This window comes from Danaus plexippus, assembly GCF_018135715.1.
Source record: "Danaus plexippus chromosome 22 unlocalized genomic scaffold, MEX_DaPlex mxdp_27, whole genome shotgun sequence".
NCBI lineage: Eukaryota > Metazoa > Arthropoda > Insecta > Lepidoptera > Nymphalidae > Danaus > Danaus plexippus.
Window position 1 is genome coordinate 2,018,676 of NW_026869855.1, and position 144,179 is coordinate 2,162,854.

The 144,179-nt window shown below is 28.6% G+C and overlaps 1 protein-coding gene, 1 long non-coding RNA gene and 1 pseudogene across 3 annotated transcripts; 1 reads left to right on the forward strand and 2 right to left on the reverse strand.

Moving 5' to 3' along the window:
* Positions 1 to 24,763: 24,763 nt before the first annotated feature.
* On the reverse strand, positions 24,764 to 94,536 carry LOC116773623 (uncharacterized). The gene is made up of 8 exons (XM_032666109.2): positions 94,398 to 94,536; positions 51,920 to 52,009; positions 46,579 to 46,778; positions 42,115 to 42,216; positions 41,811 to 41,919; positions 39,391 to 39,502; positions 37,170 to 37,348; positions 24,764 to 25,002 (listed from the first exon to the last, which is right to left on the reverse strand). The coding sequence occupies exons 2-8, from the start codon at positions 51,987 to 51,989 to the stop codon at positions 24,899 to 24,901; spliced, it is 876 nt and encodes a 291-aa protein (XP_032522000.2). The 5' UTR covers positions 51,990 to 52,009; positions 94,398 to 94,536; the 3' UTR covers positions 24,764 to 24,898.
* Positions 94,537 to 98,236: 3,700 nt separating this feature from the next.
* Positions 98,237 to 99,983, reverse strand: LOC133320406 (uncharacterized). Of its 2 annotated transcripts, none has more exons than XR_009753778.1 (2): positions 99,528 to 99,983; positions 98,237 to 99,031 (listed from the first exon to the last, which is right to left on the reverse strand). It is a non-coding gene; the product is annotated as an uncharacterized LOC133320406 (long non-coding RNA). The 2 variants fall into 2 exon arrangements; XR_009753777.1 differs by having other exon boundaries at positions 98,237 to 99,431.
* Positions 99,984 to 112,329: 12,346 nt separating this feature from the next.
* Positions 112,330 to 115,649, forward strand: LOC133320396 (uncharacterized; annotated as a pseudogene).
* The last annotated feature ends 28,530 nt before the right edge of the window (positions 115,650 to 144,179 follow it).

Genomic DNA, 144,179 nt, shown 5'->3' on the forward strand with positions numbered 1-144,179 from the left:
TATTACTTAATCAAGTGCCTCACAATTGCCAGTATCATCTTTAATTGGCAGTGAATACGTAAAATTTATTTTATAATATAATTAAAAAACAGATTCAGTTATATCGACGTGATTTAGAAGTCGTGATAGGTCTGTAATAGCACTTGTCTAATACCTTCATAATGGGGCGCATGTTTATAACTATTTTTGTTTAAATAACTTAAGCTAACACTAAATACCTTTGTTAGAGGATTGCATTTGAAAAGGTATTTATAAATCTTTTCATTAAAATTTATATCGCTATTCAAAATTTACGCAGGAATTAATGATTTTGTATCTATAAATATTTTTATTATCTAATATATACATAAGTATATATCTTAATTTAAAATTTGCTTTCTTAAAACTATACTAAAATCTCAATTAAATACTATTATATTACATCTTGTTATCTAAAATCTGTACTAATATTATAAATACGAAAGTTATGTCTGTCAGTTGGCTACCTTTTTCACACTTAACCCACTGAACCGATTTCGATGAAATTGGTTATAGATATAGATGCACCCCTGGAGAAAGACATAGGCTGCCTTTTATCCCGACCCCGAATCCTAATCCCGATCCCAAAACTACACGAGTGAAACCATGAAGTGCAGTTCGGGTTCAGTGGCTGTAATGGCAGAGAAAAATGATGTCCACGCGGACGAAAAACTAGTAGAAAAATATACGTAAAGACGAATAATTCAAAAGTCTTTAGGTCCATAGTCAAGTCTTTGTCTACAGACCTACAAAATTATTCCTCTTACAATAGGAATAAGCCTACAGCATTTAAATGCATAAAATAGTTACACTTACTGTACTTGTAACAATACCTTAATAAAAAAAAATTAAATTATAATATTCAGTAACAGTTGTATTAGTACACAAATGACACTGTTTCGTCTTAAATTATTGCTTGTTTTAAAAAAATGGTTAAACTTTAAATTTAGATTTTATAGATATTTTTACCAACCAGTTTCATCCGATACCTAGATTGTAAAAGTACATTAAATATAACTAGTTGCATGTCGGATCACTGCCAGATTGGATGAAGAACGACATCACAAGTTTAACCTTAATTGTTATCAAACTGATGAAGATATTTGCTTCTAAATGGAGTTGTATGATTTCATCAAACATATAATATAAATTGATCAAAGGTAATTTTATTTTTCTACTAGTTATAAGAAATATAAAAACAATGAAACGAAGTTTTTGTCAACCTTATGATTAAAAGAAACGAAATAATAATATGACGAGAACTAAGAGCTTTGAAAGTTTTATTGCGAATTGTATAACCATTAACAACGAAGACAATATAGAATTCAGATTTCATTGATCTTTCACTAGAATGCTACTAAGTCGTGCCAGACTTTTCACTTGCAAAATTCCTGAAAATTATTAAAAACACTCTGATTTTGTTATAATTACCAATTTATAAGTTGTATAACATTTCAAATGTAATAAAAAAACTGTCTTGAATTATTGACATATCTGAAACTGAATATTTTAGTCAACGTAATGTAAGAAGAAAAAGTGACTTTGTTTAATATATATTCAAGTCGTAACTACTCTGATCATTGTAGAATTTTTAACATTGTCATTTCATGTCATTTCGTTTTGAATATAATGTATCTGATCTATTTGTAAAGATAAAGTATTAACTATCTTTTGCCTGATAATTTAAACCCATGGTTATGTTTAATTTTTTTTTAAAATTTATAACAAAAAGTCGGCGTCAAAAAAATTAAAACATTAAGAGTTAATTTTATTGATACTTAATAGAAATAAACGTAAAATATTTTTTAGTAAGACAAAAATTATTATTTTTAAAATTATATTGACTCATAGTAGGTATATATATAACGTTATTTTATTTCAAGAACAATAAACGTTCTTTTTGTTTTTTTTTTTTCGATTGTATGATTTGAATACAGAAGTGGATTTAAGTACCATTTTGTTGTTGCGAAACAGGGGACGAACGATAACAACGAGTCTTTAAGTTGGCTTTTTGAAGTTCAATCAAATTGCAAATAAAATATTTGTTTACTAAAATTTTGCGAGAATAAAATCGCAACCTTTTTTCCTTCAAATCATTTCTCGGATCTTTATAGTTTTTTAATTAATATATAAAATTATTAATTATTAAAAACTGTTATGTGTGTAGTTAAAACTATATAAATACGATGGATGTTTAGTTCTGCTTTTTTAAATAAAGTTTCAAACAGAATTGAATATAATATTATCAAAGCTAAAGAGAGTTTAATACAATCAGCTTTTGGTTGACGTCAGAATTTTATTGAAATACTTTATTTTTATGAGCTTTTCATAATAGTTAGTCATGTCATAATTCCAATTATAATAGTTTCATTAAAAAGCTATTTACCTGTGAAATAAACTTACCTTGTTTGTTATTTATTTGTATTTTCGACGTTAAATTGTTAATTAATATTGGTTTGTCATTCAAACTGACTTGACAGATTTTATGCAATTGAAAAAGTTAAATATATGGGATGTATTTTCGTGGGTAAATTAATTCAATAAACGAGGTTGATAAAAATACACGTGATGTAAACAGCTTCTATGAATTTGTATTTTGATAAATAAAAGAACGAGAGGCAAGAGCTATTATATTCAAAAGTAGGGGTCAATGTCATATCAAGCAGTTATTATTATTCAGTATATAAGTTCTTAAAATCATATCACGCTAATAGTGGTAAATTCCTGAGACACTTGAGGTAAATACACGTCAATGTAGCTAATGCTTCCATCTTTTAATTTTGTATACCAGTTTGTTCCTATTACACACAATAAAATGTCCTGTGAAAGGTCTGCTAATACCACGAGAATTAATGCGAAGTGTTATTTATAATGTTCATAGATTTATACAAATGAAAATGTTACAAGAACAGTATGGAACACATACATGATAGTTATATCAGTAAAATTAAAGTCGAAAGTAGATAAAACTCAGCTTGCACTGTAATATGAATTGTTATTGAAAGAAATTCTTGTACGCAAAAATATATTTTTCCAAAATTTCCGTCTCAATGGATATGATCTACAAAAATGAAAGACTTCATATTGGTAATATTGATATCCCATGCCCTATGCAAGAGTGAGAAATGTTGGTCAGTTTTATACTGTGTAATAAATCCCAACTAAGCTGCTTGTAGTTTAAAGAGAAAATGGGATGGTACTGTATAAACTGAGAACGTACGCTTCAAGGCAACTTCTACACAAGATGGAATATTTCATAAAAAATGTAAATGAAACAAGCACCGATATTGTTCATAATACTTTAAAATTTGCAATTATTTTTGTGTAGTAGGAGAGATTTTTAATTATTATATAACAATTTAACCAATAGTTTAATCAAAACAAATTCTATTATGGCTAAACGGAGACTTTTCCTCAAATATATAGTGTGCGTTAAAATATATAGAGTTGACGTACATACTCGGGGACCTTCCCAAGTCTCACTACTCACATATCACAGAAGGTGACTTGCATTAAAATAGTCTAGTATTTAAACAATAGAAAGTTATTTGATCAGAATATTTTGTTTTACCATTACAGACCTTTAATCCTGATCTATACTCAGGCTTAGTGTTTTCAATTATATTGTATATGGGGTTGGTTGACGGTAGGTCAAATAATTGAGAAAAATTATAATCTCTCAGCTAGAAAAATCTAGACACAATCCTCTTAAAATATTATTCCAGTATCAGCGAAACATTCTAGCCGTTTTATGTATCCACATAATTTTAAAGTACACATTCTTTTAAAGTAGTCATAATAACTCTTTAAACTTATAATTAAACTCTGGAATGGCACTTTTATTATGACTGAGGGTAGATATAAAATAGGCCACTCCACTCATAATGATTTGAATTGTGTCGCACAAATAACTCCGACGGAATTACAGGACTGGCCATACAAAGATAGCGTAGATGTAATTCTGTATACGGGTAGACTAAATTAAAAACAGATAGCTTGTTTCTTTTTTGGTTTCGTATTCCTTAATATTTTTTAATTGTTCGAGAGAAAAGTCGCAAAATATAAAACTTACCGTTTGATGGTAGCGCCAACGTAATAATTTAACAAATTTTAACTTTATATATCATTTAACACATTTGGATTAATAGTAAAAGTTTTTTGCAGTGAGCTGACCAATTTTTTTACACTAAAATGCAAATTACTAAATTAATATACATTTAATTCTTAACATATAATTAAATATCAACCAAACAGTGATTCAGTGGCAGAAACAAAAAAAAATTAAACCAGAGAATGTACGGATTGTGTGAGACGTAAGTTATTTTTAAATTAAATTTCTCTAAGAACGTATCCACATACATTACGTTTGCGATCTGCCAGATGTACATATCTTTAAGTAGGTTACTAGCGCTTTTAAAATCTCAATAAAGAAAAATTTACTTCTTCTTAAATTACTATTGTTGAATTTGGATTTCATTTAAGTTAATATTTTTAGGGAACGACATACTTCTACTAGACAGTAAAATACAGTTATTTAGTTTCATTGAATTCATACGTTTTGAGTTTTTTTTTTTCGTTTTTGTTGTTCATTTTTGTAGTTTTAAGCATGAGGTTTTTATAACTATTTATTAACTTCAAAGTGAAATAGATTTGTTTAATTTTATGGTAAAGAAATTCAATTCAATGAGTTTCCTTTCCATATAAAATTAAAAATTAAACGTAAAAAAAGGATTGTTTTAGTTACTTAAGATAGATATACTATGATCACTCAACTGTTATTTTTTTGATTTATGAATGGCTTTCTTTATTGTGAGAGATCTGTAATACGTTATTGTCAAGAGAAGTCCAGTAACGTATAAAATAAAATGTAATAGATACCACTTCCATAATTAGTCATATTTCTATTGAAATTGAAATATGATTTAAAAGTAATGACATTATATTTTATTATAATAGACATATTTATACCACATTATTGTAAATATTGTATAAAATTTAAATATTCATAAAAAAAAATGTGGTGATAATGATATTGAATATTCTACATAAAAATATAATTTTTATATTTTTATTCCTTCAAAGCAAGGTTGTTAAAGGACGGTCACCAAAAAATTTTGATAATTTTATATAATTATTTGAATTTTAAAAATTTAATATTATTTAAAAGCCAAAATGCATGCAGACTTATAGGGAGCTTTTACATTATATATTACATTTAACGTCTTCTACCCAGATGCTTAAATTCAAATTCGCGCTAACATCGCAGTTTTATTTGGTTTCTGTGTGTATTTAGTAATAGCAAAATGACTTTATACTTAAACAATACATAGATATATTAAGAAATACATTATACACAACGAGACCTTGTATAATATTTCTCTCTCAATTTATTATTATGTGAGCTATTTTTAAATTATCACGTCGACGTTAAAAATAAACACAACCCTTGTAAAATAATAATAGTCACATTTTACAAACTCTAAAATAAAAACTCACTTAAAAATTTGAACCATGATATTAACCATGAAATCAAAAATGCATCGAATTAATTGAGAATAAAAAACCCATCTATTAATGTTTATAAAAACATTTCTTAAAATATACAAATTAATTTAAAATATACATCAAGTTCTTTTTAATACTGTTATCAGGCCACTAACTAAGTAAGTCGGTATTGACATATCATGCACATGATTACGTGTTTCTCGGTGAACAGAGAATGTGGCAATACAAGTCATCCAATTTCGATGGGATGTGCGGAAGCTATAATTGATGGTTGGTGACAAAGCTTGCCTATGATTCATAATCGAATCTGATCCGGTTAAAAATCACAAGCAAATGTATCTTTCACAGTTAAATGTTTGGAGTAATAAAGCTCAGGATGTTAGTTACAAAAAGAGATCGTTCAATAAGCCAACAAATCTCGCAAAAGGACATTGAAGATGACTTATCAATTAGACTTATCAATTAGTCATTAAGCGAAACTTTCTGCTAAACCTTCCAACATTAGAGGCAAAGTATTAAAGACAATCTTCTGTAAGTCCTCACTACCTTTTTTGACTTGAAAAAGAAAAAAAATTCTCGCTTATCTTTCTGGCAAAATCCTCGTGTTGACTCTATCAATCACATACAATCTCGCTTATCTGATTATAGTTTATGACAAAAGTCTGAGTACTTACATATAAAAGTTATGAGTACTCTGCGTATTCTTGGCGTTAACATAGGTAGTCGCACGGAAGATAATCCAGTCATAGTGCTAAAAAGAGTGCAACCTGGTTGTCACCTGCTTTCACAAGACTTTACCCCCACTTTTTGTGACTGATGTAGTGCCTAAAACTAGGAAGATTGCCAACATGTAATTATTTTGTTCCCCAAGAAAAGTAGCAGTGCAAATCCAGTTCACTGTCGTCTAATCACACATACCTCCATAAAATGTAAGATTATGATAGCTCGGGTGCTCTTATAAGATAATGATCTCTCCAGGGACTAAAACTACGGTTTTTGCTGAAATTGATCGATTTAGAAACTTCTGCTGCACCCCACATCTTTATGGAAACTAGCCCTAGAGAATGCCGTTTCACTTCGGCTGAGTTTTTTCACGATAGTCTTCTTGGTAACTTTCTGACTTTCTGACGAATCTTGCTCTACGAGTGTTTTTCAAAAGCTGTTCGTCAGAGGCAATGGCAGTTCCTTGGGATACCAACATTCTCAGAGACCATGTCATCAAGGTCAACAAGAATTACAAGCTCGATAACGAACTCACTACGAATAGGTTCGTTGTAAATCTGTACGCGGTAGAAGTAGGAGCGAGACGTATAACAGTAAAATCTTTCTGCAACCTATCGTCCAACAAAGGCAGCCCTAGTAGGTTCGTTTCAAATTTGGTTAGGTAGAGAGAGTAATTTGGACGGTGGAGGTCAGCGTTTAATAAAGCGCGTTAGATAGGGGCCCTTTAAATCTACACCTGGGTCGCAAGTCCCAGGCACTGTTGAAGCTCCTCTCCCTGCAACGCGATGGACTCAGTTCCCGCACGGATTGGATTCAGTGGAGTTAAAATTCTTATCGATAACCACAACATCATTAGATTAGGTTAACTTTGGATATTGTGCGTAAGGATTTCACTTTTATTCAATATCCAGGCTCACGGCTTATATTCACCCTTTCATTGAAGATTTTCTTCGCATCCGGAATAATCGTTACGCTTTTTTCTGCCGAATTGGCACAAAGAAGAATTTTAATAACCTGTCTGGGTCAAGTAAATACTGAGATAGTGCATTCACCATCTACAGCTTCAATTTTTGTCTACAAACAGATAAAATGACAGTCAAGTACTAAGTACAATAGGCACTTATTACAAACCCTTTGTTTTTTTAATAAAAATTAAGTCCTAAAATAATAATAAAACTTCTATCTATTCTGCATTATTAAGTAAGACTACTAAATAACTAAAAATAAATTTAGTAGCCTAAAGTTCAAATTCATTTTGATAAAATTTTATTCTAAAAAAAATCAATAAATTTAAAATAGATGAGAAATTCAGTTGTTTATTCAAATGACTTGACTTCTTCAGTACATTAATGTTTATAAGAATAAAAGACATTTTACTTTTAACCTTTTCTACCTCAATAAATCTTAACAATAAATCCATCACAGTAACAAACGCCTCGCTGTTACTAAACCTTTTATGTCGAGACGAAAATGAATGGGTTTGTAAAATTTATAATATCAAAAACCTATAACATACATATGACTCCGTGAAATTGCAATAAGAAAACTTTATTCAAACTCCCTGCAGATCTCCGAAGTTACTTTGCAGTTATATTAACTGCAAAGTTTTTCTTAATGATAAAAAAATACTAGGAAATTTTTATTTGAAACCAAAATAGATATTAAGTTAGCATATTACTCTCATGAGAAATAAGAGCTGATTAAATTTTTTTTATATAAAGGGTTATATATATGAGTTAGCCAATAAAGTAAATAATTTAATTATAAATAGTTTTGAAAATATTTTGCAATTATAAAAACTTCGTTTTACATATTGCCTTATTATTCATAGGGTTCGTGGAATTAAGAAAATATTATACGAATTACATATTTAGGCAAAATTCATTCCAAGAAAAATCTGTATCCTGAATAATATGCTACAAAATAATATTAATAGAATTCATATATTTATGGTTGTATTTTATTATATTTGTAACTTACTTCGAAACATCATTAAAAAATTTAATTATTATTTACAGTTATCACCCTAAAAAACATTTACAAAATTATTTCGTTTGAAATACAAAAAGATTTTTTAATATAAATGCGTTTGTAATATTTTAAAAGCGGCAACTTTGAATGATTTGATAACGTTTTTAATGTACAATCCTGTTTTGTTTTGAGTTGAAACTTTACAGAAAGCCATTATAATAATTTATAAAGTTATTATTTCCTATTATTCTTTATTTTTTTAGTTTGTTTTAAACAAAAAGTTACCAAAGATCACAAGGATCGTTTTAAGAATTTTAATGTTTCTTAAGCCTATTATAATTATTAAGTTAATCACTTAAGCGAGTTTGTTTGGTGCTGGATAGTATTAAAAAAATACATCTTCAACTCGAGACCTCAGACACATTTAGTTTGCTATTATTACTATTATTATATGAATTAGTGTTGTATTCGTATAGCCGTGTAATAATGATCAGAACTTGTACATGCGTTGAAGAATTTAGAGATTCATCCAAGATAATTTTTCGAGTGTAAAATTTGTGGAATGTTTGCTATGTTCCAAAAAACATCATAGTTAAATTTTATTCAAGTAAAGTAAAATTTTTTTGGGAATATTTTTTTTTAAATTCATGGATCTTTTGATATCACTATCCGATATATTTAATGTCACGGACATTTGTTTGGTAACTATTTATGACATGAGAGTTATGAATATGTAGTAAAATATACCTCACGTTTTTGCCTCTGGTTTGAATTATTCAGTTAACAGCTTAAATTTTTATTATAATTTTATTTTAATTTTCCACTACTGTAACATAATCTCATTGTAACCTAAAATTATTTTCTACTTTTTAGTTCTGTTAGCTACACAAAAGTATTTTAATTTCTTGCAACAAAAAAAAAAAATACGTAAAATCAATTGTCACTTCAATTGTAAACCTGCTGTTGATAATTTTATGTGTTCAACTTTTTAACTTTTCACCCTCTCAAAGTCTTTTCTCCCACTGGAGAACTTTATTATAGTTTCTTTTAAAAAATTACTTAACCTAAAAAAAATAATTAACATACATTAACAAAAATCTATAAAAATATAATCATACGTCGAAAGTGCCATGATGTACTGATATACCCTACGGGTACCGTTTTACGACCTTTACTAGCAGGGCTGCCGTCTAAATGAATTACCCAACCGTCTCCCAGCGGGATCCCAAGTAAAGACACGGACGCGCCAAACAAAACTTCAAAGAGTAAAATATTACAGCCATTTTTTAATGTTTTACCAGTACTTTTTCAAAATCATCATCACAGTATACTTAAAATTCTAAACTTTATACATTATCCTGTAATTCTCAGCATTGCTGCACTGGTTGGACACCAATGAGAGCATCTTATATTGTCTAGAAAGTAAGGGAACAAGGTTCTTAGGAGACACGGTGATAGTGCCAAGGAGTCAGCAACAAAGCATTAACCATTTCATACATACAACGGTGTTCTTTGAAGATTGTCAATTTTGAAATAAGTTTCTCGCATTTTGTTTTTATTATTTTTTTGTACACAGCGCTCAATCGCTTTTTACAGCTGTATTTTATACGACAGGTTGTTTGGTCTATAAAAAATATAAAAAGAAACACATGAAAATGAAATAAATTAAACACAAAACATGTCAAAGTTAATCAAAACAACAATAATATATCGACTATTTAGTTATTTTTTTTCTTGAATTTATTGAAGTAATAATTTGTCTTTCATGATCTCCACAAATCCATAGCGATGTAATTAAATATTTTCAAAGATTTAAATTTGTTTAAAAATCATTGAAAATGTCTTGTCCTCATTTCAAGGTTCAAATTAAGTTATAACAATGTCTGATCCTCAAACCGTTGAACTTTAAAATATTTCTGTACTGAATTATTTTCACAATAGATCAAATTCTATTGTGGGTTCATTATATAAAATTGTCAAACGAATTAATTAATTGAAAAAATATTGTCAAGCAATTTAAAATTTATTATATTTTCGTAACGTTTCATGATGGCATATGTTTACCATATACATACAATTTGCTTTTAAATAATATTTTAGAGTAAATAACGGGGACTTGGAAATTCTCAAACATATTTTCCCAAAATTAACTGGGTAAGAATGTGATTTTTATTATGTTATATTAAATTACTTCATTAATTAAAATTTAAGAGCAAACAAATTCTTAAAACTATGTATATTTTTATTAAAACCATAGGTTTGAGAACCAATTCTCTGACATAGGTGAACAAGATAACTAGTCTGAGATTGGATTATAATCATTGATTCATTCGTAGTAAAATAAGTATAGACTGCTATACTTATTTTACTGCGAATTAATCCAAAAGCAATCCATTCGTAATTATTTCTAATAAAATATGAATACGAGAGCTGTAAAGATAACATAAGCATTTCTGAATAAAGATAAATGAGAAGTTTTAATATAGCATAATATAATGGTGCTGTTTTCTTATGGCGTCCGGCGGGGTATTTTTAATAATATTTTTTATTGCCAACTATGCAGCGAAAGTCGTGAATTTATTCACTAAATCACTATCGCTTACTGCCATATTGTAAAGTTACATAAATGAGATTTTTTTAAATCTGAGCTTAATTTTATGAATTACGTAGATCTGATCTGTATGACAACAAATGGGGGAAGTGCTGCTACGAATATACTGAGAAAATCTGGTTAGGAATCGTATTTTATGTTGTATTATTTTCATGGCGCAAATTAGTAGTTATTAAAGGTATTAGGTGGAGGTGGATTTGCTATGTTTGCAAATTTATTTAATTTTTATTTTATTTCTTTTTTAAGGTACATAAAAAAGAAATCAGTTTGAATACTTATTTATTCTCATTGTTTCTTATATTACATAGTAAAGTTGGACGTTGTTAAAAAATTTATATACCATTGGACATTATAATTTCATTGTTTTTTTGAGCCTATTTTTACTCCGCTGAATAATTTAAGTTGTATATATTTCTTAATCCGTAGTTAGATATATTATAAAAGTTGGAAGTAAGAGTATAAAGTAAAAGTAATACTAAGTAGTAATAGTGTTGAAAAATAATCATGAAAAGATATGTTATATATATATATATATATATATATTTATTTGTAAACAATTGGAAAAAGATCCGCACAAACATACATAAATAGAAAAGTTATATGTATAAAAAAATTTAATTATATATATTTCAAGACAATATACATTGAAATTCGAATTAACTATTACATTCGTAACAATAAAAATACCTTTATAAGATTTTTCCTCGTTATATAAAAAAATAAAAGACTTTTCTTACAGAAACAAACTAGCACAAAAATATTAAAACCCTGACTACAAACTTGATAATTGCTTTGGCGAAACGTACTTTTAACTTTTTTAGTATTGTTGTTTCATTAAATGAATTTTGTAAGGTAAAGTAATATGAACCAAATTTTTCGAACGCATATTAAATAGAATTATTATTATATTCAATATTTTTTTACTATAAGAAATTAAATAAAAACTTACAGGTTTTATTTTTATTTAGAGCAATGCAACATCTTTACATAAAAATAAAATTTGATTCTCTGTTTGTTAAATTAAAATTATCGTTTTTTACTACTTGCTTATTAATATATATGCATACACCAAAATAACATTTTTTTAAATTATTGTCTACCTGTCCTACTCTGTTGGTTTCGGCTAATCTCCGAAATTCCTGGGCCGATTTTGACAAAATTTATATTGGGTCGTAGCTGATGTAATAAGGAGTAACTTGAAACTACTTTTATTATAGAAAATTCTTTTATTTTAGAAAAATAAAATAATGTTGCAATGTGCAAGTACTGTCTAGTACGCGCGCAGGTTGCCCCATCGGGCGCCTCCCACCAATTCTGGTTTAGGACATAGTGGCCTATGTACTGATCCTAAATTGCTCCTCGAAATTAAGTGATATCTCATTCGACTGGAAGTATAGTATAGAATACTTCACTAGTATCGCGCTGTTGCGGGCAGTAGGAAATGAGAGACACTAACTGCACTAACCTAAACGGGCAAATAACGTTTTCGGAAATATTTTATTCCAACGAATTTGCTTTGTTTTTTGATTACTTTAACATAAGAATATTTTTTTGCTAGAATTGAGTGTCCGTGTATTATTAGATTTACTTATTGTTTTGTTTAACTTAAGAATAGAAACAAATCTGTAGGTAAATTGTATTAGTTGTAACGTTTAGCCACCACAACCACATTATAGTTATATAAGAAGGTAATCACGTAGTAGGTAAGTCAAATTATTTTCATTAGTTAAGAATTTCGAGAAATTGGACGGAGTCACTAGTAACAGCTGTTATTTAATATTGATATCAGAATAATCAACACAATCACTTTAACCAACCCGTCCTAAAATTTTGACCATAGTTTAGGTAAATTACACTTCAGCGAAGTCTTAACTAAAGCAAAAATAATATAATAATAAAATAAACTTTTTAGCTTATTAGTATTTTTACTATTATCGTTCCAAAAAATATTTATTCAGGGTTCACATTGTAGGCTCATAGCAAATATCAAGAATTCAAGTACAAGTTCCATGATACAGATTAGTAAAACTTACACATTCAATTCAATAGATTTTATTCCAATAATTAATTTAACATTAAAAACGTTATTTCTTCTTCTGTTCGTCTTTTAGACTGAGACGGTATCCTCTAAAAGTAATTATTCTCCATCTCTCCATCGTGCCTGGTTCTACACTATTACTCTTACTGATATTAACTTTTTGTTTACGCTTTGCTAATAGAAATTGGTTCATTTTTGGTTCTATTTTAGCCAAGCAAGTAGACTTCTTGATATAATAAAATATGTACAATAAAATATAAAACACAAATACCGCCAATAGTTGAGAATATATCAAGTATTAGAGAGTATTAACTAAATTTAACAAACAGTGTAGTCGTACTTTTAACGGAGTTACATTCAGAACAGGTTATCGTATTATTCAATAAAGCTATCAAATTTATTTTAATCATAGTTGAAACGAATACTAACTGATACAGGAAAAACAATATGGCCGATACTTGGTATGGTTAAGGTCACTTTGTTTTTCTAGTATTAAAATTAAACTACTTTTCAAGATATGGTTGTAGTCTAAGACACCGATTAGATAATTTCTGTTAGGATTTAAATAGACAAATAAATATTATACATATAAGTTTATATAACATAAAAAAATTTCGTGATTACTTTTTTAATTACACTTTCATTAACATATGCAAACCAATTCCACATGATTTCATGTTATTGCATGTTGTTTCCGTTTGACTTCCTAAATCCATTACCGATCGCACAAGTTACAATCAATTGAAAATCATTACTAGATGGAGTTGCATTGAGATACATACATTAATCTTAGATTACATGACGGATATTAGTAACTATGAAACAACACATCCGATTTGGACTGAAGGACAATAGATCTTGATTTTGCCAATATTTCTGTTATTCATACCCTTTATTTGAAATCATAGTTTCGAAGGTTAAGTTAATAAAGATAAAAATCAAACAAAACGAATATTTTTCGGATTTACTACTCGTATTTTATTATTTAAAAAAACTAGGTACATACTCCCGACGGTTCGGTTACTTTTCAATAACAATGATCAACCGTGAGCAAAGATATAGTCATTCTTCTTGTAAGGAAATGTCATGTAGCGTTTACGATATTTATATTCATGTGAGTACAGGAAGTTAAAAATCCATTTAAAGTGATATCGTACATTATCATCATCGGTATCTATTCCTGGGTATTCAGTTTAAACTTGACAGAATAAAAAAACCTGTTTTATTTGCTATAAGTAATTCAAAGTATATGGTTTAACGAGATTTTTAATAGCGTAACAAAACGGTAATTAACGTATAAATATTTCGGTTGTTGTTAATCGTATAACTCTTATACTCGAATTCATTTTTAGTTCCTATACAAATTAATGCCAAGATCCGTTTAAAGTATTATAAAGCTAATGATTTATCAGTTGGTAATTTTATCCATGAACGTAATGTTATAGGTAAATACGAAGCACTTTATAATTGAATGGTTAGCGAAGAGCACTTACTTTTCTATATATAATACTGATATTTTTCTGCCTGTTCGTAAATATTTATTAAAAAAACTCTTAAGGTTCTTCATATTATGCGTGGATTAAATGGCGTAGTAATGGTGAAGATAATTTTTTAATCTATTAAAGTTAAATTCAAAATGAAAATATAGAAGAGTATTGCTGGATTTGATCCCGTAACCTCCGGAATGGCACGCTCCAGTTGTTTTGCCAATTAAACTATCATGCTCTGACTCAAGTATTGACTATCTTAATTTACAGAAATTAATCCTTCAATATATATTAAGTTTTCTTATGGAAATCTTAATCAATAATCTGTATAGATGATGTATTGTTAAGTTTCCACGTTATTAAATTTGCATGATTATGTTTTTAATATTTAAGAAAACTTGAACTAATACTGGAATTAAAATATAAAAATATCCATCGTTACGAGTAGGAATTATCTGAGTCATAACACGTTCATGCGATTTTAGTCTCTCTCACGAACACAGTTTATAAAAAAAATATATAATTTGCGAGCTATTAATAAAAATAGTAATCATTAATGTTAACATTTGCAATCTTTTTATACAAAAATGAAAAAGTAGTTAAAGCTTAACCGGAGCTTACAGTGAATACGATAAAGTGGAGGTTTTAATAAAAAATTTCAGTCGGAAAAAAGAAATTTCAAAATTAAAAGTCCGTGTAGCATGTTAAAAGTGGAAATAATAATTGTTTGCATTTTTTTATAACTTCAAATGGTTTTAGTAACATAGAAAGTTAAATATGAATTATATTTTATTTAAAATGGCATTTTTTTTTTATATTATTTATGCCTCAATTTTCTTCTGCACACACTCACCCGCTTTTCTCAAGAATTCAGAAAGAGGTCAACATATGAGTATATCATTTGTTTTAAATTTACTTTTGCTTTCGTCGGAAAATAGGCGGTAACTTTTTTACATATGATATAGGTAAGCTTTAAATAGAAATATTCTATAAATAGAATAAAATTTTCATTATTTAAATGTTTTGCAGTATTTTTCAAGCAAGAGTCAAAAGGAGTATTTTGAGTAACTTGGACTTATGACCATATGCTTCTATTAATTCCTTTGATCGATAAAGTTATACATTTACTATTATTAATTCAGAAACTTTTAAAGAAAAGCATTATTAATATGTTTCAACTTTTATTTTAAATTCACTTTTTTTCAAAATAACAAAACTTTTGTTATAAGACTACATTAAAGGCATATTGTTTAAAAAGGAACCGGGAACAATAACGAAACTTAGCTCTTCTTATAAAGTTCCTGTTTGCTTTATTCCTTTCTCATAAAACTATGAAGTTACCTTTCACATAATGTAGAATGTTGTTTAGCTTAATTGAAAAATAATTTATCTTAAGTCCTATAACAATTGTTTAAAGTTACACAGAAGCAAACATCTAAAAGAAAAAGACGACAGTGTATGATTTTAACTCGACTTTGTGACAAAAACCCTCCGGGGGTAAAATATAATGGCACTCCACGAAAAAACTTCCCTTACTGTCAATAGTTCGCCAACTATATCTGAGTATGTCATTAAAAGTTCACAAGTCGTTTCATTTTATAAATATCTGCGTTTTATTTTTTCTAACCTTATGCAGGGTAATATTTTAGTATACTTTTTTTGTGTACACTGTAAACGTCAATCGACCTGATAGTTGACCTGATGGTAGGTGATCACCGTTATGCTGGACATTTGCTCATAAGAAATGCAAATACATTGCTGGCCTCAAAGGTGAAGAAGGCATCTGTGAACATAACTATTAAAAATTCTAAATTCTAGCTCTACGGGAAGGAAGTCGTTTCATATCCTGTACTTGCGTAAAAAAATAATCGCGAGGCGAGTGAACGTGTACATTTGGTAAAATATCATCCTAGCCTCTGGCGGTGGTTGTGATAGAGAACTGCAATCCGGGCACTATATGAAAGAATTTATTTAAATATTTCCCAGACAAAATTTTTATTCTACACTTTTACACTTTTATCGAGATTTATGTTCCCCTCCGTTATATAAAACACCACCCTCTCTGTCATCCGCATGTGTTGTTGGTTTGCAATATATCGTTGATATGCACGATAATCGGCGTAAGTGATACCATCTAATCTGAGTCATCCAAGTGTTATGAAATAATTTTTGCTCAAAGTGATAATACAATAAAACAGTGAACACACTGACAGCGTGTAATTGAAAAAATTAACACAAAGTAGTTAGCAGGAATAAAATGATATGTCTTTTTATACTGATATATATTTTTTATCTACCACCTTACACATATTACACTATAGTTAGGGTGAGCTTATTTACCATGAAATTATCACGTAAAAGCAACGGGTATTTAAACATGACCCTTTACAAACAAAACTTTGACATAATGTTAAGAGCTCTTTCAGATAATAAACACAAGCGAGTTGAAACCTCAACTTGTGTTTGGTTTTTAATTAATTGAAACTGTGATTATAACATTAAATCTAGAAATACAGTGATCTAGTTAAATTTTATTTCATCAAATCATTAGTGTGCCGAAAGTACTTATAAGTATTATGTTTGGTAACTTTTAGAACTTCAAAGAATTACAAAAACAACCACCTCAATAAATGCTTGTAGAGTCACTATAAAATTAAAAAAAAAATACTTATATAATTATAAAATACATCCACTGGACGTACATATTTTTTAATATCTTTAATTAATCAATAATATTAACAATTTTTTTTATTGCAGGCTAAAATAATAATCAATGAAAGTTAATTCAATTGAAATGCTCGTAAGTCGTTATTTTTTAGAATATTACGGCTAAGCTACGCTATCTCAATGAATCTTAACAATAAATCCATCACAGGTAACAATCAGCTCGATAGCACTTAACCTTTTATATCGACGACTGAGGATGTGGATAATGCCTTTATAAAAGGTCTAAGGAAAACATTAAATAAAATTACAGAAATTAATAGATCTATTCAACGTTGTTTAATTTGATGTTTTGATTTATTTTACATATGAGGAACCTTTAAAACTTTCGACAAAAGCCAACTCATAGAAAGTGGCTATGCTAAAATCATTAACCGCTCAATATTTTTTTTTTATTTAAAAATTTCGATTTTTTTGTAAATCCTCAGCATTATGTATGAATTATAAAACTCAAAATCCTTTAGTGGATCAAAATATCCGGCCTTCATAAAGTCATTATAATATAAATTGATAAAAACTGTAACAAACCCTACAGAGGTTATCAAATTATTCTAGACTGCTATGTAACTTGTGAGCTGCCAACTCAATTACCATGCATTAACTAACCAAAAATGATTTTTTACAATCACACATAACAAATCTGCTTTCTTTCGTAACTAAATTACGTTATTTTTTATTGTTTCTGTGGATTTTGGATCTTGTATTATATAATTCTGAGATTTTCGATCAATGCATATTTTAATTTGTATTTACAGTATTTTATTTGACTTCAGTGAGAAGATATTTTCTGTTGCATTTTATTTTCTAGAAATTTACAAAATACAGCACCGATTAAGATGTACGAGGTGATTTACATTTTACAACTAAAAAATAATAATTTCTCGGTTTCCTAAGAAACAAAAATAATTTACAATACTTCGAATAAAACGTTGCACGTACAAAATACAAAGCTATCTTTCGAAATAATATGACAAAGGATCAGAATACAGTCTTTAATCCGTATCAGGAGAGACACTAAAAGCTTTTCATCGAGAATTCAGATAAAGAAGCAGTCGTATTCCTTTAAACGACTATGCATTTAACCTGAAATTTTAAATATGTAATCAAACAAAGGTTCTCTTGCATCTGTTATATGTTTTGTTTTGTTATTTTATTTCTCGATTCTACTTAAAATTGAATATAAATTTCACCGTTTACTTATGTAAGAATTTGTAATCAACAACCTTTGTAATACAGCGTCAAAGAGAGTGAGATCAATATTAGAAGTAGATAGCAGAACATTATTTATTTAAATTAAAGTAATTTTTGAATAAAATTTACTTAGCATTTCATGAAAAACCCATTTGGAATTTGAATTATAACTTGTAATTAAGTGAGTAATTTGAACTAATAACTAAATTATTAATTAAAACTTCAGTCCTCGATGTTTCTAACAATTTGAAACGGTTTTATTAAGCTCTCGACTCTTAAGATAAAAAAAATAATTGTAAAAATATCAATCGTATACTTGAATAAGAGAATAAGAAAAAAATATACACTGATATCCATCAACTGCGACATGTGACTCCTGGATTGCTTCCACGATGTGTTTTATTATCATATCATATCATCCTATCTATATACCATTTCCAAGTTTTATTAAGAATTTTCTTTCAGTTCATTTCCATGTTATTGTTACCATCTGTCATTTAATGGATATTTTTTCTATTTCTTAATAATATTTTTCTGTTAATTATAAGCATTATGAGATCTAAGATTTTCGCGAGTTTTATTCATTTAAATGAAACTAGTATTATTCGGATAAACTACGCGTGATTTATTTTTGTAAAAAACTACATACTCCCGACGTTTCGGTTACAAAAGTAAGTAGTTTTTTACAAAAATAAATCACTCGTAGTTTATCCGAATAATACTAGTTTCATTTAAATTATGAGCATTGACTTCGATCTGGTTATCTATATCCAAATTATATTACATAAGCACTTGTTCTCAATTTAGCAAATGATTGGTGAAAAGCTTGGAACCGCAGACTTGTCGGATGTTGTTATCATTTGATGGTGCAATAATATTAACATTAAAGGAATTTTGTATTTTAACAAATGCAAATTTTGCTTGCAATTACTAATCAAGCAAAAACTTAAACTGCTTACAACTTGATAAGCTCGGAAGGGTGTATTTGTATAAATTTTTATAAAATTCAAGTCTCAGATATTTTTTCAATACATATTTTTACAACATGACATTTATTTTTATTGCTGAAGTTGAATATTTTTTAATACCAGCCTCATTTAAATGTTATTTTCACCAATCCAACGAGAAATAAGATTTCAATCGATTTCTCTCTGTAAACAACAAACAATTGTGTCTATTTTTTTAACCATAAGTTAAAAGTTACTTATAACATTTTCACTGAGATGAGACGGTAATCTCTCTATTTTGATGTGTTTTATTATTATAGTAATTTAAGAAAACAAAATTTTGTACCATTTATTTTAAATGACTGTTTTAATTTTAGCTTATTATATTGTTATTTTTGTCAGTTGTAGTTCGCTTTAATTATACTTTGGCTAAATAAAATAGGCTTGACTTTTTTGTGATCATTATGTTTATATTATTTTTATTATTACAATAAAACAGATGTAATTTTGGTAATTGTATGTATATAAAATAATATGTACAACGTACAATCTTGACCCAAGGAGAGTTAAAAAGATTCTATTATATAAAGTAAAGAAAAGTAACCGCAAAAAATTGCTCTTAGCCTTTTTTCCACTGATATTATTTAGCAGAGAAGGGATTGTAATTTCTAAGACACTTTCAATTTGAAATTAATTTGTATATAAATATACACCTCTTCTAAGTCTTTTTGTAATTTATAAAGTAATTTTTTTTTTCTTAGAAAAAATAAACAGAATTTCAAATGATTAAAAACTCAATTTATTTAAATATAATACGTATTTACTTTTCTTAATTAAAAATATATTTTCTATGAACCTTAAGAGAAGCAATCAAAATTAATTGGAAAACTTAATAATGTTCATTTGAGATATAATTATTCTTTATCCTAATGTAACCGTCCTATGTAGACCTTGAACACTATAATTTTAAGCAAAAAAATGAAATTAGACCTACGCCGAAGGCTTCAAAATTGTGGAACTGAAATATTTTCCATTTCTATACATTAATGAATTTAATAATAATATTTTAGCCACCTGAGAAATGAGAGACATCACTAAGATCATCACAGTAGTTGTTTTTAAATAAAGTATATAATTTTTCCTAAGTTCATAGTAATGTTATCCATTACTAATACGTATCTTAGATAAATTTCAAAAATATCTGAATAAAGTCTTATAAAATAAATACAGGATATTATATAAAAGAAAAATAAATCTATTGACCTAAAAATAAATGATCTCTTCTTTATTGATATAAATAAGACTCCTTCTATCGGTTTCTGGGCTCAATGATAGTTTTAAACATGGTTTAAGTAAAGACTATAGGTATAACCTTATTATCTTATTTCAGAATGTTTACATTATTCAGAACGAAATTTGAAAATAGAAATGATTGAAATTGTTGATCAAAACACTAATTCTAATTTCGAAAGCTAATTACACTAAAAAGAGATTAATAAACAAATAGATGTATTTGCTGTAATTTGTTAGTGACTAAACTTCCACAGACACTCAATTTATGTTATTGCATAAACCCAATTTTGTCATTTGGAACCATGCGATGACGCGTACTAAATACACGCAAATATTCAATTAGTTCTCATTAAATATTTATATATGTGCTAAGTACTTGTTACATAAAGAGTGATTCACGATTCCAATAGTACCTTATATGTATCTATTAACTAAGTATACAAAAACCTTAATGAAAACTTCAAACTCGTAAGTAACACATGAGTGAGCAACAAACTAAACAAAATTCTGCAATGTAAAATTCTTTCTCCTCCCACCACAGTCTAATGAGTTTTGTTCAAATCAAATCTTTAAACTTAGTTTATTATTTTTTCCTAACATTTTATTTATGACTTGTGTTCAATATGTCATTTTTAAGTAAAGATAATATATAACTGAAAATATAAAAGACAATATTATTAGAAGACTCATTATTTTTCATTATTTTATCCAATTTGATCAATATCAGAATTTCTAATTTTTGTATATACTAAAATATATAAAAATATACAAATGAAACGAATATTTTCGGATTTACTACGAGTTTTTTATTACTTTAAGTACATTTTTTTCATAATACCGACGTTTCGATTATTTCGCAGTTACAATGAGAACGTGTTGTAAATACGAAAATATTAGTTTTATTTAAATGAACCCTCGGAAGTGTTAGTTCTCATTGTGTAAACACATACAGCTTAAAACTCTTAGTATAAGCTGCACTTCCCACAAGTTCAGGATGAAATTTCGAAATTTATTTATAGATTTTTTTTATGATGGCCTTAAAAATAAAGTTTTTTAGTCATAATGATGACCTAAAATGTCTGTCTTTATTCAATTTAACTTCAGTAATATTAAAAACTAGCCATTGCCGCTAAAGCTGGATATAAACAAGATTCAAAATATATTGTCAGATTTGAGCTGCGTATATACCATATACATATATATATATATATATACATTTATATAACTGCGTATATACATACATTTAGGAAGCAACGCATCTACAATTCTCTTCTATTCTATTGCAAATGCCCATGGGCTACAGTAACCATTTACGACAAGATGGGCTGTTTGCTCGTTTTCCAATGTATTGGCATACATAAATATTTTCTCCCATAACTTCGATTACTTTTGAACAAAAGGGATCACTTGAAAACTTTTGTATAATCAAATTGATTATTTTTTATTATTTATAAAGATATTATACTAAAAGTACAATGTTTCATTTATACGTTTTATTTTATAAATTTTTGTTTTATAGCTGCCAAAAAAACAAAATATATTATGAAAGATTTTCTTAATTTATTATAATAATAAATAATTAGTTTTAGAAGAACAAAATAACTGCAATACATTTATACCCATTAATTATTTTTTATTGATTATATAAAATATAACAAACAACTAACAATAATTGCAACGTCAGTTTTAAAAAAGCATCTTTATTTATGATAGTTTAGCAGAAGGTAAGGTATGAATAGTATATTTTCCGATTGTAATAAAAAAAAAATTTCCAAGTTATGCGACGACCGAGTTTCCCGACTAGCAAATAGTGATAAAAGGTCCTGCCAATGAACATTTCTGTAGAAAAGTGTTTCAATATTAATAAATTTTAATAAAAACATTTTATTCCTCATATTTTACACTCAGCAAAAAAATCATATTTTTCATATACCTTTAATTTATTTTATTTTCTGCCTTTATTTTCTGTCCACGGCGTTACAAGTGAAAATAATGTTTAAACTGTTACTTTACATGGTTATACATGATATGATAGGGGTAGGTACAAAACCAGAGTGGACTAAATATTTTGCACCTGACAATCAATACTATTATAATATATTTCTGTGAGTCTACGTTCTCTAATATAGAGTTTTTAATTTATTTCCGTCCTCTTGCTGTACAAACCTATATTTAAAACGTAATTAAAATGTGGTGAATTTAGTTTTTGGATTGCGATATATCAAAAGTAATTTCAAATTTGTTTTTTAAATAATTCTAAATTGGTACTCATATAAAACCGGAATAAAAAAAAATATAAAATTTAAAATAATGATCCGAATATTAATAAAAAGAGAAATCTTTATTTATACGATTCTCTGAAATAATAATAATTACTATTTTTACTTTTTCTTAAAAATATATGCCCGAGGAACCGTGATCACGGGCAGACGGTTGCTGAAAAGTAACCGAAACGTCGGGATTATGTAGTTTTTTAAATGATAAAAATCCGCGTAGTGTATCCGAATAATATTAGTTTCATTTAAATTAATAAAACTCGCGAAAATCTTAGATCTCATTATGAAAATACAGTACTGTTGAAACATGAAAAAGTAAGAGGTGAAGGTGTTTTCTTAACATTTTACTTTCCAGTTCATTAGATAAAATGACATTTAATACATTACATATTATGAACGTGATTAGGAATTAAAGCCGAAAGTATTAATACTTACTGTATGTAAGAAATAGAAAATTAATGTAATTTACATTTTTAAACAATCGAATAAAATACAAGCAATGTGCGTTTGGTGTTGAACTGATCAGTGTCTTAGTCTCAGATGGAAATCTATTGAATTTAACGGTTTCGGTTCACGCTCTCACGTACAGAAGACAATGCTGGGTCTAAGCAATAGGAAGAGGAATAGTGAAATAGATATATCTTGTCTACGAGGCTTAAGGGCTTAATATTTGTTTACCAAAGGTAAGATGTTTTTAAAATGTAACATATCTGAGTAAGAGATTGTAGAAGAGATTTTTCAAAGATATAGAATATTTTTTAAAATTAATTTTCACGAAATTTTTCATTGCATTCGAATGTATAAAATTATAAAGTGTGGGTTCATACATACATAACATAATAACTATTGTATTTTTCTCCTTAGGTTTGATAAAGTCATTTTGGTTTTATTATTAAATTTATATTTTTTTCTGACAGTGAATTATATATATATTTATTTCGTTTTCGTTAGAATCGATTAAAAATCGTTTATAAAATAATGTATCAGTATCTACAGTAAGTTTTCAAATTGCACAGGCTTAGAAAATGCAACTATGAGTTTGATTAAAATATAACATAACAGTCATGTTTGCAGTGTGAAATAAATAGCCGTATGAAAATGAACAGTTTTTTATTTATCTTTATTTACAAAAAAATTAATATCTGTGAGTTTATATGTATCACAATAACGTGTATGAATATATACAATGTTTTTATAGTGAAAATAATTAAAGTGTGATTATACTCTTAAGTTTTACAACAAAACAATTTTCAACGTTTATTTTATATGTCTGTAAATAATGTACTACTCTGACATACAATGAAACTAAATGAAAATATATTAAAGATACATCTTATTTAATATAAAATTGTAATTTGATTAATAATGATGTTCTAGATTATATTATACATTATTGTACTTAATTAATAACAATTTGAAAACCATACTTTTCTGGTGCTTTTATATCTAAATCTATGATAATATTCACATTGATTGCTTATATATATTTTACAGTTAACAATACAGATAAAGATTACATAATAATATTAAATAAAAAAACATGTTTAATCTAGCGTTTATATTAAATGGGTTACACGAAATAAAAATTTCCTCCACTGTGTTTTCATGTCGTATTTATAACTTCATAATTTCATTAAAGAATTTATATCAGATTGGTTAAATATAACACTAAAAAAACTTGATTTCTCACTAAACTAAAATAAATGCTAAAAAAATAAGTCAAAGATTCATTAGTGTAGAGTTTACTTTGAAATTGTTTTCGGACAATTTCATTACTAACAAGCTGTAGCTGTTATTGTATGAAAAACTGTATTCTTTTAACTAAGCAAATTAAAAGTTTTAATTAATGATATAAGAATATTTATACTTAATATAAGTTAATGAATCCCAAATATTTATCTATTTTTCAATTAGTATATTCCAAAAAGTGAAACTTAAAATAGCTAACAATAATTTTAAGTAACATAAATATTATCAAGTTGATTAAATTGATGTTTAAAACTATATCAATTATAAGGTAAATAACTGGGTATAAAAAATTTATTTCGTGCTGTATTTGCTAAATTTTATGAACATCTCAAAGGACATATTTCAGGTGACGTTTATTGTAATTGTCACCTTATAATAAAGTTAAGAGTAATGAGTATGTTTAAGAAGCTCTGGCAGTTGAGATGAAAGTAGCTAGGAGAGGACGATTGCATTGCGGCTGGGTTCTCACCTGAGGACAATTTATTTTATGATTAAACAAAAAGGACATTTTATTGTAGTAGTTAAATGCTAGAACTAAGGAACAATACGCCTACCCTAACTTGCATCACAATACATCTAAACATTAAAAGTTTTCCATTCTTTAATCTCTTCCAGTAAGTGAACACGTAGGTTTCTGAATGCGAAACGGGAAATGATTCGTATATTTTGTGACGATGAAAATTGTGCTAAGCGTCCTGAACCCAAATTTATAATATACAAAAAGAGAAAAAGAATTGAAAAGGGAAAATAACACTAAGCAATTTTTTCTCCAAAAGTAATAAAAGCTACCTACAAATTATGAAAATCTGGATCAAAAGGTGAGTCAAAAGCCTATCGCTATATTTGAAACTAATATAAATAGATAAATTTGCGTAGTCGTAACTAAATATTGTAGTCAACAAATAAAACGTAAAATATATAATTATAAGTTCGTAACAGCAAACAAGGAATGATTATTCGTTAGATAATTTATTTTTTCCCTAATATTCATTGACTTTTTTTATTAAATGTTGGTGTTTTGTACTAAACTTATTTTAGGATTTGTAAAGAGAAACCAAAAGTTTAAATTAGGTAATACCACCATGTGTTACTACAAAGTGAGGGATAAATTGTATAACATTATTTTAAACAGGTACTAAATGATTCAAATATCATGAAGACAGGCATTATTATAGCTGCATTAGTGGATAGCCAATTTTAAATAAAGTTTATTTATTTGTTTTTGATTTTTACCTTATGATTATTTAAGAAAACCTTCTGAAACTATAAAAATATAACTTGATTTTTACGTCTGCTTCCTACCGTATTACTTTTATTACCAAAAAATATTAAATAACGAGTAAGTCTCATAGAAAAGCTGGGCTGGGCTGAAGTACTACCCTCGAAAATAAAAATATTTATGATGCTCAAATAATCCTCATTGTTAGGTCCCCAGCAATTATTCGAAAAAAGTTGCAGTTCACAATGTCGTTCGAATTAAAATTACATTGAATTGGTACCAAATTGGTCTCTTCACTACTAACAGCACTATTACTATTTGTCAAGTACCAACCCAACAATAATAAGGTCGATTGGTACAAACGATCAAGTACATCAGACATCTGGTATGAACTTACCCACTTTAAGTTATCATAGATTTTACAGTAAATTCATTCATTTTATAAAGCTATTTTTTTTATATAATAATTGAAAATGAAACAATCTAAATGTTACAGTTTCGACTTTTTATGTTAAAAGACTTTTCTGTGTTGCTAAAGCATTCTCTTGGGAAATTCTACGAAGTAATCTTTTGAACATTACCATGTTCAAGTGTTTTCTGTAATATCATTTTGAAGTTCTATAATCAACACATGAATATATATAAACAAAACCGATTTCAATTTCTAGATGTTGCCTGCGATGTTGTCTGAGTTGATTACACATAATTTAACTTACCAATTAAAATAGATAATTTTAATAGTAATCTTTAGTTCGCAAACTTGTTTTTTTGTTTTTAACATTCCTTTCTAGTTCTAAAATACTATCCCTCCTAAAGCATTTCACATTCTGAACAAATATAACATCTGTATAAAAATATTATATCGTTTACTAGCAGCTTCCACTGTAGACTTCTTTTACACAAAACTCTGTGAGGTGTTAGATTGTGTATAAAAAAGGATAAGTGGATGATAATGGTTCAGTATAAGGTTTTTAGGTGGAAATTGAGATATTGTTCACTATAATAAAAAATTAAAAATATTTTTTATATACCCACCTAAACTGAACTAGTGAGAATACATGGCAGGTGGGACAAAATTTTATAGATGGCACTTTGTTTTTACAGAGGGTTGCCTCCGGTAAACTTGGAGCATTCGGCTTCATTCCTTTGAAGGCCATGAGGTATTCAAAAGCTGTGAACTGGCCTTATTAGCAAAACGAGATAACATATTTGAACGGACAAACAGAAGTGATGTCGTATTGCAAATTTGTGCATGGTATATCGCTCAATACCGTTGTCCAAGTAGCAAAAAAATGAATTCATTCAAAAAATTCCATTTCAATTTTATTTGGTAATTAAATAAATTAATATACCCAGTATTAATCTAATGTATTTCGTGAAAGCTTTTGCAGATTTGAAAAAAACTTAAATGAAAACAAGCCTCTTCAAATTTGATACTTTGTAAATAAAATCTGTCCATGAATGTATAAAAGCATACTTGAACTGAAATCGAAAACTTTCCACATAATACCGTGTTTGATAATTAGACTGATTCTTTGTCTAAATGTATGTTTAGTTACACAAGCACCGTATATTGTATAAGTCTAATTTTGTTGTTTTTTTTTTTGCAAAATGCTGAACCTAACAGATTATTTTAAAATTTTCCTACACGTGTCTTTCAGTTTCATCTCTATAATGTATCTATTGGTTCATTTTGGATTAAAGACACTGTCATTATGGTACCTTCCAATAGTGCTTCTCATAATTCTTTTTATATATATTTTCTATGTACAGCAGGGTAAATCCATGTAACCTATTAATATATACATATATTTATGACTGACAAGACTTGTTGAACTAAGTTCAAAACAAATTAGCACACACATACAATATGCGAATATTTGAAAGTTATAAGGCAGCCGCGTTACGCTGGGCTTGTTTTATACTATTATTATAATCTTGAAATTTCCAGCCTAAGATGAGCCCTACTTCGTGTATATATCTATGTTGTTATATATCTCAGATCAATCTACATTGGTTATAAAAAAATTTAGAAAATCATTGTTAAACTGTGTTTTTCATAATAACTTACATTAATCGTGATTTATTTTTGTAAAAAACTACATACTTGTTCACATCTCCTCTGCTCGTGATCACGGTTGCTGAAAAGTAACCGAAAGGTCGGGAGTATGTAGTTTTTTACAAAAATAAATTACACGTAGTTTATCCGAAAAATATTAGTTTCATTTAAACTTACATTAATAATTTTATATGGACTAAAATTTCAGTCAAAATAATCAATTCATTGTTTTATGTGATACTTTAAATTTACATAAATTTATTACTTATAAGCCGGCTGAAACCTTACCAAAATATAATAATTGTCTATAAGTAAACAAATTTTAATCGAAAAACTGTTTCTGAGGATAGGATAAAGAAACGTACAGACACACAAATAAAAACTCTAATAATAATTGTTTTGTTCTAGCCTATTATATTTTTCTTAAACAGCGATCTATTACTTTTTTGTTATATGTATAGATTAAATTATTTATTTACGTACTTTTTTTGTATACTGATTCAAAAACATAAAAAAGATATATCAAGGAATTATATCATTTAGAAATAAAATTCGTTGTGGCTTACAACGTCTCAGGGGTATTTATACGTAAACTATACCGACAATAAATCAAAGGAGTTGAAAGAGCTTCCATACAATTCCCTCTTAAAACTGTATACATACACATGTATATGGTATGATTATAATTATAACTATTTGTTTAATTATTTGTGCACTAGTTATTTGCTGAAACACATTTTTCTTGTTGCTATAAAACGTTTCTAACATTATATTTAAAAAAAAAATATTAATGTCGTTAACTATGTATATTTCTTTGTGTGTATAAAAACATATTATAATATGAATTTTAATTTTCGATATACTAAAAATTATACAATTTTTTTTTGATATGATCTTGATAGTCTTTCTAGTTGTTTTATTAACAATTCTTGATGAGCAAGACAAAATTAATGAAAGTTTTAAGTTTAAAGTAAACATCTTTTTTCATTCCAATACGATGACCAATAGTTTTTTTTTTAAGATTATTGAAGTTTTTAATTTATTTAATTAGCATCAATATATAGGTACTCTGCATGATAAAATAGTGTTATATAATGCAAGCTTTTGTGAGGACAAATCATTTTACAAATACGTTAGTGCACAGACTCTGTTCCCATGTTGATTGAAACTTCGGAAGAAAAACCTATTTCAATATTAATTGCTTTAAATTCCTTTGGAGCTACAATGTTTTTTTACAATTTATTTCTTTTCTAACTTCTATATACATTTGTCAGATTAAATAAAATCCTCTAGTTATCCACTCTCGACAACATGCACTATATACCTGTTTAATAATAACAAAAAAAGGGAAAACTAAGTCTAACATTAAGATTAAATCACACGCAAATATTTCAGGCACTTTGGCTATTTGATGTGAAGACAATTTGATCAAACGGAGTGCTTTGTATCATTAGGGGTGAGGACTACTAGGCTTTTGTGCCAAATATATGCTCACACCCTACTCTTCCCTTATTAATAAAGAACAATTTGTACAGAAATTATTCGAGGAAAAATAACATTTTCGATAAACATTTTTCTTAGCACGTATTAATTATATGAACATTCGTATTTCTAATAAAATTTAAATAAAATTAATTGTAAAACAAAAATTAAGGCTTGTTTAACTTTGTATTAAGTCCACATTACTCAAATACTATCATTGATCTAACATATTTGTATTATTATTGTGTATATATATATATATATATATATATATTTGTTTTTATTATATATATATATATATATAATAAAAACAAAATAATTTTATTTCTAGTATCTGTTCTATTATAATGTAAACCAGGATATTTTATCTTACAGTGTTATCTTCAACAGACGTTTGATGTTAATACATACCACTCACGGTTGTTAAATTGATTACCAAAGATGCAGCTACTCGAAAACAAAGTATTTTTTTTTAAAATCAAATATAGAAATAAAATTAAAATCTTCGAGGGAAGGAAAATAATATCGAATGAAACTAAACTTACATCTCATTACAATAATATCAGTCAGTGGTTTCGCTAACAGTTATTAATATATACATATATAATTATAGCAAACTTTATTCAAGTTTACTATAGCCTTACATTTTTTACATTCTGGCCAGTGAAAGACTTAGGTTCCTGCCTCAAAATACTGGAAGGACAGAAAAAAATTAAAGTATTTTTAAAAATATTCGACATGCGTTTCCTATTTCAAATTCAAATTAATATTAATTCTTGTTTTTCAAGTAATATTGGTAAGTTTTTATTACTTTTACTTTTAATCTTTTCATGAAATCAGCATTTATGATAAGTTGTCTATATTAACTTACAAGTTTGATCAGAAAAATACAAAATTTGAAGAATCATTTTGACAGAAACACTATAAATCTTAATGAAAATTTTCTTGTTTGACGATTACTATAAAAAGTTATAATTAACTATTAAATCTTTATTCCATAATCTTTAAATATACTAGAGCTAGAAGATCATTAGGCAAGATACCCGCTTCAACATTTTTTCCTAATCCTTCTGTCAGAGAGTATTAATTTTTAAATTAGAATCTTTTTTTTTTATAATACAATTAAAAAGTTTTAGAGATAAAATTTCGCTAAGTAAATCATGTCTGGCGTCTGTCTTGGTATACCAAATCTTTATTATTCTGTTCAGACAAAGACAGAACCAATCGATTTTGAGGTCTGGTTATGGATATTGGAATGTCAGCCACAATTGTGCAAGGACACTTGAAGACAGAAGTTTTATTAATTTGAAGTGATTTTCTTGACATTTATGAGAATAAATTTAGTTTATGAAATTTTTATGTTTAGTTCATTATGCTAGTTTTTAAGTTTGTTCATGACACTCACACGCGCTAGGGTTTGGAAAACATGTAATATTTTGTTTGGGGGCTATTTAATGGATTGTACATAATTATATAAAATGTATGAAGAAGAATAGTGGCTGCACAATAAATAGTATCATATTATACTTAACGTAAATTTTATAGTTGCAGAAAATACTTTTGTAAATAGTGATGGCATTATAAATTTAAGATTAACAAAATCTAAAGAAAAAATACTTAACTACATTGATCTTCATACTCATCAAGTATTCGAATATCCGTCTAAAACACTGAACTTTTGTTATAAGGCCAATATCAAGAAATACAAAAAAATAAAATCAAAAGAAAACAACAGAAAACTTAGTGTTTCAATTTTGCATAAAGCTTTTCTTCCAAAATTAATCCATAAGCGATTAAAGTACCGACTAGACTTTGTACAATACTGTACAATTCGTTCATTAATATCAATCGATACATAGAGGAAATCTAAAAGAAGTGCTGTTATTTCTCTCTCATATTAAGAATAGGATTGCGTATACTTTAGGTAATATACAGGAAATAACAGGAAAAAGTTTGCCGTTGTAGAATGTAATATAACAATATTTGGTAGTATTTTGCCTTATATACAAGACTAAGATCTAATTGGACTAGTTTTGTTAGTTTAATATTTTTTTAAAAGATTTTTTTTAGATGTCAGCCAGGTGTATTGGTAAAATTTTTAATTACGTTACTCGACGTCTCGATGACTTTGAAATAATATTGCTTAAAGACTAAAACGTAGTCAAGGAATTTCCAATTTAAGAATATTGAAAGAACTTATGTATTAAAATCTAGTATTTAAAACTAGATGCTTATAGTTTTAAAACTAGATCAATATTATCTTGTGATATGATAACAAAAAAGAACAGAAAGCCATCTGTGAAATCTAGTGACGATAAAATGTTTAATGTGCCATTTTCAGACTTTTCTGTAAAGTAGTCTTAATCACTATTGCCCTCTCAAATCTTGACATATGTAAGAGGCAAAAAGTGCGATGTAAATACCTGTCAATGATACTAAGTCCGCCTTCAACTAGCGAAGTTTACATGATTCAATTGACGTCGGCCACCTTATGCACAACGCACTAGATATAAATTTCCTAAGAAGAGTCCTAAAATGAAATGACAAATAAAAAAAAACATAACAATCTACACATTTCTACACATTCCTTACATAAAAAGACTATAAGAACAATGTGGCATACATAGATGAAAAATAATAAGATAACAATAATTGAAGTATGAAAAAATATATATTTTTAATGTGTATATTTTTGTTACGTCCAAACACTATCATTTTATGATACTACACTATCATTATATGATATAATTATTTGTTCGTTACATTAATTAAAATATATTTTTACTCATTAATTACACCCTGGTATCAATGAAAATGTAAAACGGTACACGTCGTAGCGTTCGATGGAACCACTGAGAATAACAGTGGGCCCATTCGTCCTTAGGGGCCTCTTCCATGTCATCTACGTACGCTTTTACCGCGTCTTTCGAGCCCCCTTAAGCCAATACCTCGAATTTTATCTTTAGTTCTTGTAAACAAACAAAAGCCGCAAGTCAAGACTGTATGGCGAATGACTCAATATCTCAACACCTGCCAGAGTCAAATATTTAACAGTCTGTTTTGCGGAGTGCGCTGAAGTATTTTCGTGGTGAAGGAGGATCCTGCTTCGAGGGCGCTGCTGTCGATTTTTTTCCAAGACAACAGACAAACAGCGATTGACCTACCGTCTGTAGTAACTGTCTTTGCATTTTCTAGCAAAGCTGTAGAGAAATTACCTTTCCGACCTAAGAATGAGGCAATCATATATATTTTTTTTGACTTTTCTCTATCTTCACTTTAGGTGGCCGATCCTTGAAAGGAAACACCCACTGAGCTGATTGTCTTTATTTTCGGGTTTGTAGCAATATTTCCAGCTTTCATCACCAGTGACGATGTCTAATACAGCATTTGAGTCACCTCTGTTGAACTAGTCCATGCAAAGTTGTTTTTGATCGTCGGTTAAAGTATAGGGAATCCATCTAGTACAAAGCTTCCTGTAAGACAGTGTAATATTTTTTTAACTTGACTCATACCGATGCCTTTGCTTGCCCGTATCTTCTGATAGGTCACTCTCTTCTCTTTCTCTATCATGCGTCGCATTGTACTGATGTTATCTTCAGTAGTCGCTATTAAAAGAATTGCAACTAGTGGCACGCGATGGGGCTTCATTAAGAAATCATAGCTTTTATTTTGTGTAAGCCCACAAAGAAGGTCATAATAAATCATTGACCGAAGATTTTCTCGCGTCATTTTGTAACAAGAGTCTTAGATTTGCCATCAATAAACAAAAACAAATATACTACATTAGATTATCAAAGAGTTCTAAAATTTGAATTCAAAAAAGTTTACATAAACAATGTTTCTATCTGGCCAGTTCTAAACATTTTCAGTTTTACCCACGTATGTCCTGAAATATCTCGTGTATGTTATGTCAATCTCGTACAATTCCGTCTGATATACCTCAGGGGATGAATATTGTTAGTGCATGCATTGTAGCAGATATTATCTATAAATTGTTTGAAATTCTTAGTAATTATGTAAATATAAAATCTAAGTGTTCCACTTATCTACTTAATATTATACTTGTAATAAGTACAATTTTTTATCACAATATGTATAAAAAATCTATTAAAATACTTATAAGGCAGAGTTTTCACTATCTATTTATAAATGTACCTTCTAATGTCACCATGTACATATATAATGATATGTACATGATGACATCAGAGGATAGATTTGTAATTTAATGTTTGGGATATGTTAAATGAATAATTAATATTACTATGAATAAATAATATATTTGCATTATATTAATGTTATGTCAATAACTTATTAATAAAGAATATAAACAGATTTTTTTCTATAAATATACTTCAATAAAAATTTTAAATAACATCTATATAACTACTCAATGTGAAAAGTAGATATGAAAATGATGATTTTATAAAAGAATAGGAAAATAAATTTAAAGAATTTTCCTATTTCATAATTATGTTGTAAAGTTTAAGTTGATATGTATCGAGCTTGAATATCGTATTGCAGCAATATCACTGCTTAACAAGTCCCTTTGGAGGGAAACACGGCACGCCAGTGTAATGTAATAGGATCGTTATTAGTTATGGTAACGTGGTTATATCTTTTATGATAATGTATGAAAATCTTTTCAAATTTTCAGTTTTGGTATTGATGTTTATGAATATTTGTTAAAATGTTTTGTTTTCTGTATAAATTATCTATTATAGAAAAGATATACTAGTAAAAAAATAGATAAACGGCTTTACTCAATTCGAAAAACTCCTTCGTGTTTTCTCTACACGGCACTTACGATTATAATTCGTCCAATAAATTAAAACGTTGATATTTGCAAAATATTCCACAATTCCAGTGCGAATAAAGCCGTAGTTAATAATATTAATATTGACTAATTCGTTGTTTCTCAAATTTGAACTCCTGAATACTTAAGCACTATTTTACAAATATTTTGGTTTAGTCAAGGGAAAAAATAAAATTATGAAATAGAAAACAATGTGATGGTACCTTTTAATATTATTTTAAAATAATTTACACCAAAGTAGTATTTTAAGATTTTTGTATTGTAATGTTTATTACTTCATTTTTAACATTATACACCTGGATTTAATTCACTGAACCTATAATTAATTAACAAAAGTTTCGGTTAAAACTTATTTGCACTTAAAAATTATAATCACAAATTAATGTACATGTTCAATTACATGACTTTGTACATATATATTTAGCTTAACCGGCCTGGGTAATAGGAGTGACCTGATGTAACTATGTAGCTAGAGAGATAAACGATATATCACCGCCTCGGGTAACAGCGTCAAAGCGTGATATTGATATTCCAATTTTCTTGCTAATTTAACTTCATTATAAAACTTCCAAATATTAAGACAATAACAGGTCAGCTGTCAAAGGAGAGTTATTATTTTAAAATTTAATAAAAAAAGAGAATTCTTTAAAAATCAATGAAAACAAGTATTAATAAACTATATTTTTATGAAATGCAAAACAGAGGCTGCAGCAATAACAGCATATTAAAATAGGAGCTTGATTATTTTTACACTGTTCTTTATCATTTATACATTTCAAAATAAAAATCATTTGTTGAAATATGTTATATTAAAAAAAAAAAAATCCTTTTTAATTCCTGTGTTGGCTTTAAATTATAGTTATAAAAATTTCCGTGCTAATGTCGGTCACCTCTTGAGATGAGTGGTGTGACTGTCGATTCCATCATGTTGTTTAAAAAATGCGTATATTGGTAATATTTTTTTATTTTTCATTAGTATTGTCGGACTCTTCATTAGTAATTATAACCTGGGAGAACACAATTGAATGTAACATGTAACAAAGTGGGTCGACGGTAGCTTGAGTTAAATCGACACGTGTTTTCCTTTCCCTTCCTGTCGCTCACATACCCCTAAAGGTGACTAAACATAAATTTCCTCATTTGACACTTACTTACCCGGTGTTAAAATATATATAGCAATTTCTACTTTGTTTTGAAGAAAAAAAACTCTAAGCTGAGGATCATTAACTAAAACACTAAGTTTCGTTTTAAGGTTCGAAATGTAAGTGTTTGTACATCTGTACCCAATAAACTATTCTCATCTACAAAGTTAAAGTTTGTATTGCAATTTGTAACATCTATTTTACCGTATCCTTTAATATATTTAAAGAAGACAGTGCACGAAATTAGGAATAAAAATACGTAGAATAGAAATATGTACTACAAAAAGAGAAGCCATAGAAACCAAAGAGTTTATTTTCATTTTTCTCTATTACATATTCTTTATTATAATGGATTAATACATCAAGTTTTCAACTTTTTATATATTCCAATGAAATATGAGAAAAACATATAGAAATTAAAATAACTTGTTTTTGTTGTCGTAAAAAAAAAAATTATGAAGACTGCTATTTTAAAGATTCCGGATCGCGACACCGGAGTGATGTCTTGTAGCATATTATTTTAAAATTTTTATAATTTTAAGAAAACACTATTGTTTTTTGTATACAATACTTTGAAAGTATGAATAATGATTTGAAAAATATATACAAAAACTATATAAATTAATAACAATAGGATAATTAAAATGAAACACTTCAAACTAGGGATGTTAAACTGAATAATGACCTCGTCGTCGTCTTGTATGGTCGTTTGATAGAAAACATTGGGAGCTTGGCGTAGATCCAGACCATTAGGTTCCAGTATTGTCTATCTACGTCCATTGCGGAGTAATTTTAATCACGTTACATCCTATTCTCATCAATTGTCTTAAATTTTATCTCAACAATTAATATTACTGATAAATTCTATGAAAGTTTTCTAAAAATAGTTGAAATTATATGTAAGTAACACAAGTACAATTTCAGATTTTTATTCTTGCAAGTATTTTTCGATTATCCGAAAGAAAGTTTTAATTTTTAAAAGGGTTTTTTTATCTTTGATACAACTTACAGAGCTACCAACTTAATTCATTTTGGCTAGAGAATTTTTAATTTCATCGCTAATTACTTATACTAGTTATTTAAACTTAGAAAATGGATAACCTTATAACAATTGTAGACGATTTTAAATATATATATATATTTTGTTGAAATTCTTAATCTTGTATATACTGGTTAGGATTTATTTATTTTAAACCTAATGAAAGGTATTGTAGATAAAAATAAATTGAAGTTGTCTAGAGACTAATTAATTTTATTAAGAAGAGCTATTATAGAAACACAGGCTGCTTAAGAAATACACTCACAAGTTATGAAGTATACTTTATCTTTTATACGGATCAGGTTATTAATTTCAATGAAAGGATTTCTCTATGATAACGAACTCGTTAAGATTTTTCTAAGATTACATTAAAAAAAATTAAGTTAGTTTAAATTTAATTGAGCCTTGCAGCGAGAAGAATATTACTTATATTACGTTGTAAACAAATTTTGGTTTATCGAAAATAAGAAAATCTTATGAATTTCTCGTTATTCATCTTTATAAATTACAAAAACATACAATATTAACAAGACGGTAAAAGCAGGTTGTGATATATTTATATGTCAGAAATAAATTTTGCTGCATTCTATTCATCGATCTGTCTGATGCTAATAGCCATGCGAGTGTTCTCAAATTAGCAATTCCTACCGAGGTACTGTTAATGTTTTGCTCTACTTAAATATGGAGTGTTATATTGGTGAAGTGAACAAACTGAACCTTTTGAAGCAATATGAATCAGAGAAATTTAGTCGTGAAAAATAACACATATTTAAAATTTGTTTATTATATATAACTAAGGTTTGGTTATTCGTCGTCATAATTTTCTATTAATATAGAGAGTTGATTACAATCTTACCTAAAAATATATTATACATAACTCACCATTGAATATATGGACGTATATACTAGCCGGTACCGCGTTGTTTGGTACGCAGGTGTAGTTTCCGGCGTGAGACACGCTCGCCGCTGGAATCAAGAGGTCAGACAGCCTCTGCTCGGGGTCTGTTGTCACATTGATGCCACGTTCCACATCGTAATTGATCATACGACTATTATGATACCTAGAAAATTATCGTAATACGTTATGACGAAAAATATTTTAAAATTACGACAACCGGTCAATTATGTTTTACGCTCTAGAAATGCCTCGTTCATGATCCTCCATTTAAATTATAAAGAGGAGCGGCAACAGCTGAGAAAAGTACCTTGTCACCCACTTATCAATATTAAATAAGTATGTGGTGAATAAAGAATACTGGCTTCCTATTATTATAATGATTGCTTTCAATTGGTTATTAAAGCTTTGAACTGTATGTCGCATGAAAAACATGTTTATTTTATTTAACCCAAGAAATAAATATTTAAGACCCTAAAGTGAATAACCACATGTTTTATTGAATAATTCCTTTACTCAACAAATTAGGCGCACTAGTTTGAATACGTATTAAAAAGCTATGAACGATTCGTTTTGGAAAAACTTTTGAGATATCAAAATGTATTTCGCCATGAAAATGAATTGGAAATAAGCAATACAGTTAGTTAAACATATTTTCAAAGCCGCTAATATAAATAATAACCATGAAGTTCAAATCACGTACATTTTCCTCGCAGAACGCTAACCGACACTACGTGTTCGTTCATTCTTTATTCTCTAATAATTTTATTCCGCCACTGTTCGTCAAATTACAGTAACTTTTTATTAACTGTGTTAACAGTTTTTGGTTTCTCGTTATATAAATTATATTTAACTCTCCAGGTGACTTGTGAATTTCAATTTACTTCAATCAAATTTAAACGAAAGGATATAAAAATAATTAATATACAAAGACGTTATTCTTGAAATCTTATTCGTTTGCGGAATATGATTATCAAAATAAAACTGCTTTGAAGCTAATTTCATAAAATTTTAAACTGACCCAACCGCCAAGACAAGACATAATTGGGTAATTTTTGGGAAGCTCTAGAAATTTTGGCACCGTTGAATACTAACTTGGCAGAGCTACATACCGAAATAACACTATTGGGAACCTCGATAAATTGGGAATGATGCGAAAATTGGTTTGACAGTTTCAAAGATAATTTCCTTGTCTCAAGAACTTACAACTTGGGGAAACTTCGGTAGTATATATCATTTTATTCAGCCAATAATGGCCAATATTACTCTCAGAAAGGTTTACCTCTGTGTGGAATATATATATATTATATTATTTCTTTCATGTTCGATGTATTTCTGATAAATGTATAATATACACAAATACAGATTCGTTTTTTTTTAACAACTTTTGCTTTTGTTTCCCTAAAGAAAAGTTGTTATTCTTTATATAAAGGGTTTGTGTGCTCACTGACCTTTACGACATGTATGCAATGCTTCAAATAAAGTTAGATCGTTACAAAAACAAAGTGTGCAACATACAAACAGATTTTTTTAAAAAGCGTTTTTCATTGTGTAGAAAACTTTCTTCTCTATATTTACCGAGTTAATTAATATTATGATAATATTTTTTTTACATGTTACATTCAGTAAAAAATCCATTTGTTAGTTACACACCATTCATTTGCTTCGTTTCGTAAATTACAACTATAATAGCGAAGCTGTTTAACTGACATTATAGTTTGTCGCCAGGATTTTAGTAGCTATTGTCTGCTGAGATTAATTTTACGAGTTCAAAGCACTTTGACGTGTAATGAAATCGTAAATTCTCTAGAGACACAGATAAAATGTATCATTTATATGCAAATGGACATATTTTTAAGAAAGACCACAATGCTATATCACGGACAGTTCTTTATTTGGAAATTAAAAGACAAAAAACAACATAATTCTCATATAATAATATCTCAAATAATATAAGATTTATATTTTATGATTTTTATAACGAAAATGAATAAAACAATGAAGCTTTAAGTAACAAATCTTATGTATAACTGAATTATACATACATATTATATAAATGTACTTGACTAACACATTATATAACTCATCATAACCAATTATTGCTCAATTAAATTTAATTAGCTATTGTTTAGTATCTACTTACCATTGTAGCATTAAAGCCGGTAAATGCTATTGTGAATATAAATAATAAAGATATAGAATACAAACCAGAATACAAAAGCAGGTGCTTCTGTGGTTTGAACCACCGAACACTGTAACCGCAGCATGGAACCCGGTTTGAGGTACTTCTCGGTTGGTCCGGATATTTGAGCTCGAGCCTCTGTAATAATAGTACGCACTATGATATGCTATTTACCATACTTTAATTTCTTATAAGTCAAAATGTAGTTCATTTAATTTGGATTGTCTGACAGAGATCATTTTGAATGTTTTTTTTAACGTGTCTCTGTTTTATTTTGAGAGTATTATACTATAAAATGTAAGTATAATTATAATGTATAAGTAGTAATCAATAACGACCTTCACCTGCTGCAGCATACCTTCCTATAATTGGTTTATGCTTTATTTTGCTAATGGATTTTGATTTCTTATTACATATTAAATATAATACTGGGTATTAAAATATATATTTTGTGTCATGAAAGCGATCATATACGTAACTTGTCGCTAGATTTTTTTAATATACGTACATAATATAAATTTTAAACCGATCTAATAACGTGTCGTATATTTAAATATTGATTATACGGTCTTAATGACACGAATGCTTTTGTGAATATTAAAGCGTTATCTTAATATTACATTATTAATGTAATATAGTAATTAATGTGAATATAAACTCACAGAAGACGAGTTGTTCTGCGGGAACGGAAAGTTGATATCATATTTGATGAGATCTTCCTTAAAGGAATATGAACTTATTATTCCGTAATAATATCTTAAGATTTAAATTCACGAAATGTTAATTTGATGTTCTTAATTGAGAAATATGATCTTTTTGCTTATATTTATAAACGATATCATAAAAATGACTTTCAATTTCATAAATCTAGTAGTAGCCTTAATTCAGACGGATAATTTGAAAGACAAATTCTGGTATCACTAAAAGAATTTCTATGAAGTTTTTGTTATCAGAAAAATTCTGAAAATTTTAATAATTATACATTTAACCAAACGAATGAAGTTTGATTTGTATATTATCGTTATGATATTTATCGGGATAAGATAAAGTTGATAAAATAAGTATATGTTTATGAGATGTATAAGATTTAATTGCGTGATTTATAAAACAAGCATGAATCTAAGTTATGAAGAATTAAATATGAAAAAGTTATTGCAAATAAAAAATTAACTCCCTACCCTTTAAATGAACGGATGATAAAACAATTTAAGGTACACCAAAACATTAAACAAGAAGCCAGCAACAACGGAATGATAATATTAATTAAAGAAAAGCAATACATGAGTTTGGAACTGAATAAATGGAGCACCGAATTGTTTTCTTTTAATTCGCTCACCCATGAAATACACGAGAAGAATGGTCGGAAAAATATTAGGAAGTATATATGTTTTACTATGGATATTTAATGCTGTATATTAAGAAACATTAAAGGAGGTCGTTACAATTTAATAACCAAATATATTTTCGAGTTGGGAGTCTTTAGCGTTTCTTTTTTATTTGTGACTTATTTTCTGATATGCAATAATTTGTTTCTTGTAAAAAAAATGCTGAAGTAAATTTCAAATAGCTTACATATTTTAATAAATTGAAATCCGTTGCCTTCTTGAATGATGCCATTGAGATTGTTTACTTCTTTGAGCTTAGTTTTTAAATATTTTATCTTAAGTGACTGTTAAATAGTTTTAAAAAGTAGTATCACAATAATGAATAAAAACTTGGTTATTCTTGAACTGAGAGTATCCAAGAATTTTATTTCGAAACTAAATAAAATATAAATGTATTCCACAAAGTAATTTCGTATAGTTGGTCACAATCACTATGAGTTTCTTCAAACCTAATTTGATTTAATTCACATGGTCCTTGAAAAGAAAACCATTTATCTTTATAGTTTTCCAATTTCTAAGGGTCTTGAAAGTGCTATTCAGCATTTGTTATTCTACAGCACTATTGGTAGAATGATAAATGACAAAGCACTTTATAAATTCCAAGAAAACCGCATAAACTTTGTATACACGAATGCCGCTCGGAATATATAATTGGTGTGAAGCAAAATGACTCAACTTACCCTTTCTTGAAATTAATACGTTATTTGGTTTACCAATTTCAACCTTAATTATCTATTATTTATTGAGGACTGTATTAAATTTAATTATATTGTGTTGGTTTGAAATATAATATTAATTGCAAGTGCTCACAGTTAGTATTTATAAAATAATGATAATAATGAGTTTGGTGGATTATCTTATATATTTGTATGTAAGTAAAGTATAATCAATAACATATATCATATACATAATATCTTAATAGCGTAACAAAATGGTCTGTCAGAATTTGTACTACGAAAGACTTTTCATCGTAGATTAAAACAAACGATGACACCTAATCACATTTAGTTTCTAAAATATAAATTTCTTTTAAAGAAATAAAGTTACATTTCACAACTTACCTACAACATTAAGCCGCAGGAATATACTGGTTGGCGGATGTGAGGATACTTGGCACTCGTATATACCGGCGTCCCGTTTTTGAACGAAACGAACTTTTAGTGTCCAGTCCTAGAAAATTGGAATTTTTGAGCAAACATGAAGTCCCCTTTTATTAACGCTCGTATCGCAACAAACCAAATAGAGAAACAGATATATATTAAAAGTTTATATTCGGCAACAACTTTCAACCAAAAACTTTATAAAATGTATTGTTTAGTTTTACACACTCCATAATATATGATGCATTGCTTGTTAAAAACTTACTTCTGAGTGCTGAAGGTGAATAGCTTGGAATCTCTGATCTGAACTATAGGTTGTCAATCCTACTGTCAATAAATGGTAATCTTTTCTTCGTATCCACGAGACCTGAGACAAAAAAAACAACAGTTACAAGAGATAAAGAAAAAAAAATTAAAGTGACACTTTAAATTAGCATCGAAGAAAAGTAAAAAAAAAAAGCAATTGCTTTGGTATAAAATGAATCAAACAGTATTTTTTAGGTACAAAATTCTTTTTAAATATTAAAACCGACAGTTAAATCTAAACTATCAAATAGACTATAGCAGTTAAAATTTTAAAGCATCGTTATTTTTAAAATATTTTCCTTACATTGTTATAATTGTTTTTAACAATAAACTGAAATACGTACGCGTATGTATACAATCATAGTTTTAAGTCTATTTAAAAAATTTCATACTCTCTTAATTTTTTAACTATACATATATAACTCGCTGTTGTGGTAATAATAAAACAATTAAAATTAAAACACACTTTATAAATATGACTTGAATGTCAACTCAAATTTCGGTAGAATATTTACTTATGAATATCTGATAATAATATATATAAATAAAATCTGCCAACCATGACATTGTGAAGGCAGATTAAGTTACTCTGCGTAAAGGAACTCAGAGCTTGCATAATAAATTTTGAGGTTGTTAACGAGTTAATAGTTACCTTAGCAAGCATTTTATCATCACTTTTATATTAAGTCTTAAGAATATTTCATGTTTCTGAATTTTTGTGTTATTTTGTATATTTTATTTTAACCATCTATTATATGAATACGATAAAAACCTGAAGTAATTAATTTTAAGCCTTTATAAGCCATTGACAATAAAATTTCCTTATTTTCGTCTCAGGATTGTCGTAAATAGTTTATAAGCTTGGAAAGGAGTTTGTGAGTGCTTAATTCCTGTTGTTAACCTTTGTTATATGGTCCCTGAACTTTTCCCTGCTTATGTAACGTTGTCTGAGCTAATATAATTTCTTATCTTGGATTTCTAGTCTTTAATTGATGTTGTTATCGTTATTTACACGTACCGTTAAAGTTGACACACCTTCTGTTTTGTTTTCGAACAATTTATTGTGAATTTTTGTTTCCATATTTTGAGGGCATAATACATTATTTCAATTTGAATTAGTGTCTCGTTCCTTTAATTTTTTTATGCTGTTGGGCATGCTTTACAATTCCAATAGTATTATTAAAATAATAAAACCATGTAAATATCTTTGAAAGTGTAATAAAATACAAGCCAAAATTGTTCAGTATATGTTTTTTTTTATGTTTGGTGATTTTGTCCGCGAGGACCTATATTATATTTATTTTTATTTCTTATTTTCATATATATTTTGCATTATTAAAAAAAATATTTCATTTTATCATATCATGCTAAAAGTATTCTTATCCTATACATTTTGAGGTTAACGAGCCTGAGCAAAAAAAATCCTCTATTAAATGAAGACCTTTTCAATTACCATAATACACTTTCACTACATCGGTCTTACTAATAGTGTTTTTGGAATTCAGTTCTATTAAGAAAATTTTACAAGAAATTAAGCAACATAATGTTTTATTACTACGATAAAATATATAGATAGTACTTTTCTTGATTGAATATTGAGATATATTTTTTAATTTATTTACATAACTGTCTCAGAAAGGCTTTAAAATCAATTTATTTAATTTTTTTAAGACAGGAAAAATCCAAGCCTACATTCGACTCATTTTATTCTAGACGAGAAACTGAAAAAGATCAGTTTCGTTTATAAGCGAAATCAATAGAACCTTGTTTTTTATCATTTTTATTTCATATCTCTGCTTTCTGTTACAAATTTTCTATTTTTCACTTTTTTGCATTAAAATGCAAAATCCCAATGTTATCAATATACACAGTAAATATAAGATGTAAACTGGGAGTAGTCTTTGATTACTTCAAATGAGGATAAAAAACACGTGCTTCAACAAATAAGTTCACAATAAATAGTTTAAAACTGAGACGAAACTTCTCAACATTCCATGGAGTCACCGTGCGGGTGCCGGGTCCATCGCGTTGCAGGGAGAGGAGCTTCAACAGAGCCTGGGACTTGTAATCCAGGTGTAAGTTTAAGGAGCCCCTATGTAAAGCGCATTAAAAGAGGTGACCAACGTCCAAGCTCCTCTCTCCACCTAACCAAATTTGAAACGAACCTACTAGGTCTGCTTCTGAAGTACGTTCTAAGAATGAATTGATGTTAGTTCTGGAAATAAGGAAAATAAGCTGAAATCATAAGTTAGTAAATTTAACTTGTTTCGTATTTTTCATTACATTCTTTTGAGATAATTAATCGGTTGTTTTTTCATTAAAGTCATGTCTATTTAGCAGAACAATTAACATAACGACTATGTCTTAGAGTATTACAGGTGTATAACAACTGAGTCTTCTTTATTTATACAAATGTATTTAAATAAGTGATGTTATTGTTATATTTAAGATATCTAGATATTTACATTGTATTTTAATAGAAAATATTTGTAAGATGTTTCGTTTTATAAATTACTATAATATTATGTGGAAGACTATACTATTTATGGAGAGCGATTATAGGTCAATATTTTTAGCACACTTTCACTACTCTATAGCCTGACACATTATATTATATTATATATATATATATATATAAATAAGTTTTATATGTCTACTAATAGAAATAAAATAATAGATTTTCAAGAAATCATATCCGAAATTCCGGAAGCAAAATTTTTTTTGTAATTAATTCTTTAAGAACTAATTTTTCTTAAGACATTTGTATAGCTACATATAAAAAGTTAGAAAACATATTTAAGTTTATTTAGCACGACATAGAACTCACCGTTCTTTCTTAATATATCGATTTAGACGAAAATCATTTTCTTGAGAAAATTTTAGAAAATTTTTATAACAATGTTGTCGTAAAGTAAGCTTAAAGTTGTTTCTTATCTCGACATCTTTTATAAAATGGGACAAATTTGAAAAGTTTCAGCGTTTATAATGGGTGTTCAGGATTTATGACACGGTGGTTTTATTAGATAGATTTTATCAAAACTTGTAGGTTTTTGTATATTCATTAAAATAAAGGGTCATGGAAACTGATAGAATGTTTCGATATTATGTAGAATAATAAAAGAAAAGATATTTCCTCACTACTTTTAGCCTTTTGTTGTTAAATGGCAAAAAAATTATAAGTAGTATTTACACATCAAATTAACATATAACTATCATGTTATTAATAAATAAAAAAGGGTTTGTTTGTCTAATTATAATTTGTTACTCGGTTACGTAATAATTATTCGATTTTATTTAAAACATATTTTGCTATAACTATTGTAAATTTTCATTAAAAGGTGATTTTCTATTTATCCAGAAAGTATTATCTCTAAGAAACATATAAAATTTTTCATGTGACATTCAAACTGGAGACTTAACTAAACTGTATGTATTTATCAAAGTATTACTTATAAATTATAATGAAGTGATTTTGTTTGACATAAACTAGCTTAAATAAAAACGACATATACATTATAGCATTACGTTTATGAAATAATAATTGACGAGTAATATTAAACCCGATTAATTTAATGACCTCACTGTTCATTCAATCATACCGGTGTGGCATATATTCGTAACATCAATCGTAATGAACACTCCACTTATATAAACGATCGTGTTACTAATACTTGAATGCACTTGAATTTAATGAATGGCAGCCGTTGAATAATTCAGCAGCTTTTGAAGATTTGTCTTTGAGTATATCGGGAAATGTCTCGAGAGATTCATATCCAGTATAGATTGTTACATATGTATAAAAGTGATTTGTTACGTGGGTTAAGGTTATAGTTTTATTTAAATATTACTATTTACTATATACTAGATACTAGATATAACTCTTGCGCGTATAATGATAAACAATATAAATTTTATATAAAAGATTTGTTGATAAATATATTAGATTGCTGTAAAGTTTCACCACAGAGTTCCAAGAATGCAATACAAATGAGTGTTTACCAGAAGCAACCATTCTGCATAACACTACATGCGAAATGCAATTTGTCGTCGAAGTAATTTAGTTATGACGTCGTTTCAAGTTATTCATACATAATGTTTACTTATATCACTTAAGTGACCTCGTACCTTGATAGACTCAATAATTAATAAAGTAGAATCTACATATACTAAATATCTTTATCTTTATGGTCCAAGTGACATGTTAAAACAATAGGTTTCATTAAATATGGCGATTGTACCAAAAAAGTTGCAACAAACGTAGTTACGTATTAGAGTTGTACATTTTTTACCTTATACTATTTATATTTAGTGCTTATACCATTCAAAAGAGTGGAGTTACTTTAAGCCCTAATCCCTTTTGTAAAAGGAAATATATTATAGTAATTGGATATTTTATTTAAAAATTGATTTGACAAAAACTTACAATGCCATCTCCAATATTTCTTATGACACACGGCAGTAGCGCCGTCGATCCAGTCTGTGACGTCACTACTGTGTTGTTTTCGGTGCCAAAATGCTTCTCTGGTGTTCCAAAAACGTCATCGATAGGGGGAAAGGAAACGGTAAGCTCGTTCTGGTCTTCTCTGATGGTTGTAGATTCTGCAGTTGGGGGAGGTGATGGACCTGGAAATATATGAACTATTATAATATCTAAAATATATTTAACCACTTTCATAATTATGGAATATTAATCCCCATTAGAACGCTTTTTGTAATTCTTGTGTTTGGCATTTGAGAAGTTTATTCTGTTTAAATGATAATCATCATATTATTTAAAAATAATTTTAAAAAATTGCACTTAATTTAAGTATAAAAACTACTTCCAGAAAACACATCAAGACTTCGTTGTAACACAAAATATAAATATGTTATGTTGATATTTGGCATCAAAGATTATCTAGTTATAAAACACAAAAAATTAAAAAAAATAAAATTTACGTCTGGCTCTAAAGGCAAGTTCCAATGAGGAGACTATTCAAAAAATCACAAGCTGTTGATTTCGAAATAGAAGTAACATGTTATTATATTTTATTTTTAACTTAAGAAAATAAACTGTTAAAAAACTTATAAGTAAAATAAAAAACTAATCTGAAGTGGATTGCCAACTCAAACCGAACCAAAACTAAATCTATAAAGAAGTATGATTTCTAAGCCAACCATCCAGCCATAAGCCGGTTACTTAACAATTTTAAGGAGAATTTAATAATAAAGATACAATACAATATACCGTTATGGCATTGCAAAGAGCACGATTACTGTAGATGAGGTGTGAAAGCAAAATATATAATAATCGAAAATAAGCAACTTGTTGCTACTCGTCAGTTAATATTAATCATAGTACATAATATGTTTCTTTTAAACTTTTTGCTTTTTAAAATTTATATTTCATAGAGAGGCTTTAAATCCATTTGTCATATATTTACGAAGACAATTTTTTGTATAGTTAATTTGGTCACTTATTTTTTTAGCTATATTTAAAATTTTATGAATATCTCTTTTATAACTATTATATAATGATCAAAGTTGTTTCAGCGATATCTTAATTATTATTTTTCTAGAAATTTAAAATATTTAATATTAGATTAGTATTCGTAAATTTAATATTTTGAATTTAGATAAAATGAAATATTTATAGTTTTATCTATTGTTAAAAGTTTTTTTTTTAAGTGTTTAGTAAATACCAAGTTATTTCATTAGCACAGCCGTAATATTCTAAAAGTAACGATAATAGAACTTATCCTAATGTCAAAATCTTCGAACTCAATGGCCTTTTCCTTCATTGCCCTCAATCAGGGAATCAGAAATGACGATCACGAAATCACAATAAGAAAGGCGTTGCAAACATTTGGTATAGATTAACGTTTCTTTACTTGTAAGTAACATATTATTTTTATTTTATTTTTACATTAAATACATTTTTTATTTTGATATTGTTTTTCAAATATATATAAAAGTTATTTATGGAGCTGAAACCACTTAATTTCGTGTTTTAAATGTATCAGTAAAGAAAAATCATTGAAAATTACATACTATACACACATTACAGTTGTTATAACAATTCAAATAATTCAATAATCGAAGATGCATTAACTCAAACTTATATTGCAAGCTTTTATGGTTTTTGTATAAATTGTTTTCGATTGCTGATCAAACTTTGCTGAGAATTGAAGCAGGGGGAACAAACATACATTCCGTTGTTTATGTTAAAATTTGTTTTTACTCACTCCACGGATGCTTTTATTTAAATGGAAAATAATCCGAGTGCATAATAATGGTGTGAACATCCTCAAGTATGGCATACGTAATGCTCGAATGATTCTTATTTTGCAATGAATATATGTCAGAAACTGGATGTATTGTATAAATCATATGATTAAGGTTATCTGAAGTTTTTACATTATGTTACAAATTTAATTTTGTATTATAAAATACTATATACGTAAAATACAATTATATGACTAAAAACAAAGATATTGGTTTGTATCGCATTTATAAACAGGCATTTGTCAGAGCCAAAATATTGAAACCGTAAAAAAAAATGTAAAAAACTCATTTAAATGTATTTTATTTTGAAAGAAATTTTAATATAAGAAGAATTCGCGAAATAAAAAGTAAATGCGTAAAAAATTCTTTTATAACAAATCCACTGTTTACTCGGTACTCGTTAGACAATGCCGAAGGCGACTCAAATAACCTGCTACTCGCGTCTTGTTTGTCAGAGACAAGGAATAATACGTTTTTTAATTTTTACTCCCAGAATTCTTTATCCCCTTTTAAAAAAGTGTTTTATATTTGTAAACAATATTAAAAATAACAAATAGATGGACCTAAGTAATAATATCTTGGTAATGGAAAAAGAGAAAATTTGTAAGAGAAACATTAAAACAAACAAAAAACATTATTTAATTTAATACTTTCCTTTTGTAAGTTAACTATATAAGAAAAAAAAAAGATTTTAATCAATTTTAATTAATGATTTCTCATGTTAGGATTATATTTGTATCTTTTGGATATTTTTATGTATTATACAATCAGGTTTATTACTTATTTTTCACATATTAGCAAGACAGCAAACAGCCCAATCAGTACTGACTCCGTCTATGTAAGCGACATTCCACTTTTACAGTGTTCCAATTTCATTCGTTCATCAAAACGAGAATTCAGCAAACATGTTTACAAGCAGTTTTGTTTTTGCCGCGAAATGCTCAAGCAAGTGCAACAAAGGATTTTATTATGCCTCGGGTCTTTCATTTGCTGGGTGAACTTTAGCACGCGTAATGATGCAGTGAGACGTTTTTGTGGGAATAAATAAAAATAAAGGTTCATTGTAGTTTTAGTCGTAATTTAAAATAGTAGTGAAATGAAAAGTAGGTACCTGTTTTTATGCTTTTGTTCACAAGGTTGTTGCAATGTTCTTTTTGAATTATAATATGTGTTGGAAGGTACTTTGTTAAGAAAAGAGTAGAATTTTAAAATGGTAAGAACATATGTATATGCGTATACTTATTGTTGAATCTAAATATTTTAAATAAGTAACATACAAGGGTATTACAGAACTTTCATTTGAAAGGGGATTTTATTAACCATTATAATAAAATTCAAATGAAAACTATTAGAGTAGAATAAAAAAAATCATTTAAACGAGCAGGATTCAATACTTCAACCTTCCAAATGTTGCGTATGAGTTGCTAATAATATATTAACGAATGTTAACTATAGGCTCTAAAATTTTTAAAAGTCGCAATTATATAGTGCACGGAATGTGTCGGCTTGATATTATATATTTTTATTTTGAACAATCCTTCCAAGTTTTTTTCTTTTTGAAAAACAGTTAAATAGTTTGATTTCATTTCAAACATCCCAAATGCTTGAGGACCGATATGTCACTGTATGTGCTTACGATTTAATATGAAAATCAATTAAAATTTCAAAGTATTTAAACAACTTATTTTTGTTATATTCTACTATTTCATGACTCGGCCTATTTGTAGAAAATAATTTCAAGATACAGTAATTGATTAGATTAGCGTTTCCCTTATTTGTGTGTTGGCAACTTGCCTTGTTGTTGAAAAACAAGTTTAATAAGGGTATTGTTTTTGTTATTAGATGAAGTCATATGTCGAAATTGGATGAAGCAAATGTTGTCAAAATGTTATAGGAGTCAACAATTGAAATTTCTCTTACCTATAAATAATATTAAAACATAAAACGTAATGAACCATAAAATATTTTCAACGAAAATTTCACATCAAAGTTCAAAATGGGAAGTAATGGCTTAATAAGGAATATATTTTCTCTTGTTTCTGTGTTTTTTATCGAAAATTATAAAAACCTTTCATCAATCATAAATAAAAACTAATTAAACAGGAAAAACATTTTCAATAGCACAATAGTCTACACGATAAACCCATTGCTTCAATATGCAAAATTTCACAATGTTTCAATTAAATTACAGGAATCAATAGCTATTTATTGTGAAAAACAAGGAATTTCTTTATTTATATTTTTATTTATATTATAATGGTTATATATTTTTTAACCAAATTCCAAAGTCCAAGCGGACAAATTAATGTATAGAAAGTAGTAAATAAATTTATTCCTATAATGACTAGGTAGTAGGGCCAAGCGGAATTTATATTACTTAAATGAGATCAGACTGGTTTTTTGTAATACTCCCATATTAGTATCGTTTTTCTTTGGCAAGTAAGAAGTCTGCTGGGAATTCTGTTTGCTGACATCTGGGGGCCAGCTTTGATAATGACATGGCCATTAGTAGATATGGACAGAACTGTAGGTGTAGGTAGGTAGGTTACTATTGCAAACATCCATTGATTACGACAGTAGCTCAAGTCAGAGGATTTTATTTAGATTTACTTTTCATTTAATGTACCCCGGGAACATTAATTAATAAAACTTTTCGAGATTTGCCTGTGTTTGTACATATGTTAGACTGTCCCTTTGCATTTGCAAAAATCCTTTGGTTACGATAACCGCTTAACATAATTCACTCACATTTTATAAAATTAAACCATTACAAATGATATAAACACTTATGTAAGAGTTTTGATCTATGAAATATCGTTGAACACATTTACTGTAAGATTTGCTTAGTTTTTGAATTAACATTGTGTAAATTTAATGATTAATTGACTTTATTTCTTTTACGTTGGTTAGAAAGAGAAATACTGTTTTTAAACTAGCATTCCATTTATAAATTTTTCTACCGAAAAATACCGCAAACTTATTTTCACGAGTAAAATATTTTTTTTTGTAACAAAACAATATTAGCATTTTTTAGAAACTCACAGGATTCATTTTGACGCTTATTTAATTTGAAATGGAAATTATGTAAAGAAAAAGTCTAGAATTATTTAAGCTTAAGTTAGCCTGTTAATGCGCTAGACGGCCTACTAATGAGAAGATTTGGAGCGTTAACTGAAGGTAGGCCATGCTCTTGGATATTTACATTTACCCGTCTTTCTGTTGAACAAAATAAGCCTTGATTGTAACCTTATTAAGAACTTAAAAGGTTTAAACATGTTTAATACAATTCTTTAATATATTAATATCTCGTTTTTTTTTTCATTTTAAGGATAAGAATATGTATATTCTAGTTGTTAATACATATTGCATAATCGAAGTAAATTAAAGCGTGGGAACACACGTTAAATTAACGGTGCTTTTAGATATAGAACAGTAATTTAGAAATATCTTGGTTTGAAGAATTGTAAGACTTTTTTTATTATTTAGAAAATAGCTCTTACCTTCTCCCGTAGTTATAACGATGTGGATAAGCAGAACAATTATCCCTAAACACTTCTGCCCCTCCGACATTGTTGTCGTGGGTTCTGTACCTGTAAGTAAAATGACTATGTTACTATAGGGTTATTATACTATAAAAAAATATATTTCAAACAACCATATTGTTATATCCGAAATAACCAACAACAAAATATGTGAGAGTGAAAGTACATCAGCCACTAACATTTTATCCCTAATTAGATGATACTGATACCTAGGTATCAGTATCGTGTATTTTCCCGAGTACAAATTTATATAATTATTTATTTTTTCGGATCTATTCAATCTGAAAATCATTGTTTTATGTAGAAAGTTTGATTGTAAATAATTTTCATATTTCTGTAAATATAAATTTATGTCATTCACGGGTCAGAGGCTGCGACCAATAGCATTACAACAAAAAATGAGTTGAACTTGAGCCATTTATGAATATGTAAAATACTTCTTTGAATGGCCCTCAAAAATTAGGTCAAGCCATTCAAATAATATTATATTTTAATGTTAATGAGGTTCGAACACGGCTACCTACAAGCGTACTTTAATTCTAGCTGTTTTCACAATAAACTGTACTGTTTCTTGAGTAATTTTTTTTTATGAATAAATTTTTATTTTAAATTAAATGTTGATTAATAATATAGTTTTATTTGTTTTGAAAAACACATCATAATTATAACCTAGTCCACCAAGAACTTAATAAAATAGTGTTTTTTTTTAGTTTGATCTATAAAAATACATAATATTGAAGTAAAAGCCTTCACGCACGAATGATTTAGGGAGTTAGCTGGTGAATGCGTGTCGAGATCGTTATTAAAAATGTGGTTTGGCGAGGTAAAAGTAAGTAGAGAGCAGATGTAAGTTAGTGGAATGAGTAACGTTTCGTATTTTACATATTATAAAATAATTTTATAGCATAATTATGAAAATATTATTGTAGGGGACTGTGAGAGAGGATCAAGCATACATTTTCATAATTTCTTCCTCTCATATCTGTAAACATTTCATGTACACTAAGACACAGTGCAGTGAGAACAAGAGAAAGCACATGAAAATCATGCATTAATATGTATAATTTTGTGTTCTCTGAATTTTATCTACATGTAACTGATAAGGTGGATTCCTTCCAACATTCTATTCTGTTTCTTATCAACTACAAGTGAAGTGTAAATATCATAGAGGATCTCCTGAATAGAGGAAGGAGTAATTGCGGACTGGAATAATCGTTTATATCAAATCTTATATGCTGTCCATAAGAGGTATAAAGTTTATTTTGTAATCCATTATATTTCACATTTTTTACTTTGTTTTGTTTTTAGTGCCCATAACCATTGTGTATTCAAAATTTTTTTTTACATACTTAAGTATATACATATAAACATGTACATATGTGTTGTAGTTTGTTTATATATATATATATATATATATACACACACATGTTACTACATACTGCTGTGTATGTTACTAAATAGTATAAAATGCAGTAATTTTTAGTTTAATCTACTTACATCTTTTAAAATATGTATTTACGGCTCGTTTATTTTTGAGAAATCAATTTTTTTTGCTGTGTTTATAAACTTACTTTTAGTTACATTATGCAATAACTATGTGAAAAGAGACAAGTTTGAGTTTATAAAATATTTTATTACCTCCTCAGGCCAAGAGGAAAGTTGTAAAACCGCATGAGCTCCTCTAAAAATTCTAAAAATAATTTTATAAACTAAGTTCATAACTTCGGGACGCTTAATTAACTCAGGTATAAAACTAATATAATTTTACTCGAACTTTAAGCATTCCTCACTTTAGTTTTAAATTTATTCTTGAAATAAAACTTTTTTTTATTTACACTAGTTTCAAGTAGCAGTCAACAAAAGAATGTAGTCTTGTGAATTTTAAAACTCAAACAAAACTTTACCTGAAAATGGTATTATGTAACATTAGTTCTTGTAATGACGACTGCAGTTTTGTAACAAATAGTCAATCTGTAGGAAAAAAAGCAACAATCACTTTCCAAAGCAATGCACGTATTCATTTCTAGGTAAAGATATAAATTCTCGACCAAGCAAGGTAAGATTATAAACTGTAACGGAGCGTAAAGTAGCAAAGGTTTTTCCTATCTTGTAGAGGTTCATATAAAGTAAATTTTGAATATGATTTTTCGATGCAGGGAACGGATTAAGGAAAAAAAAATGTTTATTAGAATAGAAAAATAATACATTAAAATTCTTCCACTACATTTTGCCACACTAGAAATCACCTTAAAAGAGCGAAATAACGCTGTGAACTCTAAGGGCCCTAAACATTTTCTTAAAAAAATTAATCATAGTAATAAAAATTGGGTAAAATGAGTTAAAATTATTCAAAATTTATAATATCTATTAATCTTATTAACATACAAACTTGAGTACACTGTGGGTTACCTTTGCTTTTTATCAAATCAGACAGAATAATATTAGAATTTGAAACAATAGAACAGAAATAAAAAAACATAGCCATATTTATAATTTCAATAAAAAAGTAGATTGAAATAAATAAAATTAAAATTGATAATAAAACATAATAATACATAAAAGTTTTATTTTAAATAGTGCTGTCTATACTTGATCTCTGAAAAAATTTCTGGATAGTCTATTAAAATTACATAATATACTTGTGTAGTACCTACAGTTTAACGGTATTATATATATATTTGTAACAAAAAGAAAACTAAACCGTTGTCTATTTTGGAACAGAAATCATTATTCAAACGTAACTACCAAGTGTCAAGCCATGCCTCAAAGCAAAAGAACGCTTTGCCTATTAAGGACGACAAAACACTATTGAGGTAAATATAACAATCTTATTGGCCAACAGAATTTCACGTATAGTCTAGGAAATATATTTCCAAGAACTCGCTTGCAAGACAGGGTGTTATCAATTATAATAAAACATAAGAGTGTAGCAGTTTTCATTTTAATTTCAGACGGATCGTCAAGTTACGTTATTGGTTGAATTGATACAGACTACAAGTAACTTTGGAATCAAGTAAAGTTTAAAAAGCTATTTTTTTATATATATACTTTCTAGTTATATCATGTTTGGCGAACATACTATCCGATGTTCAGTAAAAATGGAACCTTAGATAATACACTCACCATCCCTATAAGAGCTTATTCACTCTTGTCTTAAAGATATTACAATTGTAAATGCTAGGAAATAATAACATATTCTTCGTGTACAGAAAAAGAAGGAGAGGGCATTTTAATTCCGGTGCTCAAAATTAACTACGTCAGTTTTACCTAATCGAGATCACCAATAAACCTTCTTAACGGAATCTAGCTCTGTGGGAAGACATGTGTACAGCATCTGCTAAACGTGACAACCTCCATATACAAACGGACATGTTCTTTTTTTTTTCTATGTAGAAACCAAAAACTGCTTCGGCGGGAAGTATAGTCATAATTTTTAAGGACATCAAGGTTCGTTGAAGTGGCATTTTATTTGAACTCAATAAACTGCCCAAGTTACAGTTCTAGGACATCTCAACGCCTAACAGCTGAAGGCCTTCGATGTATTTCAAAGATTACAGATACAACCAAGGTCGCCAACATATCTTATGTTGCGAATGTCCATGGACGGCGGTGACTACTGCCCATCAAGTAGGCCGTCTGCTCGTTTGCAACCTCTCTCATATAAAAAAAAATCTTGCCCTTGTTTTTGTCCTCTTAAATTTCACCAGATCAGTAAAGCTCCTTTGGGGGGTTGGAGGTTGAACACACCAAGAATTTAAAAATCAAGAATCTCTATTGACAAGGTTGGACAAACAGTTTCTCGTCATAAAAGTTAATACGTTAGGGATTCCCGTTTGTTGAATTTAGTGACTCAGTTGCAAGTGCTAGTCTTAAAACTAACATTCAGAGTTTTATTTATATTTATAGGATATGCATGAAAACAAAACATCTAAAGTTTCAGAATACTTCGCCCTACCATTTCTTTAAACAAACATAGCTCCTACAAAACTCACACAAAGGTTATCCGGTGTTTAATTAACCGTGTTTTAAAACCAGGCAACAATATAAAAAGAAATTTAAAACGAGATTGTGAAAGTTCTAACTTTTTATAGCATCCTTAAGGAGTGTTTGTTTTTTTTCTTGAAAAGGTGGCATAATGAATACAGCGATAGTTATACTTTAGGCTGATTTACTTTGTAATGTTCTTAAATTTTGTTATCATTCAAAATATTTACAGCTTCTGTAAAGGTGATCTGTTGGATCTTTCTATTTTATGTTGATAACTGTAAATATACATATATGACTTTCATTATCATTTATGTTAATGGTCATTACTGTATTAAATTAATTTTAATACAGACATATATATACTCGGTTTATTTTGGCTAGTTATTATAGTGTAAAACCTTAGTAATTCACGAGAAAAACTATACAAAGTGTAATATAAAGTATAATTGTTCATGATAAACTTATACTGTCTGAAACAATGTAGTTAGAACCCACATCCACAATTACCTTCGTCAAATTATATTGCTCTGAAAATTTACGAGCTTTTCAAATTATACTGAAAACCGTCTAATATAAATAAGATCATATTTCACAATAATCTTATTAAATCCGTAATAGTTTACATAACAAAGACCCTTCTAGTATTACAGCTGGTTCAGATTTGGTCTTAATATTGTATTGTGAGGTCTAATAAAGTACTATTCCAAAGGGAGTTTACCCATGTTTACTTGAATAGAATTCAACGAGGGAACAAGGCTGGGCGCAGTGCCGTACATCCTAAACATTTTGCATTTGTATAAGGATCCATTGTTATTCCAACTTTAAAACCCTTCGGCTTAGTTTATACATTTTTAGTAGGTTTAGTAGTTTAGAGGTAAAGTAACAAAATTTCTATACTAAACACTAACAAATATATTACGGAAAAAGGCTGAAGTCAGAAGTATCATTAGAAAAAGTCTTTTTTACGGCAACATTCTTTCATTAAAAGCAACAGAATTAGTTTTATTGAGAGGAAAAGGCAAGTTTCAAGTTTATTTGTTTTACTAATGGTACGCTGTTATTTGTATAGTAGCGTTGAAATATTTGCAAGTTTTTTTCTTAGACTATAGTTTGTTTGAGTATTAAGTATATTGAACCCACTAAGAAGAAATATTAATATATGTACACGTGGAAAAGGTATTTTTCACAAATTAGAGTTTTAATTTTTTTTCTTTTCAGGGAATCTCTTGTCACCAAATGAATTACTCTCCAATGTTAGGTTGGATAATATAAATTCTGCCAAATAAGGTTACACTCTTTTTTTCCCCTTTAAATTTTTATTGAATACATTAACAGATAGACAGGCTTTTACTAAATCTAAGCGAACTTGGAGTACAAAAATATTATATTATTATAACTTGTTTTATCACAGTGAAACTTTACATTATATAAACAAAAAAAAGATTGATAAATATGAAACAAGGACAAAACAACTATCGTTTTATATAACAATTGAAATAACGGAAATTCAAATCATTTATAAAAGGTATTCGAAAACAAGACGATTTTTCTATACGAAAACAATAAAGATTCTGTTATTCCTAAAATTATTCTAAGTCTTTAATAAATAGAAAATCCGATATTATTTTTCCACGTTATGGAAAAGTTCTTAATAAATGGCCTGTTGTCTCAAAAATGACATCGTTACTTTTACTGATTTGGCAAAGACATAATTGGGGACAATCAGAACCCCAATTACAATTTTATTGTTCCACTTAGTCTTTTCACACAGAATGTTAAAGCATAAAAATGTTTTTGTAACCTTGAATTACAAGATTCTTACCTTTTTTTATGACAGATTTTTTTTGCAATATTCTTCACATTTAATGATACCATTAAAATATAATAGTACATTTTATTTTTTTGAAATTATTTGGTTTTTTTTTGCTTATTTTATTAAAATTAATAAACCATGCCCTTTAAACTTTAAGACTTAAAACTTTATCCTATTCTCTAAAAAACTTTATTGTTCTACATATGTATGCTTACATATGCATACGTGCTTGAGAAGAGAGATAGAGCTAGGTATTTCTTTCCATTTCCAGAACAATTTGATTGCAGAAGAACATTATTACGGGTTTTCTAAAAATTATCACACTCTACTCCTAAACCAGTTAAACTTTGTAACACAATGAACGTAAAAACTTGATACACATTTATTATGCTTTTACAAAAACATTTAGTTTCCATATTCTTGAAGGTTCAAAGGGAAATTTCGTTATGACAAAAGCGGTTTAGGGTAAACAGCTAAGGAGGAAATGGCTTACGGTAGTACGGGGTCCGTGAAAATTAATAATTACGTCTTTGTAGGCATATGGCTATATTAAAGGTGTATTAACTCTATTGTGGTGAACAAACAATACTCATGTTCGCTTTTAATATACTCTTGAATTAAATAAATAATTTAAGATCATTCAGTTAACTTTATTTTTAGCTGATACAAATTAAATAATATAAATGCATTACAGAATCATTATTAAAGCTGACATTATTACAATTTGTTTAATTTTTACATATTAAGGACAAATTTGATATATTAATACATATACTGACATTCACACTTAAGCTTTAAGTGGGAATTTCCTTCTAGAAGTTTTATTTAATAAATTTGTAATGTGAATAGATTGGAATTATTCTACTTACGTCAACTTCAACAACATAAGACTCGCATAAATTTAAAACTGTATACGTGTTATAATGAACAAAAAAACTGAATGCAACTTAATGTGTTGCAATAAAAAATAAAAAATGGTATTTTGAAAGAAAGCTTGACGGTTAAAAGTTTAAGACATAACAAAATATTAATAATAAAATTAAAGACAGCCAAATAGAAAGTATGTTTTAAAACGTTGTTATGTTATATGAAAGTTGTACAATTTTAAATTATTATATCTAACAACAATTTTGATATCCAATTAATATTATTAGAACATTAATTTAGTCCAATAAAACTAATCACAGGGACTAGACTAAATATATTTTTTAATTAAAGTAACTTATTTTTCATAAAAGTTAATATTAATTCGAAACTTCAATAAAACTCTTTCGGTAAAATAAACATTTGTCCAATTTGATTATAAAATAAATATATTTAGTAGTTGAGTTAATAGTTTGAGCTAGAGCATAAATATTTTCCCTTTTAATTTATACTCTTCATTGTAATACAATTTAAACCCTCTAAATTTACCGATGGTAATATTTACTTTATGGTCCTGATTGAAGTAGATATCAGTTTTAATTAAAGTGCGCTTGAGTAAAGTTTACTGCCTATTATTGAATTACGTTTTTTTTAAATTATTACACTAGTATTACTGGGCCTGTCCAGAAATAATATTTATTCATTCTTAGAACGTTTTTCGAAGGCAGCCCTAGTAGGTTCGTCTCTAAATTGGTTAGTTAGAGAGAGGAGCTTGGACGGTGGAGGTGAGCGTTTAACGCGCGTAAGATAGGAGCCCCTTAAACCTACACCTGGGTCGCAAGTCGCAGGCACTGTTGAAGTGAAATCGAACGGCGAATCCATGGAATGCTGCTTAGGGATTTCTTTTCTAAAAGATTATTCTTTTCTAAAAGATTCTAAAAGACACATTAAACATTCTAAATTTTTACAGCTTTTACAAACTTTTTACAGCATGATGAATAAATTGTAGAGATAACAAAATGATGATTCTAATTAAGACCTAATCATAAAGTTACTCGCACACGTTCATTTCTCTACTTAGAGTTTTACAGTACTACTCCTAACTATCTTAAGGAAAGTTTTAATTTTATATATTGCCTCTCAATTTAAGTTATAATATTAGGAAAATATACTTTCGATATATAGTTTAAATTATTATTTTTAATAATAAATAATAAGATTTTGACCCTAATTACAGCTATAATTTTATAGACATAATTGTATTAAATTGTAGAAATTGAAATTTCAAAACATATTTTTTACAGTTTAATTTAATGCCATTAATTTAGGTTCTATGGTTAACCCGGTTTTTAAATTCCTATTTCGATGGCCTCTTTTCATTAATCAAGGAAATTACATTTTAACAGCCACATGTCAGTTTTATGGCATCATAAGTACGATTTGCGTTAAAAAGAATTATTAACATCTTCTATTAGTTGCTTATGTTCTTAGCAAATATTTGAAAATAGTAATTGTTTACTTAATCTTACTTAAAAATGAATTGTACTTAAAAAAAATACTTGGCGTTTATACCTATGAAGATTATTGAATGATTAATTTTACCTCAAATATTACTCAATGGTTTAATTTTGTTAAGATTCGTAGCGAAGTTTGCCCTATAGGGTTGCTTAAGTCAATTTGGTCAAAGGTTATCATTTAATAATATAATGAACTGAATGTTTTGGTTTTGTATCAAGCACGATTTTTAACTACCTTCAAAATTTAAAAGTTTTGAATAATTGAACGTATTAATTTTTTTCTAGATCAAAGAGTTTATATTATAATGTAGTAATAAACAAAATTATTAAAATATTAATAATTTGAATCTTTGATATAGAAATATATACATACATGCTCATTTAATGCTATGAGATAATGAAAATAAAATTGACCTCTTATTGTTAAATAATGATCACGCTGTGTAGGTCTTATTTAAATGGTTCAAGGTTTCATTAAAACTATTCAGATAGTAAAACAAGTGATACGGGTATAGTTAACGTTGTTTACAATCTGCGGTTAGCGTTACCTTAAAGGAGGAAATAGCTTTTGTTTCACACCCTCCAAAATTACGAAAGTATTCCTTACCTGAGTAACTAATGTACCAATCATGTGTATAGGTTGAAAACGTTCAGTTATTTAAAAGCAATAATGAACTTTGGAAGCTTTTAATTTAATGACAGTGTTTCTAGAAAGCATTTATGATTATAGAAAAAATAATAAGTAATTTTTTTTTATATCAACCAAAATTTCAAATGAATATTTAAATGTGTCTCAAATATCTTAAATATACCCTGGATATATGCTTTGATTCATGATTTCCGCGTAATGGTATAAATATGTAAATAGGATAAGTAGAATACAAAATTACTTATTTCCGTGTTAAGTTGTTCAAGTGAAGAACCCCAGATTATATCCCAGGATACATAAAAGATTATGAAATGTATATTCAATTTCAATGACCTTTAGGATAAATTCTCTTCAATTTGTTCCACTTTTACATTTTTAGTTTCAAATTTGATTGATACGAATCATAAAACAAAAACAAACTTTACACACATAAAACATGGAATTAATTCACTCAAATTGTATAAGATGGAGTTAAAAAAAATATATTTTTGTACTTATCAAAAAGTAAATAGATTTAATATGAAGCAATTTAAATAATAATTAAATTTAAAAAATATTTTCCAATAACTTATATAAGATATGAACAAATAATTATAAGTATTCCAAATTTAATTTCTCTGCTTTCGGTGCTCTGTGGATTTAAGTTAAGAACAGAACGCTATCTTGTAACAGCTGCCGATGTGGAGATGAAATTGCTTCAATCCTAGATAATTTTCTAGATTACAAAATAGGGCTAGACTTGACACACTTTATTAAAGGTTATATTATATATTAAAATAAAGATATTCACTATCGCCCATATTAGTCACTGGGCTTTTACAATAAAAGGATTCCTTGCTTGTAATTTAAGATATTCGCAGTTTTATGTATACAAATAAATTTAGAACTTGTACCAAAGAATGGGTCCTATTATTTTGCTACTATCACCTTAATAGGAGTATTTAGGATATAAATTCTGATTTTTATAATGTCTTGCATGAGATTAAGGTTTAGTTTCAAAAGATCTTTAAAAAAAAAACTTTGTCTACAAACCGTTTTAATCAATAATTTTAATTATACATTCAGTAAAAAACAAATAGACACAATATGCATAGACAAAAAATCCTCGGTATATTAAAGGCAAAACTATAAAAAGTAACTAAATTTAAAATCTGCTCAACCATTTTGGAAAATCTACATGTAAATTCTTAAGACCTACCTGGATTAAGGATACGAAGCGATGTTTCCTGGATTATGAGAATTGGTATCTTAATCTACACTTAACTATAAGTATTTTAGCTTAATTGACACTCTTGGTTATTTAACCTTCCTTGGGTATTATTCTTTGTACTGAAATCGAAACTAGTTGTATTATCGGGCTGAAATAACTTTAATTAAATCTAAGCTTACATTTATGTGAAGTCGTTGTAATGCTAGCTTAGCATCGCATGAAACCAACCCATGGGATTTCTCTCGTTACTCTACATGAAGGCATTATAATATAAGTACTATGTTATTTCAAAACGTGTTTATATAAATGCTTGTTAACTTTATTTATGTAGTTTACACGAGAAGAACTTTTTAACAGGAAATATTAAAATAATAAATTATAAAGTTAAAAACAGAAAAATATCCTATATCTTTTCACCATACGACTACATTTTAATCTACACATATACAATATAAACAATATTAAAAATCTGTATTTTTAATATTTTAGCTTCTAATATCTTAGCTTCTTGTTTTTTTTTACGTTAAAGCAATATTGAATCAAATATTTTTTTAGTTGCGCTTCATAATAAACCGATGAGATGTTTTGTAAATTATATATATATATATATATATATATATATATATATATATGTGTGTGTGTGTGTGTGTGTGTGTGTGTGTGTGTGTAATTTATTCACTCTTTAGTCATAAACCTTAGGAAGTTTGTTTGCAATTTTTATGTCATAAAAGCAATAAAATCATTTGATGAGTTAGTGGAAACTTTATGAGAAGATATAATAACATAACAAAAGAACGAGAGATGTAAATGAGGTTTTTCAGGCAATTTCATAAGCTAGTCATAAACATTTATGTATGTGATCTACTAACACCAACCATTGAATAAGGAACTCAAATCTAATGGGTATAAGAGTATAAATTCGTTGGAAATATAAATTACGTCATCGTTGGGTGACGTCTGCCTCTAATTGTTTATTATCTGGTAGGGTTTACAAACATGCAATGGAGCATGAAATTATAGAGACTAAATGATGCTATTAGACTAGTATATGAACCTATAGAATGAATTTTCCTCCTCCCATACTAAAATGGTATCATTGTAATCATTTATGGTCGTATTATAAGTAAAGCATTATTCAATAGAATGACAATCGCCATCAAAACACGATAAGCTGAAGTTTTATTACATTTTTCTGTTACGAATATAAACTAGAGTATTGTTATTTCATTTGAAATAAAATTTTCTAAAACGCTGAGATTTCTGAATACAAGGTATACTCAATATAAAAATGATTCTATACTTTAACATTTAATTGACAATTTTCCTTCTAAAAATACATCACTTACTTCACGGTGCAACTACAATATGTTTCAAGAAGTCACATAATTAAAATTGACAGAACCAATAATTGAAATCAGAATAGACGAAAAAATATATACAGAATTAAAATGAAATCAATTTTTTTAATAAAATATTTTCATCAGATACAATAGTTATATTTCGTACATTCCAATTAGTTTTGTGGTGACTCATCAGAAACACTTTTGGTTATAAATAAACATTTCGTTTTAAATAATATAACTAATTAGTCGCGTATAATTTAATACATGAAGTTTAATTGAAAAATAAATAAGTTATTTGATTTGGGTCGGATGTAATTTCGAGCGATGAACAAAGTAACGACGAGTTGAAGAATGTAGAATAGAAAATAATGTTTCTTTTAATTAATGTATATTTGTATGCTATATGCATTTACATTTTTAATATAGTCTGTCTTTGCCAAACTCTTATCGCAATAGATTTAATGAAACTCAAAGTTAAATGTGAAAAAATGTCGTTCAGTGGTTTAACTTTGTAATTTTCTGTCAAAATACATATCAGCCATAAAGCCATCCGTTTATATTTGCAAACGTTCATATCTATTTCTTTCACATTACAAAGAAGTATGATTTGATCTTTTAAAAGCCCGCAATATATAACGTTTGATAAATATTTGAAATAGAAAATAATATTCGAAGTTTTTTTTTTCATTAAAGTAAAATACATTTCAAACGTTAGATAAAAGAATTGACGTATATAAAATTATTTGAAACTTATTTACAATTTTTTAGTACGATTATGTTGACTTATAAATAAAAGTATATATTTTTTTACATTTAATGTATCAAACAGTTTTTGCTATGACCATAATTAATTTAGTATCAAACACAATATATAATAGATAAAAATCTATAAAATTTCTTTAATATAAAACCGGCCTTTTGTAACTGTACGAGACTTTAGCTGTTTCTGTCTAGCAAATACATTTAGTGGATTTGTCGAACCCGTATAGCGTTTCCCGAAACCGTTTCACCTTGAAATATTATCATCTTCATTATACGAAAACCCTAACACCTGTATCCGATGTTAGTGGAAAAAATATATCAAATACCTCCGAGAACTTGGAAATCTCGTAGTTTTATTTTGCGGAAAAACTTTTCTTTTACCGCTAAGGCTGTATATGCGGGAGACATTTGTAATGAGGGGTTTCCGGCCGCTTACTTTGGTATACTTTCATGTAGCCTTTGCCACGGGTTCTTTGTATTTAATTTACTAAGTACTAAATTCATCTTTTTCGTTTTTGTTTTATATTTGTTTCACAAACTGAAAAGAAAAACAATAAATTAAAAAGTACTTATTATTTAAACAGTGTCAAGTCGGAATTTAAATGTAATTATACTTCTTAGCCAAAATGTAAGTCCACCAATTTAAGGGTTATGTCTATTATGAAGGCTGAATAATTCACAGACATTAAAAAATACCTTAAAAAATTTAAGTCACACGAATGGGTTTTATTGTCACAGAACCCTAAAGTAATATAAATGCTTAGTTAAACCACTTTTAGGGTGACCCAAAGGAGATTCCAAAAGACAAGTGATAAATTAAACTTTATAAACTTGGATATAAGATTCAGTATGAGATGACAAATATTGAAAGTATTGTAAGGTACCATTTTGGACGTGAATCTTCGAAAATATATTTTGTTGGGTTGTCTTTTGTTATATTTTTATTAAGTGAATTTTGTACTTTTTTAAAAGATAATTATTTCGAGTAAATTTCACAGCGTTCTATATTTATCGTATAACAAAGCAAAGTATTTTTATAAATTTTACATAAAACAGCCTCAGCAACAACAAATAGCTTTTAAGTTACTATTTGAATGACGAGATATTTAAAATAGTGAAAAACTATTTTTAGAACCAACTTTTTTCGATCGTTTGTATTTAAATGAAAAATTTGGGAAAACTTTTTCTATTAATCAATTTATGACATTGTGTCTTCAATTTCTGAAAGTGAATAATGAAAATTATATAATGAAAAATTTATTGTAGGTAAGATGTTAAACTTTACATTTTAATGTTGATTTGCATCTTATGTTGCCCAATAGAACCCATAAATAAATATTTTTACAGATCCATATACATTTTTTGCATTATATTTTATTTAAACCACAGATTTCAACTCTAAATAATTGGCGAACCAAAATTTGCCATGGTTACTCTGATGAAGATCAATAATGTAATACACGCGATAGATGAACTGCAAAAATGGCAGAATATAATAAAAGTTACTCACTTTAATATCATTATTCGTTAAGGTCTAAAAACTTCAAGGATATGGTCTCATTTCATAAAACTTAAGACTTTTACTTTAAACAGCCATGTCCAGAAAAAATTTCAAAGAGGAGTCTTGGTAAATAGAAACATTCGGGAAACTTAAGTTACGTAATGTAACATATTGCCAAAAAAGGCTGCCGTGTTATAAATCTAGGGTAGAAATGGGTCGCTTTCTCCCTTATTAAGGAATGATGTTATGCAAGAATTGTTATATTTTACAGAGTTATTTTGTTTCGCCGCTAACTATAGGATTTCCTAATTTGTAAATGTGATTTTTTCTATTAGTTATCGCTTGAAAATTAAAGTACAATAATTTTATAACACGACATAAACTTATTGTCTCACTCTGCTTGTTTCTTTCTATAAAACAATCAAAAAATTTAATCTCAGAGTGTTGAATTTAGTTTATAATTATTAAAATTACAAGATTATAGAAAAAAGAAAAAAAGGGCCGCAGTAAAAATATGAGTATAAAAATGATCGTACAGAACTATTAAAACAGTGCACAAAGCAAACTTTTCAATTTAAATACTTATATTAATTTTCTTTCAGTTTTAAGGTTATCTTTCCATGCAAAATATTTGATGATTTAACTTACAAGTTTTTAACCAATCGCGCTTCTGTATCGAATGCCCAAACACGTTAATTACCAACTCGTTTGTTGTTTGCTACGAAAATAAGCAAATGATTGCATAATTAGCAAAAGGAGGAAGAAACGTTACGAGAGCAAGCAAGCAAAAAAAGTCTTGAAAATTTTAGCTCTAAATAGGTCTATTTTTTATGGCACTTAAAATTTAGAAGTACAATTTTGTATAAATTCCTTTAAACTTCTCAGAATTCTGTTTCAAATTACATTTCCACTAAGTCACAAAGCCGCAAATTTTACCAAGATAGCTGAATGCCTTTAAATTGAGCAATTTTCATCAACATTCGGATGTGTGAATTATGCATGCAACTAAACGGTTCATTCCACAGCTATCGAGTGAAGATTCTGTGAAATTCTGTTGAAAGTTTATAATCAAATCTAAGCACTGTCAATATTGTGATAAGTTTACAGCAAAGCATTAAATTACTGCAACACATTTCATATTTAAATAATTTCGCTGCGAAATATACCTATAGTTCATAATTTTTAATAAAATTACTATATAATTGTTGAAAGAACTCTTTTATTTGTTATACTATTGAGAAATAAATTGTATTTCTTTAAAGTATGTATGGGGTTTTCCAATAGAGACGCTTGAACTTTGACAGCTGATTGCGGCCATGTTGTTTGAGTTACAGCTGTCAAATGCAGTGTGTTATATTCATTCCGTCCTCCCAAACCACCATGGCAGGTTACAGTGTCGAGCAGCACGTGCAAATCATAAAATTGTTTTATGAAAATGGGTCTTCAGTTCGAGCAACGTTCCGCGCACTTCGCCCGTTTTACGGTCGCGATGATCGTCCTGCCGAGTCGACTATCCGTCGATTGGTGGACAAATTCGAGTCAACCGGGTCAGTTAACAATCAGCCGGTTCCCGTGCGTCAACGTAACGCGAGATCTGCCGAGAATATCGCCGCTGTGCGCGACAGTGTCCTCGAAAACCCGCGGCAGTCAATTCCGCGTCGCACACAGGAACTCGGCCTTTCGCAGACGACAACTTGGCGAATTTTGCGTTGTGACTTGAGCCTGCACCCGTACAAGATCCAGCTGACCCAAGAGCTCAAGGTTAATGACCATAGACAGCGCCGTGTGTTCGCTGACTGGGCATTAGAGCAGTTGGAAGTTGACGCCGATTTTGGCAAAAAAATCATCTTCAGCGACGAGGCGCATTTTTGGATGAATGGCTATGTCAACAAGCAAAATTGCCGTATTTGGGACGAGACCAATCCACACGAGGTTCACCAAGTGGCAATGCACCCGCAGAAAGTGACTGTTTGGTGCGGATTTTGGGCCGGAGGCGTGATTGGTCCGTATTTTTTCGAAAACGATAATGGTGTGGCCGTCACCGTCAATGGTGAGCGATACCGGTCGATGATAACCAACTTCTTTTGGCCTGAAATCGAGAATATGGATCTGGACAACATGTGGTTTCAACAGGACGGCGCTACGTGCCACACAGCACACGCTACGATGGAAGTTCTGCACGAGCAATTTCTGGACATGGTCAACTCGCGCGGAGGCGACGTGAACTGGCCACCGAGATCGTGCGATTTGACCCCGCTGGACTTTTTCTTGTGGGGTTTTCTTAAGTCGCAGGTCTATGCCAACAAGCCGCAAACCACCGATGCCCTCAAAGTCAACATACGCCACGCCATCGATCAAATACAGCCCGATTTGTGCGCCAGAGTCATCGAAAATTGGACCTTTCGTGTGCGCGCCACCAACCGAAGCCGTGGCGGTCATTTGAATGATGTCATATTCCATATATAATGGGGTCAATAGACCTTCCAAATAAAAAAAAATTTCGCAAATATCTTTCCTACATGTATTTTTTTTGCATTTCAAAGATCAAGCGCCCTTAATGGAAAACCCTATATGTCTCTTTAGAATCGATATTTTATTGGGCTTAAATATTTATGAGTTATGCCTATGATGACAAAATTCAACAGGAAATTCTCTGTTGATTTTGATTTTAATTTAACAGACAAAGTTATTGTAATGAATATAACTTTTTTGTTACGATACTGAACGTTGTTATTAATTAAATTTTTATATTTTATGAAACAACATCTTGTTTCTGTTTTTTATCTTAACATTTTTTTATACAACGAAGGTTTCAAGTTCATTTTGTTACTTCTTTGCATCACAAACTAAAGATTGTATAATATAAACCGAAAAAACTAACCGTTTTACTAAAAATCTAAAACGCTTCTCGTCGAGATCGTATATTACATTTTTTCATTTTGGTTGGTACTTGAGAAGCATTACACGCCCAATGCATTTCTACCGTACAAAAGCAATTACGACTGTTCGGTGCGAAACAATTATATGTATACATAACACTGTGATATATTTTCCTTCCGAAATAATCCCATGTAAATATGCGAAATTATATATAATGCATGAAAGAACTCATTATTCCCTAGACTCGAGAGGATTACCAAAATTATATATGAAAAAAAAATTTTATTTATCTAAGTGAAGGGAAATATTTGTCAGACTTTACGGTACAGTACAGTTAAATTAAAAAATATATATTCTAGACATATTTGCCAACTCTCTCAAATGTTAAAGTCGTATAAGATAAGTAATGAAAAAAAAATTCTTTGTTTTCGTTTTTGAACATAATTCTTATTACTTACAATTTGAACTCTCCAATTTCATTAAATATTAATTAATATTGAAACTCAAGTAGAACTAAGAACATTTGAATATAAATGCTGACTGAAGACAGTGACATTTAAAAATTAATAGTCATTTTATTGAGATGGTCGCGTTGATAAGATAGCTGCGTGATTATTAAATCAAATTTTTATTTGAATAATCCCAGTAATAAAAACTTAATCTAGATAAGTACAACAAATAATAAGCCATACAAAGGTCAAAATTGTACTGAAACTAATTAAGTATAAAACGGTTGTTCATAAACTTTAGCTTAATCTGCATCATTGCTGCACTGCAGCTTGGCAAACAAATGCGGAATTTGCAAGCACTCAAATATTTAGTCACTGACTTTGTATATATAACAAACTATTTTGTCTTCAAACGATTATTTGATGAAATAAAAAATAACACTATTTTACATTTTGATATTGTTAATAGATTGAGTAAATTCGTAGTTATGTTATTATATGTATGATTTTAGTAAACGTGTTTCATGTTACTGATATATATGACACCACAAACCATAACAGAACAAAAAGTACGTATAGATTCAGAAAATACACACATAAAACAAGAGCGGATTAATGTGCGTTTATGCACAGACACGCAGAATGAAACGAGGGCATATTGGACGTGCAAAAACGAGAATATCTCTGCAACGATGTTATTCACACTGCACAAGAAATAAAAGAATAAAACATCACAAATAATGTGAAAAAAATGTTCCTAAAATATTTGTTTTTCTCAGATATAATGTTCCAGTCTAGAATTAAAAAAAAAATAGTAATTATTATGTCAAATTCATCTAGAATAAAGATCCCCTAACTTTTTTCACGTAGATCACTTAACAAGTAGCCGAGTCGGACTGGTCAAGTTAAAATAACGATAATACTAAGGAAAATTTGGAGTATGTATATAATAAATAATATGCAAGTTTAGAAACATACTTAATATGGAATATCCAAATTTTTAAAAGTAAAAATCTTTGAGCTTCCTCAAATATTATACGCCTTCATCGATGTGTGGACAAATGACATTATTTTGACTTTAAAATAAAAAAAATCATATATAACCCATATAAGTTATGTTAATGAAAAAAAAAACAGATTTTTATATACTTTAAGTTTTTGTTATTAATATTTTGGATGATCAATGAAAAATAAGGAATTTAATAATATTCACGAGACTGGTCTTCCTTGTGACATAATAATGTTCAAGTATCTAGTTGTTCGTAGATAGCGGTATAACATTTGTTTCAATGCAAGAAATAGTCTTCAAGACTCCATTTAATTTTATAACTATTAAGGTAGATGTATTTAAAATTACTTATGCTTGTAAAATTAAAAAAAAAAAAAAAATATTTCAGCTGAAAAAAGAAATAATGAAGAATGAATGTACGTTTTTGATAAAGTATAATTATAACTTTTTAATATTAATAAAAATCATTTTCATATAACCGTAACAATTTAACAATAGAGCTTCATATTAAAGTTACATCAATAAGGTTGAAGGTCATGATTAGATTGCTAAGTGCATTTGTGAGCTGTCATAGATATTTTATTTTTAGCTTACCGCTCAGTAAGAAATAATTATTTTATTAATAATGAAAGAAATATATTGACATCGGAATAAAAATAGTACCACATTAATATACGTATAAGACATATAAGTTATATAAAAAAAAAAAAATTAAGACCATTCGGTAGCTGTGTGATAATTGTGTATTTTTTGTGAAGTTGCCTTAGCAGTGTTTGAATGAAATCATGGAAAAAATAGAAAATTACTTTTAAGGTTAAAACATTTATCCGATTAAAATTTGTAACATTGTATCGGACGTAAACTGTAACTAATAGACACAAATATTTTGGAACATAATATTCATAAATTTATATTTTATTTGATACAACTTTTCAATTGTAACGAGATAAAAATTAAAACCTTTAAGATATTTCAAAAGAATTAAAAATACAGGATATAAATTGTCGACGCCTCGAGTAAACCTGTCGAATAAGCCATAATGATGACTGGACCGTTGATGAACCAATAACCAATGTAAGTAGAAGTTAGGACTAACATACAAGTATGTATTTAAATACCAAAGTATTTCATAATTATGTATTTATTTCTAAATCTCGATTAATTATTTTAACGTTATGAATAAATTTTCCTTTTATTATGTAATTGTAAAAGATATATGTATGTATATGTAGTATAGAAATCTTTTGAAAAGTCCCAATCGCGGTTTTTAAAAACTATGGCGTCATTATTACTCGCGTTATTTTGACGAATCTTTTATTTCGAAGAGGTCCGAGCACTGGAGAAACTCAAATGAGAATATCTTTAATAAGTACCCTTGATTCTACATATATTTATACCAATCAACACTCATTGTTGTGACTGCACTTGCGCGGGTGGTTGTAAGCCGGTGAATATGCAGGTGACACCTGATAATTTTAAACCATCCATAACTATTAATTAGGTAAAAAATTTGGTCTTTGCGCCGATATATATTTATAATTTTAATTTTTTTTGTTTGAGAATTTGTTTATTCTGAAAATACTTGTAATTTTTGTTTTAAATTAGTTTATACCGTAACTCCCTATTAATATTATAAATGCGAAAGTAATTTTGTCTGTCTGTTACGTTTTCACGTGTAAACCGCTTGACCGATTTTTGTGAATTTTGGTATAGAGATAGATGGAACCTTGGAGATGGACATGGGCTACCCCTTGTATCCTGATCCCGAATCTGATCCCGAAATTACGCCAGTTAAATTGCAGTTTTGTGTTGTGATATCTACCCATAATTTAAATATTCAGCTTATAAAATATTTCATCCCAATCCTGAAATTTCTCGAGTGGAATCATGAAGTGCAGTTCGGGTTCAGTGGCCATGGTGACAGAAAACAACTCTGATGTTAACGCGCACGGAGTCGCGGGCAAGTGCTAGTTAATAATAGAGTTCCTCTCTAGTAGTTGAGATATCAAAATGTCAGTCTTATTTCACTCACCACCGATACGAACTAAATACCTGATGCTAAATAACTTTAGTTAACTACTTTTAGTTGAAGGGATAATTGTACTTTTTATATATCTTTACAAGACTGAAAACTAGCAAAATTCACTAAATTATCTGAGAATGCAAACTCACTTTCGTATAAAATGATTATTTCGATTTTGATTTCTATCTATCTTGAAATCATTTTATTTTGGAATTGTTTAAAGTAACTTTATCCAAATTTCTATTTCTCATTTTGCTTTGTTTGCTTGCAAAATATGATTTTCATAATTTAATGCAACAATTATTTTTTAAGGTTTTTACTTAAAATTATATGATTGTCATGACAATCTTAGAAAAATCTTAATGCTTCGACAAACTCAGTGTAGAGAGAAATTATATTATATTTAAATTATATCCATGACATCTTAACTTTTCAGTAAACCTGAATGGTTATTGACTATGTTAGTTGATGGTAAGTTTGTTACCCATTGAACCAAAAAGTTTTATGGGAATTTTTTTTTTTTATTCATGGAAATTAGTGTGTACTAAGAACAACAAGACGAAATGTTTTTTACATTCTTTATTTCTTTTTGTATCTTTTTCAGTATACTGTTATTTCTATCTTTGAATTCAAATTGTTTGTTTTCAAAAGAAAAGAACACAAAAAGGCACAAGCAAAGAAAAGTATGGAAAACAAACATTTAAATTCAGTTTTCGGTTTTTCATTTGCAGTTGCATTTTGCATACATTAAGTGCTTAATGCAGAAAAACTACTAGCTGGCCGGGAGGCATATAAACAAGGTATCTCAATGACAGCGTATTCCGGTATAAAAAGTGCTTGACATCTCTGAAAAGGAAAAAAAAATATTATTTCACTTACTATTAACATTATTCATAACTAGTTTTCATTATTTTTTTGTTTTATTATTAACATGCAATAGCAAAATGTGAGTCATACGAATCATAAAATAAAGACAGAGCTCTTAGAATGTTTCAAAGTTCTAAGCAAGCAATTTCTGTCTTCCTTGACGGATTTAATATCAGGCAAAGGAATCAAATTAAACCTGAGCCTTGCTGATTGTTCATCTCAACATCGTAATATTGGCATCAAAGACAATACTTATACTACAATAAAAAAGCAACGTGGCAGAAATACATTCCTTTATAATAATGACTTGACATTGTCCAAATACAAAGATTAAAAGTAGCATAACCTTTTATATCTGAGATTAAAATTCAAAATGCCTCCCTTTAGGGCATAATGCTTATGAAATATATTGGAGCAATATTTTTTAGGACAATATAAACAAAATTTTTATGTACTTTAGAAAAAGTAGCCTATTTGATGAATATTTATAATTAATTATATGACAAAGAAAAATCTTACATAAATTATTCAGGTGTCAAAAACGTTACTGGTATGTTGAATTTGGCAAATGTATAAAGCGTAACATTTACTAAAAGGTATGTCATAATTATAAAAGCATCTAATTCAATTGAAATAATAATTTGTCATTAATATTATTATCATAAAGCATCAGATATTTTTCATGCACTATCAACAATTCATTAATTAGTGGCAAACTAATTGTGAGTTAATAATTAATATTTTGTAAATACAAGTTTAATATACCGCTTGTTTTGAATTAATTTGTAAATTTAATTTTGTTTGCGCCTCGTTCAAACTTCCTGAATAGAATAGCGAATGCGACAAATTTATGTAGGACGATTGTTATTCTACAATTATATTATGTGTTGTTTATAAACAGCCTTAATATAAACGCAAGGTTTTAAATTTAAAAATAATTTGACCCTTCATTTTGCTTTCAAAAATAAGGTATTTAATTCAGAAATAACATGTTTACAATTTATACTAATTTGATGTCAAATTCAATTGGTCAGTTTAAAAAATGTCTTTGCGGAAAATGCCAAAACCTTGTAAGTAAACATTAATACGTATTAAACGCAATGCGACGAAACATAAAAAACAGTAGACACTCCAAAGATATCAAGGCTCCAATATTACAACAATCTCATAATATTTTAGCTGTCTTATCTCTACTTTATGATGTTTTTATAAGAAAAATATATGAAAAAGGCCCCAGAGCAAGTAATATTCGGCGTATCCAGGGATTAACTATACCATTTAAGTTTAAGATTTATTTCTTTCTTCAAAAATTATCCTTTATTCTTTCGCTAGCCATATTTTGTAGCTCAAAGTCTACTATATTATAAATATTCAACTCTACTCTATTCATTCGATACTTACAGATATTCTTAACTCTTGATAGATTTATAAGTAAATATATGAAATATGCATAATAAATAATGATATTAAGTCTCTATAAATTTATTTTTAGTTTTCAAATAGAAGAAATGACTATTCAGCGAAAAAAAAAATTCTGATATCCAAATTTTTAGAATTCCAAACAATGAATAGGATCCGTTATCTTTTAATATTTGTTTCACGTTAGTGAAAAATCATGCGTTTAGAAGTGTAACGAACAATATTTAAAAAAAATGCATTTAACGTAAAGAGTGGGCTGAACATCGGCATTTCCCTCCCCAGTTATTAATCAAAGATATTGTTTCTGAGCGCTGTGTGTTGATTGATGATGTCACAGCTTCGAATAAATATATAAAAAAATACTATTTATTTTTGCAAAAGGACAAATAAAAAACGAAAGTGATTTTTTTAGGTTAGAGGTCAAATGGTATCAACATTTGTCGTTGTCAAAAATGAAATATTGTGATATTTATTTAATCGTCTGTAAATTAAAATAACATTGAAAGTCCTAGAATGTTAGAGAGTTTTAAATACAAGTGAAATTACAAAATACGCTTGATAAAATTTTGATGTTTATTTAAATATGAGGACTTGTCTTAATTTGATAATATTTTCGTCTTAGCTGTATTGAAATGACCTTTACGAATATTTATTAGCGTGGTTTAATATTAATTAAAAGTTATATCATGCATTAACATAATTCAAAATGTATATCATTAAGCAAGTCTTTAAGTTTGTTAATTTAAAAAACATGATGTTTCAGGAACCTGTGACACAAAAGCTCTCAAAAGAAAGTTAATGCTATTTCCTCTCCTTTTCTGATTTAATTTGCAACATAAATTGGATTATTTTTCAAGTGTTTTCAAATAGTTTAAATTTAAAAAAGCTACATAATTAGGAACTGAGTATTTTTATATTTTTCTTATATAAAAAAATCGATATAAAACAATTTTCGCGGATTTGTTTTTGTCATAAACATCAAAATATTGTTTTTAAAAAATTAGGAAAGCGAAACATGAATTGAACGTTATCTCGTTTCCTATCAATCTCGTTGGTTTTATATAACAAAGTTTAGGCGAACAGGAACGATAAATAGGAATAATAATGTGAAAATGTTACTCCCATTAATACAAAAAAATAGACATGCAGTATCTAATGAATATCCTTAAAGTTGAATAAATTAAATTATCCGATCCTTTCTTTCCCTGGATATCAATTTTGAACCTTTTTTCATTAATATAGCCTTGTCGCTTTTTTATTTTAAAACGTATTTTTTATACAGTTAGATTATTTTTGTCATGAAAGAAATATGTTACTCTTTGAAACTATTGAGTGTAAATCGGTATATTGAACTACATAAATCCTAGATACTATAAATTAATCCTTTCGTAAACTTTGTTACGCCAACCATCGGATCATCGTTGTTAGTTTGTTTCAATGTACACTGAAAGTAATTATCGTGGAATTCAGTCCGACAACGGCTCTCTACAACCATTTAATTTAGTGCCACCAACCTGACTCAGTAAACCGAGTTTTGAACAATCGGCTGTAATTAAAAGATCTTTTATTCAAATGTGACGAATCGAGATCCCAGGGACATTTAAAGCCTTAAATAAGAGCAACTTGAAATGGCATTGTGATCTTTAAGGCTGAAACGTATAATAATCAATGTCGTTTCCACTTTTTACTTACAGTATTTCTTGATCTTGGGATTCAAAAAGGAAAAAATATTACCGTTGTAAGATAAATTATAATTATTCAGAATTTTGTATTATTTTTTTATTTGAACTTTGACAATTCTGCACTTATTTGATACATTCAAGATAAAAGTTTGTTTATTTTAAAATAAAAGAAGATTTTGATGATACAACAGAACCTAAGTTAATAAAAATTTGTGCAAACTGAGATAACTATCGCACAATGTTTAAAATAATTTTTTTTTAGTCAGACTTAAAAACCTATTCAGTCACTATATTGGTTTTACTTAATTTATAATTGATAACTTTAAATATTTAATTTCAATAGCTAATAAAAGCAGGGCGGCTTAACCAAACTCATTATTATAACATTCGTCCCTTTTCCTTATTAATTTGTGATTTTGACGGAAAATTCAGGGATCAATTCCGACTACATAAAAAGAGACGTAAAATGTTATAGAGTCTACATAAATTCCAAAATTCATTTGGATTTTGTAACATCGCTCCCAATCTAATTACATAACTTTGATTGCTATAATTGCTTCAAAGTGCCCTAAATTGAGGAACATGCCATTTGGACGTGATAAGTTATTCAGTAACCACCACAATAATTATCCATAAAATTAGCAGCTAAATATTGTTTTTAAAAGCATAGTGTACATAGAGCTATTTATTTATTTTAGAATTTCCTTTAGTTAGGGAATTATTTTAATGTAATATTTTTGAGTATTATATTATTTGTTCCATAAAATGTATATATATACATATATATAATGAGATCTAAGACTTTCGCGATTATTCATTTGAATGAAACTAATATTTTTCAGATTGCTACGCGTATTTTATTATTAAAAAAAAAACTATATACTCCCGACGTTTCGATTACTTTGCAGCAACCGTGATCACGTCTACTCGTAATCACTGGTTTAGCCCATGATCACGAAGTATCCTTACTTTGATATGGCAGCTTGATTATTTTTGTGTATTAAGTACGAACATTAATACATAGGTATTTTATTTTCTTACGATTTATTCAATTTATCCGAATACTAATTGTTATTTTAATAGAGAAAATACTTTTGCAGCTGTCTAATATTGAGTTAGACTGTTCAACCTTTGTCAGAACACAAAGTATACCAGACGTAACTTTTTTTTTTTTTTTATCGTAATTTGATTAAAGCAATTAGATTATTTTGATAATATTTTTTCCTATCTTAACATCCCCTTGTGTGTAGAGAGGATAACAATGTTGTGAACTTTTTGTTCAAATCAAGAAACTTAAATTATATTGAGGAAGCTTTATAAAGTTTTAGGGAAAACTTGTAACGTTATTGCTCTTTGTTTTATCTTATAATAGGGGGTCAGCAAAACTCAGAAATTCAATAACGTATTTTTTTCTAACTTTGTACTAAAGTAGAAAGACGTTTCCTTTACTTTTTTAATTTCAATTTTTTTCTTTATGATAAAATAATAATAAAATGAAGAGATTTTTATAAAATCTAAGTTTTGAATTTGATGTCAGTATATAAAATTGTACCGCATTTATGAATATATTTCAACTTTCATATTATGGACAATTTGTTTGTTTCAGCTGAACTCATGACGAATTTGAAAGTAGAATATCATATTAACTGGAAGTTACGAAGAGTCTCGAGTTACTTATTATCACAAACAAACACCCAGTAACACGTTTAAGATGACAGTAACAAGTTGAAAAGTCCTGTGAGAACTCATCACGAATTGCCTAAAAATTAAAGTTCGATTACGCTTTTGTACCATAGACATTATTATATTAAACAAATTTATCTGATAGATCAAGTACGTAACCAGCTTCTATCCATTGTTGCATCGAAACTTGAACTGTTCTGGAGTCTATGTAATGACCATCGATACGTCTGATTGTTGGGACATGGAGAACCATAGTGTGTGTCCACGTGCAAGCCTAAGACAAACTAAATGGTATTGAGGTGAAAGACAGTGAAGTGGGATCCCTTTGAAAGTATTTATAATTGCATGAGAGGATATCCCCATTCGAACGGATGCGTTGTTAACAGTAACAGCAGAATACATACACATGTGTACTTGCTGACGATATCGATGAAGGAGCGGAGAATCAGGAAATTCAAAACTGGACTGAAAATGGGCTGGTCATTTCTATATACAAAGATATGATCAAAGTATGTATTTGTAGTATGAGGTCTTCTCCAGTACAATGGAGTGACGTTTTGAGAAAGATGGAGGGCCGCGATTGGAGGTGGGCTGGCCAGGAAAAAAAAAAGTACATTGGAGAAGACGTTTCCTATATTCGTATGCCAATAATATGAAAAGAAATACAGTGGAAAAAAAAGTGTATTAAAAAAATCAATGATAAGGTTGTATATTTCAAACAGAAAAGGTATAAGATACAAGGTAACAAATTAAATATAATCCGTTGTTTAAAAAAATATTGACAATGAATTTCAGTTTTTGCTATTCTAATTTTTCTATACCTTTGAAAGGATTTTTTTTTTGTGATTATAGTATGTATTAAAGTTTCTTCTTTCCTCCCCTTTATATACGATAAACAATTAATAAGAAACGGTTATGATGCAACAATATTTTAGGATTCCCCTGGCCAAAACGAACTTTAATATTTAAATAGGTATTTAACCATCTTTCACACTAGGACCAAAAAGTTATTTGACAAGAAAATGTATATTACTAAATAGTTACTAAATATTGGCAAGTACCAATGTGATTTTTCATAGTCATATGTACTTTCTTACAGTATTTAGACACCACTGACAGACGGTGAAGGAAAACATCATAAGGAAACCTGGACTTATAATTTCAAATTATAAGTATGTAATCACCAATCCGCCTTGAGCGAGCGTGGTGATTAATGCTCTAACCTTCTCTACGTGAGAAGAGGCCTTTGCTCAGCAGTGGGCTCCGATAGGCTGATGATGATGATGATAGATTTTTAAGAAACCGAAGCTTTACATTTTTTTTTAATATTTATAAGTCGTTCTGTTTACTTGTATAAGTAAGACTATTATCAGGAGAATGTTGGTACTACGAAAGTATATTAAAATTAAGATTATGGTTTAAATTTTTTTCAAATATTTTTAAGTAAACGTTTAATACCATCTTCGAACGAATGAAACATTTTCATGTTCTATGAAAACACTGTTAACAAGTGTACAAATATAAAAAAAAAATGTCATTAAATTATTAATACTTTAAAACGAACAGTTATCTTATAAATCAATATACTTAAAATTATATATATATAAACCTGTTTTGCATGCAGAGTATTTTGGGGGCAATTGTCTTATCAGTATATTCAGGATATGAAAAGCTTGTAGTGTTATAACAAAACTGTAACACTAGGGCAACTTAACAATATTACTTAAGGAACATTAAGCCAATAATATTTATTAACACCATATACCAAAAGAAATCCGAGTAAAGCTCGGTCTCTAGGTTATTAGCATAATAAGAAATAAACAATTACTTATGACATATTCAATAATTAATAACGTACATTCCCTCGATATATGAAGCACTTTTTATGATATATATATTTTTATTTACATAGACAAACGTTTCCCTGAATAACCCGCAGCTACGTTTTCCGCTCCAGATGAACTCTTAACACTCTATTGTGATCGTGCATCAAAGTAATACAGTCAGGTAACTGAAATCGGGTTTCAGAAAACTTTTTATATATATTAAATGTAAAATCATTGACAAGTTTACTTTAAAATCCACATTGTGATATTAAAATAAACATCAGTAAAATACGGCTAGTAATTAATATTTCGATAATGTTTACGACAAGGAAAGAAATTGTGTATCAATGTCAGTAATTATGAAACGAAAAATTGCCAGACAACTTATATATATTTTAAAGTAATTAATTATACAATATTTAGTAACTATCTCGTGTCGAATAGTAAATTTAAAATGAAAAACTTATCTAATAACTAGAATAACAGTAATTAAAATATTTTAGAGGAGTTTATAGTTAAACATATGGATATTTGAAATTATAAGGTACTGTGTTTATTTATTCTTACAAAAAATGATATTTATTTTATGAAATCATTAAATATAACTGATTTACGTAAAATTAAAATCAATGCATTACACACTAATGTATTATATAGCAAACTAGAGCTGCGGTTTTAAAAAAAGCCGAAAGTTACATCAAACTAAGAAGAGAGATGATTATAAATGTCATGATCTGAATACGACCCTTCTTCATGTCAACTCTCAGTTCACTTTCTGTCTAACAGACAGCACATGGGAGTTTTGAAGCGAAGCTTTCATTTAAACGCGGTTATATGAATTGACAATAATGCCTCGATTTTTTCAGAAAATCTGTGTTTCTTTTTAGGTTTTAAATGTTTCGATGTTATATTTCTTACAAAGGTAGTGTAGATGTTAACAAAACAAATAGAAGTTTATGATTTAGAACAAGGTTTCTCTTATGTCAGAAAATTAACTCCAATCAAAATATAAATGGAACCAAATACAACCTGAAGTGAATAAAGCCTTAAACACGTTAGAAAACATCAAATTAATAAGTTTCTTGTCCATTAGAGTTGTGCTCTAAAGGTTTCCGAAATGTTTACAACATTATACTTAAGTATATGTATGAGGTTCTATATCTAACCGAGCCAAACTGAGGTCACAGATTTGGCTTGAGACGGGCCTTAAGATCATTTCACAAAAACATATCTTACACACTAAGTTACATAAAATTTGAACAGAATCAAAAAGCCGTAACAGTTTTTGACAGAGTTAAAAAAGTTATTACCTAAACTCTGTATGAGAAAAAAATATATATCATCAATTTTAATTTTATTTTTTTTGACTATACAATACAATATTATAGTAATATAGAATATAATAATATTGTGCAAGTTACTATAAGGTTAATTTAAGCTTTCAGAGCCTCACAATGAAAGGTAAGGAATTCTTTGTTCCACTTATCACTACTAACTAATTACTTAGACACACATTTGCCACTACAACAAATTAAGTTCATGAATTAGTAGTACCTCCACAGCCTAAGACTTACGAATTGAATACACCAGTAAAAGTATGTTATGTATCTTGTTTTATAATAATACTCGACCACAATTTCCAAATATATATATATATATATATAACTAAGCTCGTTTACAATTCCGTAGGGTACCAGACCATAGAAAAACACTCTACAACCCAAATATAAGTTATAGCTCCTCTTTTTTCCCGTTGATATTAAATACTACATATTTTTTCATGCCAGGGTTGGTATCTGTCAATAATCATTAAGTAATAAAATTTGATCCTTCAAGGCTACCGATTTTTCCTCTTTAATCAGAATAATGGACAAGCGGGGCCGGCAATCTTTTTATCTAATTCCAGATTTATAAATAGATTTTTTTTTCTTGATGTCTGTTTCGTTTTTCATTTTCATTACCCACAATTTCCTGATACAATGTGCAAAAAAATATAATGTGAAATTCTGAAAATGAAAACGAAGAAGTGATAATTTACGATAAATTAAAAGACACACCCGCACCCGCACGTATTAGCAGCTAGTAATTCCATTAACAACATAGTTAATAGAAATATGTGTACAGAATTCTAGTTTGTCGCTTTTTAACCAACACGACTCTTGTGATAGCGGAGATACTCACTTCTCCTGATATCAAAAGCGAGTTAGTCGAATTTATTATTACTATTCTTTAGAAATATAAACATCGTTATATCGCGGATTTCGTTATAAAATATATTTTAATTAATTAAAAATCTTATTAATTTAATAAGATTATAAATGACGGTAATTATTATAGAAAAAAATAATTGTTTACAATAATCTTATTCATTGGTTTATTTCCATCAAGTGCCAAACAATTTCTTTAACTCTGATAATATATTTAAATAAGGTTACGCTCACAATACAGAAATTAAATATAATTAATTAAAATCTAAATCAAATTTGTTTAAGTTTACCTCAAAAAAATATTTTCCTTAGTAAAACATAGAATTGCCTAACCTAGGTTCACTTTATATTAAAACGAATTTCTTGTCCTATTAAATAAGAAACAATTATTATGTTTACTTACTTCAACAATAAGATATAATCTTGCGAATCTCAATACATCTATCAATTTATAAATAACCGTATATTGATATTTTTTTTTGTAGGAGGAAATTTACTCTAGTCTTCAAGACACGGACAGTGTAATTGGAAGAAAACACAGACACAAGCAAATTGTTCAATTTTTTCGCTGTTCTCATAAGAAAAGAGGAAGCGAATCGCTATGGCCGGATGAGAGGAGGGTCTATAACGAAAGCATGGGGGCCTGTCTTTAATCTGGTTGTAGGATAATAAAAGGAGATTAAAAGAAAAATTATTTAAAATTCTCGTACAATTTAAGACATTTTTGCGAACAGTATTTAAAAACAATGTACAATTTAATCTTTAATTAAGAATTTTTTGGTCATATAGTATCTCTTACGTCATTTTATATAACCGGGGTTAATTGTCGAATATGTTCAACCTAAATTTCGGACACACCCTTCCATTACCTACGTATCACATAATCACTATATTTCCATTGACCTAGAGGTCTGCATACTAATATGGGTCAGAGGCTACTCTTTTGCAAGACTATCCATCCAATTGCCAATTTAATTTAGGTTTATAAGTTTTTGCGTTGACTTCATTCACAATCATTATTTAGATTTTTATTGAAACCACGTTTGCCATCTTCTCAAATATTTCAATTCTGTATAATTTAACAGCGTATTCAAATCTCTTATATTTATCATACCGACACGTTCCTTAGATATAATTGAAATTGTTGCCAAATTTCTGAAGCGTCAAATAAACCACTGTAACCTCAATGGGACGTCGTAACTAAACTATTTACTACATTTTAGAACGTTTCCTTTGATGTAATCCCTAATAGTTATAATATTTAATAGTTTCTGTCCTGGTGATTCCGGAAAATTTACTTAAGATTAACTTCAAAGAGAAAAATCTATCTGATAAAAAGAATCAAATGAAAAATTATAAAAATTACATATACTTTCTAAGAGTATTTAGACACCACTGACAGACGGTGAAGGAAAACATCGTGAGGAAACTTGGTCTTATAATTTCAAATTATAAGATTGAAATCGCCAACTCGTCTTGAGCAAGCTTGGTGATTAATGCTGTAACTTCCTCCAAGTGAGAAGATGCCTTTGCTCAGCAGTGGTCTCCGATAGACTGATGATGAGAAGAGAAAACCAAAACTAACATAATAATTTGAAATTGTCATTATTTGCTTCAGTGTATTTATATTTTTATAGGAGTTATTAATAATTTATAAGGTATTTAGTAGTTTCACTATTATTTAATAGAAACACGACAGAATAAATTGAATTTAATTTAATCTTCCTTGCCACCCCATGCAAGAATATTCTAGGTGACCATTAAACATCAATAGATAAACCAGCAATATTGGATAAATGAGAATTGAAATTAAAATCTTGTACTGCATTGAAAACCATAGTAACTTGTGAGATTGTCGGTTTTCGATTAAAAAGGAAATATAACAGAAGTTGGACAATCCTACCTTAACAACTGTGTAAGCGGATTTAAAATTTAGCGTAAACTATGTTGTACATAAATTCTCTTCTATAAATGATTTATCATCTTACAAATTGCTACAACCCAGAATAAATCCACTATAATAATTCACTACTGTTAGATTTGGAGTTCAGTAACAATCTTTGTATAAAGATAAAATAAAAACGAATGACGTAAAGCAAATACGGAAGAACACAAATATGTACGAACATGGTTTTGCTTTCTCAATATCTCGAAGAGTTCTTACATAACTAGCTTCTGCTCGGAACTTTCCTTAATTAATTCAGCAGTAATAAAAATATTATTAATCGAATATTATAATAGAAATGGAATTGTTGTGTGCGCTGTATATTAATAATAACACCTCGTATACTCATCAAATATAATATTGTTATTCAAGATTGTTTTCATATAATGAGTTTAACTTGTCTTGAAGCGTTAACAAATTGTAATAATTCACTTTATTTACTATGCACCGAATAGAACAGAAGTCTCGAAATTTTATAAATTTTTATCATATATCATTCAAGGGAATATTGAAATATTCAACCTATTTTTGAAAACATTCTTCAATTTCACGCAACCAAAGCATGTGTCAGGTCATTTTTCATTCCGTTACGTAAAATGGTAATAACATGCATTTTGGGTCTTTCCAAATGCGATCTGCTTTCTCTGCGATACCAAGTGGAAGTTTTGAAGATAAAAGTTTTAGTAAGTTCTGAAATATTGAAATTGATGGCTATTTAATTATTTTTAAAGTTTTTAAAATATTATGGATTTGGATTTTACTGGTAAATACTACAAAGGACTTTCAAAACAATTCAAATTATATAAATCGACCCCTATAATCAGTAAACAACAAACGCACATATAAAAATACGTTATGACACACAGATAATTAAATAAGGAAAAATATGTAAGCTTTCATTATTATTTGCATTGCTATCACTTTGTTTAACACCAATAACCTAAAGCAGTTATACAAAAGAACTTATTGATGATAAGCATTTTTCTCATGAATCAATAAACAAAAAATGCCTAAGAAAATCATTCAGTCAAATACGCCAGTACAAAACATAAATATTAAACCAAATTGAAGAAAAAATATTATACTGTATATTTCTTTTGATTATAAAAGGACAAAAACCGTATAATTCTATTTGGGAATAGAATCGACAATATTTTTACGCATTATCGAATATCAGTATAAAAATATTTCGAGTTGGAACGTTGAAAGAGACATTATCATAAGTCAATAACATTCGGTGATTCAAGAGAATGACAAGTGACATCAGTTCAGGGATTTTTACCAATTCACTGATTCTGTGAGAAATATTTATATGCGTTACACGTTTTGCTATCTGGCAACAACAAACTGTATTCACGTCTTAACATTATTGAAATATATTATCATAAATATAAGAAGTATCTATATAAGCACTCGAATTAGAATTTATATGATTTAATATAGGATGTACATTGACACCGACGGAATTATAACTGGCTATTTTTCTCTCATGTCGCGGAGTATAGCCACATTATTTATTACGATATTATGATTTTGGGTTGGTTAATAAATTTTGTAAAAAAGTATTAAATATTTCACATAATAGTTAGATAATAATCATCGTAAACAGAAAATCTAAGCCGCTTTATCAATATGTAAACAAAACATGATTATTTAGATTTCATTTAATAGTATAATAATTTCAACATTAAATTTATCATAATAAAATGATGAATTACATTTTTTTATTAAAAATAAAAAATTAAAAACATTATTTCATTTCTTTTTGAGTCACAGTCGATCTTATTATAATAGGTAACTGAATGATCGCAGCTCAAAAGCATTGCTATTTTAAGTTTTCTTTTTGAAATAGTATTCATATACACGTTGTTATTGTTTCCTGTTTTGTATTCTTCAGCAAAATCTGTCATGAAAAATATATAACAAATAAATATTTATTTTTATTCTTTCCTTAAGACGGATGCTTTGTTTCAAATTTTACGGATCTGTCGTTGAATGAAGTGTTTTTGAATATTTTTTTTAAAAACAATGACAATATAGATTTAGATCTAAAATCAGTGAGTTTTGTTTTTCATTTGCTTAGTTGCTTAATTGCTTAGTTTCCCGAACTGTTATCTATTTATTAAAATTATTAAACAATTTATCATAACTTCTTTTATAAGGTAGTTTATAAAAAAGCAAACATTTCTTTCATATAGTTTCATCAATTGAACTTTTAACAATGGATATCGAAATGTAACAAAGAGATTTTTAAAATGGTCACAACATATGAAATTGCTCTGTTTCAAGCTTCGTGGTTGACTGGTTGACTTTGAAATAAAAGTAATATTACTAACGACTGGCGTACATTTTGGATATCTTAGTTATTTATTTAAAAATATTGCTTGTAGTCGAATAATAACTCTGTCATGTCAATGTCAAAAATATGATGTATTGTATTTTTTTTTTCTTATGTATTTAATTTTTTTTTTTTTGTTTGAGAATAAATACACAGTTCGCTTGTAAATGAGAATGTGGGGTATGAAATTTTAATTTGCTGTTGTCGAATTTTATAGAGAGATATATTTTTTTAGTTCAAATTTTTACTATTAAAACTCAAGTGTCATTTTAACGTCTAGAAAGTAACTTCTAGTTCTTTGTCTTAACAAACAATTTTTCTTTAAGACATTTTCGTACTCATAACTTTTCTACCCATTTTTCGTATCTTGAACAATCTATTACTGTCATTCTAGCTAAGAATTCATTCTCCCTGCTCCGAGTGCATGCTGTTACATAAGAACAAAGCTAATTTATAACAATCTTTTATTCATTTTGAAACTATCTACTATGTCCATGTCCCATGTACTTAGATAGCATTAAATTAACGAAATTAAAATTCTAAATAGCTAAAAGAAATTCTTAGTTCAAGACCAGTCTTTCTCTTTATGTTATTCATTGATAGAATTTTACTTTTAAGATTCTCTTTTATTTCTAAATAACATAAATCACTACTTTTCAGCAACGCAGACTTTATTTGAAAGTACATCCTCGTCTATATACAAAGTGAAAAATGTATCCATATTTCTTTTCTATTTTATTTCAGCCTATTCCCATTTCCAATAGCAACTACTGACTAGTACACTACTGAGTTTTTTCTGGTATTGATAGAGTAAAACTCTTTTAAGATAGAAGCTAAGACAAAACGTATAAGACGGTTGTTATCAGAGTCAATATTATATATATATATATATATATATATATATATATATATATATATATATATAAAATATATACATACATACCTACATACTTCTGATACGGTAGTTAAACCTTTTGTCATATGGGTCATTTTATATAGTTTATTATTTAACTAAAACAAAATACTTCGGTATGTTGAACGAAAAATATATATAGGGCTGGTGGAGTGTTACAAATTATGTTTGACTTAATTCAATCATATTCCTTATCAATTAATACAAAATAAAAAAAAAATACATTAAAAAGTTGTCATATAAAAACACACGTCCGTTATGTATAATAAATAATCACCCAAAGACTATTCAGCTGATAGGATTTTGATATTAATAACATAACAGCTACTTTTGACCCAAGCATCCCTCGGGATTTTGAGAATATCAGTGTAGAAGCCCGGTATTGATAAAATCTTATATTTTGATTGAAATAAAACTTCAACACTTAAGTTATCGTATACTGTATTATTTATCCTTAAATAAGAGAACGTAGAGCTATACGGTCTTTTTTAAATATTCAAATCAGGTCTTTAGGTCAGACATACTTTTCAATTTTTTTTTTTTTTTTTTTTTAATGTATGAAGATATTTTTTTTAAACAAAAATAATAATTAACAATGTAATTTTCAGTCAGTATATCCATCAATAGCAGGAAAGAAATTAAATTTATGCTAGTTAATAAATCTTAAACAATTGTACTCCGAAGTTGAATAAAGAACTACAAACGACAATAGAGTAAGTAGCTCCTTGGTAATGTTAACCGCAGCAGTAAATGGCCAGTACTGTGAATGCCATCACTTGGAATCGCTTGACCGAAATTGTTCGTTTGGTTTGAAAGTTACTTGGACATTTGTTCAAGTTTGCTTTAGAGCTTTAACACAAAAATTATTATTATAAAAAGTTTTTTAGTGTCTTATTTCTTTCTAACAAACAAAAATATCACAATTTTAATAAAATTATTGCACAAATTGGCTATAAACATTAGATGAATCACAAGAGCACTTTTACGATAGCGTGTAAATTGTTTGATAAATTGTCAATTTGTATTCGAAGTAAAAAAAAACGTTAAGCTTTGGCGATTAAAAATAAACCCAGTAATGAAGTCACAACAGTTTATTTTAGGTATGAATGGTCAATACAAACAAAACCCTCAAACTCCCCAGGGATTATGCGACCAGCCAGGAATTGACCCCGTCACTAAATATCAACAATTATAATTCACTTTTCGGGCTTTCAGTTTATTTTACAATTTCTGGGTACATTTCAAATTATTCTGGATAACGAAAACTATTTACAACATTGTCCATAAAGTTTGGTTAATTTTTCAGGTAACACAGAATAATTTTTAAATAAAATACATTATTTCTTTTTGAGCACTATAATTAAAACGCATTTGAAGCAACCCTTGATTTATAAATATCATTAATGTCGTTTATGTAAACTTACTAGGGGTTTTACATAATATAAAGGTTACACAATATTGAAGTGATGTGATACGTCTGCTATAGATCATAATCTATATATCTATAAAAAATATCATACATTTTTTAATAAATAATTAAATCTTAGAACATCATGAATATGCGAGTTGTGGTATCTCACTTGTTGGTGTTACTAAATCTTCTTTAGTATTTTAAGGATGAGTCTTTAAATAATACAATAATTAAAATACGAGGACAAATAGTTTTTGAGATAATCAATAACATACGCACATATATATTACTACCAAATAGACACATATATGCAAATTAACAATATAACAAAGAAATTCTACTGACATCAAACTGTTATCTAGTGGAATACTAAATATCCCATGTGTACCCTCAGAAGCCTTTGTAATCTAAATTATAAAGACAAGGAACACCCAGTAACAATATGCATATTGTAAATAGAGGCCAAAGACTTGACCTTCAAACTAAAACACTGCTATTGAGCGGTGCGATATTGTTGGAGGAAGCATAAAATATATCTAGTGACAAGCAACGAAGATTGAATGTATTGAACGAGATAATTACAAGGACGTTATCCCCTTTCCCCAGACAACACTTGAGGGTAATCATTTATATCCATAAATGTTAACGGTCAAATTATATTCAATTCAAATATTTATATCAGTAACAAAATAAATGCAAAACTTTGTGCGAATGTATTATGTATGAACGTATGTATGGATGAGTGAATGTTTTTTGCCCTTTTGCGCAAAACCTGCTGAACAGATTTTGATAAAATGTTACTAATAATGATATTAGTAATCTAATTAAAATATACATAGGCTTTAACTTATTCTTGAATTTTAGTTAGCATGTCGACTGTTTTAACACTTTTTCATTCTGAAACTAGTCACGAGATCAACGTGGACAAAGTCACAGACTAAAACAAGTATTTTATATTATTTTTTGAAAAAAAAAAAACAGTAATATATTTCAGTAAAACGTGTTTAACCATACCTTGTCCAATTCTAAACCAAGTGTGAAATGCACATGGGTAATTAATTTAAAATTAATTAATTATTACATAGTGATTTCAACGTGAAAACAATGTTTAAGGGTTCACTATAAAATCGAAAACATTAAATTAAGTTTTTAAAATAATGTATTGTGGGCCGAAACTGGAATTAAATATCCTAATAATGATAAATAAACAAAATGAAAATTTTAATTACCGTGTTTATTTGTTTTCAGAGATGAAACAATACTTTGAATAATACAATACAATACAACATTAATTTTAGTTTCTTTTGTGTTAAATTTACTTAAATTACAACTTGTATGTAATGGACACAAAATTATGTATGTACAGGAAAAAATATCAATTATACCCCAGATAAAGACTTAATCTTATACGATACTTCATTTTATTATTGTATAAGAAATATATATGTCAAGATATTTTTCTATTCCAAAGTCGTATAATATGTACCAGCTATGATATCTTTACCAAGTGAAATACAATCCGAGCACTTTTAAAGTTATACGCAGCACCGGCCAAACAGTTTTATTCCCGAATGACGATGCCGCTATACGATTGCATAATGTAGAAACCTGGAAGCAGTCATTTGTAAAATTTATTCTATAGTTTTAAACTGTTTACATCGCTTTATTGTTTTCTATTAATATACTATAAGAGAAGAGTTTTATATCAGACAGATATCTCTATAGCGTTGTACGTTTAGTTTATATTCGATCTTAAAGTATATTTTATAATTAATGGTCTTTAGAATTCATTTCAGTGTCTGATAATTTTATATTCATACAATGGTTCACCAGATTATATACTTATTTATTTATACACGTTAAAATTAAAAAAATATATATTTATACGCCAAATTAAATAGTTATAGTACTAAAGTCATTCTATATTTAACTGAGTTCATTACATTTAACGAGTGTGATAATTATAATGCTCAAATTTAGACAATTGAAAGAATAGTTAGATTTTTAAGAACTGATAATAAATTTTACCGCACTATATACCTGTCATAAAACTTTGTTTATTCTTTAAGGAGATGACAATAAAGTGCTCGCGGCAAACCACAGAAAAACTCGAGACTACAGTATCGTTTCATCTATTAACCAGTATTTATAACATAACACAAAGGAAAATAACAATTAACTTTTCAGTGTATTTGTTAGTTCTTAATTTTCGATTTTTTTTTATAATAAATTTGATGCATTAAATTATATTTATGTAAAACATTGTATATATACATATTTGTGTCTATCCGCCAACAATAGTTATATGTATCTCGTGGATTAGTTTTGATATATAATAAAACACAATAATTTCAGGTTCTACACGTACTATTCACTTCATTATATGTAAAATTTAATAACGAGCACAGGTTTATGGTGTTAACAAGTATTATGTATTTAAAATTATTTATACTAACAACGCTTTTAGACTAAAACAATGGTTGGTGGATGCAATACTTTTAATTTTTAATTTACTTTCTTGTTCAGAAAATTTATAGTCCAATGTTTGAAATCAGATATTTATTGGTACAAAACTATCGTTTACAATAAACTATTCTCTGCGACAATCTATTTTAAATTTTACTTTAAACATTATTTATCTTAAACCTTTTGATAGAAATTGTTTGTATTCAAATTTGATTATACTTCAGAAAAGTATGCGAGCTAGAAATGTATCATTAAAGCGGACTTGTCTGCAGTTACACATAATATTCTGCTAGGTCTTGCAATAAGTATTTCAAGCCAGTATATAGTTCAAAATACCAACAAATACTTTGTAAAAATTTCAAAAAAAAAATAATCCTTATATTAAAATATTTAAATTTATAAAATTAAGACTTTACTATCTAAGTCTTTGCTATTTACTTAAGATTTTTTCAAACCGACTCGATATTTCAAACTTGTTATATTATTTATACAACTAGTAACGAAGTATTTGGCTAAACAATTCTACAACTAAAACAAAACTAAATACGAATTCAGTAAAAGAAATATATTTTATATTGTACTATAGACCTCAAGATAAATGACTATGTAGGCCTGGTTCTTTATACCGATGCCAAAACCGTATTTAAGTCACCAAATGTCAATATATTGCTAACTGATGAACAAAATGTATTCTATAACAAATGTTGACTTCAGAAGCTGTGTTAAGTATCTCTTACATACTCTTAGCCATAAATATAAAGATAATATATATAATGTTATGTTATGTAATGTTTGGAACAAAATTTAATGAGTAGTTCAATATTGCTATTAAAATAAATAAGGTGTAACGACCATATAATATTCAAATACCTAAAACGGTTTCGGTTGTTTACTAACACAATACTATGAATTACGCTTAATGTTAGATTTGTTATATAATTAAGGTTATAAATATTCAAATAACAGACAATTAATTGCGTTCATGCGGTGTGATATAAATCAAAATGCTTAAATTTAAATAGCGTCATATTAGTTTAAATCATTGCTTTGAAATAATTTATTTTTTAAACTAAAATTTAATCTCTTGATAATAAATGTATGTAGATCTGTTATTAAATCGAAATGTGTGTTTGTATTTGTTATTTAATAGAACATAAATTACAGAACCATTTTGATGTTATGATTTAGTTAAGTTTAGTTGTTATAACATTTGCTATTTGATTTCGTAAATATCTAACACACAGCAAACATTAAATACGTTAGTTGAAATGCTTTTAAAATATATCAAAGAATTAATCTCTATTTAAAATACTAATAATACTCAGATAACAGTTTTTCCTGAGTGTTTTTATTATAACTGTAATAACTTTTTTAACTAAAAAATTTAAAAAATTTAAAAAATTTTAAATCGATGGATTCAATCGCGCGTTTTATTACGGATACAAAAAGCGTTTTTATTATAATAATGATATAGTGTTTTGAATATATATTTTATAATGGAATATTTATTAAAGTATAGTGTATATATCGTTTTATAGTTATGTTTGTGCGAACAAAGTTTTGTTGTCATTTAAATCTTTTGTAGTTCTTGTACATAAGAATGCTATTAGAAAAAAATGACTACTGTTTCTGAGAATTTCCTATAACTTTATTTTGATTACTTTGCTTTTTGATAATATTTTAATCAAAACTAAAACACAAGGAATATCGATTAAAATCTTTTCACTTTGCTTGTAACTGTAAGTATAAATCTAAGATGTACATATATATTAAAAAAGAAGCAATAATTGAGATAAATTCGAATCGATAATTTTGTAACACGTAAAGCTGTAATTCTCCGTTCCATAATTGGAGTTTCTATAGATTTTGGATGGGACAAGTTAGTGTTATGCCGATTGTAGCTGAGAGAATACCGCATGCAAATGTCCTGAATGACGTAATTTGAGCTTAAAGTAGACTGGCTTGATCACTGCTTCACACTGTAGCTCTCATTCCGTCTTGCATATATTTTCATCATACTTTTACGAGTTTGGAGAAAGTTTTAAATGGTTAATACAAACTTCAATAGTGACCCTGTTTTAAAAGTATTTTATTAAACTTAAAATATACATAACCATTTTATTTGCTTTTGCCAACATATATATATAAGAAATATTCTCCGCTGCCCGTTCAATAACAGTAGCACATTAAAAATGATTTTCTTTAAATTATTAATGTTCCTTTTGTACCGCATAAGTATAAAGGCATAATACGATAATGAACGCATATTCTAGAAACCACTACAGCACTTCTGAATAAGCGCTTGTAAAATTAAGCACGAAATTTAAAATTCTATTCGTTTTTACTTATCAGTAAAAAAAAATATATTCACAAGACGGAAAAGGAAAATGTTTATATGTATGATGACGTTTTTTTTTAAGGGTAGTTTATTTAAATGGTTTTTGGTTAGCAGCGGCCACAAGCTGATGGTCCCATTTTAATTGAAAAGAAAAACCATAGAACATATTGTATCTGAGTAGCGTTTTGGAATTGAATATTTTGATATAATGCCTACAAAAATTACACCTCAATTTTATCTTTAGATCGCTCTGGGTTCTTAGTAAAAAGTTCCAAAATACGAAATATAATTATTAAACAAACGTAAATTTGATATATTTTTTTTAAGAACCGGCTATCTATAGGGCGTTATACAAAATTATGTATGAAAATATATATAAGTATATTGTTATGTATAGGATTTATAATTGAGTTATACAAAATGTTGGAAAAAGCCCAATAAATTTAATAGAAACAGAAAATAAAGAATTATTAAGGATATTTATGCTTCTAGTGCGAAAGCCGGGGCGGGTAGCTTGTATAGCATTAGAATTCGAAATATTGTCGCTTAATGTAAATTAACGTGTTTAAATAAAATTAATTAAAAAATAATACTATTCACTGCTCAGATCGTTTGATGTTTAATTACATATAAATGGGAATAGTTTTAATTGCAATATAAAATACAGATGTACTTTGTGATAGTATTTTATAGGAATGATGTTTAGAAGTAAAGGCTGTATGTGAAAAATTAACACTTACAAATGTACTTTCAATTTTATTATTTTATGCATTGTAAACTTTATATTAAATACGTTTTACTGTAATGCTTTAAATGAAAAAGATGTCTTTTAAGGAATCATCATCGTATCATAGTTACATAGAATTGATTCCTACCTGTGAATGTGGGACATTAATTTAAATATATTTCAATACTAAATATCAAGTATTTCAAATATACAGGCGATCTAACAGCATTGTATCATGATAAAAATAATGCTAAACCTCTTGGCAAGTCTTAAGTCCATCTCTAAATATCGAAACGATTGTAAGTACTCAAATAAAAAAAAAAGATAAAATATTGAACGTGTTAAATATTTTCATATAATAAAAGAATTTATTTTATTATAACTTTAATCATGAACGTATTTATTTTTTCATTTTGGAATACTCGTGGTTTTTTAATATTTCAAGTAACTTAAAAATTGTCTTAGGTCACAAATATTAAAAAAAAAAATAGTAGTGACCTATTTGCAATATTTTACATATATACAAAATCCTATAAGAATATGATTTCCAGATTATATCCTGAAGTTACAAAGTGTTGAGAAAATATAAAAGTTACTAAATACTTACCCAAGTCTCTACACAAATTCACATATCACTAATTAGTCCAAAGAGTACACTTCACTGTCTAATTACACTTCATAATTTGTATCGTAATATTCACTTCACTTCATTTTACTCACTCGTTACTCGTAGCAGCACAACCGGCTCCTTCAAACACGCTGAAAATTTTAGCCCCCACCAAGTAGTTGTGAATAAGCCACGCATGCGTAGTTTGATCCCATCAATTTCAAATTTGTGGGACACTAACAACTCGTTTCATCCTTGATTTTTTCAATTAATGTTTAAAAATATATTTTTATTTAGAATATAAATTCATTGTCTTCTTTCCTTTATGATAACAAATAAAAATTTTCGCAGTTAAAGCGTTTTTATATAAAACAAAAAAACATATACTCGTAGAAGTTACACAATGAATTTAAATTCAAATAATAGTTTATCATTTAACGAGGAAAAGTATAAAGTTGTTATCTATGAGAGTAAAATATAATAAATGTACAGACGAAAGTATACTAAAATTTTTTTTTAACATAGATGAAAAATCTTAACGGAGGTGACATCCGATATTTTTCTCTGGTTGTGATTTTAAGATCCCCAAACATTCATTGATTAATTACTCCATCGACACCAGCTTAATATTTTTTTTATTAATTCATCCGAATGAAGTTTCTGATTGAAAATATAAAGAGAAATTTAATACTTACATGTTTTCATTTAAAAAAAAATCATGGAAAATGTATATTTTTTACAACAATAACATTTTTAAAACCAATGGAGTGCAAAAATCTCTCTGTCATTTCCTAAATTTATACAAGTCTTTGAAATATTTTTGAAAATATTATGTAAAAATTTCCTCTTTAAGTTACTAAATAAAATTTGTATTTGTGGCATCCTCCACTAATGAACCGCATTGGTAAAGAACATTTCTAAACAACATTAAATAACTAGACCCCTATTCCGGCATAACTTTTCGAACTTAACTTTTGGTCAATTTGTGATTTTAAAAAGTTTGTTTTTGTAAGCTCATTTAAAAATCGTAAATATTAATCCATCACAGCGCTTTTTGCATTCGAAGGGAAGTAAACATTTAATATTTAAAAAAAAAAATCATAACGGGAGCCATCGAATAGGAATATAACCTTAAGAAAATTTTATTTTTCCACTATTAAGAATTTATTTTTAATACATGCTTCTTGAATTATGCAAACATTTTAAGAAGTAAGTAGTTTATGGGGTTAAAATGTCGCAGACAATTTCTACATCTAGTGTCCAAAATGTGTCGTAATAACAATATAAATAATGAAGGGATACTAAAAAGTTGAAAGGAAATTATGTTAATTTCGATCAAAATAGAACAATATTTTAAAGACTAAAAATCCTACAAGACTTTACACAGTAATAATTATGTTTACTCATTTTCGTTTATTTTATACAAAAGAAAAATTAAATAAGAAAATATATATCTGTAACATAATTATTATTTATGTATATGTTATACAAATGAAATATATATTAAACAACGAAAACCTTATTCACTGGAAGTAATAAAGTCAGAACATTAAGTATTAGAACTTATAGACTTCAGGAGCTTTCCTATAAACTTTCTTAGTGATGTTATATAATAAACATGAACATGTTCTATATATTAATTTAATATTACGTAATGATTAACTAAACAATTTTCTCTTTAAGTTAATGATAATCGTATATGCGTAATTTAAATTAAATTTTAAGTTTACAGCCATTTTATTGACGTTTGTTTTGACAATTATGCTTTAGCATTTTTATGCGCTCACGGACATTGAGAGAAAGACAGAAATGAAATAGCTTTAGAAATTTTTTTCACACTTTATATTTAATCAAAGATTTCCATCCGTTAAGCTGCGAGGTTGATACAAGAAACTTTATTACCAATCTTGACAAACAGACTGTCGAACAACAAAGTAATTCTTTTATGTTTGCTGCAATTTTCTTTGATGAATGATTTATTGCCTTTGAAATAAGAAAAACAGGATGAAATTTACACAAGTGATGGAAAAGAAAAAAATCAATTAGTTTTGTTTTAGAAAATATAACGAAGTGAATATAATTCGTCAGGATTATTTTTATTCACACTTGTACTGTCTTAAGTGCATGTACTACATTACTCTGAAACCATCTTTAGAGATAAGAAAAGATTTTATTTTTTTGGAAAGTTTAATATAATTATTAGAAACATTTACTTAATTTTGGGTAATAGCTAATATTTTTTATTTATTTAATTCGCATAGACTTATGTATATATTGTACACCTACAGAGCCTGAATAATTTGTAACTGATACAAAGTGACTTTATCTACATTATGGAAAGTCTAGTAACATTTTGCTGGGTATCTAGATATTTATGTTTATTTTTAGCCATTTACTTACAATAAAATTGTTTTACATATGAATTATAAGAGAATTATTTTACTTACAATTTGCAATTTCCAAAAATAATATCAGATTAACTCAATAAGCAGTTCTTCCTTATTCAATGTTTTAATTAATTAACCAAAGTTTTAACACTTATATATATATATATATATATTGTTGGTATGCCTACGATGGTTTTATTGACGATTGACTACAACGTCACTCTAAAAGAACTCTCAAATGATATTTTAGATCATAAAATATTTCGATGAAATATTTTTTTGTTTATATCAAAATTTGCCATAGTTTTATTAATAATTCGTTGTTATTAAGTATAAACAAAAATATATTATTAATTTATTTAAGTTTTATCTTATACGGTTTCAAGGACTTCGTTAAAATAATTTAAAAGTCCCCAATGTTATCTAAGATTTCTCTTCAACTTTAAAAATGATTATATTGCGATGAATATTCTAAGAACAAAATATAAAAGTGTATCATTAGCCGAAACTACATGAAAGGATTTTGGTTACAAAATAAGGATGTTATTATATATATCGGATTTTATTACAAATTCATTGTTTTAAAGACAGGACGCCAGCCTCGCTGACGTCTCTAATGTCACTTGTTTCAGTAAGTTCCAGATATTTTAAAATGAAACTTCAATTCTTCTAAATGTTCTTGTATTTCTCGGAGGTTCTTTATGCTCCGCACTCGCTGAACTCTGCAGTCCCCCGTCGTGCGTCCAGACGTCATATTTAAACCAGAATTCAAACATAGTTCTATTCTCTTTGATTTCGTTTTACTTTTAACAATAGTAACGACGACCAATAAGGTGTTATAATAATTGGTGCCAGTTATTTTCATGTTGCATCCGTCGTTGAAGCTGCTTGCGCCGATACGGCCATTCTGGCAGGCGGTGCGTGCTCTGCACCTGCCTGGTGATGTGTTCTCTCTTGCTTAGCTTTCGTTATGTTCTCGTACCCGTTGCAGGTCTCGTAGAGTAGATGGGCCAGGTTCAAGAATTGATGCTTCATCGTCCGAAGTCATGCCGATACGGTTATACTGATGCGTGCTCTGCATTGTTTTCTGTGATAACAGAGAGATACTTATGTAGTCTAGGTACTTCCACAGTAAACCTAGATAACTTTATATTGTTATAGTTATGATTAACAAATTTGTTGTTGTCGTATGGGTTAAGTTGTTTATTACGACTCATCGTGAGACGAAATCATAATATCAGATCCAATTATTTAATCTACTTATGGCTTTGCGGCGTCACACGAACATTCATAACATATGTCATAGGATGTCTCCATCCGCCTACAACTTTTTTTTTTTTTCTTTTTTTTTTTTTTATTTCTTTATTTGTTTGGCGTAAGACGTCTCCACCAGTACAATATTTTTTAATTTTTTTTTTTTTTTTTCGTAAGACGTCTCCACCCGTCTACATAATTTTTTTTTTTTTTCTTTCTTTATTTGTTTGGCGTAAGACGTCTCCACCCGTCTACAATATTATTTTTTATTAATTATTATTTTATTTTTTTTTATTTATTATTATTTTTTTTTTTTTTTGTTATGGTTCGGATCCGCACGCCAAATGCATCTTTTATAGTAATATATCTCAAACTAAGTGTTAGACAATCACATTGCTAGCAATGATTAATGGTAATGCGTTTGAATGAAGCAATTTGAACAAAATGAAATACGCTCACCGGATAACTATTAGGTAGGCGAACCGTCCACCTAACTGCTTGCTTAGTAATTCTGTGTCGTCCCTCAGATGCTGTGAAGTCTCATCGTAGCTGGTCATGTGCCACATTCGTAGCTGGTCATGTGCCACATTTCGAAGTCATCCATTGTCTAAAATCACTTTACAAGATATTAATCATTCTCAATTATTTTCTGGATTTTGTATAGTTCACAAAATTTTAAATATAGGGATATCCGATTTCTGGGGTTATATTTTTATTATTACAATATCTCCCTTCTGGAATCTTTTAATCGTAGCTCGACCTCTCAAAAACCTAGCTTTGTATCTTCTCTCCGCTTCGACCATCCTGTTTTGAATGTGTTGGTGCATTACTTCGATTTAAACGGACTGATTGTTGAATTGTAATCTAAACTGTCAAAGCATAATTGACTTGTTCGTATGTGCAAAACATCGGCAAGGATACTAAATTTTCCACATGTATTCTTATTACGTAATAAATCTGCTCCGGTTAATATATCAGTAGTCATTTCAAAACCTGGAACTATAGAAAATTATTTCTACATTAATAACTATTTAACTATTCATTGAAATAGTAAGGTCCGATCTCAATCCACGCAAATAGTTTACGATTTGTTTTCTACACCCAGAGATTTCATTTGCAATTGATTCTTGTATAACGCACCACTGCGATCTTGCATTTTATTTAAGAGTACATTTACCAGTTGGTATTAAATTAAAATTCGGCGTGATCTCCTTATTCCCGTCGGAAACACGATTCAAACGCATGACCACGGTTAGCAGAAAAGGAACAGAAATTAGTTATATTCGCAATAGATGTATTTGATCAGGATTTTGGAGTCGAGTATGCTTTCGTTTGAATTACAGCATCGTTTTTGTAGAGGCACTGCCGTTAACCAGACATGTTGCAAATATTACTGTGAAGAGTATGTCTATTGTCAATTTTAAATAAAGCAATAATCTCAGTAGTTTGATATTAAAATCATGCAAGTTCTTATAGATCGAGTGAGTACCTTTCTACTCAAGTCTTCCCAAGGCCTCCCTACGTCATCTCATGGTATTCTTAAGGATACAGCAAGGACCTGTGGTTGGCTCAAGAGTAACACGCGATTAGTTCAGAGGTACGCTCTCCACATCTGTGGTGTAGACTTGTCTTCTCACGGCTCCACAAGGCATCCCTACGGAATCTCATGGTTCTCTTATGGATACATCAAGGACCCGTGGTTAGCTCAAGGGTAACATGCGATTAGCTCAGAGGTCACGCTCTCCAGATCTGTGGTGTATAATTGTCTTGTCACGGTACCACAAGCCTTCCCTACAGAATCTCATGGTTCTCTTCAGAATACATCATGGACACGAGGTTAGCTCAAAGGATAATAACAAATGTTAGCTATGGTCTCACGTAATGCCTCTTGTGTAGATGTTGCAACTAACCAATCGTCTGCACACTTTCTAGCTCGCTCCTTTAAAAGACTAATTTGAATGTCGTAGTTACTGATTTGGTACGTATTTACAGCCGTAAAGATGCGTTTGAATCAATCCCGAACACACACACTATCACCGGGATCAAAAAATCTTGTTAGTAATTTTAATCGTATCCCTTGTTTTTTTTTTTAGTAGCAAACGTTCGGTCACGCTCTGCATTGTTGACATCATTTGCATGAAAGACTGAGGAGCGTTCTTCATTACGCAAGTTCTCCGGATGATTATTTTCTTGAGCTGGATCAGGATTTACAAATACACTAAGACCGGCAGTAACTGATCACAGGAGCGATCCCACTTCTGATATCGGATTTTATTATAAATTCATTGTTTTAAAGACAGGACGCCAGCCTCGCTGACGTCTCTAATGTCACTTGTTTCAGTAAGTTCCAGATATTTTAAAATGAAACTTCAATTCTTCTAAATGTTCTTGTATTTCTCATAGGTTCTTTATGCTCCGCACTCGCTGAACTCTGCAGTCCCCCGTCGTGCGTCCAGACGTCATATTTAAACCAGAATTCAAACATAGTTCTATTCTCTTTGATTTCGTTTTACTTTTAACAATAGTAACGACGACCAATAAGGTGTTATAATAATTGGTGCCAGTTATTTTCATGTTGCATCCGTCGTTGAAGCTGCTTGCGCCGATATATATAAATTGAAGTGCATGATTTCGAATTAGCTAGATTTTTAATTATTTTTATTCATACGATACCAAGATGTGAACAAACTTTTTCGTATTTCTGTCAGTCTCTTTGTTTTTCTTTTCACCCAAGTTTACCTTTATAAAGACTGAATGAATTTTAACTCAAATTCCTCCGTATTTTGGTGAAGAATTTATGACTTCACTCATTCACTTCATTCATAAGTTTACCCAAATTGTTTCTTTTGTTCTTATAATAAAATTCCTATATATCACCACTATTTCCAGTATTTGAAATTTTTATTAAATATAAGATTATATTAAGGTCGACTTTTGCTTTGTATAAAAATTGTTAAATTTGAATTGTCAAAGCAAAGGCTTTTATTTTTTTCTATTCGATGTCATAGTAATATAATAACATAAAAATACATTGGAAAAAAATATACAGCTAGCTACGTATTTAATAGATAAAATTTACATTATGTCATAGAAGAACACTTTAATAAATTATTTTTTTTAAATGAAGTAAATAGAACAAAAATATTTTTTTTAATAATGAGAATTACTGTTATTAACATTACGAAAAAATATTTAGCATTACTAGACAAATCATCCATATTGTTTTTCTCTATTTTTTGTTATGATATCTCCATGAAAAGGCACTCGCGCAATTGAATTTGCCGTAAGTGAAATTTAATTCAACCATACGGTGGTATTTACTCCAAAAAACATGAAGTACATAAAAATATATTTTTTTAGTATAGCTTAAACAGAACATGTCTTCGATTAATGTCTTTCATTATCTACCTTAACTATAACCTTATTAATATTGATAGGAATAGTGGCTTAAAACTTAATTTTTGTAAATAGTCTATAAGCTGCAAGCTACTTACTACCTGTAAATTGAAAATTTTTTTCGTAATGCCTAAACCATATTTAACTAAATTATTTATTTAAAGCTACTGGTTGACTCAAGCAGAGAGATGTATGAGCTGAACACCACAATATTTTGATAGAATATATATCTTTACTTATCAACTATAAGTAATACCATTTACGTATACGTATAAATCAGACATATTAATTAAGAATCCTTCTCATTCATTTAAAATGTATGTAACATTTAAAATGTATGTTTTTTCCACAAAAATGAACTTGAAATAAATAGTAAACATAAAGAATATACATATCACCTTAACTAACAGGAAAATATAATATTTATAACTTAACATTTAAACTTTTTTCTTATTTCCATTGTTCAATGTAATATCTTGAAGAAATCACTAGTTTCATTTCTATTTATTTATTTCTATTTGGTATTGTAATAATTGTCTATTCATCACCTAAAAATATTCTGAACTTCCCTTAAATTAACGATAGCCTTATATTTCATGACATATTTAAAATTACATACATTTTAATGAAGTTAATTTTACCTTCATTTTTACGCTCGTAGTAATAACAGGATAATAAATATTTGTAAAAGTGAACAGGCTATTTGGTATTATTATTTTATGACTGTTTGTTGTGAAGGGTAGTTTTAATACATTAATGTTAATGGTATTACTATATAAGGTAGCCGACCACGTTATAAACTGGGTTTGATTAACCTGGTAATATATTAAAGTTTACAAATAAGTAACTTCACTTAGACTTTTCAAAAGTATTTTATATAATAGATTGGTCTGTTTTTCACTGAATAATTTTCAAGTATTACATTTTCTTTGTATTTTACTAATGTTAAATTATCTGTCAAAACGTAACAAAAGTTAAGTCTTAATATAAATTATAGAACTTTCGGTTCCTTCGAAAACCAAAATCCTCAAAGACCATGAAATCAAGGTCAATGAGTATTATGTGCTCACTAACGAAGTCACTAGGAATAGGTTCGTCGTAGATTTGGTCGCGGTAGAATTGGAAGGAAGAGATGCAACACCAATAACTCTTTTCAACCTACTAAAAGACTTGGGCCTGTCCAGAACTAACATCAATTCGTTCTTGGAACCTAATTCGAAGGCAGCCCTAGTAGGCTCCTATCAATTTTGTTCAGGTAGGGAGATAGCCTGGACGGTGGGGTGAGAGTTTAACGCACGTTAGATAGGAGCTCCTTAAACCTACACCTGGGTTGCAAGTCCCAGGCAATGTTGAATCTCTTCTCCTTCCAACAGGATGGACCCGTCACCCGCACAGTGAATCCATTGAATGCTAAGAATATTTGGCAATTGTTTACTTGTAGTAAGTGAAAGTATCGTGCCTAGTAGTGTTGGAGAATTTTATAAATTATATTTGTTCTTTGCATATACATACGTTTGTATAAATGATCATTATAAACAAAACATATTTCTGTCCATAAAACAGATAAAACAGTTCCTTATTTTCTACTCTCTAATCTCTGGTCCTAAAATCTTTGATATTAATTCCAGGAAATAAATACTTGTAGATAAAAATCTTTTTACGTTGTCGAGCATCACTTCACAGATAATAAATAGAAGGAAAGAAACATGTGTAAATATAACGAAGTATAAATCCGATAATTTAAGAGTGTACCAGAATTTTAAATTACATTCAATATCAATGTATGCAATAAAAACTCGTTCCATGCCCTTTGTGTTGGCGAACTCTTGTTTAGCCAGGAGACATCTCAGCTTCTTAATCCTTACTTTAGCTACTTGACATATCATCAATAAGCCCGCTGATATTGCGATACTTGTTAATGATTCCTCGTCTGAGCCAATATCGATCAATGAGGGGGTTTCTAAGTGGTCTCTACTCTCTACAACTCTATTTTTGATGTATAATAACAAGTTGCTATTTCGGAGAACTTTTGAAAAACAGTTTAAGTTCAATTTTCAAACTAGCCATAACTCAAAGTTTTCTTGTTTCCGCTAATAGAAGATCATTTAACGAGACTAAACTTATCAGAAAGTATCCCTTGAATAGAACTACCACTTCCAGTTACTGTTTATTGAGTTGATCTCGAGCCTTCTCGTCGAATAGTTCATTGAACCTAAGCCTAAAGTAGCTGAAAAGAAATTTGTCAAGGCAGTACTCTAGGTTAGTGTCTGTGTCCCTACAAAGCACAAGTTCAGCATTGTGTTGAGTATTGCTGTCACGTTTGAGTTAGTAGCACCACATGTCACGTCATAGCTTTGAACTCCGTTTAAAGACTTGCAAATTTTATTTTTGTTACCACAATTTAATTTAAATTAATCTAGTCATCCATAGGTGCAGACATAAAGTAGCCAGTGTCTTGGTATTTTATTGTGCCATAAATAAAATTTTACACAGAAATTACATAATTTAATTCCTCCATCCTCTTTTCACCATCAGAGACCCAGACGTACAGCAAGTCTCCATCTTTTCTTTGTAGACTTTTCTCGCATCCGGATGGAGCGATTCACTTCATCTTTCTTTATGGGCATAACAAAAGAATTGGAACACTTCGGCTACGTCTGTGTTTTCTAAAAGTTATAATTTGGGTGTTTTCAAGGCTAGACGGAATAGGTTGATTGCTATAGTATATACATTCATAACCTACAACCTCATTTCCACCTTCCAACCAACATGATAGTCAAGCGCTATCCAGTTATAAAAAATCTTTATAAAAGTTTAATATTTTAAATTTATTACTATTATTTTTAATTTTATATCTTATGAAAGAACCTTTAATAGAGAACCTTTTACATAGTATCACCTTCAAGTGAGCTTTCTTTTAATTGTTTAAATAATATCTATAAAATTTGGACAAACTTGACCCGACGTCACCATCAACGTCAGAGGGACCGCTAATTATTTTCTCTTTCTGGATGCCGGTTTACAATTGGTTTTTAATATGCTGTCAAGAATTTGTCTAGAAAATTTAAATTCCGACTTTTCAAATTTATAACTTATAAAAATTTTACGATTTGTTTATTCAAACTATCTAGTTTTATTTTTGAAAAGAACTGTTTATAAATTGTTAAATGATTGAATCATATATTGAATGTAAAGCTAAAATTTATATTTATGTTACTTATCTCAATATAGTTTAGAGCAAAAGCTCTTTACTGGTTGAAATTACAATAAAAAGAAACTACAATACGTCTGTTTAATATTAAAAGTTTATGAAAAAAGTATGTTTGTAGTCCATTACCAAAAAAACGAAAAAAAACATCAACAAACTAAAATAGAAGCACTTTTTAAATGCCTTACATAAAAAATTCTAATAACATCAATTACGAGACACGTTGGGCCATCCACTTAACTGGGTAATGTCATGATTACACAAAAATTAGATGTTATAACAGAGCATTAACTTATTCCCAAGATTACAACTGACAACTGTAATCACAAGACATTTCATCTTATATAAATAGTAATAGGAAACCTCTCGTATTTTCTTCATAACTTCTTATAAAAGAGCGACAATTATGTTGGGAAGAACATATTTTTCAACATAATTGGTACGTAGTAAAATTGTAACAATATATTTAAAAAAATAAATATTAACGTCTTGTTTTTAAACTAAGTGTAGCTTGAAGAATCTGGCAATCACCGATAGACTCAGCGACTAAACGCATATCATCATTGAAAGTGATAGATATGGTCTCTAATGTAATGAGTAATTTAACGCCAAATATTCGACAAAAACTAGCACAATTGCTAAATTTGCAACCTGGTTAACCACTAAAGGTATCGAATCGGCTCGTGCACAAGCCTATTTATCGAACCGCTCCCTCCATTTCCACACTACCACTCCACCGTGGACGCTAAACTCTTCTCTTCCTGCTCCATAAAAGCAGGATTCCCTGAAGTGTCCAACTTCTTCCCACTTCTATACTATTTATTCAGGAGCTATATCCTTGTATAACAATACCAGCACACCAAAGCCTATTTTCGGATTACATCATAGTTTATACATTATGAAGGTGCAGCCAAAGTATTAGGCAAATGGTTCCACCGATGGAGGATCAAGATAAATCCCAGACAGAGCACCGCAGTGTTCTTCATAGGTCTTCTGGCCTTGGTTGTTAAGCTTGTAAGCATGCTGTTTCTCCAAAACTGTACAAGCTAAGAAAAACACACAAACCTGATTGTATTATAATAGAATTGGTTAACTCTATTCAATCTCCGCGTTACAAACAAGCGAAGTTTTTACGTCATGCGTTGATGATATGGTTATCAGCAAGATTTGTGTTTTCTAGAAAAACTATTTTTGAGTTTAGTTCTTTAATAAAAGTATATTTTAGTATCCCTGGATGTGGTCTTGTTCTTTACCAACATACCAAAGGAACTAGTAAGGGATATAATTATTGATGACTGGCACGATTTCTCAAGATTAATAAAAATTTCGAAGAACATTCTGTTGGAATCAATATAATTTTGCTTTGATTCGAGCTTCTTGCAGTTTAATGGGTCATATTATCAACAACTTGATGGCTCAAGCATGGGCAATCCATCGAGCAATCGGCAATCGGCAATCCATCCATCCATAATTCACATATTGAAGAGAATAATAGAAGTTCTACCATTTCCAGTGGCTTTTCTGAAGTGTGTATGTTGATGATACAATCATGGCAATCCCAAACGGTAGAGTGAACACAGTGTTGAGCATCTTTAAAAGCATCAACAAGAACATACAGTTTACCATAGAAATGGAAAAAAATAATCAATAACCCTTTTTAGATGTGATGGTCATACGTAAGGATGATGGCTCGATCTTAAACAGCTGGTATGTCAAACCTACTAGCTCTGAGAAATATCTCAATTACTACTGTAACCATCCTCTGAGTCAAATAATTTGTATCATCAAAAGAATTCGTGTTTAGATCTTTGTCGTTGAGTGGCGAACAGTGTCACACAGAAAATTTGGGCAAGGCAAAAAAATTGCTGAAAAATAATAACTATATATCTGGCTTAATAGACATGATATTTAATAATTATAAGAGAGATAAAAATATACAGGATAATAGACTGGAAATTAAAAAGTTTATAGGATTTCCCTTTATCAACTCAGTATCAAATCAAATTAACAAATGCTTCAATAAAACAAATGTAAAACTTGTGTTTTATAATTAAGTGAAATTGAATTCCATCTACCTGAGGTTAATAGATAAAGTTGATAAATGGGAACAGTCCCAAGTAGTTTACAAAGTACCGTGAGTGTGGAAAGTTCTACATAGAACAAACTAAACAAAAATTAAAGAAAGGACTAAATCTACATAGATATGATTGTAAACAGATCAATATACTCAAAAAAATAACTACTGCGTTAGCTGAACATCATTTTAGCACGGGACACAATTTCAAATTTGACATTGCAACTATTTTGGATATCGAAGATAATTGGCTTACAAGAAACTTAGTGAAATGATTCATATAAAAAGAAAAAAACACGATTAACTTAAGAACAGATAGAAATTACTTAAGTAGCACTTATTAAATATTTTAAAATAACAGCTAGATTTGATTTCTATTACTTTACTATTCTGTGACAGTTGTTAGAAAGTTAAATTGTTATAATTGATTGTTAATTTCATTATACGTGTACTAATCATTTATATGTTCCAACAATAATATATTTTAGACTGTGAACTAGAATGATTAATGTATGATTGTAGTATAAAACATTTTTTGTCATATATTGTTGTATTACAAAGGTAAAAATTTTTATGTTTATTTGTAGTTACTGAGGAAGTCCTAATAAAAGGACGAAACTTTCAAATAAAATCAACACGTAGGTTGAAATTTTTTTTCCTCAATTCCTGTGATCAATTTTAGTAATTTATTATATTTTCTGGACTTGAGCAAAATTTTGAAATAATAAATACATTTTAATACATTTGAAAGCTCTTACAATTTTTTAATAATGTTAAAGAAAAAAACAAATGTTTACATATTTTAAGTTATACGGAATTTAAAATGAAGATTAAATTATGAAGAAGCCTTTATAATTTACCCTAACGGATACAATGAAATAAAGTTGAAGCGGGAATCTCTTATAAGGAATGAAAAATAGCAATATCGGAAGTAATAATTAAGACGATTTGTTTATAGAAGCCTTCGAACCGTGTTTGAAGTTTGCATTTGTAATACATTTAAAGTTATGAATTTTATTATATATGTAGTACAGCTTTTGTAATCATAATTTATCCTTAAATTGGTAAATTGAAATTCATATAGTACGTATGAAATAATGGCTAATTAAAATGACATTGGTCATAGTTAAATAATATATATATATATAATTACTACTAATAAGTCGAGTAATAGTGTTTTACAAAGAGATACATATAAACCTTTGTATATATTTTTATATGTTATTTGTGATAATTTGTAGGCTATTGAATTTTCAATATTATTTGATATTTAATATTAAACACACGGTTATCATAATTTAAGAACATAAACTCGTTATCGGATTGCAGATATTAATGAGAAGGATTGTATATGTATCATGGTTAATTCTATCATTAGCCGTATCTAAAACACAACACACATATACACACAACCATCGTCATGACTTTATTATGTCATAATCGTTAAGATACGGTTTTATACCTATGTATATGTTCTCAGTCCAGTATATTATAAAGCTCAAAGTTACTAACATGTCATTCAGTGAAGTTTATTTTGTAAACACTAACTTAATTGAGAATTAAAGAGGCGTCGGTTTGTTAGGTATATGTCATGTTTTATAATTGTGGGACTAAAAATTTCATACACAATGTCTCATTAAGGATCTTTTATAAATAGTATGTTTATAGAATAGAATACGTGTCTGTTTATCATTTTTTGTCTATAAAGATTATATCTAATTAAAAACATGTTTGTAATTTTTTGTTTCTTCATTTTTTTTATAAGATTATAAGTAAGTTATTGGAGTGCAGATTTGCTGAGCAATTTACCACACACGTCAAAAAATGTATAGCCGTATTAAATGACTCTCAGAATAAATATAATATTGTTATCGAACATCAAAATATTTGTACAGCAAAAGCTGATATTACAGAGATAGATTAAAATTTGATGAATGTGCTTTTGCTATGCCACTTTATGCTTTTAATGCTCTTTTACACAAACAATTTAAACCGCTTACAAAATTCACATTAATATGTATTCACTGACTTTGTTTCAGATACAAAACAAGTATAGATCATTTACCGTAATTGTATCAATGATGAGAGTAATTTAAATGCAAATTATATTTCCGGATTTACTAAACAATTTTTTTTCTTATTACATTCTCCCGACGTTTCGGTTACTTTTCAGCAACCCTGATCACGGGCATGGTCGGAGATGAAAAGGTCTGTCAGTTGATCTTGTCTGCCCGTGATCAGGGTAGATGCAGAGTAACCGAACAATTGGGAGTATGTAGTTTAAAATAATAAATTTCTTGCATTATGACTATTCTTTCATTATTAATTTGATTATATAATATTAAGTTCCGTAGAATATTAGAAAATATTATATCAAACTTTCCATTTTTTGATTAATTTTTTACTGCACGTGATCTAAATCTTAATGTTCGTCACTAATTGAAAACTGCCATTTAAAATCATAGTTTACAATTAATTCAAATATTTAATATCAACTGCATTATTTAAGATTGCACTGCTGAGCTAAATATATATATATAACTCTTCAATATTACGTCATCACAAAGATCTAATTAAAATTAATACTCAACTAAATTGAATTGAACTGTAATCAATTTTATGTCATTGAATATTACATTTTGAATAACATCCCACTAGACGATAACGTCCAGTCAAAATATGAGGCCAGATTGATTGCAAAAATTCTGTTCTTATTTTCATATTACATCAGTACCAAATTTGAAATCAATTGATCGATGCGTGATAAAAAATTGCTTGCGCAACCATGCAGATATATTGAACAATATAACTTGATACCTCCTATGTATTTTCTTAACCTGTAAAAGACAAGCTAAATTAAGACAATTGAATAATGTAACATCTCTGTAGACAAAAAAAAATTCTCTCTCGCAACTCAAACTCTTTTATTTGAAATATAATTATTATAAAATTTTATGTAACGTTATTATAAAAAATAAAACAAATGTTAAAGTGTGTGGTGCTGTAAAGTTATTTTTTCTAAGAAATAACTTGAAGAAATTTAAAATTTATCAGCGGATATGAATTATTTAGTATAAATAAAAACAAAACTGATAGTGATATGTCGTTTTATAATATTAGGTAAATGGAATAATTATGAAGTTGTAATCGATGATTGATGGCTTTTACCGAAGTTGTTGTGAAGAAAATTATAGAAAGCCATGTTTTATTATGATAGATACACTCACTTTGCTATAATTTGTACTGTGAAATAATGTAATTGCCATACTGGTCTTGATAAAATAAATCATATGTCAATTATATTGTTACATAAAAAAATTACACGTTTTTTTGAGCGAAATATAGTTTTGTTTCAAATATATCAGATCATTTCCTTAAGATAAATAAAAATATGTACAGGATTATTAAAGTATATTGAAATAAGATTAAATCCTTTCAAAAATTTTACTACACCATGTCAAATAAATCTCAATCAAAGTAATTTAGACTGCTATAATTTATTTGAGTAATTTTATTTATTAATTTGTAAGCATTTCCTCGAAAAGTCCGAAAACGGTTTAAGGTTTTTAGTTTACAAAAAATAATGGCTAAAAACTATATGAAAATATGTAAAATTTAAGTACAATTCTACGAATGGAATTCTGGGTTGTACGACACAACTTTATATCGCTCGTCAAAAAAAACCAAGAAAGTAATGATATCATAAACCTGGTTATAAGAATAAATAACGCTGAACTTGCCTTTATAATGAATTCGTTTAATTTTCTTTGTGCAACGTAATACTTAGTGTACATGGAATCTTGTGGTTTTTAACATTTACATAGATGTTGTATTTGCAAAAAAGTTGTAAATTGCTCTTCAAATAACTCGCGTTCATATAAGATATTCTAAAAGATTTTTTTAAATATATTTTTAGCACAAAACCAACAACTGATTGGAGCCTTGTCTAGATCTTGATAAATAAAAATAACTCAACTGAGCTTGAAAAGTCAACATTCGTATAGTAAAGGAATTTTTATACGTAGCGAAAAATTTTAAGGCCATAATAATACAGTATTTTTAGGCCATAATAATACAATATTTTTTTATTGATGAAAATGTTAATCTTTGGTTACAGACAAGGTTTTTAATAGAATTAATTTAAAAAATTTTGAACAAAACTAACAATGAAAGACAAATCAACAAAATAAATTTATTATTTTAAAGTAATTTATGAACTAAAAACAAAAATTACAGAAGAAAACTAAATGTTTAATTTGTGTCTAAAACAAAATTTACTCTGCTCATGATTTGTTGATAGCTCATATTAATGTCAACGTATATTATATATATACTTGGACTCAAAAGAGAACTTTATAAAGTTCACTTCCTTATTAATGTTATATCATCAGCATTTTTATTGGAACTTCTAAAAAAAGGTGTTATATATTTTAATTTTTATAATATTTACTTATTTTTATGTAAAGTAATAAATGTAAAGTTGAATAAGTAAACAAATAGTATTTTCTGTTCTAATGCATAAATAATTTATGTCACTTCACTACTTTTCAGCGTTAGACGACTAAATATAATTTCTTATTAAGTTTATATATCATTCGATAATAACCTTTACTTTTTTTTTGTTAATTTCAAGAAAATGAGAATTATAATAAAGTAAAATTTATGGTAATTATACAAGTATGTTCAAATTCCCTTAGTGTGTATTCACAATCCATTTTGTGTATCACAATATGATAAGTAAAATAACAATATTGAAACATTTTTACTTAGAAAAAATATGATTTAGAATATTTTGTCAAAATAATATAAATGCCTTGTACCCTTTAGGCATTACCCTTTACGATCAGGGAAGCCGAAGAAAAACAAATATTTGTAAAATTCTGGTTCGTTCAGACTTTAAGAAATAAATCAAAACACAATACAATATGTCTCCATTTCAAATATTTTTACATATATGTCGGCGCAACGACATTTAACAAACCATTATAAAGGGTAGTTGTTTCATATGTATAGTTGTTTCATATGTATTTCACTTTAGAGGGTAGATGTGACATAAACAATGTCAAGGCGTTAGTAATAACTTTAACAAAATTATTTGTTTTATAGATCGTCGTACGATTTGTATTGAAGGAAAGTAAATGGCAATTCGTATCGTGATTTGTAATATGTAAAGATAAGTTATTTTGTGAGTTTTAGTAAAACACAAACTTAAACAGTAACCATTTTGTAATCAATGTTATTCAATTATGATTTCTTTAAATTTTAAATGGCAATATAAAGTTTAGTTGGTTTAATAATTGATTACGAAAACTTTTGTAATGATTACTGTTTATTTGAATTACTACGAATAATCTTTGTAACTTATTATTTAAAATTAAGAGTAAATGTAATGACTCCTCGAAAACCATTTATATTCGGAGACATCTGTGGCGAGGACACAGTGGTGTGAGAGCTATCCAGGAGAAATTACTAAGTGTTAGTTAAAGTTGAAAATAAAGTGGTGCGAGTAAGTGAGAGTGCTTTATTGGTGAAAATGGATAACCTGATAGGTGGAAATAGTGTTATGTGACGATAACATCGCTGACGTCACAGCTCCTAATAATCAACTTGGACATGGCACTTCGACATCAGAAGTGGGATTACCCTCTTCTACTCGTCCATCTGACAATACTGGAGGCTCTGTTGCAGTGGTAAATACCGAATTATTTTTTATTTTTTTTCACAAATGCTAAAAGTGATAAAGCATATGTCGATCGTATTCCTGGTCAACCAGAAGCCAAAATTAAAAATAACTGATACCTGCCATCATACGACCGGGACATGAATGTTGGAATAAGAGAATGGTGTCAACATATTACAACTGCAATGGAAACCTATAACTTTACTGATTACGAAATCAGAATGAAGGTCCGGAGTCTACTCAGAGGACGCACAAAGTTATGGGTTGACAATTGGTTAATATTTACAACAACGTGATCGGAATTGCGGGATGTTTTGATTACGACTTTTCACATCGAACCAGAGACTGGATACTCGCGGGACATCGTTCGTTTTAAAGAACATAACTATGATAATACTAAGGATATTACGCAATTTTTATCACAAGCGTGGGTTCTATGGCGACGTATAAGAAAGGCAGTGATTGTTGTATAGGGGATGAACAACTGCGAATCGAATTACTAAATGTTAGAGCGTCATCAGTACCCGAATTGATCTCTGTGGCATCGCCGATACGATACGTGAAACGGTCTCACCTTAATACATTGAATACATTACAAGGAACTATAAAACGAACAAATTTAGTACGATATTTGAAAGGTCTGAGATAATTTACAGTAGTGTCGCTATCAACATTAACAACAGTATGCGTTATAAATGATCTTCGAATAGAGATTCAGTTTCATATTGTTCCTGACTGTGAAATATGTTCAGATGTTTTAATTGGAATGAATTTGATTGAAAACACGAATTTTAGTGTGATAGTAAACTTGCATGGTGCTATTTTTCTTCACCAACCTGCTATACGTCATGTGATGTCTAGGAGTGATAAATTTAATAATTTAAATTGCGACCTAACTGATCAAGATCTAATAAATAGATTAATAATTTTGCTCAACAAATATGAAAATCGCGTGTTAAACACCGAAGTACTACAAATACGCTTAAAAGATAACGATAGATATGTAGAACATAGACCATATCGATTAAGTCCTGTGAGGAGGGAAACAGTTCGTTCAATTATTAAGGAATTACTTGAACATAAAATTATTCGAGAAAGAAACAGCACCAACAGAGCTGTATACAGATGATAGTAGCATTGGATACGGAGCAGTTCTAGCTCCGATCGTTAATGGGCGCCGTCATCCAGTAGTGTATATGAGTCAAAAAAAAAAAAAAAACTACTGACGCGGAGAGCCGATACCACTCTTATGAGCTCGAGACTCTGGCAGTAGTACGGGCAACAAAACATTTTCGACACTATTTATAAGGTCGAAAGTTTAAAATTGTAATGCTTTGAAAGCATCCAAACATAAAAAGGATTTACTTCCGTGAATTCATAGATGTAGAAACCCATCTAATGAAATATCTGTCAATATGATAAGCAAAGACATGGAATGGTTACAAATAGAACGAAGACTCGATGATTTACTTCGTCCTTTAATAAGATAGCATGAGCAGCGACCACGCAGCCGCAAACTATACACTAAAAGAAGGTGTCCTAAAGAAAATTTTAACAGATCCTGTGCTTGGCCAACATGAAGTCATTGTCGTTCCTATCATCATTTCAGGGGAGTATAGTAAATTCATTTAAATGAAACTAATATTTTTCGGATATACGCGTGCTTTAATTTTGTTAAAATTACAGGCTCCCGACGTTTCGGTTACTTTTGAGCAACCGTGATCACGGCAGACGAGATTTAATAAATTCATTTCACACCGCATTACTTCACCCAGGATGGGAGAGAACTCTTCAAAAAATAAAAGACATATGTTTTTGATAAAATGAGTACTTTAATCGGAAAATTTGTTGAAAATTTTATAATTTGCAGAACATCAAAAAACTCGTCAGGTAGCAACAAGTACGACTTCATCCAATCCAGAAACCCACGGCAGCATTTCAAGTAGTACATATGGACATTACCTGGAAATTAGGAACTAGGAGTAGTGAAGGATCAGTCTCGCAGCCTTGAAACGATTAGTACATCTTTTTGGAACACCAGTTCAGATCATGGTTGATGGAGGTCGAGAGTTTCTTGGTGAATTCAAAGTTTATTGTAACCGCTTTGGGAGCAACATACATTCAATCGCACCAGGAATAAGCCGAGCTAAAGGACAGCTTGAAAGTATCATGAGCACTTTAAAAAATGCCCTAACTATTATAAAAATTACACAACCGAAAACTGGCAGACTGCTCTTGAAGCATTGCAACTCTCGTTTAATTGCACGCCTCATAGAGTTACTGGAGTTGCACCTCTAACTCTTCTCACTCGTCGGCAGCATTGTGTGCCATCGGAACTATAAAGGTTAATTGATTTTGAGAATGAATTTATAAATTTTGATGTATTGGAGGAATATGTGCAACAGAAAATGTTGGCTTCGGCGGAATATGATAAACAGAGTTTTGAAAAAAGTAAGGGTAAGCTACGTTCATTTAAAAGAGGTGACTATGCACTAATCAAAACTAATCCTCGTAAACAAACTTCTTTGGATCTGAAAAATACTGAACCATACGAAATATACAAAATATTGGAACGTAATCGTTACATGCTAAAACGTGTAACCGGTAGAGGCCGGCCGCGTAAGTTAGCTCATGATCAATTACGTCCAGCACCAAATCCAGCAGCAGCAGGAACCGTGTCGGCGGATCAGATTGATGATCCTCCACATTACGACAGTCCATTAAATGTTGAAGCTTCTGAAAATTTAGAAGTTGAATCCAATGAACGATCAATAAACTTGGTCCAACATTCATTGCTTAGTAAAGTATCAATTTATTGACAATTGTCTTTATCAAAAGATCTCTCAAGTTGAGGAACTTGACATGAGGTCAATAAAAAAAAAAAAAAAAAAAAAGAAAATTTTAGAACCTGTACTAAAATATTACCTTTCTTCAAATCTTTTAGAGCCTCTGTGGACCACGGACAAAAGTCCCAGACCACAGCATCGACCTACCTCAATCCCTTAGAGCCCCTGTGGACCACGGCGTACGAGACCGCCCAGACCACAGCAACATCATAAAATCAATATCCTCTGTGGACCACGGCGTACGAGACCGCCCAGACCACAGCATCGACCTACCTCAATCCCTTAGAGCCCCTGTGGACCACGGCGTACGAGACCGCCCAGACCACAGCAACATCATAAAATCAATATCCTCTGTGGACCACGGACGAAAGTCCCAGACCACAGCATCGACCTACCTCAATCCCTTAGAGCCCCTGTGGACCCAGGCGTACAAGACCGCCCAGACCACAGCAACAAACCCACTTCAATAAAAGTAAGCAAAGATGCGTGGAGCATTTTGCGTAAAAAAAAAAAAAAAAAAAACACAAACACAGGTTCAGAGAATCCAAGTGATCTCTTTAATACAGCGTATGTTGATACGTTGATATATCACAACAAAGTAAAACTGGTGCAGGGCACGCACCAGGCCGCAGAATGGCCGTGTCGGCGCAACGACATTTAACAAACCATTATAAAGGGTAGTTGTTTCATATGTATAGTTGTTTCATATGTATTTCACTTTAGAGGGTAGATGTGACATAAACAATGTCAAGGCGTTAGTAATAACTTTAACAAAATTATTTGTTTTATAGATCGTCGTACGATTTGTATTGAAGGAAAGTAAATGGCAATTCGTATCGTGATTTGTAATATGTAAAGATAAGTTATTTTGTGAGTTTTAGTAAAACACAAACTTAAACAGTAACCATTTTGTAATCAATGTTATTCAATTATGATTTCTTTAAATTTTAAATGGCAATATAAAGTTTAGTTGGTTTAATAATTGATTACGAAAACTTTTGTAATGATTACTGTTTATTTGAATTACTACGAATAATCTTTGTAACTTATTATTTAAAATTAAGAGTAAATGTAATGACTCCTCGAAAACCATTTATATTCGGAGACATCTGTGGCGAGGACACAGTGGTGTGAGAGCTATCCAGGAGAAATTACTAAGTGTTAGTTAAAGTTGAAAATAAAGTGGTGCGAGTAAGTGAGAGTGCTTTATTGGTGAAAATGGATAACCTGATAGGTGGAAATAGTGTTATGTGACGATAACATCGCTGACGTCACAGCTCCTAATAATCAACTTGGACATGGCACTTCGACATATATTTTTTACAAATAAAGTGCCAAAAAGTTCGTAATTTGCAGACATAACTTTAATGGATTTTTGATTCTCACTGTATAGAACTTCAATAATCCCAACTATCGGTTGGTGAAACTTATTCGAATTCATTAAAAATCACTCAATCATTTGTGGCGGCGTCAAATTTAGTTTCAACGTTCGATTGCAGCAAAAAATCGACAAGTAGATAAATTAAAGGCTACGGTTAAAATACAGACGGCTTTTTTATTCACTAACTTATAATAAATTATTTAAATATGTAAAATGCAAAACGCAAAATTTACCGAATAAAGAATGTCAAAATTTTAAAACGAGCTTATAAAAATCTGAATACAGATCTACTTAAAGTCGTGTTCGATTTAATCTAGCTTTACGAATAACAAATAAACAACATAAAATTTTAATTCATTTACGAATAAATTTTTTTTCACCACCAAAAACGGAAGCCACTTATTTTACCGCAAAACGCAAATTATATCAACCTCCCGAAACTCTCGATGATGGCTGTATATTTTTTGTTTAGGAATTGAAATAAATCCATTTCCAGTATTTCAATACGATAAAATATATTCAATAACTTTTTCTGCTGCTATAACGGTTAACTAAATCACGAATATTTTTACTTTCACTTGAGTTATAGTAAAAAAGCTAAAAACGAATATGACAAAACAAATTACTTTTACTTGCTGATCATGCATTGTACTACTTATATCGAGATAGATCCGCTTTGAGATTATGAATCGTTTAAGCAAGATGTTAAAGTTATCTTTTAAATGTAAATTTAGGGTCTCTGTAGATTATACATATATCCCAACCGTTTCCTAAGTGTAGCAATTCCCACCTCAGACCTTTTAGTAAATCTCTTTGACTTTGCTTTCAAATCGAGATAGAGCATTAGCCATAGCTAAATTACAGTTTAACAATTATAATAACATAATAAACTCTTTAGCATTAATATAAATAATATTTTTTTTATATCCATAATGCTATATTTTAAATGGTTTTCAGTCTTTGTGTTATAAAATGTATGTAACGTAGTCATTAGCAAGGAAAATTAGGAAAATCATTGGTAACTTTCTCATAATAAATACAAGGATGTAGAATTAAAATGAATAAAACTAAAATGTGTACTCGCGAGTAATCATTGGTAACATACCTTGTTTAATACATATATTTATTACTAAGATAGTTTAAAATATATAGTTTTCCTGTATCAGAAATCAAAACCATCTTCTTTAAAAACCCGTCCTAGTAAAATAGTTTTACATATAAAAAATAATGAGTGATCACGGTTGCTGAAAAGTAACCGAAACGTCGGGAGTATGTAGTTTTTTACAAAAAATCACGCGTGGTTTATACGAAAAATATTAGTTTCATTTAAATGAATAAGGGTCGCGAAAATCTTAGATTTCATTATAAAAAAAATATTTTTAATATTTAACTGAACGAATGGTCTTGAAATCTTTAATTACTCTGCTCCTACAACATTCATTACAGACAATATATTTTCATAAAGTTGAATATTACCTTTAGGTATTTTAAATCAAATTATATGAAATCCAATAATAATAATATAAAAGACGTCACTCTCTTAAATATAGCCCATCTATGTAGAAAGGACATCTTATGTAGATGCTCGGTGCAGAATGCAATTAAATTGGTTCAGTATTGGAGACTATAACTCTATTATTATGAAGCAAGAAAATGTTTATACCGTATTATAAATCACATTACCAAATCATTTCTATGAGGCGTAATATCAATTTATTATCAGTAGTCAAAGCCTGCACATTAACAACAAATACTTCATTATGTTTCATTATATTTCACTTAATTTCAATATAATACAGTACAGCAATACTCTACTTCAGAACAACCAGTCTGATCAATGCTTGAAGCTTATGTAACTTTGACTAATCTTTTTGCGTCTTAAATACCCAGCTGATAACTAACTCACTCGAGGGTAGATTAGAGTATATAGAGGGTAGTTATCAGGCGATAGGTGAAAAACTATTACCATCTTAAAAATTATATTTTTGTTTTTAACTATAGTTTTGATTTAAGAAACACATTACTATATTTAACACACGTATTTCAAATAACTATTTCTTATAAAAAGCAATTGAATCAATTATATATCAAATATATTAATTTTAGTCAGAACCCAAAAAATCATCACATTGATATTTTTCTACAGTTGTTAATAAATTTTTAGTAAATTCTATATTATTTTTGTATAGAAAAATATTTTTTACTATAAGTTTATTAAAATTTATTATCATTCTAAGGCGATGTGTTTATGTAGAAAATTTTAACTCACATAAAATAAAGGTACTCAACGTATTTATTCAATACAATATAAAGATACTTGATATATTTTTTATCTATGAAAAGTAAATGGGCGTCATCTATATTCAGGCCGACAAGCACCTATCGTTCTTGAAAATATTGTCGTAAAAGAGATCGCAACACAAACTAGCAGCAAATGTCTTTTGCGTTAAATCTTGTAAGAGCATGGATCTCTTTTTTGTTACAAATTTCCTGTTAAATCGTGTATGTACAGAGTAACTAATGTTTCCTCTTAATGGTTTAGTTAGAACTCAATAAATTACCACTAAAAATATTTATATGAATAAATATAATTTCAAAATATAGAAGAACGATGTAAATACTGAGATCAATAATAATTTGGAAAAGTTTGAGACATCTTATAATGATACATACGTACTTAGTACATCCGAAATGTCTAGATCCATAAAAAAATCGCTTTAATTTTTGAAGATTTTCACAAGATTGAAGAGAGAAATAGAGATCTATTTCCTCCAATTCATTGAGTTTCCCAATGAAAAATAATACTTATACCAGATCATAAAATCTAGTGTTGCATGTCTTATGGAATTATTAATTTCTATTTATTGTACAATATATAAAATAAGGGCTATCGGATGAGTTTACTAATAAAACGGAAACTATAAAACCGCTTTATATGAACCACAATTGAGACAAGAACTGATATAACAATTAAAATGAAATATAACACAGAAAATAAATAAAAAATCTTAAACATGATACTTATTACAGTATTACATGAACATATGAAGCTTCGAATTTATAATTTCTGACCAAGTTTAATTTAGTTTCTTTTTATAAACCATTGAATAGTGGCATTGCTTTTATTATTAGTATAAAATGGAATTTTAAAAATATATAAGTTTGCTTTCTCATTTTGTGTTTAACTTTACAAAATCATGATATTCCTGATGATTTGAGGCGATCAGTCTCGACGTAAAATAATTTAATAAGGTCAAAGTGTGCTATGGCTTCATGTATTTAATGAACCAGCGGCTCAATCATTTAACAAGTTATAAATTCTGTTCAGTGTTTTTTAATACAATGGTGATTAAAATAAGACTTAATTTTTCACATTTTAAAATTAAATCAATTGAGTATTCTTTTTTTTTTAAAAACACTGAATAAATTTAGTAGCTCTACAAGAGTTGTAATGATGAGTCAGAAATATATATTTTTAGGGCATAAAGATTCTTCAATCCACATAAAATACTTAAAAAGTTCAAAAATTTTATGCACTTCACAGTAAACCTCCATCCCATTTGAGAAACCGTCGCTAAATTTTGTCAAGAATGCAAATTATTTCAACATCCCGCAGCATTTGACGAGGCTTCTATGTAGTCACTAAAATGAATCGCTAGGACAAGTGAAATTAATACCATTTAGAAATACCTCAACGCCAGACAATTATGTTCACTGTCGGTTTTCAGTATTAAAAGTGGTTGTCTCTTAATTCACTTATACCAGTGTTTTGTTTTAAATACCTTAATATATGATACAAAATATAGTTTGTTACAAGTCCATATGGTAAGAGAAATGTTGTAAATATATTATTAGGTACAAGTAAACGTCTGGCAATATTTTTTATAAGAAATAAACAAAAACTACGACTGTAACCCAAAAATATTTATATTTATTTTTAAACACAACGTAAACGATACGATAATAATATCTTCCGGCGTCAGTTCTTTTACTCTTCGATACATAACATTATCATTAATTATTCCCTTTCAGATCTCATTATATATTAGTGTAATATATGTATATATATAAATATATACCATTTCATAATTATATATGTATCGAATATCTCATGATGTAAATCATACAAAAATACTTGGTTGAAGAAGGGTTAAAGAACAGTCGTCAATCATTTCCCCGGAGCAAAATAATACCTACGTGATAGGTTCTGGCACAGATGCTCGGAACACTATCAAATTATGGGATAAAAAAGTTGAAATATAAAAAATAACACCATTGAAGATTTAGCTTGCTCATTATTCATATAACTTAAATTATATGATACTCTTTATAACCTACAATTATGCACTTGTTTAAATGATAGTATTTATGCTTTTAATGATATCGATAAAATGAAATTATGGTTAAAATGGAAACTTGTGGAATGTAATTATGAATATACAAAACGATCTTTTACATAATATTTTACTCGACATTTTGATTACTTTACATCTACCGTGTTAAACGCAGACGAGATGGAAGTGTCATTTTAAGATGAAATAAAACCCTAGTTACAGGTATTCGAATATAAGTTTTTGTATTAGAAAATAATACATGTAAATTTGGTTCTAATAGTTTCTTTTTATTTTAGATTAATAAATCAAGACATGTTATTTTTGATTTATGTACATATATGAATATTAATCTCAATTTTTTATTCTTACAAATAATTTGCTATTATAAAAAATAAAAATAGGTTGTACTTATGAAGAGGAAATATTAGCTTATTGGAACTAGCCAGTACTTATTACAGAATCTTAATGGAAATATTAAATAAAACCAGGCTTTTTTAAAGTAAAATCCAGAGTGCAGATCTTGCTATGATAATACCAATGTTATTAGTAGAAATGGTTTTTAAATGCAATTTGCTGTAAACGGTTTTAGTGAATTGCTTTTAAGTTCCTCATTAAATGGAGTGGATAAAAGTGGTTTAATAGAAAAAAGTGTTATTTTCTAAATAGTATCGAAGTTTAGGGAATTTTTTACGATGTCACAGTTTACAGATACATGCATTTACACATACTGTATTTACAACTTCGATTAAATCTTTTACATCACGCTCATAGTCTCCAAAAATACTAGCTGCTGCTTTATGATACTTCTGTTTTTGAACAATGAAAGAAAGAGTTCGGGAATCAGCAACCTTGAAAGAATTATGAAAAATAATAACAATTGAATTTTATTGACATTAAATGCCTGCTCTATTATCCTAAGAAATGAACTATTCAAAGTGATTCAATATAAATAATTAATTAGAAAATGACTGATTATGTGTTGGTATATTAACTGACTGTCACCACGTCCTGGCTTAAAATGTATACGTTTACTAAAAAATATAATGGGATATGGTCTGCATGTGCAAGGTATATGAGGAAAAATATTATTTGGACCTGTATCAACGCAAATAGCATCCACAACGATGATTGTTATCATTATTCGTTTCGTCTGTTCGTCCTTTTATCTGTTCGTTTGTGCACTTTAATCTCTGAAACAGCTTATTTGATTAAAATGTGGTTTTGACTTAATATTGTGGTAAGCGTCATTTAACATTTAGTGTTTTTTTGGTCATGTCAATCGGTTTAAAATTTATGGTAATTTAATGAATCAGATCGAAGATTTCATTAATTTATTTCTTTATCTTTTTTATGTAATTTTACTTTATACATATATAACTATGAATATAATCTATTATTTATTATAATTTAAACCACAAGTTATCATATCCGGATATTTTTAATATCCAATGTCATTTGATCTAAGAACTACATAATCTATGAAAGACAAAATGGCTCAGCTCAGACTGAACTTAGCTTTCAACTATGCACATGTTGTATATTTTTGATTAATAAAATTTGGTTTCTAGTTAATTTAACCCATCGTATAAGTTTATGTCCACAACTAATAAAAAGTGTAATTTCATGTTACCTTATGAGGCTCTATCTCGTGTTATTAGTCGCTAGGATTATATACAGCATGTACATATGTTTTGATACCCAAAGGAAGCATTATATTGTTAAGTTTTTTTTTTGTTATACCAAAGCGACGGAGTTTATAATCTAAAATAACCCAAAAGATATAAAAGACGTTGCTAAAGGCCCTTTTTGACGTGAACTAAGTTGCGGGTACAGCTTGTAATAAAAAAATGTTTGAAACTAAAACTTTTTTCTATGCTACGATTGTACATAGATCGATTTTTATCTGTACAAATACATGAAGGTACATATTTATATAGAACAAAAATTCTAAACTTATAAGCTAAACTTATAAACGAATATCGATTGAAAGCAGAGAGAAGGATTTGGCTTATAGCAAGTGATGTTAAAAAATTCAGTTATGATAATACAATGAAGTAACATAAGACACTTGATACTAATTTGTCTATTTTTTTTTGTATGTTACAAAAAATATTTTTTTAAATCTAAAGTACACTGATTTATATTTTTGAAAGGAATCTTCTGTTCACAACTCTATCTATACTAAGTAAAAAACACTTGCAGTTTTTTTTTTACGTTAAGAACTTTTACATTCATCAAAATAATATCAGTTTTTTGGAAATATATTTTAAACAACTCACGCAAATAAAATCCTCATAAAATCCCTTTTCCTGTTTCAACCACACATTTCATTGTCGCTCGACTGCTATTGGTCGTAAAGATTGCATAACTGGACTATTTAATACAAAGAAATACACGGATATGAATATAAATGTAAATATAAATACTAAACAATACAAATTCGATGTCCTTTGTGTTTTAATTGTACAAATTTTAATTTATATATATATATAATTTTTCAACTTTAATTTACTTTTGCAATTATCAAGGCCTATAATTTACGTCATATGAAGTTTCATTTATATGTTTTAAAGCAGGTATTAAAAGAACGAAAATAAAGTAGGTTGAATATACATCTAACACAGTTTTAATTTTTTGTATATGACCTATTTATAAAAGATAAAAAAAAACTTAGATTAGTGGTGCTTGTAGAATAAAGTTTGAGGCCTTGTTGCTCTCAAAGGGGTCCACCAATTTCGATGTTTTTTTTTCATTTGAAAGCCTGTATCCTTATGGCAGTTCTTAGCTATGTTTGGTTAATGTCGGTCTAGTAGTATTAGAGTATAAGCTCTTTTCTAAAATTATATAGGGCATTTTTGTCCTATGACTACTCGACTAATTGCCTATTGCGTTGTGGTATATGCGTTAAATGACAATTAATGAATAGATAATCCTTTAAAATTATCATTTTGTTTTTATTAAAATAATTATTGGTATAATGAGATCTAAGATTTTCGCGGGTATTCATTTAAATTATTGGTATACTGGTATAGTAAAACAAAATATATCTAAAACTTTGTACAGTGAGAATATTAGAAAATTATGAAAATTTACTAAGTTTGACGTTATAATAAAGACGCAATTTTCTGAATTAAACATCTCATTCTTCTTTAATAACACTCAAAATTGAGTGGAGTTTTGGTTCAAGGGTCAGATTTGAGTTGTTTTGATCGTTACTTTAAGAAACACAATAGGTAATATCCAACGAAAACTTTCAAGCTTTGTTTGACTTTTTGCTACTTTCACGGAAAATTTTCATTTGTGAATATCTTATATATTTAAAAATTTCGCTATGAACAGTAATTATTCTAAACATATTTATTTCATTACAACCTCAAATACAATGGACTCATATAGATATAACTGTTACAACCTCACAAACACCTTAATTTGTGAAGTTACCGGAGGATGAGTAGAGTAATTTATTTAGAGATAATAAAACTTATTGTACAATATTATTCTGACATATAAACAATTCATTCTGTGGTTTTTATCATTTTTTTATTTGGCTTTAAAAAGATTTGGCTGCAAACATAATTTTAAATTGCAAAACATTTTTTTTTAATAAAATTAACCAAGTAACGCAAGTCTCAATTTAGACAAACAATAATAGTGACATAATAGATATCATTGAAACTATCTTGTTACAGTTACTAAAAAACGAAACAAATTTCACTTAAATAATGTATAAAACATCGTATAATTAATGCATCACGTATACGATTCCGTGTTTCACATTTACGTGACAATCACTTCAACGTAGAAACCATAAAATATCCAGTACAGCATAAGAAATATTATGTCATTGACAACCAAACAGCGAAACAAACACAAGATAATGTAAATGTTATAAGTATGTAATGTATATTGTAAAACACGTTTTCGTTAGTCTTCATAGTTTTTCTGAAACCTCAGACTAGATTTTCTATACCTACAGAAGTTGCCTTCATAAATTAGTCAAATGTGAAAATAATGTTCATGATTATAAACGATCTTTTACTTTCAGTTACTTTATCGATACAAACATTCAATCTTTAATGTAACAGATTTGTAAGATATATTTTTGCAGTAAAAATTAAACATTATATACCGTAAACATTCACGATTTACAATATTTTTTTACTGTTCTATATATTTTTAACCCTTTAAAGCCAACAAGAAGAATTTGGATTCATAAAAGCTTATATGATTTATTACAAAAAAACACACAGATTATTTCAAAGGCGACATTTAGTTTTGCATTGGAATACAATTTTTTAAAACCAATATGGTGTAATATTAAGTTACGTGAACCTTAAAATGAAGAAATCTTTTTGACTATGATAATAAAAGGAGTAAAATTATTGTTTATTCAGAGTTAAATATGTGAGCAACTTATACGTATTAGTTAAAAAAATACTATTCAGAGTTTCATGTTTTGTTGATTTCTTAATTAAATTTATGTTTACGAAGTTAATTATTGTCTGCTGAGATTTTCCAACTAAATTCTTCTTTCTTTGAAATTTTTGCCAGTTTCACCTCATTAAAAAATGATAAGCTATGAAGACTTACAGACCGTTTGTAAATATTTTACATAATTTGTATGAACAACAGTTATTTTTAACTATAAATAATATTAACCTTTTTCGATTCATATAGCGATTGTATTTTAAAATTAAAACTCGTATTAATAAATTATTATTAATAGCTAAGTGGTACAAGAGTATTCAATTAAATAGGTTTGTTAAAAAATCTTCTGGATCACAATAACTGAATTTTATAGCGAACAAAATTGCTAACAACAGCTAATATTATAAAATTTATATAAAAAAAATATGTAGTTGTAAAATATAGTACGAAAAATTGTATAAGTTTAGTTGAAACGATAAGAAAATGTTCGGTATCAGTATTCAGTATTCAGGAGGATAGAAGACCATTATTTCGACCTCCTTAGGATATCTTTGCAAACCCGATCATAAACTGTGTGTAAATTATCGCTCACGTTATGACTATCCAAGCTATATACATATATATACGTAGAACTAGTTGTACGCTGTAAATATTACTATTCTGTATTCAAAACATGGTTAAAAATTCAAAAAAGTATCGTGTCACTTCATATAAAATCGTTAGATTTTATTTATACATGATATATTGCAAGCGAAATGTGTAAATAATTATTGCCGTATCATTTTTAATGACTGTTCTATTTGGTTCCAATTAATTCCAATATGAAATATTTGTGTCATAACATAGTAATTAGTGCTCTCCCACCAAACGAATTAAAACTAGTTATTCCATTACAGTCCATTATAGATAATGATTAATGAGGTTTTACAATCTTTATTTATACTTTGTATACACAAAAAGATTGTCAAAAATGTTGAAATTGATTCTAATATAAAAAAAAAAATTATTACCGACTTTTATGTTTAGAAAAATTGTTAATTTACTGTATTTTCGCAGTGTTTTCATTTGTTACGGTTAATAGGACATGAGAAGTAAACAGTCTGAAATTTACGCGTCAATAAATTAATAATTTGCGCTGTTAACAAAAACAAGTAGTGTCTAACAGTGTAAAAGTGTCACAATATTTCACAAAATACTTCATCGTTTTATACACTACAAAATATAAAATTGAAAAAGATTTGATTTCAATTTTTTTATATACAACTTGTAACAGGTTTGAAATTTTATTCATTGATAATTTATTTATTACTCACGTTTATTTATTTTATTATTTTACTATCCACACATTAAAAGAAGATAAATAGAAAACCAAAACTTTAAGCTCAGAATTGCGTATAATTTTCCAGAACCAGCATAGAACTTTATCATGATGTTAATTTTTATTTTGAGATTTTGTTTTTTTAAATCCAAGCAGTTTACATACAACATAAAGATAAAACAATTGTGAAATTTTAGCAAATCTGTAAACTTGTTTCTACGCTCGGACTAGCAAACGAGAGCTCTTTTAGAAAATTTCAGATGTGTGTGATATGTGTGAAAGACTCGTAGTCGCAGCGATGGCATTGAGCTCATTTCGAACATCATCTGTATCCCGTGATCGGGTGAGATAATCTTTAAATTTGTATAAGTTAATCGCAGGCTTTTCTATCCTTTTGAAGTAATGAAAAACGACTCCAATATCACGTTGGTGCACACAGCCCTGTATTTTCAGCCCCAAATACCAAGCCCTCAGTAATTGTTCCACCCAATTAATCGATATCCCGGATCACCAAGCGATGAACTGCATCTGAGACTCTTCTTGCTATGGGGACTAGACATATGAAATCCTTTTTGAGATGCTACCAGCTATCCAGTTAAAGAACAAGATAGTTAAATTTCTACCTCATCTAAACCATGGTATCAAGAATATAAAGCCGTGAATGCAGTGGTCTTCCGACTCTCATTAAGTCATGAAATCATAACAATTCCATATCGGGCTTACCTCTAGATAGACCTCCTTCCGTATTTCTATACCGATTCGACAAATAAACATAAGAATCTCTTGTAAGAATGCTGCTAAGTGGCAGACCACATGTAAATATGCCCATCTATCTTTCCATCCCTTCCATCTTCAGTGTGGCGCGTGTAAGAGTAAACAATCAGGGAAAAGCTACTTTTGTAGAAAAATTTCGTGATCGAAGCTATCTTGGACGTTAGCTCGTAATTGAAATACGTGAGATTTTCTTGATTCGGTTATGGCAGTACACTTTGGGGCTCCCAGACTCGCAAGGTCGAGGATTTTACGTCACTGTGACAGGACGTAGTGTTTTATATTGGTGAAGCTGCTGTTACAAACATCGGTCTGGTATAGCTTCATTCCCTTGATGGCGAGTTAAAGTCACCCAGGACGATTACCGGATATATAGAAACACTTGCTTATTCATCTAGACATCCCATACAAAAAAGCCTCGAATGATGTTGCTGACCCCTATCAGCAACATCAAACGAGGCTTTTTTATAATACAGTAAATACAGTAGGCAGTAGGTAACGGTTTAATAACGCAATTCTGAGTACTAAATGACCTCGCAGACATGTTCAGTTTGTTTTGTTGCTATTGATAGACGGTTTTCCATTATTATTATTACGAATCCACAGAAATAGAATTAGAAGATAACGAGTTTGAATCAGATTATAAGCCTACATTCTAACTCCTTTATTCATCCCCGATCTTGAAATTTATTTATTACTTTCAAAGCATTGTTTCCTTTTAGTTTCCACTCTCTTAGACTCCTTTCATAAAATTGGTAAAAGAGAAATCAATAAATTAGAATTATTTGACTTCCCTTTTAACTAGTTTTGTGTATCAACATACAATAGCCGTTCTTAGATTTCCAGATATTCTTTTACGTAATTCGCAAAACAAATGTTTATAAAGGAAAAATCGAGCAGTTTTATTTCTCTTTACCGTATATAAATAAAAATTTTGTACCATTCTGAAACACTGTTGCGTTTTTGATTTTCATTTGACATTATTGTAATGTCAAATGTCCATATTAAATTTGACAACTAGAAACACATAGAATTTTTTGTAAATCACCAAGTTGATTGCAGAATATTTCAAATTTTTTCTTAAAACGAACAAATTTACTAAAAACGTATATTGCAGTTTAAACTTTTTTTATACTTTACATTTTACCTGACGGTAGGTAGTAAACGCACGACGTTAAATAGAAGCCGAAGGTCGTAAATAGCCTACTTACCCTGACCTTGAAGCTGTAACGTATCTTTTGAGAGTATCTGCTTGAATGGAAAAGCAGTTATCCATGCCATGATCTTGTGTTCTATAGAAACAAAGAAGTTGTCCCAGCTTGAAGTCAAAGTTCGAGGATTCCTGATTAATATGATACAATTGCTGCTCGCATGGTTCACTTATTTCTACGAAAAACATTCCTATATATCCTATATAAATACAACAAAAAAAAAAGGTTTAATAAAATTAATGAAAGTATATGTAATACATTATATAGATCAAATGTTGAGATCAAATCAACTAAACAAACATTGCAATTTTTTCTTCCAATATATTTTTTATATAAAAAAAGGAGTTATAGGAAATGAAGTATTATACAAGTAGATGTTCGTTGAATCAACAATTTGATATCACTGGTACAATTATTTCATCCATTTTTACATATACGGAAATGTATCCATGAAAGAAAAAAAATTATTACTTGAAAAGTTTGTATTTGTGAGGAATACAACATTTGCTAAAAATGGTAATTAGACTAGTTCTTCACGTAGACTGGTAAATGAAATTAAATTTTTAACAGAAAAAGTATCAGAAACCTCCACACATGACTCTCCCTACCAACATCCTTCCCATGACCAAATTTAGGGTTATTTTCAAATGTTTTTTGTACACAATTTTATTTAATTAATATTATGAAGTGCTTTCAATAAATAAAATAGTATTTTTCAAAATTCATTTATGTTTATTTATAAACGCATTCAAATATTTTAAACCGAGAATTATAATATTGCAATCTCGAGTCAAATATCCTGATTATAGAATCAGCTTTTAAGCTAAGGCTTACTATTATCAATACGCAGTGAATGAGGTACGTTAAAACGCTATTTGAATTTTTTAATTATCATTCGAGCTTACAAAGAAAAACTGTACATCAACTCACCAAATCAATTATGTACAAACACAAACAACACTTGACCTTAAATGATTACACCGAATCCGTTCCATCCCGGCCAAAAATTTCACTCAGACGAATTCACAAATTAAATTAATAAAAAAAAAAAAACATCCTTGTCTCAATTAATAAAATGACTGGCAAATATCCAAGAACGGAAATCCTAACACAACATTTACATATATTGAATCAGTACATCAGACAGTGAGTTCAGCTTGGTACCAGAATAATACGAGAGAAAATGAAAAAATCGTTAGCGATAGACGACTACGAAACTGATTAACTGACAGATACTTCTATATCTTGTTTGCATGAAACTTGTTAGCTAGTAATGTAAACTTATGGTTAAAATTGAAATCCTAGTTCATAACGGAGCATTAAATAAAAAAAATCTAATATATTACTTTAAAAGAAAAAGTTAATAATCGGCAATATGTAAATTTATTGTTATTGCTTACTGATTTTACGTATATGTTACAGTTGTAATTTAAACTGATTGCAATAAATGAATAAAACATACAGCAGCTCTGGTTGTTTAAATGAAAATATTCTCATTTTTTAATTAAAATGATCATTCATAAAATATTTGTGTGAGCATCATTATTATTTTATGTTTGTTAATGGATAAAAGTACGTTCGCATTCTTAATTCGCTTTACTTTCAGTTGTCGGAAATATGTGCAAATATCCCGACTCCGTTCTCAAATTAAATGGCCTAACTGTAAACAATATTTTTTAGCTATTTACTTCTTTTGTTCTGCATCCAATAATTTCAGTCGCTGGTAAATTCTCAGGAGTCTCATCCTCGTTCTTCAGCAAGAGCCATTCTTTTCATTCTTTGATATCGTACTAGTTACTTCTCAAATATCTTCACAGTTCAAGCAATCCAACTCTGGAAAGACTTACCGGAACTCATCAGGCGTTTTTTCAATAGAAAAATCTGGAAGTAAATTTTGACAGTGCATTTGTTGGAACAATTGAAAATTCTTAAAGATGCTCTATTATCTTATTTATTTAGTCTTTTAATTTATAAATTTCTAGTTAGATTAGAATGTTTCGACTTACATTACCTGCCTTTGTTAAAGCATATGTTTGTATGTATATAGGGTTATATGTTAAATAGGATATATATCTATTTTAAGAAAGTTAATAAATCAATTTGGTTCAGTTTTATTATTTATTTCTCTTATATCGCCTACCAGTTTTGTACCATGGTTATAACGTTTAAGATTGACTAGTAGAGAATGCTTAAAGCACACCTTTTATTCATCTTAAGGGCAATAAATTAAATAAATATTAAGTTCTTGAAACATATATTGTATATGTAAATTTTTCTGTTATTGTGAAATTCCTGGCTATAAGCAATATATTTTATAGCCCAAAATTACTGCTATACTCTATTTAATAGTAGAATGGTTTTAATTCGTCTTTTTTCATTACTTCCAAAGTGTTCTGTTCTTCTTCCTGTGTCTTATTTAAAACTTACACAAATCTGTTTCCAAAATTTGTATGCATGTATGCGCAAATAAGCCGCACTTTGAGTTCTGGTCACGTACATATCGCGGTCCGGGACGCGAACTCTAGATGGTCGAATATAAATCCGTAGCTAGGAAACGTTGCATATTTGCCAGGTTCAGTGCATGCGTTTTGCATATTGAATGCTCATTGAGAATTTGAGGCAACTTTGTATGTTTTACATGAGACGAACACTTGGAAACGGTAGGAAGCTGTATACTGTTCGATGGAATTTGTTTTTGACAGGACCGGGTAAGTACTGCGTTTCTCGTACGAGTTCATATCTTTAAAGTTTAGTAAAACTCTTTTAAACACACGTAAGATGTTTATTATATAGTTGCTTTGTTCCATTTTAAGTAATTATATTTACTGTGTTTTATTGTTTTTGTGACATATAAATTCATTTAATTATAATATACGATTTTCTTTATAAAAAAATTTCAAATACACATATTTTTTTAGAGTAGCAATCCGAGCGAGCGCAAAACTGTGCTGGTGATCCACGGAGGTGATCTCGGCACCCAAATGTCCGATCAAGTCCAGGCTTTTTTGTTCCATAGGTATCTGGGGTGGTTTATCAAAAATAAAATCTAGATCGGACAATCAATTTCAATTTTAGAGCCGAAAAATGGAACGTATATCCATAAAAACAGTTCCGTACCAAAACGCCGAGATCGTTTCATTCAACTAGCACCGAGAGCTTTTTTTTCGAGATAAGCGTGAAAAGTATGTGAAAGTGAATCTCTCTGTAATAGCTATGTATTTAGATAACACATTCAATAATAGAATTCATTTTTGTGCTTTCTAAACCTCCACAACCTAAAAGTTCATGTCCATCAATTATCATTCATTCATCATCGTCATCAGCTCTATCCAATTAAAATTTAATAAACTACAATAATGTATAACTATAGTGAATTTGATAAATTATCTCGAAAATATTTTCATTGAATTCAATATCAAATGTTATTCTAAAACATGTCAAACAGAACTTTTGAAACTAAAATATAAGAATCTAAAACTAAAAGTTAAAACTAAACACGTAAATCTTTTCACAAACTGAAAGATAACGCTGAGTTTGGAGCTGTGAACATTTGCATGAGGTGTGGCCCCACTTCAACAACATAATGTTTTTTATTCAATAAATAACACCCATGTACCTTCAGATGATAATGTCAGTCCGTTTATCATAAACTAGGGTTATTGAATATTTATTATAACACACGTAGGTTTAAACATTTCTTAATACTGTACCAACCACAAACTGAAAATGTGTTTTTATATGTGCAACTTTGTTTTAAACAAAAAATAAATCCGAAGAAGACGTTTTATTTAAAAGTGAAAAATAGGACTTAAAAGAATAAATTTTATATTTATCGCTAATTGTGAGGCCACACTGTTCAACACAAAGTGATAATGTCACCTAAGTTCTCTACGGCAAAACGATTTAACGCAAATTACGCCTCTTTTTAAGGCTACAATTTGGTTATGTGGAAACATTACATAATATATGTTAAACTCAGGAAATGTTGTTGTGCCTTTGTTTGATTTATTTGATTCAATTTAATATAAGAATGCTCATTTTATAAATGGTTACGAAATACCCATTCATATAGAATCTTGTCTACTAAATAAATAGCAATGCAATCGAATATATTTTTATTTTTCTTACTGATCAATCTACTTTCATTTGATAAGCTCATTGAGGCGATTATACAAACAAGTAATCCACCTTAGAAGAAAGCTTCCTGCTTTCATTGACAATAACTAATCTAATGCTTAGTAATAAGGGATTCAAAGGTCAATATATAAATTTGATAAATAAATGGAACCGAGTCCTTTATGTCGTAATAAATAACTCAAAATATTATATTTTTAAATATATGAATTACCAAGTGCACGAGGTCAAAGTGCTTTAATATTTTAATTACATTCACATTCAAAGCTCGGATAACTCATTTTAAATAATAAAAATTCAAATACTTTTTGAAGTATATTCTAATATTTCTAAACTATATTGTAAATTCGATAACTCTTAACTAATTTGAAGCTGATTAGAAAATAAATTCTGCTAAACACCAATTCTTGCATTGCAATAGTTGTGAGCGATATCGTTAAGTTCTTATCAGTAAAAAATTTCGGCCTCTTAACTAAAAATACTCACATTAAATGAGGATACATAATGGTTTGAAAAAAAATAATAAATTGAAATTTAATTTAGAACAATCTATTTCAAAACTGATATGAATATATTAAGAAATAGATATTTGAAGAGAAATAAAAGAGAAAGTTTTTTTTAATATAAATCTTATACAATTACAAAAACATTCCATTTATTATATTTGGCATTATTTGCTATTCATAATTCATAAAAGTAAGAAAGAATGAGATTCTTTGCTTTGTAAGTTTTCACAAACTAATAAAAGAATATAACCATTGTATGGTGTGACGTCCGTAGAATTTTAAATAAAAAGAAATAAAATAATAAAGTTGTATTCCAATTCTTGCTTATGTTGTGCATAAGTTCTTTTAATTTTAACTTTTATACCGCTCCCGTCACGTGGAGTCGTGACGAGTGTTCCTGTTTTATGATTATGGGAATTACGTGTTTGAATTGGTTGAAACTTGAACACAACTTTTAAGAAAATCTTAGTTTTTTTTAGAGAATTTATAATAGACGAGATTATCGTGATGGTTGTATACTTAATATTGTTTTTAGAGGTGATAATATTTTTTTACGAAAGATTTTTTTTATTGAAATCAAAAAGAAATTCATTATGGTTACTTAAATTTAACGAATAAAAATTTTAAAACCTTTATAATTTTCAATAATTGGCATTGTTTTTGTGATTTAAGTCGCTTACTTTTCCTTTATTTTTTTGTTTAAATCACATCTTATTGAGTTTCTTCGAAAAGGTTGTTCTATAATTTTAACAAGAAAGTTTCTTATCTACAAAACCTGAGTTCCTAACAATAAGTCATCCTAATCCCGGTGGATTATAAATTTTCTTTATCTTTATTATGAATTATTTTAGATTTGCTCCATACTTTAGTTTGTATTTTCAAATGTTTCGGATGTTTTTATCTAATTCTGTAACTTTAATTATCTATGTCAATTAAATTACTATTCCCGATGATAGCATTTTTAAATAGTGATGAAAAGATTTAAAGTCCCATCATATATATATTTTTTTAATTAAATTAATAAAATCTTAATAAACATTGAAGAAAATATTATTTGCCGATTTGTTATAAAGAACAAAAGATTCTTTAATAACTTACAAAGTTAAGAACCTTTTATTAATTATTCACGTTAAATATTGTATTACTTTTAAAATCCTTACCTCATAAGTGCGCGATGTTGTAAAACTTTATTCAATAGATTAGTAAGATTAGTTGTTTTTCAAGTTAAGATGCTTAAACCAACAAAGAAGTTAGTTCTATGAATCTCTATTTAAACAAACTTAAGAAACGTGAAGTAAATCGTGTTTTGATGTGTCGACGACATTTTCATCAGTTTGTAGTTGACTTGTTGTCAAAATTGAGACTGACCGATAAACATACATCCGTTTAAACTAACGACATCTTCAATCAGAGGAATGCATTCATCAGGAAGGCAGGAATATGCTCAGGATGCTATGTTATATGTTTTAGGTATTATGGTCACAATGATCCGAACTCAAGAAGGAATTGCTACGAAGCCAAACACCAGTTGATAGACATACCATAAATGAGTTTTAAATAAAAAATAAAATCTCCCATGAATTTCTGCACAAAGAATCGAGGGTACGGCCAAGTCCGTTGTTGGACGTAACCCTGGAGATTAGCAAAAGCATGTTCAACTAAATAAACAGGTTTAAGTCTGGTTAGTGGACAAAATGAGGCCCGATGAGACTAGTTTCATAATTTCATCTGAAATTCCCAATTAAATAGCTGAACCAAAACTTCATGCAGTAGTTATGAAACACAAGATACATATAACTTACGGAGTTTTCAACTACAATCCACCATGTATACATAAGAGACCAAATAGTTAATTTATGAACCACAAAACACAACAAAAAAAATAGTTTACCCGAAAGATCTAAATTGATAAATAGACTTTATCATAACTGTGTGTCTGTGTGTGTGTCAATATCAAATTGGATACTTATTAATACTACTAGCCAGTACTTCAGGTAAATTATGTTTTGTAAGTTTCTTTTATACAGAAATTAGGGTCTTATATTTATTGATTGAGGCAATAACTTTCTGGGTCACTTAGTTATTATTATAAATTTTCAACTTCCCTTCGTTCCATCGATTTTTTTTCTTTAAAGGTGGTCTGCATGTTTTTGCATGATTCTATACTTCCTATATTGCTTCTTTTTTAACAAAAAATCCTTATTTCTATTAAAAAAAAAACAAATATAACTAGCATTTAAGATCACCAAATTATATTTATTTATATAAACCGTCTGAGTCTCAGTCCTAAGGAAAAGATTAAACCTTATTTAAATGAGATGGCAACTCTTAAAGCAACTCTTAAGTAATTCACTTTAGTACGAAACATATGACGAAGTTTATTAAGGAGATGAAAATTTTAGTCGCACATTAATTTACTTTATGTTTGTCTTTCAACCTACCGTTTTAGTTAAATATATGAAACTTATCAGAATACTTGCTTGAATATTTAGTATACCTCTAATAATAACCTCCACTTAACGTAAGTCCAATGTTAAGTAATTTTCATAACAAATATTCGAATGGTATAGAGAGCGTAGAGATCTTTTATGTAATATGTAGGTATATTTATATTTATAGCTGTAAATAAATCTTCTGACTTATTACCAAAAGCAACGACTGCTGCCATAAAAGTATTTTTCCTTATAGTGAAATCCAAAAATGCGTTTATTACAGATATTAAACAATTCTCACCAAATACAAATATTATATCTCAAGGTTTAACCAATGATATATAAAGTGACCTTCAACAAGAACGCTATAGCTTTAGGAGTGCATTTTATTTATTTAAATTATCTTTTCTGACTATCATTATGAATTAAATATCAAGTATATTTAACCTCCCTTATACATAGTCCAATATTTAAAACTGTCCATTGATCACTTTATGAAGTAACCGGATCCAAAGTTATTATTATTAGAACAGAACAATTAAATAAGATTGGTTTGGGTAATTATTGGAGTACTTACTTATATTAATTGAGGTGACCCTTAATCAAGATAATTTTGTCATTCATAGGCAGTGTGAGAATAAGGTTACGGAAGAAGTAGTTATCTATATGTCTTGAACTTCTTATAAGATAAACACTATAGAACTTTCTTGCTATTATTAGGTATATGAAAGTATCACATTGTTTGTTTCATAAAAATTCACCGTTTTAGGTTTTTATATGAAGTTATGTTATTTATTATGTGTATACCTATTGTTTAGTTTATTTGAGGATACATGATAATTGTCTTGTTTACTGGTTAAATACAATCTTTCAGCTCAGTTTTTGATCTTTGTACATGTGTATATTTTTTTAATAAATTATTCATTTCCTTCTACATAACATGAAGTAAGATAATTTTTTTTATTAATAGTAAAACATTAAAGGAATTTAGTATTTTAATATATATATATATTAAAGAAAAGTACATAAATATAAGTCATATTTCGCTGTACAGTAACTTTATAAGAACTTGCAAATCTTATTTACACTAAAACTTTTATCTCCTTTAAGACTTCGTCGAATATTTATTACTCAAATATGTGTTTTAAGAGTTTGTCATCCCACTTAAATTTGCTTTGCTTCGCTAAGAATCAAATGCGCTCTGTTAGTAACTATTATACACATTCCACATCCGTATTTATATATGTAATAAATGTATATAGATATTTATAGAGAAAAGATTTCCACCTATACATTGACTCATCACGATATCTCTAACACCATAAGACGTAGAGACTTGAATTTTGGTAGGAATATTTCTTTTGCTAGGAATAGGTCAGCTAAGAACTTACTTTACAAAATTGTACCCACAAGGGATGTAACAAGGGCGTCACTAACAACAAATTCCCGTTTTAAAAATATCACTCCTACATGCTCCCAATTTGATAGGAATCTCTTTTATACGATGTAGAGATTATCTATGAGCGAATTTAAAAAAATCCCCAATAATGATTTCAGAGATTGGTCTTAAAAATGAAAATTTAAACCTTATTTTATGCCATGCGAAGAGGGCACGTAACATTAATGCTATAAAAAAAATTATTATCTTTTTATTCCAATGAATATTCTAGCAAAAGAACATTAATCAAATATGAAAAATTAATACGAAAATTGAAATTGCTGGATATCAGATTAAATAAAAATATAAACAGACAGTAAAATAAGAAATAAATTTGATGTATATGCTACAAAACTGACATTGAAAGGTTTGGATCATTGATAAGATGTGAACTTTGCTTTTTACTATACCTTCTTTACTCAAAGAAGGTCAAAGTTGAACTGAATTGTTTATATTGACTTTTGAACTTCAAAGTAATAAGATAAACTTGGACCAATCATTGCTACATGACAACTGTTTCGTAGAATCGCTTGAAAAATGATTGAAAAAGAAAATTTCTGGAAAGCAAATCCTTGTTTACGAATATTTCAGTGTAAGTAACATATTTTATTTGCTTTTATTTTTCATATAAAAGAAAAATTTGTATTATGAGTCAACAAGTATTGTAGGGGAAATGGTTATTATATTATTCTAGTCTATGAATAAAACAAATAGCTGTTGATGATTTTGAAATAAATGTGGTTTTTGAAGTGTTTATCGTTTTAAGTTACTTCATATATTGTAAAATGTTTAATTACCTCTGCTTATGGTGAGGACCATCTTTAAAATGGATGAAATGGTTTTTAATGATGATTCTTCTTAATAATAATAAATAAATAGCATGCCTTTTTGAGGACGAGCATCCCTCTTAAAACACCTTTAAAATCGTATTTTAATAAGTAATTGACGAATAAATATTATTATACAATATAATTATAGGAGCGGCAATATAAAAACAATTGACCAAAACTCCTTTTGTTTAGATATCAACCAAACACTGTCAAAACGAGATTTAGTTTCTTGAACTTTATATATTGTGCGTGTGACCTATGGATACAATAAATATCTATTAATTAGAACAATATCATATTGAAAGCTTACAAACTACACGTTAAATGATGTATGTATATTGAGAGGCGCAATTAAGTTGTCCCGTATTGGATTTCATGGACCCAAAATAACTAGACGATGTTCTAGAAAATACCCTTGTTAATGTCAGCTTTTAAATTGGGATTATCCTTGTATTGATAAGCACTCAAATTGTTCTAACATTTTTAAGAAAATACTTTTTAATATATATTTGCTTTTGGATAATGCAATGCAAGACAACGAATTTGTATTCTTTCGGAAGAAATGTGTTGAGTGATCAGAAACAACAGATAACTTTATAGGATAACACTTAATAACAAAGTTAATAAAATTGGTAAAATACGAAAACCTATTTTTAGTACGAAAGGGCGATAACCATTTTTATAGAAATTGTAGTGTAGAAATAGTAGACTTATAAGCCTAGTCTGTTACTTCGATGTTTCTATATCAATCACATAATATTTCTTATATTGTATTTTTTTTTTTATATGAAAGGTGGCAAACGAGCAGACGGCCTACTTGATGGACATGGACATGGACATGGACATCCGCAACATCTGTGCTGCCAACCTTGGTTGTTAAGGAAGAGGATAGGGTGAGAATAAGAAAATGGCAGGAAAGAGTGGGAACAGGGAAAGCTCAATCGGCTTTTTCACTCATCGGTCGAATCGCAGCCATTACAGACTACTTCACGCCGATCTTCTGTGAGAGGGTGGTACTTCCCCGTTCGAGTCAGCCCATGTTTGAGCTGGAGTTACTTGACCACAGGTAAGTTCTACCACTTCCAACCTAGGCTCTTCTTGTATAGAGAACCATCTAATTTTCGCAGCATGGTGGTGGAAGTAACGTTAAATCTTAACAATACAACGGTGTTGGATCTGCAGTGTTCGTCCTATCCTCAAGCTTTTCACGCATCTAATAAGGAATTTTTTTTTTTAACTTAAACACTCAACTAATATTTATACTTTAAAACTTTTACTACCAAAATATAGCATCATTACATATTTTATTAATATAAAAGTTTCTAGCGAGATTTGCTCGTATTATTTCTAACTATTATTATTTTTAAACTGTCGAACTAAATACAAAAAGTACGAAGTAAACACTAAAAGTTTAAAAGTATAAAAATATATTTTACATATATTTTTTTGTAAGTTTTTTACTTTTTAATACATTATTGAATATAGAATTACATATAGACATGTTTTTCAGTACGCTCATGTCATCCAATGAATTTTCGTTGTAAGGTTGTTTTTTTTTAAATTCTGAGCTTGTTCTTTCGTTTGATGTACATATTGTATGAGTCCATTGAAATACTTCTCCGTTATTTTGTACATGGTACTATTTTAAATTAAGATAAATTAAACATAGTTGAATGCAAATTAAGTTTTATACATGTTTCTGATTTTTCTAATTATTTTTAGCAATCCCTTTCAGTTGATAACCGTGTTTGTGAAGTGCTTTAAAATAACTAGTCCAGTTTTTTTATAAATGCCAATATAGTGGTTTTAGAATAAAGTTGTACAGATATTGGCGCACAACTCTGTATTGTCAAACATACGAAACTATGAATACAAAATTTCAGCTCAATCACAGAAGATATCTGCTTCGAAATTGAGTTACAAGATTGTTGCGACATATTATGTACTTATGAATATATGTTCATTCAATTTAAATAAAAATTTGTAAAAAAATAACCATTCGTATGTGGTAAAAATTGCGCTTACTCCTAGTTACACCTACTACCTTTTCTTTCAGACGAAATACTATTAGTTATGAAATTTTTATTTTTATTAGCTAAAAGATAGCGCTTGCTTATTTATCTGACTGTCATAACAACACTACGCCTTTCGCGCGACATTTAGCGACATTTATAAAAAAATGAAAAGAAAGATATGAGGAATAATTTGTTTATGTATGTATATAAATGACATTATACAAATATCACTCAAAAACTATTATATAAAAAAATTGCTGCATTTACTTTTTATGATGAAATCATTAGGAAATTGTGGCTTAAGAATGTAACAACATTTCTTTGATTTTTTCCTTACTATGACAATAATAAATATATAAAATGTATTTTAGTTGCCATGACGAATCTCTCAAATTTCCAAGCATCTTTAACATCTACAAACCACACACTTTATAATTTAAGGCTCCTATGATTTTCTGCTCAACAAATTTTTCAGCTTTATTGCTTTGTACAAAGATATTTTTGTTTCGTTAATTTTAATATGATAAACATTATATGATAAACATTTTCTATAGAAATCGGATTAAATCTCTATTAAAAGCTTCAAAAATATAGCACAAATAAAATGTAGTCTTTGAAAATGTTCACAAGGATCCAATTTTGAATGCTTCGTTTGAACAACTAGTTTGTATCAACTTCCTAGATCTCCTTTCAAATAAAATTTTCTTGCAAGAAGCTTTCTCAACAATATCTTTGAGAGTTTTAAATTATGTTTACATTTAATCCTAAGGATTATATAGGACAAAAATTTAATTATTAGTAGATGAAAGATGATACCAAGAAGGAAATAATAATATTATAAAATGAAAAATATATTTTGCTGTAACAAAAAAGTCTGATTACCAGGAATTCAAGGTGTATTCAGTTAAAATCCATATTATACTTATTTCTTTTCAACAATATATCAGAAAGTTTTTCCTTTGTTCCTCTCACATAAAGACGAAAGTAATAAAATATTAGTTCTAGTTATTGTGTTTTCTTTAGTTATTTGGCATGTTACATATTAAATACATAATTTTAGTTTACTTGATGAAAAAATATTATTCCAATAGTTATTGGATCTCATACCCATTACAAACAAATAGTTTCTGATATATTTTACAACACAGGCTCTTAGCAGAAAATTTATTGTCCTCATTAACTTTTTGCCAATTGAGTTTCTTCATCACGATCTGTACTAACGAGGAACATTAAACGTAAGGCGTGTCTGACCGTACCTGCCACTAATTTGTAATTGCCTTCTTTCAACCAATTCCACTAACCAAACCAACCATATATAAGGTTTTACATAGACAAAATACTGAAGCATCATTTTATATATTACTTATGTTCCATTCTTTCTTAAAATTTAGTTTATGTTTAATTAATGTAACAAATTAATATTTCTTTCAAAATAAATGTAAAATGTTCAACGTTTTTCGGTAAACCACATAAGGTTTTATGGTTAAACCCTTTATGGGCTTTATACGTCTGAACACATGTGGTCGCAGTGATGATATTCTTTTTGTTATCTTTAAACATATTTTTAATTACAATAACTTTTGTAAAACACTTGAATTTTTTTTATAATTATATTAGCATTTTAGCATTAGTACCTAGGTGCTGGGCACCAAAAAGATCAAGATCTTATATTTTAACCCATGTTGAACTATCGAACCCTGCTGAAATCACATATATATGCTGAACAACTGAAAAAATATGACAATTTAGCAAAAAAGATCGTCACACCAAAGAAACTTTCGTATATGATTATGTACCATATAAATTCAAAAAAATCACCTGGCTACAAAATTCCAACTGGTGAAATTATGAAAAATTGCAATCCTTACGCAGTCGTTAAACTGACAACTTTAATCAATACTACTTTTCGACTAAAGTATGTACCCGATTTGTGAAAAGTAACTGAAAAAATTGTGATACCAAAACTTGGCAAACCACCACGTCAACCCTCTTCATATAGGGTATAGATCAATTCAACTACTACCAATGACGTGAAAATATACAAGAAACTATTGCTAAAAAGACTAAAACCAATTATTGAAATGCGTAATAGTATTCCTGACCATCAATTTTGCTTTAGAGAAAAACATTAAACAATTGATCGGGCACATAGAATAACTATCATTATAGACTAAGCGCTAGAGAAAAACAAGTTTGCTGTACCATATTCCTTGATGTTTGACATGATGGACTCATACACAAAGTAATCTAATGCTACTGCGACTATTTGCTGATGTTTTTGAGTCTGATATACTGAATATGCATTTCGAAGCCGTTAAGAAGACGTCTATTCAAAAATAAGGCCAATCAAATCTGGGGTACCACATATTGGTTTCAAAAAATGTACCTATTATACACTAGTAATATCCCAGACAACGAAAAATCCAATTCCAACCTTTGCCTGTTGTACTGCCTTAATAGCGATAGGTAACAATCAGAAAAAGGCTGTTGAAAAGGTCCAAACAGCAATTAATAAAGTAATCTTTTGGAATAAAAAACGCACATTAGGCTGAATGAAAGCAAGTCAATTCACGATGACTTTACAAATAAGCGAACAAAGTATTTCCTAGTATTTGTGAATGGTGAACAAATAAAATATATAATACGCTAATACAGCCAAATATCTCGGCATGAGTTTAGACGCCCAGCTGTTCTGAAAAGCACACGACAAGACGAAAAGATCGGAACTAAAAATCATTTATCAGAAAATGTACTGGCTACTAGGGAAAACCTCTCCTGTATCAGAACAGTCCTACAATATAAACAGAAATTGATGTCAGTCAATGACTTATGGTATCCTGGTATCCAGCTATGGGGCTATCCCAGTAAAACCAATCACCTGATTATACAACGATTCCAAAACAAAGTGCTCAGGGATATTGAGACCTGAACATGGACTTCGCAGATAAAGTCACAAAGATATGCCGAATCTTTGTAAGCATAATCTTTTAATATTTTATTCTGTACTGATTAATGTCTTCCTGATACTATGTAATATACTGATAAAATTAGTAAAATGAAAGCGCTTGATAGAAATGTGTGGAACATAATTACAGAAATTAAAATGTGTTATTGCCTAGAGTTGTTGTGTTTAAAAGCTAGAAATTTTGGTTAGCGTAACAAATTAAATGTTAATACGCTAAGAGCTCTAATTTTAGTTCTAAATTGTTTTCATAGACTCGTAAACTAATAAACCTTTCACACGTTAGGGAATTTAGTCTGTAAACAATCTATTTTGAGATTTTATTTGTGATCTGAATATAAAATTATAGCCCGTAGTGGACTCTGAAACGGACTGAAACGGACTTCGTAAGTAGTAATTATTTCAGTCAAAGTTGAGCGACCAACTGTTATGTGAAAAATCTCAAATAAAACCATTTTCTATTTTCATTGTGCCTAATATAAGCGTTAATTATCGAAGATATTTAAGGTAAATAAAATAATATATTCGAAATGTTGAAGCAGTACTTACATTATTGCTATTAATTGTATTAATTTTTTATAGAACATTTTTAAATATTTATTTACTTTTTGTCTTCTTGTCTCTTTTATAAAGTATCGCCTGGTAAGATTAAAAAGTAAAACAAAGAAAAGTGTCTTAGTGCTTGAATTGAATATAACGTATAAAGGGCTAAAGAAAAAAAAACTAAAAACAAAAGATATTATATAAATTCTACATGGGCCAAATTTGAACTTAAAATTATTTTCAAGGTGAGATATTTTACAAAATTCATATGACGTTATACTTAAAAAAACAAAAACAAAAATCATCATTCTCGAGATGATGATGGATACAAAAATTAAAAAGTTACTGAGTATACATATATACGATATTTAAGTAGATTTATAAAAAATGACAATTGATAGAAGGTATGGAAATACATTCTATACAGAAAAATAATACATAGTCGTGGTCAAATCAAACACTATTGGGAACTCTCAAACAATGATTTTTTGATAATAAAACAAAAACCACACCTAGTAATCTACAACTTAAAAGTGATAGATATCCGTTAAATTTACAAGTAAGTAGTAAGTATTCACGGAAGTCGTTCTATCACTTCGCTAAGATCTTAGCTAATGGATCATAGATGACTAGG

What these genes read in the sequence shown, in the direction of transcription:
- LOC116773623 (XM_032666109.2), bottom strand. Translation starts at nt 51,989, where the DNA reads ATGTCGGAGGGGCAGAAGTGTTTAGGGATAATTGTTCTGCTTATCCAC. An exon ending in CGTTATAACTACGGGAGAAG is followed by an intron (nt 46,779 to 51,919) that starts GTAAGAGCTATT and finishes ATATATTTCCAG; the next exon opens with GTCCATCACCTCCCCCAACT. An exon ending in ATACGTCCATATATTCAATG is followed by an intron (nt 25,003 to 37,169) that starts GTGAGTTATGTA and finishes AATTGTCCTCAG; the next exon opens with GTGAGAACCCAGCCGCAATG.